Source organism: Cryptomeria japonica, chromosome 2 (genome assembly GCF_030272615.1).
Source record: "Cryptomeria japonica chromosome 2, Sugi_1.0, whole genome shotgun sequence".
NCBI lineage: Eukaryota > Viridiplantae > Streptophyta > Pinopsida > Cupressales > Cupressaceae > Cryptomeria > Cryptomeria japonica.
Window position 1 is genome coordinate 426,656,187 of NC_081406.1, and position 144,179 is coordinate 426,800,365.

Genomic DNA, 144,179 nt, shown 5'->3' on the forward strand with positions numbered 1-144,179 from the left:
TAATTCTTTCAAGTACTTGGATTGACTCAAAAATATACCTTTATCAGTCTGTGAAATCTGCAATCCTAAAAAGAATTTTATTTCTCCAATCATAGACATTTCAAATTCTTGCTGCATTTTAATAGAAAATTCCTTACATAATCCATCTTCTCCTCCAAAGATTATATCATCAACAAATACTTCTATAATCAAGATGTTATCATTAGTTATTTTATAATATAAATTGTTGTCTGCATTTGCTTTAGTAAAACCAATCTTTAAAAGATACTTATCCAACCTTGCATACCAAGCTCTTGGGGCTTGTTTCAATCCATATAGAGCTTTTCTTAACCTGCAAACCATATCATTGTCATCTGTCAAAGAAAATCCATCAGGTTGTTCAATATGTACTTTCTCTTCAAGATCTCCATTAAAAAATGCACATTTAATATCCATTTGATAAACTTTGTAGTTCTTATGAGCTACAAAAGCCAAGAATAATCTGACTACCTCAATTCTAGCTACCGGTGCAAAGGTTTCATTGTAATCAACTCCTTCTTTCTGAGAATATCCCTTACACACTAGTCTTGCTTTATTTCTGACAACCTTACCATCTTCATTAAGTTTGTTTCTAAATACCTATTTGGTTCCAATTACATTTTTATCTTTAGGCCGGGGAATTAATGTCCAAGTATTATTTTTCTCAATTTGTCCTAATTCTTCTTCCATAGCTTTAATCCAAAATTTATCTTCACATGCCTCATTGATAGATGATGGTTCAATTTGAGAAATAAGACATACCTCTTCATTTGCCAATCTTCCTCTTGTCATAACTCCTTTAAATTTGTTTCCAATTATCTGATCCTCATAATGATTCAATCTTACATACCGGGGTGTCTTAGTTTGCTGTTGTTCTTCAATTACTGTGGAATCCTTTGATGGTACCGGGGTAACTGGATCTTCATTCTGTACTGGTGGATTTAGTGTAGGTTCATTTGTCACAATTTCTGTTGCCGGTTTAGAGTCTATATACCTTGAAGTTCCTCTAAATTGTTCATCAATCTTTACATTTGTACTCTCAACAATTTTCTGCAATCTCTTATTAAAACATCTATATGCCTTGCTCTTAGATGAATAACCAATAAATATTCCTTCATCACTTCTAGGATCAAATTTGCCAATATACTCATCTCTTCTAATATAACATTTACTTCCAAAAATTATGAAATACTTAAGAGTAGGAGTATTACCAAACCATAGTTCATGAGGGGTCTTACCGGTTTCACCTTTGATATGAACTTTGTTGAATGTATAGACAACAGTGCTAACTGCTTCTCTCCAATATACATGTGGTAAATTTTCTTCAGATAACATACTTCTTGCTGCATCCAAGATAGTTCTATTTTTCCTTTCAACAACTCCATTCTGCTGTGGTGTCTGAGGTGCTGATAACTGTCTTTTGATTCCATTCACTTCACAGAATGTATTAAAGTCCTTAGATGTGAATTATCCTCCTTGATCCGATCTTAATCATTTGATTTTCTTACCAGTTTCATTTTCAACCATTGCTTTGAATAGTTTGAACTTTCCAAGTGCTTCTGATTTTTCTTTGAGAAAAGTAACCCAACACATTCTAGAATAATCATCAATAATTAGCATGAAATATCTATCAGCTTGTAAGCTTTTAGTTCTAGCTAGACCACATAAATCAGTGTGAATCAAATCAAGAGCATTATTGGATTTTTCTGGAATACTTTTGAAACTAGCTCTAACTTGTTTTCCAAATTGACATTCCTTACAAATTGTATTATGAGGTTTCACAATTTTAGGTAGATCTCTAACTGCCTTAGAAGTACTGATTTTTACCATGCAATCAAAGTTTACATGACATAGTCTCTTATGCCATAACCAACTTTCATCTATATGTGCAATCAAGCATGCCTTTTCACTATTATTCAAATGAAAGGTATTACCTCTAGTCTGATTACCGATTGCAATTTCCAAACCAGTTCTATTCATGATTTTGCATTTTCCATTTTTAAATTGTAACTGAAATCCCTTCTCAACTAATTGACCAACACTTACAAGATTATGCTTTAATCATTCAACATAGTAGACATTGTCAGTTTTATGCTTACTATCAAGAGATATTGAACCCTTACCTTTGATTGAACAGGCTTTTTCATCTCCAAATCTTACTAAACCTCCATTGTATTCTTGAAAGTTTAAGAATTTACCTTTGTCTCCTGTCATATGATGTGAGCATCCTGAGTCAATGATCCATTCATCCTTTACTTCAACTTTAGCTGCTAGGGCTTGTTCTACCGGTTGAGCAGTAGGTGCTAGTTGATCTTCTGTTATAGCAACAAAAACCCACCCATTGTCTGATGGATCCTCATCAGAATCATCAGTCACACCTTCATCAACAGTGAAACAAGATTTGTCTTTGTTCTTCTTAAATCTGTATCTCTGATATTTAGGATTAGGCTTGTATGTTCTTCTCGCTTCTTCTCTTAGTCTAGCATGTCTATTAGGGCATCTTGAAGCCATATAACCAATCTTATTGTAGTTGAAACATTTAAAGGGTGCTTTACCTTCATACTTACTTCCAACTGGACCTTTTGGCATTTTCCTTGCAAATAGTGCTTCAAGTTCTTCAAGCTCTTCATTCTCCTTCCTAGTTTCTTCAAGTTCTCTTGCATAAAAGGCTTTCTAGTCTGATTTGTCAGATGATGGAGTAGATGATGTTGATGCTTTAAAGGCCAAATCTGTCTTTATAGTAGCAACAGGATCAAATTCCTCAATTTCAAAAGCTGAAAGTTTTCCAATCAATGTATCCCTAGTTACTGATGTATTAGGCATTGTTCTCAACTCATTTATATTAGTAACCTTCATTTTATATGCTGATGGAAATCCTCTTAAGATTTTTGAAACAATTTCATCCTCACTCAAGGTTCCTGCACAACATTTAATACCCAGAAAAATTTCATTTACTCTTTCCATAAAAGGAGAAATCCTTTCATCTTCTTCCATTTTTAGATGATCATACTTGACTCGGAAGCTTTCAAGTTTTGAAATCTTGACTGTGGAATCTCCTTCATTCAGTGTTTCCAAATGATCCCAAATAACTTTACCAGTAGACCTATTTGATAATCCCATGATTTGTTGATATGATAATGCACTCAAAAGTGCTTCTCTTGCTTTGCAATCATTCTCTTCATCTTTAGCTAAGGTAGTTGGAGCAGTTTGACCAGCTACAACAATAGTATAACCATTCTTTGTAACTTCCCAGATATCTTTACCAATGTAATTCAGATGTGTCTCCATCCCGATCTTCCATATCCCATAGTTGATTCCATCAAGTTTAGGACTGTCCATCCTGAAATAATTAGTAGACATTGGATCTCCTCAAGTTGTTAATCTTCTGCAAAAGAGGACTTGGCTTTGATACCAATTGTTAGGTCCCGGAGACAACTGAGAGGGGAGGGGGGTGAATCAGTTGTCTAATAAATTCAAACCAAAAACCACTTAACCAACTTAATGCTTAATACCGGTAAACCAATTAAGTATGCCGATAGACAGTGTTAACAGTAAATTGCTATACCGGTATGAAACATAAACATAAAGTCATCCACAACATATAACACCAATATTTGTACGTGGAAACCCTGTAAGGGGAAAAACCATGGTGGGAAACCTTACCCACAATCAGATAATACTACTGCAGATAGTAAGTGTACATAAATGGGGTCTGCACATGCAGAAAGGCCAATAACCTAGAGCTCACTGCTCAATCACAAAATGGGAGTCACACTAACTACAGTTGGATGGTTAAATCCAATAAGAATGTACTGCACAAAATAGCATCTTCATATGCTAGATTCAGTACCGGTGTAATGCTGATATGCTTCTACAAAAACCTAGCTTCACCTTCAAATGATGTATTCTTGTATACCTCTGCTTAATCTCGCATATACCTTCTCACAATTCTTCTTCACATTCCACATTCGATCTTACAAATAAGATCATACATTTATATCATAACCTAAGACCAATTTTAGTAGGTCGGCTCTACAAGATATTACAATAAAAAATATTTTACAAACAATATAATATCCGATGCAATAACCGATTGAACATGTCAGCTTAATGCATTTACAACAATAATAAATCATCTCCATAGCGTGCCATGCTGATCTGGAAAAGATAAACCTGCCGGTGTAACCCTAGGTAACCCTGGACCTATTTGCCGGTAAAAGAAAATATGCAAATATGAATATACCAATGATTAATTCTTCAAAACAAAGTGTTCACACGATGTTTTCGACATTAATAAGTGTTTTCCATATCATTCCAAGTGTCGGTGATCATTATATCCTACCGGTGAACCATATACTAGTAACTGTGCAATAGTTACTTGCTTGCTGGTGAATGCTGTTGGATCTCCAAAGTGCTATTGTTTTAGTAGGTGTTGACATCAATGACAAAACCATACCAAAATACCAACAAAACCAACAATCACTCGAAGAGATTAATTACATAATATCTCTCCCTAGGATAATGATTCCTAAATACAAAGTTTTTCCATAGATATCTCTCCCCCTTTGACATCAAATGCCAAAGAAATAAAAATACCAGATACAACCAGTTCATAGAACCAATTAAAAATACCAACTTATCTAACTACTCCCCCTGAGAAGTAACTCTCCTTCATCAAAGATGGAAAAAAGTTTCTCTGTTAATTTCTGCCGGTCTGATACCAATCTCCAATTGTCTAAGTCTCTACCGGTGAGGGTATTACCCCAAGCTGCACTCTGAGATTTTCAAAGGCTTCTTTAGGTAAAGGCTTTGTAAGGATATTTGCAATCTGCTCTTTAGTATTCACATAAACCAATTTCACTTCCTTTGCTTCAACATTCTCTTTCAGAAAATTGTATTTGATAGAAACATGTTTACTTTTAGAGTGAAATACCTGATTCTTTGATATATCAATTGCTGCTAAATTATCACAATAGATGATTATAGGTTTGTTTGCATTTAACCTTTATGTCATTCAATATTTGTTTGATCCATAATACTTGAGTACAATTGGTTGCTGCTGCAACATATTCTGATTCTGCTATTGATAATGATGTACAACTCTATTTCTTGCTCAACCATGAAATCAATCTGCTACCAAGAAAGAATGCCCTGCCGGTGGTGCTCTTTCTATCATCTACATCTCATGCCCAATTTGCATCGGTGTATGCACATAAATCAAAATTTTCATCTTTAGGATACCATAAACCAAGATTTGTTGTGCCTTGTAGATACCAGAAAATCCTTTTTACTGTTGATTCATGTTTTTCCTTAGGATTACTCTAAAATATTGAAACAATACATATTGTATTCATAATATCAGGTCTTGTTTGTGTCAAATACAATAAGCCTCCAATTATAGATTTATATCTTGTCAGATTAATAGGGGCTGAATCATCCTTCAGTGATAGTTTATCAAATGTAGCCATAGGAGTACCTACTGGTTTAGAGTTTTCCATACCAAATTTCTTTAGTAATTCCTTCAAGTACTTTGATTGACATATGAATATACCTTTATCAGTCTGTGAAATCTGCAATCCTTAAAAGAATTTTATCTCCCCAATCATAGACATTTCAAATTCTTCTTGCATCTTATTAGAAAAGTCTTTACACAATCCATCTTCTCCTCCAAATATGATATCATCAACAAAAACTTCAATAACCAAGATGTCATCATTAGTCACTTTAAAATATAAGTTGATGTCAGCATTACCTTTAGTGTAACCAAGCTTCAAAAGATATTTGTTCAATCTAGCATACGAAGCTCTAGGAGCTTGCTTCAATCCATATAAAGATTTCCTTAACCTGCAAACCATATCTTTGTCATTTGTCGAAGAAAATCCACCAAGTTGTTCAATGCAAACTTCCTCTTCAAGATCACCATTCAGAAATGCACATTTAACATCCATTTGATATACTTTATAGTTCTTGTGTGCTGCAAATGCAAGAAATAGTCCGACTGCCTCAATTCTAGCTACCGGTGCAAAGGTTTCATTGTAATCAATTCTCTCTTTCTGTGAATATCCCTTACACACTAACCTTGCTTTGTTTATGATTACCTTACCATCTTCATTAAGTTTGTTTCTAAATACCCATTTAGTTCCAAATACATTTTTATTTTTAGGCTGAGGAACCAATGTCCATGTATTATTCTTTTCAATTTGTTCCAATTCATCTTCCATAGCCTTAATCCAGTGTTTATCTTCACATGCCTCAATGACAGATGCTGGTTCAATTTGAGAAATTAAACATACCTCTTCATTTTCTAGTCTTCCTCTTGTCATAACTCCTTGACACTTATTCCCAATTATCTGACTTTCAGAGTGATTCAATCTATACCTGGGTGTGTTCACTTGCTGTTGTTCTTCAGTCACTGTGGAATACTTTGATGATGCCGGTGTGACTGGATCTACAATCTGTACTAGTGCACTCAGTGTAGGTTCATTTATGATCATCTCAATTGCCGGTTTAGATTCTACAGATCTTGAATTACCTCTGAACTGTTCATCTATCTTCACATTTGCACTCTCAATGATTTTCTGCAATCTTTTATTAAAACATATATATGCCTTTCTATTAGATGAATAAAAAAGAAATATTCCTTCATCACTTCTAGGATCAAATTTACCAACATACTCATCTCTCCTAATATAGCATTTGCTTCCAAATATTCTGAGATATTTAAGAGTAGGAGTATTACCAAACCATAGTTCATGAGGGGTCTTACCGGTTTCACCTTTGATTTGAACTTTGTTGAATGTGTAAACCGTTATATTCACTGCTTCTCTCCAATATACATGAGGTAGGTTTGCTTCTGATATCATGCTTCTAGCTGCATCCAGAATAGTTCTATTCTTCCTTTCCATAACTCCATTCTGTTGGGGTGTCCAAGGTGCTGATAGCTATCTTCTGATTCCATTCACTTCATAGAATATATCAAATTCCTTAGATGTGAATTCACCTCCTTGATCTGATCTTAAACATTTGATTTTCTTACTAGTTTCATTTTGTACCATTACCTTGAATAGTTTGAATTTCCTAAAAGCTTTTGACTTCTCCCTGAGAAAAGTAACCCAACACATTCCAAAATAATCATCAATGATTAGCATAAAATATCTATCTCCTTGTAGACTTATAGTTCTTGCCGAACCATATAAGTCAGTATGAATTAAGTCAAGAACATTATTGGATTTCTCTGGAATACTCTTAAAATTTGTTCTAACTTGCTTTCCAAATTGACATTCCTTACATACCGGATTGTGAGGTTTTACAATCTTAGGTAAATCCCTTACTACCTTAGTTGTACTGATCTTTACATTGCAATCAAAATTTACATGACAAAGTCTCTTATGCCATAACAAACTTTCATCAATGTGTGCATTCAAGCATGTCTTCTTGTTGCTATTCAAATGAAATATATTACCTCTAGTCTGATTACCAGTTGCAATTTCCAAACTAGTTCTATTCATAATTTTGCATTTACCATTCTTGAATTGTAACTAAAATCCCTTTTGAACTAATTGACCAACACTTAAAAGATTGTGCTTCAAACCTTCAACATAATAAACGTTGTCAATATTGTGCTTACCATCAAAAGATATAGTGCCTTTTCCTTTGATCAAACAAGCTTTATCATCCCCAAATCTTACTAGACCTCCATTGTAATCCCGAAAAGTTAAGAATTTACTTTTATCACTAGTCATATGATGTGAACATCCGGAATCTATAATCCATTCATCCTTTTCTTCAACTTTAGCTGCCAGGGCCTGCTCTACCAGTGGAACAGTAGGTGCCAGTTGATCTTCTATTATTGCAACAAAAGCCCATCCATTGTCTGCCAGTTCCTCATCAGAATCATCAGTAACTCCTTCGTCAACATAGTAACATGATTTGTCTCTATTCTTCTTAAATCTGTATCTCTAATATTCAGGGTTAGGCTTATATGTTCTTTTAGCTTTTTCTCTCAATCTTGCATGTCTATCAGGACACCTAGATGCCATATGACCAATTTTATTATAGTTAAAACATTTAAATGGTGCTTTACCTTCATACTTACTTCCAATAGGACCTTTATGCATTTTCCTTGCAAATAGTGCTTCAAGCTCTTCAAGTTCTTCATTTTCCTTTTTGATGTCTTCAAGTTCCTTTGCATAAAGTGCTTTCCAATCAGATCTCTCAAATGATAATGAAGATGCTGCAGATGATGATGATGCTTTGAAATCTAAATCTGTCTTAATTGTAGCAATAGGACCAAATTCCTCAAGCTCAAAAGCTGAAAGTTTTCCAACCAAAGTATCTCTAGATATTGATGTATTAGGCATTGTTCTCAATTCATTAATAGTAGTTACTTTCATTTTGTATGCTCATGGAAATGCTCTTAAAACTTTAGAAACAATCTCATCTTCACTTAAGGATCCTCCATAACATTGTATACCCAAAAAAATTTCATTAACTCTTTCCATAAAAGTAGAAATTCTTTCATCTTCTTCCATTTTCAGATGTTCATACTTGACTCGGAAGCATTCCAATTTTGCAATTTTGACAGTGGTATCTCCTTCATTCAATGTCTCCAATTTGTCCCAAATAGCTTTAGCAGTAGACTGGTTTGATAATCCCATGATTTGCTGATCTGATAAGGCACTCAAAAGTGCTTCTCTTGCTTTGCAATCATTCTCCTGATCTTTAGCCAAGTTTGGTGGATTAGGTTGACTCTGTGTAGGACCAACATATCCATTCTTTGTAACATCCCATATGTCTCTTCCAATGCAATTCATATGTGTCTCCATTCTGATCTTCCATATACCATAGTTAGTTCCATCAAGTTTTAGACTGTCCTTCCTGAAATTGTTAGTTGCCATAGAATCTCAAGTTGTTAAACTTCTACAAAAAGAGGAATTAGCTCTGATACCAATTGTTAGGACCCAGAGGCAACTGAGAGGGGGGGGGGTGAATCAGTTGTCTATTAATTTCAACCCAAATATAACTTAATCAAACTTGATGCATAATACTGGTTAACCAAACTTAATGCCAGTTGATAGTTTAACAGTTAATAATAGTACCAATGAAGCTTAATGCATGAAACAAGATGAGAAACAACATCCACAACACATAACATAGATATTTGTATGTGGAAAACTTATAAGGGGAAAAACCATAGTGGGAAACCTTACCCACAATCAGATGATACTACTGCAGATAGTATGTGTGTACAAATAGGGTCTACACATCCAGAAATGCCAACTGCCTAGAGCTCACTACTCAAATGGGAGTCACAATGAATACAGTAGGATAGTTAAATCCTAGATAATGTACTGCTCAAAATAGCATCTTTATATGCTTGATTTAGTACCGGTTAAGCTCTGATAATATCCTTTATACCTTCCTTGAATCTTCAAATGATGTTTGCATGAGTAGCTCTTCTTATATTCGCATATATCGAATATCACAACCTTACCATACCATATTACATTCCTTTCTTCACTATATCAATCTCACAGATGAGATCTTACATATATACCAAAACCTAAGACCAAATGTGTAGGTCGGCTCACTAAGAATATTACAATTGAATCAATTACAATTGAATCAATATGTGATGCATCATGTCAGCTAAATGCATTTACAATAATAACCAATCAATAAATCATCTCCATAACGTGCCGTGCTGATCTGGAATAGATAACGCTTGCCGGTCCATGACCTAGACCCATTTTTCAGTAACAACAAAAATGCCAACTCGATTAGACCAATAAGAAAATCACCAAAAAAAGTGTCCAAACCATGCCTTCAACATAACCAAGTAATCTTCAAATGATAATAGATCATCCTCAGTGCCGGTGAACAATATAACCTGTCGGTGAACCAGATACCGGTGACTATGCATAAGTCACTGAACATGCTGGTGAACATAATGTGTCAGTTCACCATAACCAAAGATCTCTAGAAAGATAAGTGTTGACATCAATGACAAAACCAATGCAACACATCCATAATACCAACACAAAAAAATAATCTTCATCAAAAAATAGAAGAGAAAACAACCAAGCCAAGAGAAGATCTTAAAAAAAAAAGTTTCTCTATGTAAACCGTAAGCTCTTCCTAAAACACTGTACTTTCTTACATCTCTTTCATAAATATCTACGCGGTAAAGGAATTGAGTTTGACGAGGAAACTTTACAAGCACGTGACTTTGAACAATAGTGAACATTTTCTCAACGCGTTATCAAATGAGGAAAGATTGAGATAGCTTATCTTTCTAAAGATCCAATCACATATTGAATTAACTTAAGTGATTCCTGTTTCTACATGATCCCTTAAAAATGTCAAGTGGGACAAAGAGCCAAAATCAAGCATAAGACACTGAGAAGTTAATACTTGGAAAATTATATAAATATGGAAGAAGAAGATATAACAGATGAAGTTATTGAGGAGGCACAACAAGACCCTGTCATACACAAACTTCTATAGAAACTCATCGAAACTAACAAACATAAATACTTCCTCTTGCTATCTAGAAAAGGTATCAAAATCCTTGAGAATTTTGACATGGATCAATCAAAATAAACTGAGAGCATCAAAAAGACAAAATCAAGAACACACATTTCTAACACTGATCATGACAATACACATGATCATGGCGATACCAATGACCAAGGTGACACTAATAATTGAGGTGAAACCAACCATCGGGATACTAATATTGGAAACAATCCCCTTACTACACTCACACAACATCTACAATTACTTCAACAACAAATGAAAGACACGCAACAAGGAACTACCATGTGATATTCCCTAGAGGATATTTGTCCTTATCCATTTGATCAAAGTCTGAACATGGCACCATTCCCACCTAACCCTGAAATACAAAGTATGACAAATACAATGGTAAAAGTGATCCCGCGATCACATAAGGGAATTTTGCATGATGAGCCTAGAGTTTGCCCACAATGACACTTACATGATGAGGTTATTTCCAAGAAGCCTAGGGGGACAAACAATTGAATGGCTTTCAAAAATCACACCTCCCATCAGATCATTTGAAGAATTGGTGAACAAGTTTGTTTCCCAATACTCTTATAACATTCAACACGAGGTTACGATGCTTGATCTTTGCAACACAAAATAAAAGAATAATGAATCATTCATGATGTTCTTGCAAAGATGGAGACGATTGATCTCTAGATATCCCCAAAGTGTACCTGAAAAAGGAGAAAATGGAAATCTTTATAGACAATCTTAATGATGAGATGAGCTATCAACTTAATCTACAATGTCTACCTAGTTTTAAGAAATTGATCAAAAATGGCATCCAGATAGAAGAAGCTTCAATCAAAAGGGGTACTTTGAAGTTCTCTAAAGAAGGTGCTAGTTCATCAAACAACAACTACAACTCAGATAAATCCAAATTTTGGACAAGGAATAATAATGTCGTCAATGATAGTGTAGTTGACAATGTTAAAATAAAATTGTTTCTATGCTTGAATGTCATGAATGTATTAAGCTAATTAGCAAGTAAGAATGAATCACCAATTCTCAACTAATTAACAAACAAACAAACATAATCAATGAAAATCAATACGAAATAAAGAATGAATTCAAATAAGAACTCCCTCATTTTTCATCTTTGCTTCCATTGTGCTTCTCCAATTTGAGTGGTTGGTGGCTCTTAGGTATTGCACTAATTTCCTGCATACAAATACTTTGAAGACTGTGATTCTGTGATTCTAGAAAAGCTAGCTTGAATTAATGAAAAGAGGTTGAATTTATAGATTTTTAACACAAAGGGGGTGAGAAATAGAACTCAAGTGTTGAGTGGGAGACAACTGAAATTGATTGATCAGTGAACTCAATTGATTGATTTGTTAACTCATTTGATTGATTAGTCAATTGGATTGATTGAAGAGTGAACTGAATACATTAATTAGTCAACTCAATTGATTGATTAGTGAGCTGAATAGATTGGGGAGATGACTAAATTGATTTTGAGTTAAAAAGGATGATTGATGAGTTAACTGATTTGATCAATCAATTCTGATTTTAGCATGTGTTGTAGGAATTTGAAATTGAATTTGATTTTCATTTTCAATTTGGATTTGAATTTGGTCATTCGAATGCTGAAATGCACATGAAATTAACTGAAATTCAGATTTGGGGAAAATGTGAATTTGGAAATATGAAATTAGATGAAATGAAGTGAAATTCAAATTTGGGGAAAATGAAATGAAATTGGATGGAATTAATTGAAATTATCATTTGGGGAATTGGAAGAATAATTTAATTAATTTAAATAATTTAAATGAAATTATTTAAACTTAGGAAATCAAATTAATTAAATAATAAAGATTATTTAACTAAGGAATTTGTCGTAATTAATTAAATAATTGATATTTAATTAATAATTGAGATAGGGTTAACTGATTAAAATGATTTGAGAATAGAAATAGAATAATTAGAAGTGTTGAAGGGCGATGATTAGAAGAAATAGTTAATTAAATCAAATAATTAAAGAATTACTTAATTAAATAGACAAATAATTAGTGTAGAATTAATGATACATTTTTAGGTGTCTACATCTGCCCCTCTTTGAGACAATGTCGAAACGACATTGTTTCAAAGAAAATGAAAAGAATAACTACCCCAGTATGCCCCGGTGATGCTAGGGTATAATGCCCCCTCACAAAAAGTGGTCGGAAAATTTTGGATCGAAGACCAGTTTTTCGGAAATATGCTAGATAGTGATAATATGGAGTTTGAAAGAGTTTCAATCTCATTTGCTATGTCTAAAACTGTGTTGAAGCAAAAGGGGTCCACAGGCGTTTATGTTAAGAAACCCTAATTTTTGAGCTTATATATTGAGGATTGGTATGGATTTGAGCTCATTTGCATGTTTTTGTTTTAAAAGGATTTCTTAGAGAGATTAAAGCTTTTGGCATCCTTGGAGCGAAATGGCAGGTCATAGAGCGAGGCTGCATTTATCCGAGCGAGTGCAATCTTATTAGAGACCTCTCAGCACTGGTGGCATGGTGAGTTCCCTGATTTTTTGCCAGTTTATGTCTATATTTTGTAAATTTTTTAATCGATTTTTGGGGTGTCATTTTTCATGTATGTCGTAATTGAGTATCGATATTGCCACAATTGACTTAATTATGTTGCAATTGAGTTTAACGCTTCACACTTGATGTTTTATGTTGCAACTATTAACTTTTTGTCGCATATGATAAAATTGAATCGCATTCAAAAGTTTGGAATCACATTTGTCATAAGTATGTCGCATTTGCTTATTTTGCTTTGCAATTGGTAATATTGAATCACAATTGATAATAAAGGCCTTTTTCCTTCATTTTATGCATCCTGATAGTTTTAATGACGTAGTTGACTCATTTTTATATTTTCCAAATGCATGCGCATTATCCAGTACTTCTTTCAGGCAGCCACGTCCAGATAGTCTTGATCGACGTCATGAGTTGGATGCAGAGGATACCACTTTGTTACGATAGGTTGGATTATATTATATAGTGCATTTGCCTAAGGTTATGACCAATAGGGCTATTATTACTAATATGGTTGAGTGGTGGCATTCAGAGACATGTTCTTTTCATGTACTGACTGGTGAGGCATCTATTACACTTGAGGATGTGTGGCATATTTTACACATTCCGATATTTGGTAGGTGAGTTAGTTTTGATCATGATGATGGTATTTCAGCTTTGTGTACAATGTTCGAGTGTGAGGAGAAGGATCTATATATCCGTGGTTGTTATGATATTCGTTGGTATGATTTTGATTATTATGATCTCACCGTTGTGCTTGCTTGTACTGTTGCTGGATTATTGATTCGTGATAGACGCCCATGGTTTTCCTGTTGGATGGGGACGTGTTATACATGATATGATTATTGACAGACGTGTGTTTTCTTGGGGTCCTTTTCTTCTTGCCACTTTGTATCATCAAATGCATGTGATTGTTTACTTGCACTAGAAATCAGTTGGATGTGGTATTACTTTGCTTCAGACATGGGCTTGGGAGCACATAGCTATCTTGTATCCTGTGTTACATATATATTTAGAGCTAGAGCAGCCATATGCTTATGGATATGTTGTTGGTGTGAGGCATAGGGCATCATGTAATATCTTGTATTGGCGTCATCAGATTGATATCTTACAGTAGTTCTCATGGAGACCTTATCTTACTTGTCTTGGGTGGACTGATGATTCTCAACATCTTCCTTTTTGTTGACAACAAAGATATCTTGTTGGTCGGGATGTGGGTAGTCACAAGGTTATTGATATGCATCTTCTTGGCCGTGTGCTCAGACAACTTATTTTGCTCGCACTACTTGAGAGGTTGGTGATTGGGGTGCTTGTGTATAGCCTCATGTTTCTATTGCTGAATTTGATGCTCTTGCTCCTATTTTGTGGGGATGGTGGCTTGGTGTATCTGATCCATGGTCCACAACACAATATAGTGTATGGTGGATACAATATAGGCCTATACCTTTGACAGATCAGACAACTCTAATTGGTGCTCAATAGATTAGGCATGGCAGGTGTCCTAGAGGGAGAGGTGGAGGAGATAGGGGTGGAGGAGCTAGAGATGGATGAGGTAGAGGTGGAGGAGGTGTTTAGAGGACTTGGTCGCTACTTTTTGGCAGTGATGGATGGAGGATAGGGATCAGTATCGGCATGTGATGGAGGATTTGGCTGTGGAGAGGGTTTAGATAGCTGTTGATAGAGATCGATTATAGAGGGTCAGAGGGAACCTAGTTTTAGTGTTTTTATGGGGAGAGGATTGAGTCGATCTACTTTTTGACAGACTAGCAGTGGGGGAGTGATGGGTCCACCTAGAGCACCATCGGGATAGGCTGGAGCTAGTCGAGATGCACCTACTGATAGAGGCAGTATAGGTTGAGAGATTAAATATTGATGTTGATGTTGTAGATACGATGTATTTTAACATATTTATGATATATATATAATATGTTTTCTTGATGTGCTTTTTGAAGGTGACCTTCATGGTCTAATGTTTCCTTATTGTGATGATGAATGCAATATGAATGTGATATCATGTAGTGATTTGATGTAGCTTTATGTTGTGATGCATAATGGTTGATGAAAACTTTATTATGATTATGAACATGTGATGTGATGATGTTTATTATTATTTGTGTCAAAATACATGTTGAGAATCTTAGAAGAATTGTTAGTTGTTAGACATAGAAAATAATCAATCAACTGAATCAATCTTTGTAAGCCAGATTTTGATGTGATAATGGATGATATGATAGAAATTTTGATGAGAAAGTCTTCATTGTTTTATTCATGGTGCAATACATTATCATCATTAAGGCTTATTATATAACAATGGAGCTTATTACACCAGGTATAAGGAACCAAGATGTATAGATATCTCATTGCAAAGAAACAAACACATAACAGACAAGGAATGAACCCTCCATTTTGGGAATTACACTAGGGGTCGAGGTATGTGTGGCATTCACAAGTTGAATGCTCCTATCATAGACACCCACTAGAGAAATTAGCCCAGAACTTCATCGGTTCAAACTACAAACAACAAACAAAGAAAATGATCATGCCCATAATGGCTCCTCTAGTCACTTTTTGGACATCCTTGAGTAGCTAAAAGCAATTATCTTCGCTAATTTGATAAAAAGAGAACCAAAATAGACAAAACTCAATAATTAGACTGGTTGTGCCTTTTCTTTGATATGTTTGGTGTGATTTTGATAATGTCTGGTTTCAGAAGTTTTGGACCCCATATAAGACCGATCTGTTTGGTTTCGAGTGTACCGATTCTGTTTAAGACAAGATATTGATCATGTTGATAATTTGATAAATTGATAGATTAGATAGTTGATCAGTTTGATTGTAGACATTTTGACAAGATAGTTATATCCTTTGTTTAACTTCGTGTGAAGTGTTTGCTGGACATCTGTTGAGGTGTTTGATTCTTGCGAGACAATTTATTGCAAGTTTTTAAATTGATATTTGAATGTTTTTGGATTTTGCGGATCGATATTGATTGTTTAGGATTTTTTCAGGATCATTTTGGATTTTTTTTAGGATTTTTTCAAAATCGTTTTTCGAATGTTTAGAATTTTTTCAGGATCATTTTTCGATTTTTTAGGATTTTTTTAGAATCATTTTTTGAATGTTTAGGATTTTTTAGGATCATTTTTTATTTTTTAGGATTTTTTCAGAATCATTTTTGATTTTTTCGGATTTTTTCAGGATCATTTTTTATTTTTTAAGGATTTTTTTAGGATCATTTTTGATTTTTTTAGGAATTTTTTCAGGATCATTTTTTATTTTTTAGGATTTTTTTAGAATCATTTTTTATTTTTTTAGGATTTTTTCAGGATCATTTTTTTATTTTTTAAGGATCATTTTTTATTTCTTAGGATTTTTTTAGTTATGCTGCCAAGTATGAAAACCTTATGATGATGCATAATGTGATGGAGACAATGAATTTTTGATATGAGTTATGCTAATGTAGGATGCATGACAAAAATGCAGTTCCTATTCGAACAAGGATGAGTGTGTGTGTCTTTCATTCTGAAATGCACTAATTGGATTAAAGGTGTCAAACATTTCAGAGATAGGAGTTGAATCCATTCTCAAAAGACTTAGACCATCCAACCTAACATACTATGTAACCAAGATTTATGAATGAAGGCATGAAAAAATTCTCCATCAATTCTTGAAACTTTGATCTTTTTTTGCCCATGTGTGTGCAATTGAGTTCATTCTGACCCTTATAACCATCAAAGACCCTTGGAATGCTATGCGGCTAGCTACATGAGTTCATCTGACTTCAAAAGCAACCTAGATAGAGCCTCACTGCAAGAAAGATTTTAGGGCTCCAACGAGGTTATGCACTATAATCTCTCAAACATTGCTCTATTGCTAGTAGGCATCCATAGCCCTGATGGAGTTACTTTCATGTTCCCATAGTCAAGCTTTCTCTTTTTTGTCGCACTTGTTTGCGTGATATTTCAGTAATATATCATTTGTTTTTGTTTTGCCTTGAGATTTACATAACACTTTTTTCTTTTATTTTCTTGCCTTGACTTGTAAGTAATGAAACCTACTTGGGTATGACAATTACATCAGCACTGAAGTAGAATATTGGATTTTTCACTAGCCACATGATCAACTAGGTATCTTGTAATGACTTAGAGTTTTGATTAGTGTTTGAGATATATCAATTGATAGATTTTGGTAACAAGACTTGATAAGGAAACCTCTATCCAACAGGGCATAAAGCTTAATCACAACGTGACATTGAAGATGAATGAATTAGAGACTTCTATAGATTTCATGTACAGGTATCTAGGAAATGAGACATCCTTCATTCCTTTCAATGCAGATAGGTGAATGACTCAGACAATCACCATGTTTTATTGATGCAACTATATGAGAATAGATAATGCAATGCGACAAAGAAATATGTAAATGCAGTACTGGAATTTGAAATGCCCACCCTTAGATGTAATATGTTTTTAGGTGCATAGTGTTGATAGGATCAGGGAGTGAATCTCCCTCCATTGTTTGCAAATGATAAGCGCCATTCCCAATTACTTTCATTATGACAAACAAACCCAATCAGTTAGGTTCAAACTTTCCTAGTTTTTCACATTCAACAAGGTTTCTTTGATTTTCTTTAAGAACGATATCTCCTATTTTGAAGCAACGTAGGTTGACTCATTTGTTGTAGCTTCTTCTCATTCTGTTTTGGTAGCCTTGTAAATGGTTTAGAGCGCTTTGTCATTTTTCATCTAGGAATTCTAATTTTTGTAAACGTGCTACTCTATAGTTTTCTTCTGAGATTATGTTTTTAGAGAGAGACTCTTAGGGATGGCAATTCTACTTCGATAGGTAAAATGGCTTCTGCACCATAAACTAGAGAAAATGGTGTTGTACTGGTTGTTGTATGTATACTAGTTTGATAAGCCCATAGAGATGGATTTAGTTGGAGATGCCAATCTCGTTCACTGTCATTGACAACTTTCTTTAAGATTTTCAAAATAGTTTTGTTTGTTGCTTCAACTTGACCATTTTTTGGGGGATAATAAGGTGTTGCAAAATGTTGCTATATTTTGAATTGTTCACAAAGATCTCTCACTTCTTGATTTTTAAAGGGTCATCCATTATCAGTCATGATACACATGGGCACCCCATACCTGCAAATGATATAATTCAGGATAAATTTTGCTATTTGTTTTCCTATTGTTAAAATCATTAGGATTGCTTTAACCCATTTTGTGAAATATTTTGTAGCGATGAGAATAAACTTATATCCATTGGAAGAGGTAGGATTTATTTTCCCTACAAGATCTAATCCCCATTATGAAAATGGCCATGGTGATGTTATTGGGTGATGATCTTGAGCTGGGGCATGAATGAGATTCCCATGTATTTAGCATTGCTTGCATCTTTGGACATACTTGTAAGCATTTTTTTTCCATTGTAGGCCAATAGTAACCTATTCGTAACAATGTATTTGCTAGAGCAGGTCCAGAAGAATGTGCTCCACATATTCTATCATGAACTTATTTTAAGGTGATTTGTGTCTCCTCCATATCAAAGCATCTGAGTAAGGTGCTGTCTATAATTTTCTTGTATAAAGTATCCACAATGATTGCATGTTTTGATGATTGTCATATGAGTGCCTTTCTTTGATTCTATGAATGATCGGGAGGTATATATTGATCATGCAAGTATGTGTATATATCTTTGTACCATGGAGATTCAGGTCCTACTATCATATAGACATATTCAGTGGATGGTATTGTACAAGCTGGGACAATGAGTTGTTCCACCTAAAATTCAAAGTGAGTTTCATCATTTGGCATATCCAAGAGAGATCCTACCATTTCCATTACATCTGCTGCCTTGTTTTGCACTCTCGAAATCAGTTCAAATGTGACCTTGGTGAAGTGTTTCTTGTATTCTTCTACCAATTGTTTGTATGGTTATAACTTATCATCTTTTGGATTGTAATCATCATTGACTTAGTTAATGATGAGTTGTGAGTCTCCAAAGACCTGTAGATATTTGATGTTCCATTGTAGTACAGTGTGTAGTCCTATTATCAGGGCTTCATATTTACCAATGTTATTGGTACAAGGAAAGCTAATCCTAAATGATTTGCGAATTGAATCTCCTTGAGGAGTTAAGGACAAAATTTCTACCCCTTCTCCATGATTTGTATGTGAACCATCAAAGAATAATTTCCATTGTTTCTATGTTGATAGTGTAAATAATGATTCATCTGGAAAATCTATCACCATTGGATGGTTGTCTTGTAAAGGTGCTTCTGCAAGTTGGTCTGTTATGATTTGTCCCTTTATAGCCTTTCTACTTATTGGTTCCCAAAATGGACGACGAGTTTACACTGCTACAAGGAAGAGACCAAGCTGATTTCCTCCAAATATCTATGGAGAGCCACCTCCAACTATCAATATTTGTCAAGCTTGGACCAACAATAACAAGGACAAAAAGTCCTTCTGCGCTTTAGGCTCTACAAAACCAGGGAGGGTGATCCCTTCAGTAAGATATCCTATTCTCTGCAACGATACTCAGGAACTTACTGAAACAAAGCAGATTATCTCATAATAAGACTCGACAGAAAGGGAGAATGCTTAAGGAAAGCAAATCCTTCAGTGATCCTCAACCTTAACATAAAGTATGAGAGAGGGTGAGACAACTTTCAGAAAATACATAAATCTTAGCAAATGATATTCTGATATTTATAAGATTCGTTCTGAGAAGTCATAAAGAAGATAAACCGGAAGTTGAAAACCTAGTGACATTTGCTAGTGAATACCAATGCCTTATTCATTTGGGTTACAAAGTTTATGAAAAATGTTACTAAAAATCTGATAAAATTTCATCTAATAGTTGGTCTAGCCGAAAAAAATACTGCCTTACAATATTGTTTTGCTTACAATCATTCACCTGAACCACTTATCAAATCCTATGGCGAGCCTTATTTTCTCTATAATCTCATTCAAGAATTTTAATTAACCCCTTGGACTAAAGCATTGAATGGAAGAATACATACATCATAACAATGCAACAAACAAATGAAACCCTTGATCCCATTTGCTAAAAAGTAGATAAAATCACACACAAGAGAGTAAAGATTAGGAAAATATATTTGCATTAATATCATAAGCAATATTTTATCAAATGATAACCAACAAATTCAAATATAGAATGACCCATTTGAAAAAGGGAACCTGCAACTGTTCTATTACTTTTTTGCTCTGCAAAGTAACATTATAGTCCCTGTTATTTCCTATGACCCTCTAGAACTACTTTGGACCTAACCCTATAGAAAAAATCTGTCTTACAGAGATCTTTCTTAGAAAATTTAGACCCTAACTAATGGACTTGAATTCCCTTTTATATAAAACAAGGGAGAAACAAGCTTCAGGCCATAAGACACTTTTCAACAAAACCGAGCCTTAGAAGTTGTACGCAATTCTTGTTACAAAACACTCCTTATCCATATGTTGGCACCCATGATGAGGTGGATCCAAAATTTCCAACTGATTTTTGGTAGAAACAAAAATACCTGAGCCGTGCCAATATCACCCAGATACTCCTGGATGGACCCTGAGATGCTTAGTCTGTTCCATAACATTTCTCTTACTAAAAAGGAAAACAAATCCCGACATGAAACAAGACTTTCCCCTCAAATTAAAGGAAAATCTCAAGCCTTTATGCCCCAGATCAGAGAAAATGAAAAGAGGAACTTGGGGGTAAATAGGATTTGTTGAGAAGGCATTGCAGCCTCCATGATACTATAGAGATGATTGGCTGCAAATATTCCCTCAAACAAATCCTTCTTTCAGTTACCCATGAGCTCCCTCTTGGAACACTCTGCCAACTAAAAGCAAAGTAAGAGCGAGAAATAGGCCTGGGGTGACTTTTCTTGAAAAGAAAAGTACTTCACACCCCCTCTAGCAATCCCCTGATCTTTCACATCCCCTCTGGAAATGAAAAATATCATACCAGAGAAAGATCATCCATTCAATGTCACAAAATATGGAACAAATCCATCCATAATTATGTTCGAGCAACATCCTCTTGTTGATGAAGAACTGCTCTCAGAAAATGAATACAATTGTATTTGTTTCTACCATTTTATCATTTGCCTAGTGAATTTATAATCAAAATTCCTCTCAATTTGGTGGTGCTAATCCATGTGAAGAATCATCATCCTGATATCTTCTAGTCACCTTGTTAGCTACAGATTTCAACAATCATGCCTATAACTCTAATCACTACCATTTCCTAGGCCATTATTCTATTGCCACTGGCATGCGTTCACCTTACGTGAATGATTTTATTCTGATCCTATTCCTTTTTCCAGTATACAATCTCCTGCTTTAGGATTTCTGTCAATAAGAAAATCTTTGAATTCATTAGAGAACTCCTTATCCATCACACTTGAACTGGAAGCTTATCCAAATCCTTTCACATCTCTGAGCTATCATCCTTTGACTCTCTAATCAATCCGAAATTGACAAGTCCGAATCCCATTCATTCTGCCTTTTCCCGCGCGCTACAATCGGTGCCTCCAAAATCCCTCCAAACTTCTCATTTGAAACTCAGCCACAGATCTCATCCAACTTGGCAAATCTAATGGTTATTTCTTCCTAACTTAGCACTTTGAGTTTCCATCTGTATCTGTGGACCCACAAAATCCTGACTGAACAGTGCCATATCATCCTTCGCCCAAGCTCCATCATCAACCTCTTTGTAGGTCTTCCTAATCAGCCTGGGACACGTGGCATCATCTCGTGATGTCGTGGTCCATAATCTCCTTATAACTTCCATCTTGGGAATACGAGGGCCATCTGATCCATTCAATCTTTACCACTTTGCATACTTCCCGTTGACTCCTCTTGAACTTAAAAATTGAGCACCTTTTACCTCAGGATAAAACATCTTCATTCATTCTAAGCATGTGCAAATTGATGAGATTGTTAGTAACTTGACCTTTACCGCCTACGAACCAGTAACACAATGCTTTCAACCATTTATGCTGCTAACCCTTCCGGTTTTCACCGATAACATGTGGCACAATCTCACTATGCCGCGGACATTAAAATCCTTGCATCTTTGATCGTGGGGAAGTGCTAGACATTGGATCTATCTTATCTTTAGCAAATGGTCAGAGTACTTAGGATCTTTTTGACTTAGGAAAATACAAGCGTGGGCATAAATATTTTAAAAGGGGACCGGTAATAAGAATGTTATGTGCTTGACTTAGGGAAATTATTATTTCACGAACTGGTTGATCAATATTTTTCTTAGGGAATAAGATGGCCCCACTTATGGAAAGGGTACCATCAGCTTTAAGTGGGAAAAATGTAACAACAAAATATATCATTTATAGGGTTTTCTTCACAAAATGCAAGAAGCTTTGATAAACCCTAAACCCTAGACCTTGGATTGTTCACAGAGGATACAAGTAAAACCTGAAAATCAATGTTTTGAGCTCAAAAATTTAAAATTTCATGCAATCAATTTTCATAGCTATCAGTGGCTCTAGTTGGGGACACTCATTTGACATGAATGAAGAGAGAGACCAAAATGTTTGAGTGAAGTGGACCAACTACAGGGCAGACCAAAAAGAAATTACCTGGACAAGGTAACTTCAACAAAAAGAAACTACACTACCAAAGAAAACCTAACTAATGCTCATGGATAACAACTGCTTTAAGAAAAGAAAAAACCTCAAAATTGTCCATGAATAGGTGATTGAGAGGGATTTATTCATAACTCCATTGGGCATAGAGTCAAAGAAAACCACTCTACCCCAAATCACTTGTGGCATGTAGGATTAGACCAAGTGTGATGGCCTAAAGCCATCTGCCAATGTCAACGAGTGCTTTCCTCTATCATAAACATGATTTTTTTTTTAAGCATCCAATATAATCTAATAACATAAGTGGAAAACAATTTTTCAAACTTGTTGGCTATTTTCATCTATCCATTATGGTTAATTTTATCACTACAATTACTACTAAAAATCTGAACCTTGTGCAATGATATAGAACATTTTCTATTTTTTGATATATATGTTGTATACTCAACATATAACACATCTTGATTGCAACTGATATCCTTTTCTGCAAAAACATCATCTTGTTGAAAAAGGAAAATCTCATATTCTGGCACATAATTGAAAAAAACATGCCTATTTTGCATTATCAACCTACCTACTGAAATAGGGACTCTCTGAAGAATCCTCCCTCTTACTGATCATATCAAGCAAAGTGTTATCAAGGGGAGGGAAAGGATCAAAGATGACCTCCTCATATATTTCATTTTCTTGTCTTGTATCCAATCTAATGTCAACAATATCAGCAACAGGGGAAGACTGCTCATTGTTACCTATCTTTAAATCAGATATTACACCTTTATCTTCACAATATTCCATTTCAAAATTTGATGCAATAATCTCCATATTCTCATTTTTTTCTTCATACAAAGGGTTAAGAACAATATGAAAAACCTTCTCAAAAACATTATAGCAGAGCACCAATTGATCTTCATCTGCATCTTCATCAAATAATGCATTGATATTTTCACTAAAGTTATTTCTTATCTCATCTTCAGGTTTATCAGGAATCCAGGAATCAAAATCTGAACTGGAACAACACCCAACAATACAATCCTCACGGATCTTATCATGAAAACCTGGTGCTATCTCATCATCTGAATTTTTTTTATCATAGTCCTCCAAACTTGCATCTATTTCAGACATAAAACTTTCCAATTCTTCATACTCACTATCATATCTATCTGAAACACAAGACTGTAAACCAGCTCCCTATGAGGTATTCTTCCTATAGAAATCACTATTGTTGTCCTTGAGTAATGTGATTGACACCATATCTATCTCTACATCTAATATGTCAGATACTTTCTCATTAGCCTCTTCTTCATCAATATGAGGGAACCATTGTCTGGGAAAAGTTCTCTTCACTCACTTTTTTGTTCAAATCATAATCAATAATAGGGCTAATGTAATAAGTATGGATATAAAGTCTTGACATGGTCCTTTAGTTTTAGATTCATGCTTTGCTTCAAACCCTAACATCTTAGGATAATATACCCTTGCAGATAGATAATGCCTAGGGATTCCATATTTCAAGTTGTTTTCAATATCCATTGCTATCCTATAAGCCTGATGTAAGGTTTTAGGTTCCTTATCTCTTAGCAAATAAATCTCTTCCTCTTCAAATGCAGCCTAATAAACAACTAGGCATACTACATCATTTGGTCTATAACTTCTAGGAATGTCATCCAATGCCCTAACAAACCTGAGATTAAAAGCATGTACTAACTCATCTTCTTCTTTCTGAATGTCCATGAATATCTTCATAGTTGAGCTTGGATTAATTCTTTCACCAAACTGTTCCATGAATGCCACCTTCAGCTCATCCCATAATGAGATAGAGCATACTGCATGTAGGAGAACCAGTCTCTAGCACTTTCCCTCAAAGATTGAACAAACAACTTCATGAAAACATCTTCTTGATTTATTTCAAAATATTCCATTAATTCAAAAAAATCCTGTAAATGTTGTCGTGCTGATTTTGACTTCTTCCCATTGAATCCTGGTAATTGTTCCCTAACCCCTACAGGAACAGGATTTGGGAAACCTTGGATACCATCAAAATTCAATGGTTTATATCTTTCCCTAAAGGAATCTCTATGATGACTTTGTATAGATTGCACATTTGTTTTTGACATTTCATAGGGAAACATAGGCATATGATACATATTTTCACTCATTCCCCTATTTCTTTCCCTTCTCTTGAACTATTACATTATAAGGCTCAAAACATACTACATCTAATCATATACAGAAAGTGAAAACTAAATCACAGGAGCATGCAAAATAATCAGTACCATTCCCTTCCTTAGTGCTTCTTTCACTCTTTAGGGAACATTTTATTTTTTACAATTTTCATGAAAATACACTCTTGACTCATGAAAATATAAATACCTAGAAATGTTTAAGCTGCTGCTGCCTTCTTTAACATCAAACTTATAAAATTACTTTAAATCCTTCAAATCTTTAACATTGATCTTTTGACAGAGTCGCCACCTCCTTGCAGAGGAAAACTACTTAAACAACTGGAAATTCTTCACAGGTCCGATTTGTTCCAACAGAACACTACAACACTTCCTTATCATCAAATGGCATTACTTATTCCATCCTCAACTTGCTAGGGTACTTTATCATAAGAGCTGAAATCTGCTTCATCGTTCTTGCAAATTTCTTGGTTCTTCTTCAAGCAGACACACACTAGTGGATGGATATCAGAATCTCAAAGTACCCCCTCACAAAATGTGAGGTATTACATATAATCTTGAAAAATAGACAGATCTAGACCAAACTCTTCATAGAACAAGAACTATAGCAGATTTCTCAGCGTCATTTATGAGAATTGACTCAAACCGACAAGGGATAGATTAAGAAGCTTCTTCACTCTATGAGAAAAATATCCACTATATATGAGCAAATTTTTCTAAGCAGAGATTATCAACAGTTCATTTCGTCCCCAGCAGAGTCACCAATTTTTATTGGTTCCCAAAATGGAGGATGGGTTTACACTGCTACAGGGCAGAGACCAAGCTAATCTCCTCCAAATATCTATGGAGAGCCACCTCCAACTATCAATATCTGTCAAGCTTGGACCAACAATAACAAGGAAAAAAAGTTCTTCTACGCTTTAGGCTCTGCAGAACCAGGGAGGGTGATCCCTTCAGTAAGATATCCTGCTCTCTGCAACAATACTCAGGAACTTACTAAAACAAAGAAAATTATCTCATAATGAAACTCGACAGAAAGGGAGAATTCTCGAGGATGGAAAATCCTTCAGTGATCCTCCACCTTAACTTGGAGTATGAGAGAGGGTGAGACAACTTTCAAAAAATACATAAATCTTAGCAAATGATATTCTGATATTTATAAGATTCATTCTGAGAAGTCATAAAGAAGATAAACCGGAAGCTGAAAACCTAATGACATTTTCTAGTGAATACCAGTTTCTTATTCATTTGGGTTACAGAGTCTATAAAAAATGTTACTGAAAATTTGATAAAATTTCATCTAATAGCTGGTCTAGCCTAAAACAATATTGCCTTACACTATTGTTCTGCTTACAATCCTTCACCTAAAATGTTTATCAAATCCTATGGCGAGCCTTATTTTCTCTGAAATTTCATTCAAGAATTTTAATTAACCCCTTGGACTAAAGAATTAAAGGGAAGAATACATACATCATAATAATACAACAAATAAATGAAACCCTTGATCCCATTTGCTTAAAAGGAGATAAAATTGCACACAAGAGAGTAAAGATTAGGAAAATATATTTGCATTAATATCATAAGCTATCTTTTATCAAATGATAACCAACAAATTCAAATACAGAATGACCCACTTGAAAAAGGGAACTTGCAACTGTTCTATTACTTTTTTTCTTTGCAAAGTAACATTATAGTCCCTGTTATTTCTTATGACCCTTTAGAACTACTTTGGACCTAACCCTATAGAAAAAGATCTATCTTACAGAGATCTTTCTTAGAAAATTTGGACCCTAACTAATGGCCTTGAATTCCCTTTTATAGAAAACAAGGGAGCAACAAGCTTCAGGCCATAAGACACTTGTCAACAAAACTGAGCCTTAGAAGCTATACACAATTCTTGCTATAAAACACTCCTTATTTGCATGCTGGTGCCTGTGATGAGGTGGAACCAAAATTTCCAACTGATTATTGGTAGAAACAAAAATACTTGAGTCGTGCCGATATCACCCAGACACTCCTAGATGGACCTTGAGATGCTTAGTTTGTTCCATAACATCTCTTCCTGAAAAGGAAAACAGATCCCTACATGAAACAAGACTTTTCCCCCAAATTAAAGGAAAATCTCCAACCTTTATGCCCCAGATCAGAGAAAATGGAAAGAGGAACTTGGGGGTAAATAAGATTTTTTGAGAAGGCATTGCAGCCTCCATGATGCTGCAGAGATGAGTAGCTGCAAATATTCCCTCAAACAAATCCTTCTTTTAGTTCCCCATGAGCTCCCTCTTGGAACACTCTACCAACAAAAAGCAGAGTAAGAGCGGGAAATAGGCCTGGGGTGACTTTTCTTGAAAAGAAAAGGTTTTCACACCCCCTCTGGAAATCCCTTGATCTTTCACATCCCCTCTAGAAATAAACAACATCATACCAAAGAAAGATCATCCATTCAATGTCACAAAATATGCAACGAATCCATCCATAATTTTGTTCGAGAAACATCCTCTCACTGATGAAGAATTGCTCTCAGAAAATTTATAAGCTTGTATTTGTTTCTACCCATTTTATCATTTGCCTAGTGAATTTGTAATCAAAATTCCTCACAATATGGTGGTGCTAATCCATGTGAAGAATCATCATCCTGATATCTTCTTCTCACCTTGTCAACTACTTATTTCAACAATCATGCCTATAACTCAAATCACCACCATTTCCTAGGCCATCACTCTATTGCCACTAGCATGCGTTCAACTTACGTGAATGATTTTATTCTAATCTTATTCTTTTTTTCAGTGTACAGTCTCCTGGTTTAGGATTTCTGTCAACAAGCAAATCTCTGAATTCATCAGAGAACTCGTGATCCATCACACTTGAACTGGAAGCTTATCCAAGTCCTTTCACATCTTTGAGCTATCATCCTTTGATTGTCTAATCAATCCTGAATTGACAAGTATGAATCCCATTCATTCTGCCATTCCCTGTGGGCTATGACCGGTGCCTCCAAAATCCCTCCAAACTTCTCATTTGAAACTCAGCCACAGATCTCATCTAACTTGGCAAATCTAATGGTCATTTCTTGTTGACTTAGCGCTTTGACTTTCCATCTGTATATGTGGACCCGCAAAATCCTGACTGAACAGTGACATATCATCCTTTGACCAAGCTTCATCAGCAACCTCTCCATAGGTCTTCCTGATCAGCCTAGGACACATGACATCGTCTCGTGATGCTGCGGTCCGTAATCTCCCTATAATTTCCATCGCGTGATTATGAGGGCCATCTGATCTGTTCAATCTTTACTGCTTTGCATACTGCCCATTGACTCCTCTTGAACTTAAAAATCGAGCACCTTTTACCTCAAGATAAAAAATTTCATTCATTGTAAGCATGTGCCAATTGATGAGATTTTTAGTAACTCAACCTTTACCGCCTATGAATTGGTAACATAATGCTTTTGATCGGTTATGCTGCTAACCCTGCCGGTTTCCGTTGATAACACATGACACAATCTCACCATGCCACGGTCATTAAAATCCTTGCATCTTTGATCATGGGGAAGCGCTAGCCATTAGATCTATCCTATCTTTAGCAAACAGTCAGAGTACTTAGTATCTTTTGGACTTAGGAAAATACAAGCACGGGCATAAATATTTTAAAAGGGGATCGATAATAGGAATGTTATGCGCTTGACTTAGGGAAATTTTTATTTCATGAACCGGTTGATCAATATTTTGCTTAGGGAATAAGATGACCCCACTCATGGAAAGGGTACCCTCGGAATTAAGTGGGAAAAAGGTAATAGAAAAATATATCCTTTCTAGAGTTTTCTTCACCAAATGCAAGAAGTTTTGAGAAACCCTAAACCCTAGACCTTGGATCGTTCAAAGAGGATACAAGTAAAACCTGCAAATTAATGTTTTGAGCTCAAAAATTTAAAATTTCATGCAATCAATTTTCAGAGATATCACTACTGATGTATTCAATGACAAATTCACTGAGTATCATGACCCATTTTGCAAGTCTTTCAGTTAGTGTTGTTGTATTCATCAGGTATTTGAGTGGATCAAATTGTGCAACCAGATGTATTTTATGACTCAAGATATAATGTCTCAGTTTTTGTGATACAAAGACTACTACAAGACATTCTCTTTTCTATCTCTGTGTAGTTGAGTTCATACCCAATGAGTGTTCTACTAATGTAGTAGACTACTCTCTCTTTTCCTTGTTCATCATGCTATGCTAGGAGAGCACGTAAGGAAGAATTTGTTGCAGCTATATATAGTAGTAATGGTTTACCATGTACTGGTGGAACCAATATTGGAGTGGATAATAGATATTCTTTTAGTTTTTTGAATGCCTCCTAGAATTGTTGTGTCCATTTAAATGTAACACTTTTCTTCAGAAGATGTTGAAACGGTTGGCACTTTTCTGCCAATTGGGCTATGAAGTGCCTTATGGATTGTAATCTTCTTTGTAAACTTTTGAGTTGTTTGAGTGTAGAAGGTGATGGCATGTCTAAAATAGTTTTCACTATCTCTGGATGTATCTCAATTCTGTGATTGGATACAATGAAGCCCAATAGTTTACTAGAGGTTACCCCAAAGCCACATTTTTTTGGATTTAGTCTTACATTTTATTGCTCAAGTCTATCAAAGATCTTAGCCAAGATGTTTAAGTGACCATCCCTTATTTTGGATTTTGCTAGCAAGTCATCTACATAATCTTCCATGATTGTGTGAATCATATCATGAAACAAGGTGGTCATTGCTCTTTGATAAGTGGCACCTGCATTCTTAAGGCCAAATGACATCACATTCCAGTAATAGGTTCCCCATGGACAAGTAAATTTTGTCTTCGGTTGATCTTCTGGTGCAATTTTGATTTGATTATAACCAGAAAAACCATCCATGAGTGATAGCTTTTCATTTCCAGCTGTTAAGTCCATTATGATGTCTATATTAGGGAGCGAGAAGTCATCTTTAGGACAAGCCTTGTTAAGATCTCTTAAGTCAGTGCAAATCCTGATACCTCCAGTATGCTTGGATACCAGGACTAGATTTGAAATCCATTCAGAATAGTCCATAGGTCTGATGAAATCCACATCTAAAAATTTTTGTAACTCACTTTTGACTAACAAGGCTATGTGAGGGTGCATTTTCTTGAGCTTTTGTTTGTATGGCTTTACCCCTCTAAGTAAAGGCAAGTGATGTAGGACTAATTTTGGGTCTAATCCAGGCATATCTACATAAGGCCATGCAAAATTTATGAGTCTTTGCTTAAAGAATTTGATAAATATCTCTTTTTCCACTGGGTCAAGGGATTTTTCTAGGTGAATGTTACGAACCTTCTCAGCATCGCCGATGTTGATTTCCTCAGTTTCTTCTACAAGTAATGTTGACCGTTCTTTACCAACAGGTAGGGTAGCTATTATGTGTTCACCTTTATCATCACCGTCGTGATTAAGAGAAGAGCTTGCTTCTCGAAAATATGCAGTTCTATCTAGATCTACTGCATAAGCATCTTTGTGATCATTATAAGGGAATCCATCCCTCACACCCAAGAATTCTGCTATAGCTTCATCATTTTGGAACCAATCTAATTGTGGCTCTTCTTCTTTCCCCCACTCAATCAGACATGGATGCATGAGGAGCAAGTCTTTGTCTCTTGTCATTTTAGAGGATCTAGATATCAAGCATACTTGATTATGATATGTTGTTTCTTCATCATATATTGGTGATGAGTTGTCTTCATTGTCAGGTGGAAATTCATAGTCATGAGAATCTGTGACACTTTTTATATATGTTTCACCTTCTGATTCTGTATCACTTATCTGCTCTTGTTCTGGTAACTGAATTTGAGTGGATCTCCTTTGTATTGTGGATACCCTTCTTAAGCTTGGTATTAGGCTTTGTAGTCTTGCTTCATCTGATTCAAATGGAGGTGCTGTAGCTATTTCTCTTGGCAAAAGTATTGATAATAACCAAGGATTTGGTTCATCTGCTGGTGCTAAGCCTGTATTTGTTGCTATGTTTGCTTGTGCAAATGGTTCAGGTACTGTACTGCTGGATGTCTATGTGGCAGGTTCTTGTAGGAGTTGTCTCATGTCTTCACTATCTGATTATGTGATAGGAGATATTGGTAGTCTCTTTCTATTTTGAGGTGGAAATAAATCCATCTTTGATGATGGCTGGTTTATAGGTATGAAATCTGAGGGTACGTTTGGCCTGTTCAATATATCTAATGTTCATTGTCTAGCTTCTGTTATTGGTGGCACATATTTACATCCCAAGCCTTGATTCTTTGGGTTTTCATGTGGTAAAACAAGTTCTAATATTCCTTGTTTTTGTAGTCCTAACCCTGTGGTGCCATCATATCCATATTTTTGTAACATCTTGAAGCCGTTTCCATATTGATGTCGAGGTATCCTGGGTACTACCATGTCATCCTCCTCTCTCTATATCCAATGATTAATATCTTCATTTATAGATTCTTCTTGTAGATCTCCCCATCTAATGAAGGAACAAGAATCTGAATATTTTACTATTTCTTTTCCTTTATATTGCTTCATTGTTGTCTTCTGAGGCTTCCCAAAGGACTTGGGAGAAAATGATGATTGTTTGCCATCTGATGTGCTCAAAATGAAATATTCTCCACAACCAACTTCTTTAATATGCAAAGAAGATGTAGTTGGTGTATTTTTCTTTGTTTCTTTAATTGATAATGATTCCATTTGTAGGTGAATAAGAGCTTCCTGATTGTTTGCTACTTGATTGTCTGAGCTTTCCCTTAAATGATTACAATGTTGGAAAGGGGTCGGGTCACCATGGACAGTGATCTCTATACCATTGTATGCGAACTTTACACATTGGCGAAAAGTTGATGGTACTGCTTGCATTGTATGTATCCATGGGTGACCTAACAACATAGTGTACCCCAATTCTCTGTCTAGTACTTGAAAAATGATATTTGTTGTAGCCGATCCCACTTGTACTGGTAAAGTCACCATACCTTTGGAAGGGCATTCCTCATCGTCATAGGATTTTATATTGATTCTTTTAGTAGAGTCAATATAATGTTCAGAACATCCCAGATCTTTGATCAAATGTAGAGTGCATATGTTGAGGCCCACACTACCATCTATTAGTACTCTTCAAATCTTTTTTCGGTCAATGAAAGCTTCTAAGTGCAATGGATCATTATGTATGAGTCGGTTTGTAGGAACATCTTGTTTAGTGAATGTGACCTTTAAAGCTGACAAGTTTCTCACCATTGATTGAAATGTGTTCTCATCAATGTCCCTAGCAACAAATGAATCTTTTAAGGCTTTATCCAGGATTGCGTCATGGGCTAGTGATATGCGCAACAACTTAAATAATAAAATTTGGGCAGGAGTTCTCTTCAATTGATCCACCATATTATAGTTGCTAGTTATTGAAGGCTAGTTTAGAGGTACTCCTTGTAATGTGACTTTCAATCTTCTTGTAATGATGGCATAATCTCTTCTTTTAGGATTCACTGTGATTGTAGCTACCATTTCATGTCCTTCACTTAGTGTGTTAATGGCATAGTCAAATGCTGCATTGGTATAATTGGCAGTATTGTCTTGTGCATTAGAACTGGAAGCCTTTCCTTTGTCATGTTTGACAAAAGGATCTTTGAAAATAGAATGATTTATATTTGGTGCTTTATTATCCACTGTAATGTCACCTTGATCTATGAGATCTTGGATGACGTTTTTCAATTTGTAGTAGGTTGTTGTCTTGTGACCCTTATTACAATGATATTTGTAGAGGTCATTATCATTCTACCAAGAAGGCTTAAATGGACCTGCTTCATATGGCCTAACTTCCAGTAAAGTTATAACATTTCTCTGTATCAATTTCTTCAGTGCTGATTCAATAGGTTCTCCAAGGGGTGTGAAGTTTCTTTTAGGTGCGCCTATCCTTGGAGGCCTTGGATTATTTGACAATAGTACATTGGTGTCATTTGTTTGAGACTGGTTCTTATCAATTGGTCCTTGTAAAGATATTTTTGGTTGAGCTCTATTCACAATACGTGCATCAACAAATCCGTCATTTGTGACATTTTTGTTTCTAGACCAAAATTTTGATCTTTCATTGCTTGTGCTGGTGGTTGGTCCACTATCCTTTTGGTGTTTCAATATCCCTTGTTCTAATAGGTCTTTCTCACATTTGATGCCTTTTTTCTGTTATGTCTTTGAAATTATTCAGGCATTAAATTTGTAATGGATATTTAATCAGAGGCACAAGATTTTCATTAAAGATGTCTACTTGTTCTGCTTCAGTGATGTGACTAAGACATCTATGATATAGGCCTCTCCATCTTTGTAAGAATGTGGTGAAAGTCTCACCTTCTTTTTGTTTCGTTGCACATAAATCCATTAATGTGATTGGATTATCTATGTTGAAGGCAAAGTTGGATATAAATAACTCAGTTAATTCTCCCCATAAAGTAATTTTTGGCGGAAGGTGCGAAAACCATTCTAGTGCTGTCCCTCCCAGGCTTTTTGAAAATAATCTCATCAAGTATGTATCATTATGAGCTACTTCAATGCATGTCATGAATAATTCTCTTATATGATCTCAAGGATCTCCTTTCCCTCTATATTTGTCAAATTTTGGCGTTTCGAAATGTGGGGGAAAAAGTGGCATGTATAGTTTTCTGTCAAAAAGATAAGGACAAGATCTTCCATGGTATAGCTCTTTTTATCATTCCCTGCTTGTATACTAGCCATTTGCTTTTGTAGGTTCTCCATTTGTTGAGTCAGAAGTTCTGTTTGGGTTATTGGTGTGTTGACTTGATGAATGTTCCTTACAAAAGGAATAATATTTGAGTACCTTTGAGCTTGTTGAAATGTAGACAAACAAGGTAATTGTGTCCCATAAGTCCCAAGAGGCGGTGTGAAGTATGCAAATTGTGGAGTAGCATTTGGCTGAGCCAAGCTTGTTGTCCCCGGATTCATATTCTAACTATTGTAGGTGGAACCAGCTGAGACAGCTGGTTGAGTTATATTTGCCAAGGTAGTGGTGTGAGATATTGGAGCTTGTAGCATCATATTTGGCATTTCCCATGTTGTAAGATTGGCACTTGGTAGTGTCACTGTTGACTGTATTAAGGTTGTAGCAATATTTGCATTTTGATATATACCTTGTATTGTTGTAGCAATTGTTGTTTGTGTCTATATTGTAACAGGTATTTGAGGTATATTATGGTTTAATGTCATACCTTGTGACAATATTGTTGAAATATCTACCCTTGGTGGTAGTTGGCCCCATTTTATACTAAGAGAATGAGATATCTATCTATGTTACTATTAATGAGAGCATTGAGAATCACTAATGTTGCGGGATCTTGTTGGACTTCTTCGAGCTCTTCCTTTGTCAAATTATGTCGTATTTCATCAAGGGAAGGCATCTTGTTTAGGTTTGTTGACATTTTTGCAGGTGTGTAACCCCATGTTTGTTGTTGTGTGGATAGATCCATATTCCATGTAGGGTTGACCAAGGGGTCTATGTTAGGACCCATTTGATTTTTTTCCTTTTGAGCATGCGTTAATGGCATGAATATTTAACCCAACTAAATATGTGTATGCAAGATTTGGTTAAATGCAACTAAATATGTTTCTATGACACCCTACAATGCAAACAATGTGATCTATGATAATGACTTGCTATCTAGGATTTTGAAATTCGGATACGAGATTTTCAGCGTATTGCCAAAAAGCTTCAAATTCTACCTCTTCTTTAATTCGGTTTTCTAGGTCTATGTCTATCTATACTGACTTTCAAACTTCTTCATCTATAACATCCTGGACTATGTTGTATTGGTTTTGATCAATTATCAATTCTTCATCAAGGGTATTTAAACTGTCAATTATTTCTAATTGAATGTTGTTTGTCCCAAGATTTGGTTGTTCAAATGGCATGCATTGAAGATTACTATGCAAATAATGAAGAATCTAAGAATGAATGAATGATACCTAAAATGATGGACACTTTTTGTTTTTCTAACATGGTTTGAGGAATGTTCTGATTAATTAAGAAAAATAGGTTTTCAGGACCTAAAAACTTTTACATAGGAGATTAAGATAAGACAATAAAAAGTCCAGAGCTAATAAACCACTTACAAAATGACTGGAAAAAAAGCCAACAATCCAAAAGGACAGCTAAAGATAAAAACATCAAAGAAACTAGGAAAGCACTACACAACTATAGTCTTCAGAAGGTCCTCCGCCTTTTTCACCAACTGATCATAGGTGGCCCCAACATCTTTGAGATATTCCAGGTCCTTGTTAGATTTATTTTCTTTCTTTTTGCCTCTGGTTCTGGTTTTGGGTCCTTGAGCATCTCCTGTGCCTTCAGTGTCAAGGTCAATATCTAGGGTCTCCTTCTCCTCGTCCAATTTGCTGATGAGAGTATTAGTGTTGCTAGCAGAAATCTTTAGGATGCTTAAACTCTATTATGCAATACTCTTGAGGCAATCCTCAATTTTGTTGACTTTATTGGTAGTGCCCAAAATAGTTTGATCATTAGCATCAGCAAGATTTTTCCTTTCCAGTAGGTCTTTCTCTATTTTCTCAAATCTAGGGTTGAAGGAATCTCTTATGTTTTCAGATTTTGCAATGGTATTTTTTAGGTCCTCAATGTAATCAGCCATAGTCTTCCCTTCCCCAGAGTTGATGGTTTCTAGAATCTGAATTCTATGGCTAAGTTTTTTGTTGTCATCCAAAGCTTTCTTGTAACCACTTATTAGCCACTCCATAGTGTCCATGAAACCTTGCATACCCTCTGGAGGAGGGTTAGGGGGAGGATCAACCTTATCAGGGATATCCTGTTCCTTTTTTGGAGTGACTCGAATAGTAGCTGTATCTTCAACCCTAAGAGCCTTGCCAGTGGTCACCTGCTCTAGGTTCTGTTCAGCTTCCGAGGTCCTTTCCTACTTATAAACCTCCAACTCCTTCACATTCTCCTCCTTCCTCTTATGTTTGTTTCTAGACTGAGTGTGAACTTTAGTTTTCTTTTTCGGAGAACCCTGAGGTTTCTCCTTCTCTGAATCTTCAGAGACCTCCTCCTCTGAGGAAGAGCTAATCTGGAGGACTTTGCCTTTAGGTTTTTTTCCCTTAGAGGAAGAAGGTCTCGTTTTCATATATTTCCTCTTCTTACTAGTTTCAAAATCTGAAACATCCAAGCTCTCCTCAGAATCACTCGATGGGTCACTATCTGAATCCTTATCCACTGAAAAGATAGAGTCAAACCCATCCTCCTCAGACTCTATAGAGGGCTGCAGGCGGGCTATTTGATTGGCCTTGAGATGGTCATAAATGAGGACCATTAAGCCTTGATGCATGGCAGTGTCCCCCATAGGGTTATGTTTGTAGGCCTTAATAGTGGCATTCATTGAACATAATAGAAAATAAGGAAAATTAACCTTCTCATCATGCCTAAAATGATTCAGCAAGATGAAATGGTAGGTGTAAACTTTGGTAAACCTACCATCTAATGTAATGTAGCACATTAAAACAAAGAGGACCTCCTGCCAAGGTTTAACAAAAGCCCTAGGGGGATAGTAAGTTTTAATTAACTTCACCAGGCATTTTTTCTCCTTCTCAGTTTCCGGATATCTGTCAATGGCCTCCTTACTGAATTTTCTATCTTTATAGAAGTGGCATCCTTCCCTTCTTAGGCCCGTGGCTTGGGCAATAAGGTCTTCATCAATTTCAATAGTCTGGCCTCCCATTTTCAGCATACCCTTTCTCCAGTTTTTGCAGAAAAAACTGGTAATCGTGTCATCCCGTCCGTGGAGTCTCTCCATGAATTTTGAAAAACCACCCTTTTGCAGGATGCTCTAGACTGCCTCTTTCTGTTTCCATTCCTTGCAGCTGCTAGGTTCGTACCGCCATCTATTACCGCCCATATTTTCACTGTTCAGAGCCAAGTTTTGAAACTTGCAGAGAGTTTTAGCAAGAAAGGTTATTGAAACTATCAATTTAACCCAGAAAGTGTGGGAAGTGATGGAATAAGTATTATAATAAATGAGGTTGACATTATTATAAAGCTCAAAGTACTCCATTTAGTCCTTTTCATTATTATTATGTCCATCAAGAATCTTTGGAGTGCTTCTATATCAGTCCTTAAAAATAATTAGTCTAAAATTCTCAAGGAGTCATTGTTCTCTAGTCCATGTAATCATTTCATCTTTATTAACTGCCACGTTGGTAGCCCAGTCAACAGAGCCATTGGCCTCACGGTAGATATGGGATATGTAACTTTTTTCAAAAGTACTGATAAGATCTCTAGTAGCTTTAATGATATTGTTGATCGACCATGATGGCTTTGAGGTCCCCTTGAGACAATTTATGATGTTGTTTGAATTCCCTTCAATCCATATGTAGGGGCAATTCCATTTTTTAGCAAGGAGAATACATTAGAGAGCTGCCATTGCTTCTGCTTTATGGTTTGTTTGGCTCCCTTTTGGGATAACAACCATTTCCTTGCAAATACCTTTATCATCTCTAAGAATAACTCCACAACCCGTAGGGCCCGGGTTACCTTTTGCAGCACCATCAAAATTGACTTTGAACCAGTCATGAGGGGGGGTTTTCCACCTAGATTCAAGTCTTTTATTTTGATTAGGGTTAGACCTGCCAGCAATCTTAAAATTCCAGGAGCGTAAAATGGTGGATTCCAGTGGGTTGGTCGAGAAACAGGGACCCTCAATGATCCCAATATTCTCCACAATTGCCCATTGTTTTTTCTGGAACACAATATCCTGATTGAGGGATAAGTCCCTGAAGATACGATTATTTATTTCTTTCCATAATCCCCACAGGATGTGAGGAAGAGATAGCTGCCACAAAGATCTCAAAAAGGAGTTAGTCCAATGAAAATTCCAGGAGGAGAACAGTTAACTGATAGTGTTAGGAAACACCCAATCATTGCTAAAACTTTTAAGAAATCTTTCCCAGACTGAGGTAGAATAGGAACAGTGGATGGCCAGGTTGTCCACAGACTCTTCCTCCTAAAGACACAAAGTACACCTATTAGGGAAGGCAAAACCTCTACCCTTGAGGTTGTCTAGGGTCAAGATATTATTTTGAAGGATGGTCCAATAGAAAAAAATGATTTTGGGGGTCAGACCCTTAATCTAGGCTTTAGACTAGAAAGGATTAATAGGAGGGGTGGGGGAAAGGACACCATACATTGAGGAAATAGTTATAATTCCTTTGGGTTCATGTTTCCAAATAAGGGAATCTTCATCTTTATTCAACTAGACCAAAGACAGATTGATCTTAAGCTTAGTAAGGCTAGGGTGGATACTTTCAATGTTCTGCCCATTCATTGATTTCAGTCCAGGGTTTATCAAAAAGCCAAGGGTCCTCCTAGAATTTAACTTTCCTGCCAATTCCTACTTTCAAAATCACACCTTTAGCAATGCTTTCTTTGCACTTAGAGGCATGATTCCATATATGGAATCCATTAATATTGAATTTCGAATTGGTAAAAGAAGAAAAAGAGGAGGACATAAGAGAGTACTTACTTCGCCAGATTTTACACCATTCAGTGTTTGAATGGAACATTCTCCAGACTTGTTTGGACATGAGAGCTTCATTTAAGGTTCAGATTCTCCTCAGGCCCAAACCTCCTTTACTTTTCAGTCTACAAACCTAGTCCCAAGCTACCATAGACATTCTTTCTTGTCCTCAACCCCAGACCATAGGATTTTTCTTTGAATTTTCTCAATTGCGTCAGCATACTTAACTGGAATTCTGAAGACTTAGGGCATAAATCGGTATACTTTGAAGAGAAGATTTTAGTAGTTGGAGCTTTCCAGCCTAACTTAAAAGGGCTCCTTTCCAACTAGCTAGTTTTTTATGAAATTTATCCACTAGAGAGCTCCAAAAAGGATCAGGAGGTGCAATGCCCATGGGGAGACTAAGATAGGTCGCAGGAAGATCAACAATCCTACAATCTAGGATTCTACTGATTCTCTGTTGTCTTCTCTCAGGAGTATTGATGAAATAAACTTCACTTTTGACCCAATTAATAAGCTGACCCAAGTTGAGGCAAACTTACAAAGAGTACTCATCAGGATTTTAGCTTCAGAGATACTAGATTCCCCCATGATAATAGTATCATCGACAAACTATTGGTGGGAGAAAATGAGGTCAGCATAAGAAGGTTGGAGTCCCTTAAAGGAGCCTTGCATAACCATATTTTCCATTGACCTTCCAAAACATTCTGCCATAATGATGAAGAGGATGGGGGAAATGGGATCCCCTTGCCTTAGTCCTCTAGAAGCTTGGAAAAAGGGGGATGGGGAACCATTGAAAAGAACAAAAAAAGAGGTAGAGGTGATAAGCTAGCTGAAGAGGTCAATAACTCTAGTGGAGAAACCAAAAGCCATAAGAACCTTCACAAGAAAAGGCCAGTCAACCCTGTCATAGGCTTTGGAGAGATCAAGCTTGAGGATGAGACCCTACTTCTTATCTCTAACAAGAGAATGAATGTTCTCATGGACAATTATAATAGAGTCAAGAATTTTTCTTCTAGGGACAAAACCATTTTGCTGGTGATTAATCAAAGCAGAAAGGATAGGCAAAATTCTAGTAGTAAGAACCTTGGAGATATTCCTATAAAAAGAATTGCAAAGACTAATAGGTCTAAACTTGTCCATAGAGGTTGCACCTTGGGTTTTGGGGATGAGAGAAATGAAAGTACCATTGATTTCTTTCAAAAGTTTTCTAGCCCCAAAAAATTCCTTGATCCCATTGGAGACATCTTTCCTGACAATATCCCAAAAATCTTGGAAAAAGAACATGGGGAAACCATCTGGGCCAGACGCTTTGTTATCATCAAAAGAAAAAACAACATTTTTGATTTCCAAGATCGAAGGAATGGAAGAGAGGGAGACGTTCATTTGATCATCAATGAGATAGGGGATGTTATGAATGAAAGAAGTTTGAGCTTCAACATCCAATCTGTGATCCCTCTTGAGTAGTTCCAAGAAATACCTTTTAGCTTCATTCCTTATTTCTTCCTCCTTGACCAACTCCCCATTATCCACCATTAGTTTGGTTATCCTATTAGTTGCTTTATGCTTGATCATCGACATATGAAAGAATCTAGTATTCCTATCTCCTTCCTTAAGCCAGATGCATCTTGATCTCTGCTTTCAAAATGTTTCCTCTTTAGGAGTGATATCATGGTATTTTTTGAGAGTCTCATTTTCATCAGCAATGGACACAGTACTGAAACCATCCTTCTGAATTTGGGCCTGAATTTTTTTAACGTCTTCCTGGACTTTACCTTTAGCCTCAAAGATATTCCCAAAGCTGGATTTATTCCAGAGTCTTATGTTATCCTTTACACTTTTAATCTTCTTAACAACTCTATACATGGCAGTTCCCTCAACTTGGATACTCCACCATTTCTGAATATTACTTTTGATATTTGGGTGAAGGGTCTACATTTTTTCAAATCTGAAGGGGAAGTGTCTCCTTCTATTAATTGAGTCAGCAATGAAGGTGATAGGAAAGTGATCTGACCCAACCCAAATGTGGGCCGACAGAGAACATAAATAATGATTGTACCAGTCATCAGAGATGAGAGTCCTGTCAAGACGAACTTGGATAAGATCATTATCAATTCTCCTATTCATCCAAGTGTAATTGCATCCCTGTATTTTCGCATCATTGAGAGCCTGAGTATTAATGAAGTCCATAAGGCCAACCTAATTTCTAGCAGAGTGGGGCTTCCTCCAAATTTTTTCTTCTCTCTCAAAGGAGTATTGAAGTCTCCCATGACTAGCCAGCTAAGATTTCTGAAGCTGTCCTTAGCTTCTATAAGTTTTTTCCAGAAGGAATTTCTATCCTTAAAAGTATTGGGAGCATAAATGTTAGTGAGGACCCATGAAGTACCATCTTTTAAATGCTCAAATTTAATACAAGAGAAATTATTTTCCTAAATAAGAACATGGCCTTTGACAATATTAAGGTTCCAGATGGTAGCTATGCCTCCTGAAGCACCTTCCAAACTACCACCACTGACATTACCATTTTTGAAGAACTTCAAAGATTCAACTTTTTCTCTACTCATTTTGGTTTCTTGATTTAGAAAAACATTAGGTTTACTATCCCTTATCATATTCCTAATGATGTCATGTTTATGAGGATTATTGAGTCCCCTAACATTCCAAGAGATAATCTTCATAGTTACTTACCGATTCCTAACTCCTTAAGAGTCTTCTGGGTCCCATCTCCAATATTCTTACTGGCCTCCTTGTCTCTGACTTTATGGCTAAAGGGTCAACCTGGGGAAGAGGAGATATACCCAACATCAACTTGAGCTATTCTACTGGATTTCCTTAGATGAGAAGCTGAGGGAGTGGTTCCTTTCTTGTTCCTGTATTTTGGTATTTTCCACTCAACATCTATCTTAGGAGCCGCTTCTGGGTTACTGAGGATTTTGGAAATTTCTTCTTCATTACCCCAGTTAGGGATTCTGGAAGCATTTAAATCACTGTTTACTATTTTTGAGCTCTGGTCTGAGTCTGAAAGGTTCATACCCAGTATTGCACATTTTTGGGCTTCTTGTATTTCAGAACTTGTCATGAGTAGTGAAGAGTCAGTCTTTTCTTCTTGGGAGCCAGGGATCTCCCCTTCCTCAGGTTGGTGATCTTTCTCTTGCAGTTCCTTTCCCGCATAAGTGTTAGCTACCACTTCAGCTATGTCATTTGAAGATTCAGTCTGATCTTTCAGTTCCTCTGTTCGAGTTGTAACAGAGGTGTTGACTTTGGTTGACTCATTTCTCAATACTTCCTGGGTTGAAGGGCTAGAGACAGAAGTTGAGGACACTTCCTTATTCTCCCCCAATGGATCAAAGTGATTATAGTTTGCTTCCTTGTTCTTTGAGTTTTTAACTTTCCATACTATTTTTTCTGGAACCTTTTGATTTTCAATCTGGGGTTTAGACTGCTTGGATTCTACTTCCGGCTTGATTGGACAAGATTTTGCCTAGTGACCTACTTTTTTACAATGGAAGCAAGAAAAGAGGATAGATTCATATTCAATTTGTTGTTTCCATGTTCCCAACTTTGAAACTAGATTTATCTGTTCCGGCATATCTGCGTCATGGGCTATCCCTACACAAAATCTAGCATGAGTGAGTCTCCTTTTTGAAGCTGTGACTGGGTCTATAGAGAGGAGTTCACCAAAGGAGTTTGCAATTCCTGAGAAGATGCTTTCTACCCAATATTCAAGAGGCAAACCTGGTAGCTCTACCCATACTAGGACTTGTGCCGGAAGAGAGTCATTCATGTTCAAATTCGGATGCCATTTTTGAAGAACCAAAGCTGTCTTTCCTACCATCCAGGGACTCCCACATAGTATCCTTAATTTATCTTCTTCACATGAAAAAGTAAAAGACAGGAGGCCTTTAGGTAAAGCCAAGATTTCAACATTACCCTTCAGGGCCCATTTTCATTTGACATAAGCCCTAACAACTTTGATATTAGGACGTGAACCCATAAATTTGCGTACCAAGGAATTCGACATACTATTTATAGTATGATCTAGAACCAGATTTGGAATAGAGATAGTGAACTTTCGACCAGAAGGATCAAAAATATTCTTGACAGGAGGTAAAGAGGATTTATCAGATGGTTTAGTTCCAAAAAGGGAAGATCATTTTTTTGTTTCTTTTCCGCTCTCCAAGGACTTATCACCCCTCCCTCAAAAGGCCAGAGGAACCCTCTTTCTTCTCTGGCAGAGTACCACTAGTCTACGGGATGTCAAAAGCCTCTGGAATGTCCGGAGGCTTATCCTTCTCTCCTATGGGGCAAGCTACATTGTTCTGGCCGCTCCCACCATTGGAACTAGAGTTCCCACCTTGCAGAGAATTTGAATTCTCCCATTGCCACTTCCTACTCCTCCTAGCTCTCCCATTTCCATTGAGCAAACGTTTTTGTGATGTTGCAGAGATGGATGCTTGCCATTTACTCCTTGGGAGACCATAGAAATATGATGTAGACTCAAATAACATGGTTTGAGGAATGTTGCTATAGTCTTCTCTACCAATTGTCTAATGGATCTTTTTGAGCTGCTCTTTGTATCGTTTTCCTTAGTTTCTCATCAAGGCAACAGACTTTCAGATTTTATCATCTATGACGGCCTCAACTATATCATATTGGGCACGATTGACTCTTACTTCATGTTAACACATATTTTTACAAAATACTTTGTGCTATATATAGATGCCCTTTTTCTTATCATTCGAGCATTTACTGCAGGTGTTTTATATGCAGGAGCATACTAAAGAAAATGGAGTTGTCCAAAGAAAAACTGGCATCACCAAGACCCCCGAACCTATGCATATAGAATGGTGAAAAAGGCTTTGGAAACTTTCAAGTGTGCTGCGCTAGCAGAGGGAAAGATTTTATCCCATATTGTTTGTGGGATAATTTCATTTAATGTTTAAGTCCAAAACGGCCCATATGATAACTGTAGAAAGACAAAAGGCTTTTGGCATGAAGAAGGCTAAAGCTAGTAGACCCCACATGCATGCATATCCTAAGGAAACCAAAGTTTTACAATAGATTGGCGAGGATGGAGGTTAAAGATCGAGCAAGTTTGAATGATCAGACGGTGATCGTAGAGGATTTGATAGTCATCGCTATATCACAGGATAGAGATGCACGCTCGTTTAAACCCGTGACTTGGTGACTAAGCACGTGCAGAAAAGGGGAGGTTAACGAGCATACAAGTTTGAAGTGGATCAATGAATGCCACTATACTGCAAGATGACGTTGCATGACCTATATCCCCCATGATATATCGACTGCCAAGGTGGCAGATGAGGTGTCATCCAGGTAGATCTACAAGCGAGTCAAGATGTGCCACGTGGTGGAGCATAGAAGAAGAACCTAGGTCTAGTGGCAGATGAAATGGCAAGATAGATGGGGTCCAATGGCAGTCAAAGTGGATCCATAGGTGAACCAAAAAGTGACACACGACACAAACATACAAAGAAAAGAGAGAGCCGCTCAGGCAGGATTGAAGGCCAAGTAGATAAGGATGATCAGATGGTCAGATGAATCGATCCAATGGTGGTCACTATACTGTGATCGGAAGGTGCTTGATGTGTATTCATCACGACTTGGTGACTAACCGCTAGCGGCAGGAAGTAGACTGAGGCAGTTAAGGCAAATGGTTGAAGTGAAAGAGTCTGGTGGAACAAAGCTTATCAAACAAACTTATGCTACGATGGATTACAAAACAGACTCCCCAAAAGCAACAGTTTCATCGACATGAGGTTCATCAAAGAAATCAGATGTAGTCCCATAAAAAACAAAAGGTATCAATGAAACTGAAGAATCGATAAGACCTGTGAATAGCTCACCGATGAGGAAGTTTGGCTGAAAAGATAAAGGGTGATCCTCGAACGAACTAGAAGAAGATATGTGACACGAATGGATGCGCAGCAAAGGAGAAAATTCCTGAAAATAATAAAAGGGAAGTATATTCTCTGCTTTACATTATTTAAAAGTGCATTAAAGATAAAATTTATTTATATTTGAATGAATGCCTTGAATATACATCTTAGGGTAAAGTATTATTTTCTATATAAATGGATGTTATATTCATAGAATTATTTTCTTAAAATATAAATACTTTGGTTTTACTGGACTATTTTAAACCATTATTTATACAAAGATAATTGACTTTTCAAACTCTAAGGTGGAGTATACCTAATTTTCAAAATTAAGGAATTTGATTGGGTTATCTTGTGTGCAGGAAATAATGAGAGGATGATGAATATTTGCCGAAGATTTTTATCGAGACATAGAATAGAAGACACATTATTAAAGCATCATTTAGTATCTTTAAAGGTTCTCATTTGTAATTTTTTATTGTCCTTTGGAGGGAAATTGTCTATGTATGAAAGGGTGTTTCCTTTCATATATGTCTTTTGATTCAGATACTTATAGGGAGCCATTTTTTATGTAAAGGGGGGGGGGGGGGGGGGGGGAAGTCACAAGAATGACATAATATTGTAGGGATTGAATATCATTCTGTATCAGAGAAGTCTATAGGAAGAAAAAGTATCATTTTGTGTAAGCAATCTGTAATGAAGTATTTACAAGTGTAGCTTATGTATGCAATTATTTCCTGAAGATTAATATACGAGGTTCATTGTCTCTTTTTCCAAATATTATGTACACTTTTGTGTTGATGAGTTATCTTTGTCCTCTTGATAAATCTATTTATAGATTTTCTATGATGTGAATCACATGCCGTTGCATTAAGTGAAAGATTGAGTTTTTATTATTTGTGTAATGCATACTGAACCTTCATAGTTGATGAGGAATTGTCTCTTGAGTTGATAAGATATTTTTTCCACAAAGTGTCATATATATCCCCGGATAGAGGCACTGGTCTGTTATTGATCTTTTAAAGTTTTGATCTGTATGCATTCAAGCTCCTTGATAAATAAACATTCTTTCCAAATCCTACATGAACTGATCTATGCAAATTTTATTTAAGTCCTGAAAGTAATTTTATTTTCAATATACATTCACAATCATTTCTTTTCAAAGCAGTCAGTTAAAGCACATAATAAAGCATAGTTGCAGAACAATAATTTGCCAGTTGTGTAAACTTTCTAGAAGGTTTAAATACACTATAAATAACCTCTTTTGTGCTTGAGAGGAAGAGGCACACCCACCTAGGTTCAATGGAGCATAAAGTGCAGAGGGATTTGGTCTTTGACCATCCCTATTCGTTGGCCAAGGCCAATTGGACTACTAAAGGATTTGGCAAGTCTTTTGGTTTTCCAATCTATGGTTTTGGGCACCAATAGATTGGCGATTCTGCTGGGGAGTTGTCACACAAAGTTTTTAGAATCTTTGGTAGTTTGTTTAAGATTCTACTGGAGGAGAGATCCCAGAAGATCAATTAAGTTGGTAATATCTCCTCTTAGGAGGTGGCGACTCTACATTTTAATACATGAATAATAATTGGCATGTTGAGAAAATAAGAGAAACCCCTAGGAATTTTTCCATAAGATTTATGCAAGGGAGGAGGTCTCTGCATAAGGGACAAGAAGATTTTGTTCAATTGAGTCCCAAGAAAAGGAACAAAGAGAAGAAATCAAACATGGCGTTTGAAGGATATAAGAGATTTCCTAGTAGGGAGGACAATTCTTCATCTACTGGCAAATATGAAAATAGGGAGGAAAATCCTTTCTATAAAATAAGTACAAAAGATAATAGACATAGTCATGATGAGATCTTGACTGAGGAGGACAAGCAACTGGATGAAATTATACTTAAAATGGCCGATTTAAATGGAGATGAATCCAAGATGGAAAAAGCTCTTAAGAGACAACCGGAGTGGGTGTTGCAAAAATTAGGAATGAACAGAGATACAATTCAAAGCCCTAGGCCAAAAGAAATTGAAGACAAAATTAAAGGTGAGGGAAATAGGCCAACAATTCCTAAATATAGTCCTCCTCATATGAGAAGAATAGAACAACCTTTTGTAACTTATGATAACCTGTTATTAAATGGAACTAGAAGATGGAGGGATGTACATAAGGATCGAAGTGAAGAAAGGCATGAGGATGGAAGAAGGAATGAAAATGGGGGAAAAGATGGGAACTGGAATAACACAAATAGGGGTAACCATATAGGAGGTAATGGGTATGGCAACAGTCAAAATAATGGACATAATAGAGGTAACAATGGAAACTATAGAAATGGAAATGGTGGAGATAGGATCAACAATAATGGCAATGGAGGTAATAATGGAAACATGGCAATAATAATGGTGGTGGAAATAGTGGGGACAATGGTAATTATGGCAACAATGGTGGATTCAATAGAGGAAGTATGAACAATCAAGGTAGCCATCATGTCGGTAGAAGGCCTATGATCATTGAAAGATACAGACAGTTGGATTTCACAAGCATTGTTGGTTATCCAAATCAGATCACTAGCGATTTAAGATCAACAATCCCCAAATTCTCAGGGAATGGAATTGATTCAGCAGAACAACATGTAGTTAATGTAAAAAATATCATTGAAGAATTTGAGTTTCCTCATGATGATATATTCATGAAGTTGTTTGTTCAATCTTTGACAGAAGATGCAGGGGAATGGTATAGGAATCTTCTTGATGGATGTATCGACAGTTGGGATGAGTTTGTAACATTGTTCTTGGAAGAATTTGGAGATCACAATGATCCTTCATTTGCATCCCATGAATTAACAAGTATAAAGAAAAATCAGAATGAATCAGTTTCTAAGTTTAATCAAAGATTTAATAATGTATTAAATAGAATACCCAGAGATGTCAAACCTGTTGATTCTTTTCTGATTAACTTTTATTTGAGTGCTTTTGAAAGAAAAATCCATTATGAGATTTTGTCTCATAGACCTGATACTCTACAACAAGCATTCAAGATTGCTGCTACTATTGAGAATAATAGGAAGGTTGTTGGGAAAATTACTAAAAGAGATGATCCAAAGTTATACAATATTAGGATTCCCAAGAAAGATGACCTTACTCAGATCATGGACATGCTTAAGGACATAAAAGGTAAACAAAATCTTAATGAAAAGCCACCATACATAAATAATAAGCAAATGAATTTCAATAGGCTGAGACTCCATGATATGCCTTATAACACCAACTGGAAAGATGGGAAGCCAATAAAACCAAATCCGATTAAAGAAACTCCAGATCCACTGAAGAGAGCAAATAACTTTGTGGGAGATCTTCCATGGTGTGAGGTCTGCAATCTTCCCCATGATGAAAATCAATGCATGATTGCACAGGGTCTGATAGAGGATTGGTATCAAGAAGAGGAATGTGAGCCTACAATTCATATTCTGTCATCAGATCCTATGTGGGGTAGAGATGAGGATTCATCTAAGGAAGAGAAACATTCAGATATGCAAAGAATGAGAAACCATCAGCAGTATAGCATACAACACATTTTTTTTGATGATGATGAAGATACCCCCGCCTTGAGAAAATTGTTTCAAGAGGAAGCAGTGCCTTCTTTGAGAAACTTGACTGAGGAGGAGAAGAGAGCATTCATAGTGGCTACTATTGCCTAGACCAAGAGTAATTAACAAATGATAAACAAAATAGTGAATCCTGAACAGGGGAGGCCTGCAGGAATATTCACAAAAGTCTCAAAACAAAGTGTGAACAAGGAGGCAAATGACAAGAAAGGAAAAGAGGATCCAAATGAACCAATAAATTAGATTGATGCTCCGAAGTTGGTCAAGCCTATGGAAAAAAAACAAATCAGTGAGCCTCTTTCAAACTGTGGAACTTTTATGTCTTAAGAGTTGTCTTAGGTAAAAATTTCTATGCCTTTGCTTGAAGTGATGAAATTTCTAGATTACAAGAATGAGACTTTGAAAATCATATCAAATGTGGGTGATGCCAATAAAGAAAATCCAAAATCAAGAGAAGATCTTCCTGTGGTATATTTAGGCACGTCCATTACTAAAAACTTCGCACAAGTGGATCCTTTTTATTTAACACTTCTTATAAACAATAAGATGGTAAAAAACTGCATGATAGACTCAGGAGCAACAGTGAATATTATGCTAGAGGATGTCATGAAAGAGATAGGAATGAAGGTAGATACCCCTTATGGAAAATATTATGCAATGGATAATAGGTCAGTCCTAGTGGTTGGGATCATGAAGGATATTAAGTTCAGATTTCCAGCTTGTCCAAATAGTACTTATAAAATGGATGTAATAGTTGTACAAGTTCCTGCAAACTATGGAATACTTCTATCCAGATAGTGGTCGAACTTGGTAGGTGGATATGTGCAATTAGATCTATCATATGCTACTATCCCGATCGAAGGAGCAGAGGTAAGAATCAACATAGAACTAAGATCTCCCTACCTCATAGAAGAAGTTGATCCAGATCAAGTAAGCTTTTGCCATTCCGACATGGAAAACTTTCAAGTAAGTATTTATAAACCTTTAGAAGTTGAAAAAAATTGTAGAGGTTGTTAAACACAATGAAAGTTTAATTTGGAAATAGTATTTTGATGGTGCCTGCAATAAGGATGGAAATGGAGCAGGAGTTGTGTTTATTTCACCTAATGGAAAATCTTCTAAATACTCTTTCTCGTTGTCTTTTGAATGTACTAATAATATTGCCGAATATGAAGCTCTCTTATTAGGACTTAAATTAGAAAAACAAGCATGGCATTAAGTTAATAATAGTTTATGGTGATTCAGAATTAGTTGTTTTGCAAGTTAGAGGCAAATTTGCTGCAAAAAATACAAAATTAAAAAGTTATAGGAATGAGGTTTGGGATTATATTGAACTTTTTGATGCTTTTTCCATTAATTAGACTGAAAGGTCCAATAATATTTTGGCAGACTTTATGGCTAACCTGATAGTTAAACATAATGATATCCCTCTTGATGATATTACACAAGTTGAAATTAAAACAAGACCATCTGTTCCTGATAATGTTAAGAATTGGCAAGTGTTTGATGATGACAGGGATCTGCTAAGATTTCTCTTTTTTGAAGATCAATATGCAGACCAACAGATTGATTGGAATGGACTTGTAGAAGATAAGGATGGCACAAAAATAGTACTTGGGCAGAAGGTATTGCAACTGAAGACAAATAAAATCTCGAAGGGATTGGTAGAGCTAGAAAGAATGTTTGATGATAAAGACATGACCATTTTTAGACCTGTGTGTAAAAAAGTGAAAAGAAGGTCTGGTAGCTGCAGGCACAACACTTTAATTAAGTCATTACATGTATGGTTAGTAAATCAATAATCAATAAATAATAAACCATAACAAAGTGACTAATTACCTTCTAAAAGATGCGAGTATAAGATTTCTCTCAGATTTTATAAGCAATGCCAGTGACTAGATTACACCAAGACAAAGGATTTAATCTATATGATATTAAACTATATGGATGCAAGATGGATGAATAATTCAAGCAATAACGAATTCAAGCAATATAGATTCAAGCAATATGAATAAAAACTAAATATGGATGCAAATAATCTAAAAAAGCAAGCACAATGTATTCAATGACTCCAGAGCAAAATCAGCATAATAATAATCTCCAAGCGTGTTCTCAAAAATATTTGGGGTGTTTTGAATGAGAGCTAAAGGCTGAATTTATAGAGAATTACAAAAAATCTCAATTTAGGATTGATTGAAAATAATTGAGAAATCAGGTTCAGTTAACCTTGAGATAGATTCCAATTATAGTTTAATTGAAATGCATCTAAATTAGAAGTTCAAGTTGCATTGGAAAAAAGATTTAATTAATTCCATACACTTGTGATAAAAATAGATAAATCTTTGATTTATTCAAGAAAAGAGTCTTTTCAATGCAACTGAACTTCTTTTTCTCAAAAGCTGTGAGTTCCAATTTTAGAGAATGATCAATAATTCAATTAATTGCTTTTCCAATTTCAAGTTCTAAATTTATAAGAAGAAATTATATCTCAAGTTTGATTTCTCTCTCAATTCAATTCTTTTATTTTATTTTCAATTCAACTCTTGCTTTGTAATTAATTCCTCTTTTGTAATAAATAAATTCTTTTTTTGCATGATTAAATGGCAAATTTATTAATTAATTAAATATGCTAGGATATTTAATAAATTAAACAGGATAATTGATAAAAAATGATTTTCTTGGAATAATTCAATTAATTAAATAAATATTTAATTAATATTGAGTAATTGACTTGCCATGTGACATTTGATGATTAAAGAATTAATTAATGTGCTCAAGATTGATTTAATTGCCTTTGGTTAGGACCTTGGTGATGTTGTCGAGATTAGGGGCCCATGGTTTAGATGACCATTTTTAGGGTATGACATTTGCCCCTCTTTGAATTAATGTGCGAGCAGCTTGTTGGTTCAAAGAATAGTTGATGTCTAGGAGATGCCAGTTGTGAACTTGATTGATCACAAACCAGATGAAGAGCAGGGTGTTTAGCTTGATTTGAAACGATGAAGCTGAACATAGTCTGATTAAAGCGATACCGATCCCGAACTTGATTGAACTAGGAACGATAGAGGGCAAAGATACTGAACTTGAACTTTATTGATCAAGAAGTGGATCTTACTGATCTATAACTTGATTGAACTAGACATAGTGAGCGAAGATAAAATTGATCTTGAACTTGATGGATCAAGATACGATGAGAAAAGATAAACTGTCTAGCTTGATTTGATGTGATGAAACTGAACACCTACTTAGATTGAGCATGTGATTGAAGATACTCTTTAGACCCTTGATTGAGTTTAAATGAATAATCAACTTGATTTAAAGCAATGAAACTGATTAACGTTAAGAGATTGATTCAGACGAAGAGAAATATCAGCTTGATTTGAAGCGATGAAACTGATATGCCCCTAGCGATTGATTCGATTTAGATGATCGAGAGATCTCAACTTGATATGAAGCGATGAAGCTAAGATGCCCCTTAGCAATAAGAATTTGATTTGATTTTCTTTAGTTGAAAATATTTTTGCTCGACTTTTGATGAAGATTTGAAAATTTTCTCGACTTTGAAGATGTGAGGTCATAAGGTCACGAGTATGCCCCCTCGGGAGAGAAATCAAAAGATAGCGAGGGTACATGATTATAGGCAATTTTTGGCGATGATAATTATTTGAGCACAAATGATTTAGAGGAATTTTTGAAAATTTGGCGTTGATTGATGTTGAAGTTGAGTGCAAAGTTGTGTAGAATAAAATTGAGATTCAACATTGATTCATGAGAAATTGAGCACAATTTGAAGAAAGAATGAGCATTTGATGAAAAAGCACTAAGTGGTCCAAATTTTGTGAAATTGACTAGCAAAATCATCTCTAATTTCAATTTCAATCCCGAAAATGGGATCAGAACGGGTGGATTAGCTAAGGGTACAATTTTCATGTCCATCGGAGCAAGTTGAAAAATTAGGGTTTTGGCTATATATGGGGTAAAAGTGTCATTTTCAATTCATTTTAACTCTCCAAGTTTGGAAATTCAAAAATCCTCCCATGAAGAAAAATGGTGGTCCCCACTCATGAGCATCAATTCGAGCGACAAAGATGACATAATCAACCTTGAGACTATGAGCCAACGGTAAGTGATTGATCTTAAGCCTGTTATTCATTTTAATTTAAATTTTTTTTTATTGATTTTTCAAGTTTTTGGCATGTTGAAGTCAAGCTTTCACATTTTTTCATGCGAGACAGGATCATGTCTCGTACAACAAACTGTTACAGTTTGTTTTATCGTTTAAACCTATAAGTTTTGTCATTCTAAGCTCACCCTTGTATCATATGACAACATTCAAAAGAGACCATTTTATCATCCTAGGTCTAGTCGTGTATCATATGGGAGTCTTTTGTCGTATGGGCCCTAATCCTGACTCATACGAGTTTCTGCCCTTCTATGTTTTATCATTTGGAAAATAGTGAGCATTTTTTGAAGGTTCAAACTTGAAATTTTGACTTGGCAATTGACGTAGTTGAATTTGCATGATTTTTTACTTCTCTTGTAAGCTTATTTGGAATGTTTTCTGATACTCCGTTGTTTGATTTTTTTGCAGGTTCATTTGCCTCATGTTCTTTTCACATGCATATATCCACCTACTATGACTTTAGTTTGGCAGTTGTCAGATGTTGAGCAGGCACATATTGATTTGTGCGGTTTCACCCACCTTCTTAGGTTACCCGATATCCATGTGAATCACGGGATTTCACCCACCTTCTTAGGTTACCCGATATCTGTGTGAATCACGGGATGCTCACAGCGTTAGTAGAGATATTTCATTCTGAGAATAACACCTTCCATTTTCTAGTTGGGGAGATGAACATTACTCCTGAGGACATTTACAGGATTCTTCGTATCCCTTTTGCTGGGGGTAAGGTAGATTATGATGCAGCACAACTTCCTGGATTACAGGCTGTTAGACATGTTTTCAGGGATCCAGATATTTTGACATGTTCTATTAGTTGGGACGCGATGATGAGCAGGTACAGTGAGGATTTTCCACTTGCTTGCATCTTGGCAGGGTTTATCGACTGTTTTCTTATGCTGGATAGGGGACAGGAGGGATTTTTGTGTGGATGGGGCAGGATGCTAGAGAGGCTTGTTGAGACCCCTCAGAGACTACATTGGGGTTCTTTATATTGGCCCACATGTATCACGAGATGGATGAGATTGTTTATCAGGAGGGGAAGAGCATGGTTGTAGGAGTCTTGATCTTACAGGTATGGGCTTGGGAGTACCTCACAATTTGTAGGCCGATTGTAGATGATGACAAAGAGCCTGGTCAACCTATTGTGTATAGATATTCAGGATATGTTACGCAGCCCCATCTGGGCAAGACTAATTTCTGGCGATGATAGTTAGATGACTTGATAGCTATGGTATGGAGACCTTATAACGATTTAGAGCCATGGGATGACTGGAGGGTCGTACACAGAGATCTATTGTTACGCGCCCACTCATTGGCAGATCATAGATTGTGGTGGACCGATTCATGGTATCTCGAGTGATGAGGCAGTATGGTAGGCCTCAGGGGATCTCATAGGAGTTCACATCATATGTGAGATATGCTGACGAGGAGAGGAGGGGATGGGCACCAAGGTTATCTTATGCCTTAGGTGTGTAGGAGGTGAGTGGATTGTAGCGACTTCGATGGGATTACATGGATGACATTGTAGATACGGGGTATTGCCCCAGTACAGGGATTGGTTCCAGCAGCATCCATTCCCTAGATTTACAGATCCGGTAGAGGAGGCACCTTGTATTGAGGATGATTCCCCCGCATAGGGATAGGGATAGAGATAGGGACTGGACAAAGAGCCAAGGCTTCGAGGTGGACAGGTGGCGAGTAGTAGTAGGGTTCCAGCTGGAGTTAGCCAATAGAGGGGTGAGGGTGGATCCCTAGGTAGTGTTGGTGTTAGGTTGGGTGGAGGTGAGGAGGAGCGAGTAGCTCCTAGACAGGTTCGATAGAGACAGGAGGAGTAGGGTGGAGCTAGAGGTGGAGATGGGGGCAAAAATCCTGTGAGAGAGTAGGGGGCCGATGCAACACGGTCGATGAGAGCACATTTAGCGGATCTGCAGTCACAGTTGATAGTGGCACAGACTTAGCTAGAAGAGCAAGATCAACAACTAGCAGAGATTAGAGTAGAGAGAGATCATTAGGTCTCAGAGATGAGAGTAGAGAGGAGGTCAGAGATAGATTCTTTGTGGCAGGAGGTTTTGCACCAGACCAGTTGGGCAGCTTACAACATAGCTGTTCTTGTAGCGCAGCAGGTCGTACCATACTCGCAGTACATGGCATGGTTAGAGGGAGCTCGGGTACCTTGTTAGGATCCTGATCAGCAGGCTCCACCTCCTCCACCAGGTGATGAGGGAGAGGCCGAGAGCTAGATATTCTTTTTGTAGCTTTGGGATTTTTTGTAGACACACCCATTTTTTGTAGCCTATATGATTCTTGCTCCGATGGGAGTTTGTATATGTCAGTTGACATCATTTTGTACTTTGAGACTTGATGATTATATATATATGAGATCTGATTGGACTTCATAGTACTTGTGTTGATTCAATTATGAGATGCTTTCTATATGCTTTATTCTATATGTATACATATTTTTTATTTAGCATGGATGTATGTAATGCAGATCAATATGAATGTTTGTTTTTGTTTCTTTTTATATGCAAATAAATGATGAAAATGAGTAATGAGCAATGCAAATTTTCTTTTTCTCTATGCAATAAGGTGAATGCAAATGAGTAATAATGAAATGTATGAATCTATATAAGATGCTTATTTATGCAGTTAACATCTGAAAAACATAAGTACTCGATCGGAGAAATGATGAAAAAGAGACCACTTAGCTAAGAAATGATGATGCATCCAACTCTCATTCAGATTATAAAGAGATTATTACCATACCGAAATCACTCTAAATTTACAAAATATAGAATGAAATGCAAAATGAGATGCAACCTAAACCTAGTCACTGGATTTAAAATGCTTAAGTTTCATCACTGAGCATAACAAACATAACAGGCGGATTAGAGTTCCTTTCTTTTCATGTGCAATATTAGTTATCTTGTCCACAATGACCCTTATTTCATTCATATCCTTGGACAGATTTTGTAGGGACCCGGATTGCATGATAAAGAAATTCACTCAAAACAGACAAAGAAATGATGGGAACCTTCCTGTAGAATTCAAGTAAGCGGAGTCGAGGTATGTGTGGCCACCTTGTTGTGAAGGCTCTTATCATAGACACCTAGCTTATTAGATGTTTCCAAATCATCGGAATCATTCCTACAAGAAGAAAACAAAGAAAATATTATGCCCCCAATCCTTGCTCCTCTTAGTCAAGATAGACTTCCTTGAGTTACTCAGAGGGATAATAATCAAAAATCAATATAAAAGACATCATACAAAGTAAATTTTCATTCATAGCTCAAACTGTTTAGTGATTGTTTTCAATTTTGTTGGTTGCTTGTGTAATCAGTGATAAAACTCTTTGATAGTTAGGAGACAAGTGATTGACTCAGAGTGGATGACCAGGTTTTACTAACGGAAAGGTGACTTGGTTGATATTTCTTAGGACACGTAAATTTCTCAGTTGATTACCCTAAGACTAGGACATTAATCAGTTTCAAGCCATGGGGGTTCTAACAAACTGGGATGTCACAAAAGTGACTGAAATATATGTACAAGCGATAATAAAGATACATGAAAGCAGGAAATGCCAACGTTGCATTGATAGATGGAGCGTTGAGTACAAGAGGCGCCTGTTTGCTAGGTTTTCACCTACTTGGCATAGATTCATCATTTTTTTTTTACCAAGGTGCCTGTTTACCAGGTTTTCACTAGGGCATTTTCTCTCTTTTTTTCTTTTTTTTTTCAAGACTTTTTATGATTTTTTTGAGTTTTTTTTCAGGACATTTTTTAGTTGTACAGATTGCTGGAGTAGAGAATGCTAAGTGAAGAATTTCTTCAAATGGATGGTGTTAATCAGTTCATGGAGTTGTTCTCCTTCCGATGTTGAGAATTGATAGGCACCAGAGCCAAAGACTGCAGTAACGATGTAGGGACCCAACCAGTTGGGTTCAAACTTCCCTTTGTTGTCTCGAAACTGCTAATTTTTAGGATTTTCTCTCAGAACTAGGTCACCAACCTGAAATTCTCTTTGTCGAACCTTCTTGTTATATCCTCTGGACATTCTCTTTTGATATACTCTGAGATGATCAAACACCACTTGTCGGCGTTCATCCAACAATTTGAGTTCTTGCAATATAGATATCCTATAGTCTTCATTAGTAACAAGACCTTGCAAAGAAACTCTTAGAGATGGTATTTCTACTTCAATAGGTAATACTGCTTCAGACCCATACACCAAAGAAAAAGGTGTAGCCCCAGTAGGTGTTCTAATACTTGTTCTATAAGCCCATAATGCAGGATTGAGATATAGATGCCAATCCTTCCCAGATTTGTTTATTGTTCTGTGCAAGATAGTCAGTAGGTTTTTGTTGGATGCCTCAGCTTGTCCATTACCTTGGGGGTAATATACAGGTGACCAGTGTTGTCTAATTTTGAATTTCTCACAAAGCTATATCGGGATGAGTCATGTCCAATAATAGAAAAGACTATTTGGGTCTCAAGAGAATCATAGGTAGGGTAATGTAACTCTTCCACCAGGAATTCAAAGCGAAAATTGGATTCTTGTAACTTAGGTAGAGATGCCAAGGTGGCCATAGCATCTGTTGCTCTGTTTGCTGATCTTGGAATCTACTGGAATGATACAAAAGTAAAATATTTCTTGAGATCATCCACCATTCTCTTATAAGGAATCAGTTTCTCATCTCGAGTCTAATATGCATCATTGATTTGATTGATGATCAGCTGAGAATTTCCATAGATGTGTAATTCTGCAACCTTCCATTCTATAGCTAGCTTTATCCCATTTACCAAAGATTCATATTCTGCAATGTTGTTTGTGCAAGGGAATATAATCTTATAAGACTTTGGGATTGAATACTTCTGAGGAGTAATAAATAGTATTCCACCATCGAAACCATTTTGAGTGAAAGACCCATCAAAGAACATCTTCCAGGGTTGTTGTGTAAGGTGCATTATTCATTCATCTGGAAACTCTATATGTAGCGGTTGAGTATCTTCAAGCGAAGATTCAACAAGTTGATCAGAAATTACCTATCCTTTTATGGCTTTGCATTCCACATACTCAATATCAAACTCTGTAAGGATCATGACCCATTTTGCCAATCTTCTTGTAAGTGCTGCTTTGTTGAGAAGATATTTGAGCGGATCAATTTTAGCCACCAGCTTGACTAAATGTGCTAACATGTAGTGTCTCAATTTTTGTGATGCAAAGACTTGCCAAGCATGCTTTTTCTATTATAGTGTAGTTCATTTCATAAGACACCAATGTTTTGTTGATGTAATAGATAGCTCATTCCTTTTTATTGTCATCCTATTGTGCCAGAAGTGCCCCCAATGATGAATCAGTTGCTGATATGTATAAGATCAATGGTTTACCTTGAATTGGTGGCATCAATATTGGTGGATTGGATAGGTACTCTTTTATTTTCTGAAGGTGTTGTTCACATTCCTGATCTCAGTTGTATATTACTCCTTTCCTCAATACTTTTCTGAAAGGTTGAGCTTTGTCTGCTAGCTGGGAAATGAAGCGTCTGATTGATTGGAGACATCCTTGTAAACTTCTCATTTGATTGACGTTCTTCGGAGGTGGCATTTTCATTATAGCTTGGACCTTCTCAGGATCAACCTTGATTCCCTTCTTTGAAATGATGTAGCCAAGTAGTTTACCAGATGTCACTCTGAATGCACACTTTTTTAGATTTAGCCGGAGTTTGAATTTTTCCATTCTATCTAGTATAGGGCCTAGCTCTTGAATATGTGTGGATCTCTTCATAGTCTTTACTAAAGTGTTATCAACATAATCTTCCATATTCTTATGCATCATGTAGTGAAAGATAATAGTTACTAATCTTTGGTATGTTGCTCCTGCATTCTTTAGCCCAAATGGCATGACATTCTAGCAAAAGGTTCCCCATGCAGAGGTGAAGGCTATCTTTTCTTGATCTCCAGGAGCTATTTTGATCTGATTATATCTGGAGAATCCATCCATTAGTGAGTACATCTCATACCCAACAGTCATGTTGACTATCATATCAATGTTTGGTAATGGAAATTCATCCTTCGGACAAGATTTGTTGAGATCTCTGAAGTTTGTGCAAAACCTAATAGATTTGTCTGCCTTTAACACATGTACTATGTTTGAAATCCATTCGGCATAGTCTATAGCTCTGATGAATCCAACATTTAGCAATTTTTCTAGCTTAGCTTTGACTAGTAGTGCCACGTGAGGGTGCATTTTAAGGAGTTTTTGCTTGACTGGTTTAACTCCTTGTGTGATAGAAAGATGGTGCATGATAAGATCAGAATCCAGGCCTGGCATATCAGAGTATTTCCATGCAAAATTGATCTTCTTTTCTAAAAAGAGATTAGTGAAATCTTTAAATTCCTCTACTGATAATGATTGAGCTACATGAATGATGTGTGGTGTCTCTTGACTCCCAATGTTCACTGGCTAAGCTGGTTCAATCAATATAGAAGATCTCTCCTGCAAGTGACTTGGGAGTATATCAAATATATCACCTTCAGACACCTCAGAGAGGTTTTCACCCTTAGGTACATCTTTTATTTTCTCTTTTTTTGATTTTGATACCGCCACAATGTGGTTTAAGCCATTAGATCTTTTATTTATTTTTTCTGATTTTTGCGACTAAGATACTTGATATCTATTTAAGTCATGTTTTCACTCTGTTCACTGGTGGAAGAGTCCATAGGTTCAATTGGATTAAGATAATAGGCTAGCGTATAGTCATTGGAAAAAGTAGGTATATTCAAGGGTTGGTTTTGTAAAGTATAGTCAATTAGTTTTGGATGTAGTAAGGATAAATGTTGGACAGGTTTGAGGGAGTTCACGGTATTGTCATCACAACCACTAAATAAAAAGTCGAGTTCCAGAAGGATACCTTACGTAAATGTCTCGAGACCAGGAAAAATCAAAACATGATTATTAAAGTGCACGTTAATATTTAGTTGACCTAATCCAATAGACATACTTGTAGCATCATTCTCTACGCTAGACTGGACTTCATATCGTGGTTCAACAACAATAAGATCAGTAGATTGATTTTCATTATTTACATCAGATGATTCAGAGTTGGATGTTGAGTAGATATTATCAAGAATAGGATTATTGTCAAATTCAATAGAGTCATTGAATGAAGTTTCTAAGTCTTCTTTAAGTGATTTAGTGAGTATATGGATGGGATCAACACCAACATCTTTAATGCTGAAAGTTCCTACAAGATTTGTCTCATTTATCATTTGTATCTGACACACCTATTGACATGATCTTGATGTTTCTGTGATTCCCTGTCGTCTACTCCATTCAGCTTCCTCTGGACTGATGATTGGCTCTACTTTCATTGCTTCCAATTCTTCTTGTGTAGTGCTATACCTAATTTGTTCTATCTTAGTATAGGGGTACATAGATGAAAAGCTTTCTAGTATTCTTCCTTCCTTTAGTCCTTGTTTATAGTTTGCTTGTCTCTTTCATCTAATTTCCTGTATTTCTTTTTCTAGTTTTATGCGCATCAACTCTTGAGTATCATCTGTGGTACTAGTAGACTCTTCTGGAGTTTCTATAGTGGATGTATCTGAGAGGTGATCTGGACCCCATTCATACTCATTGGAGTCAATCTCTGAATCTTCTACTTATTGCCTACCAGTGTATGTCACTAAAACCTTCAGTGGTACAAACAATTCTTTGATTCTTTCTACTTCATCTCTTATATCCTGTGGGATTTCAACTTCTTGTATTGTTGTAGCTGACACCATCAAAGCTTGAGTGCTGATTGTTTCTTCTTTCTTGACTGTTGATTCCTCTTTCTCTTTTACACACTTTTCTTGAGTTTTGTTGAGTGTTTGTTTCCTGTAATGTTGAAGCGATATCCTTTTCTGCCACTTAGACTTAGAATCATGTTTTTGGTCTAATGTCTTTTTTAGATTGTACCCCATTCCAACCTTATCATTTGTTGATTTTGTTTGTAGCTGAACCGGTTCAATAATACCCTCTTGATGTTTTCCCAGGGGACCAGTACTGGAATATCCCATGCATTGAATCATCTTGTAGCTAGGACCATATTGGGTTGAGGAAATCTCACAATGTCATACTTCCTCGTTCTGACTATCTTCCTTGAAAATCCATTTAAGAACTGCATCCTCTTCAATTTCATTTGCCAGGGAAGTATAAGACTATGTAAAAAGACCACCATATATGATATTTGGAGTTGAAGTTTGTGTTCTCATGGCCTCTGATTGTTTGCCCAACTGTTTTGGTGATGGAGGGAGAGAGACTAATGAAAGTACCGATTCTATCTTGTAGGCATCCATGCCAGTATTTGTAATCTTCAATTTCTTTTCTAAGTCTTTCATCAGAGCTTCCAAATTTTCATTTGTAGAAGCTGCCCTATTATGAGGTACAAAAGTATCAACAACTTTTGTCAATGCATTACAAGGGACATTTGTATCAACAGGAATACTGACTTCAACTCCATTGTAGGGAAATTTTAAACATTGATGGTATGTAGATGGAACTGCCTTCATTTCATGAATCCACGACTTGCCCAGTAAGATATTGTATGACAGAGGAAGATCAAGTACTTGGAAAAGGACATCTCTTTCTACAGGTCTGACCCTGATTGGTAATGATACCAGACCTTTAGAGGTCCTTTCCTCTTCATCATAGGCTTTAATCATTATTTTCTTGCCCGGATCAATGACATTTTCAGAAAATCATAGTTGTGTAAGCATACTGTAAGTACAGATATTCAACCCCGTGCCTCCATCTATCAAAAATTGTTTGACTCTATGTTTATGGATCATGGCTTCAATATGAAATGGCTGGTTATGTGGATGATTTAGCGAGTTGTCATCTTCTTCAGAGAAGGTTAGATAGTGAGGTGAAGTTAGATGACCCACCATAGACTGAAACTAATCAATATCTAAATCTTTTGGAACATTAGTGGTGAGCAATGCTTTGTCCAGGATCTCTTTGTGAGAAGAAGAGATTTTTAGCAATTCAAAGTTGAGATTTTTAGCAATTCAATAAGATCAGTAGACTGATTTTCATTATTTACATCAGATGATTCAGAGTTGGATGTTGAGTAGATATTGTCAAGAATAGGATTGTTATCAGAATCATCAGAGTCATTGGATAAAGTTTCCAAGTCTTCTTTAAGTGATATAGTGAGTATATGGATGGGATCAACACCAACATCTTTAATGTTGCAAGTTCCTCTAAGATTTGTCTCATTTATCATTTGTATCTGACATACCTGTTGACATGAGCTTGATGTTTCTGTGATTCCTTGTCGTCTACTCCATTTAGATTCCTTTGGACTGATGACTGATTCTTCTTCTGTTGCTTCCAATTCTTCTTGTGTAGTGCTATACCTAATTTGTTATGTCTTAGTATAGGGGTACATAGATGAAAAGCTTTCTGGTATTCTTCCTTCCTTTAGTCCTTTTTCATAGTTTGCTTGTCTCTTTCATCTAATTTCTTGTATTTCTTTTTCTAGTTTTATGTGCATCAGCTCTTTAGTATCATCTGTGGTACTAGTAGACTCTTCTAGAGTTTCTATAGTGGATGTATCTGAGAGGTGATCTGGACCCCATTCATACTAATTTGAGTCAGTCTTTGAATCTTCTACTTGTTGCCTACTAGTGTATGTGACTGGAACCTTTAGTGGTGCAAACAATTCTCTGATTCTTTCTACTTCATCTCTTATATCCTCTAGGACTTCAACTCCTTGTATTGTGTTAGCTGACACCATCGGAGCTTGAGTGCTGAATTTTTCTTCTTTCTTGTCTGTTGATTCCTCTTTCTCTTTTACACACTCTGCTTGAGTTTGTTGAGTGTTTGTTTCTTGTAATGTTGAAGGAAATATCCTTTTCTGCCACTTAGACTTAGAAGCATGTTTTTGGTATAATGTCTTTTTTGGATTGTACTTGAGTCCAGCCTTATCATTTGTTGATTTCATTTGCAGCTGAATCGATTCAATAATACCCTCTTGATGTTTTCCCAGGGGAATAGTACTTGAATATCCCATGCGTTGAATCATCTTGTAGCCAGGACCATACTGGGTTGAGAAAATCTCAGAATGTCTTACTTCCTCATTTTGACTATCTTCCTTGAAAAACCATTTAAGAACTGCATCCTCTTCTATTTCATCTACTAGGGAAGTAGAAGACTTTACAAAAATACCATCATATATGATATTCAGAGCTAAAGTTTGTGTTCTCATGGCCTCTGATGATTTTCCCACTGTTTTTGCTAATGGAGGGAGAGAGACTAATGAAATTACCGGTTCTATCTTGTAGCCATCCATGCTAGTATTTGTAATCTTCAATTTCTTTTCTAAGTCTTTCATCAGAGCTTCCAAATTTTCATTTGTAGAAGTTTCCCTATTATGAGATACAAAAGTATCAACAACTTTTTTCAATGCATTACAGGGGACATTTGTATCAGCAGGAATACTGACTTCAACTCCATTGTAGGGAAATTTTAAGCATTGATGGTATGTAGATGGAACTGCTCTTCATTTCATGAATCCACGGCTTGCCCAGTAAGATATTGTATGACAAAGGAAGATCAAGTACTTGGAAAAGGACATCTTTTTCTATAGGTCCGACCTTGATTGGTAATGATACCAGACCTTTAGAGGTCCTTTCCTCTTCATCATAGGCTTTAATCATTATTTTCTCTCCTGGATCAATGACATTTTTAGAAAATCCTAGTTGTGTAAGAAGACTGTAAGTACAGATATTCAACCCCATGCCTCCATCTATCAAAACATGTTTGACTCTTTGTTTATGGATCATGGCCTCAATATGCAATGGCTAGTTATGTGGATGATTTAGCGAGTCGTATCTTCTTTAGAGAAGGTCAGATAGTGAGGTGAAGTTAGATGACCCACCATAGACTGAAACCGATCAATATCTAAATCTTTTGGAACATTAGTGGTGAGAAACACTTTGTCCAGGATCTCTTTGTTAGCTGAAGAGATTTTTAGCAATTCAAAGATTGAGATTTGAGCATTTGTCCTTTTCAATTATTCAACAACGCTATATCGGGAGGATGATGTTAAAGTTAGCCTATTAAATTTATCCAAGGTTGATTGTTTTTGTTTGTTTGATAGGGCTGATAGGTTTGATGTTGCTTGAGCCACGTTGGAAGAACTAGCTCCTTGGAGAGTGACATTCTTTTGAGAATGGGTCAGAGCTCTTGCATATCATGATTCATTTGGTTTATCTTGTACTATAATCACATTGCAATATTCAGATTGGGAAGGCTCAATCATGTTAATGATGTTTTGATTGTTGGTATAAGTATAATTTACTGTGGCACCTCCTTTGGTCTTTGAGGAATCACCTTGTTCATAAACAAGTAAAGGGTCCTTAAATTCTTTGTGATCAACATTTGTCGGGTGATTCCCGACAACAATTTTACCAGCGTCTATGAGATCTTGAATCTCATGCTTGAGCTTCATGCAGTTGTTTGTGTTATGAACTTTATTTTGATGGTAGTCGTAGTATTCATTTTCTCTCGACCATTTTGGTTTGACTTCTAGATCATATGGTCTGGAATTATCTAGTAACATTATCAGATTGTTTGCCAACAGAGTTTTGAAAGCAGATTTGTATGATTCTTCGAGAGGAGAAAAATCACGTTTAGGTTTGGAAAGCCAAGGTTTCTCTTTGAACTATTCTGCTGTTTTCTTTGGAGGATTTTCCGCTATAGCTTTAGCAGCTTTGAGCGCTTGTGTGCCACTAGCCAAGTTGAATATCGTGGGCTTTGAGTTAGTTTTAACAGTGTCTGCTACTCCATCATTAACAATGTTCTTATTGTTGTCTTTGCCATACTTCCAATACTTGTTTTTCTCTTTAGAGCTAGATCCTAGTTGTGTTTCTTTCCAAGGTGAGATATCCCCCTTCTTTATGAGCACATCTTCCATTCCAATAGAATTATCTACCATTTGTTAAATGATGGGTGTACTTGCATTTGGATACTATATTTCAATTCAAGGTCCAGATTATTGACAAATATTATCATTGCCAAAAGTAGGTATATTCATGGGCTAGTTTTGTAAAGTACAGTCAATTACTTCTAGATAAAATAAGGATAAATGTTGGATAGGTTTGAGGGAGTTCACGGTATTGTCATCACAACTGCTGATCGAAAAGTCAAGTTCCAAAAGGATTCCTTGCGTAAATGTCTCGAGACTAGGAAAAGTCAGAACATGATTATTAAAGTGCACGTTAATATTTAGTTGACCTAATCCAATAGATATACTTGTAGCGTCATTCTATACGCCAAACTGGACTTCATATCATGGTTCGACAATAATAAGATTAGTAGATTGATTTTAGTTATTTACATCAGATGATTCAGAGTTGGATGTTGAGTAGATATTGTCAAGAATAGGATTGTTGTCAGAGTCATCAGAGTCATTGAATGAAGTTTCCAAGTCTTCTTTAAGTGATTTAGTGAGTATATGGATGGGATCAACACCAACATCTTTAATGTTGCAAGTTCCTCCAAGATCTGTCTCATTTATCATTTGTATCTGACATGCCTATTGACATGATCTTGATGTTTCTTTGATTCACTGTCGTCTACTCCATTTAGCTTCCTTTGGACTGATGATTGGTTATGCTTCCATTGCTTCCAATTCTTCTTGTGTAGTGCTATACTTGATTTGTTATGTCTTAGTATAGGAGTACATAGATGAAAATCTTTCTGGTATTCTTCCTTCCTTTAGTCCTTTTTCATAGTTTGCTTCTCTCTTTCGTCTAATTTCTTGTATTTCTTTTTCTAGTTTTATGTGCATCAGCTCTTGAGTATCATCTGTGGTACTAGTAGACTCTTCTAGAGTTTTTGTAGTGGATGTATCTAAGAGGTGATCTGGACCCCATTCATACTCATTTGAGTTAGTGTCTGAATCTTCTACTTGTTGCCTACCAGTGTATGTGACTGGAACCTTCAGTGGTGCAAACAATTCTCTGATTCTTTCTACTTCGTCTCTTATATCCTCTGGGACTTCAACTCCTTGTATTGTTGTAGCTGACACCATCAGAGCTTGAGTGCTAATTGTTTCTTCTTTCTTGATTGTTGATTCTTCTTTCTCTTTTACACACTCTGCTTAATTTTTTTGAGTTATTGTTTCATGTAATGTTGAAGGCGATATCCTTTCTGCCACTTAGACTTAAAAGCATGTTTTTGGTCTAATGTCTTTTTCGGATTGTACCCCAGTCCAGCCTTATGATTTGTTGATTTTGTTTGTAGCTGAATTGGTTCAATAATACCCTCTTGATGTTTGCCTAGGGGACCAATACCTGAATATCCCATGTGTTGAATCATCTTGTAGCTAGGACCATATTGGGTTGAGGAAATCTCACAATGTCGTACTTCCTCATTTTGACTATCCTCCTTGAAAAGCTATTTAAGAACTGCATCCTCTTCTATTTCATCTACCAGGGATGTAGAAGACTATACAAAAAGACCATCATATTTGATATTCAGAGCTGACGTTTGGGTTCTCATGGCCTCTGATGGTTTGCCCAACTATTTTGGTGATGGAGGGAGAGAGACTAATGAAAGTACCAGTTCAATCTTGTAGCCATCCATGCTGGTATTTGTAATCTTCAATTTCTTTTCTAAGTCTTTCATCAGAGCTTCCAGATTTTCATTTTTAGAAGCTACCCTATTATGAGGTACAAAATTATCAACACCTTTTGTCAATGCATTACAGGGGACATTTGTATCAGCAGGAATACCGACTTCAACTCCATTGTAGGGAAATTTTAAGCATTGATGTTATGTAGATGGAACTGCCTTCATTTCATGAATCCATGACCTGCCCAGTAAGATATTGTATGACAAAGGAAGATCAAGTACCTGGAAAAGGACATCTCTTTCTATAGGTGTGACCCTGATTGGTAATGATACCAAACCTTTAGAGGTCCTTTCCTCTTCATCATAGGCTTTAATCATTATTTTCTTGCCTGGATCAATGACATTTTCAGAAAATCCTAGTTGTGTAAGCAGACTGTAAGTACAAATATTCAATCCCGTGCCTCCATCTATCAAAACATGTTTGACTCTGTGTTTATCGATCATGGCTTCAATATGCAATGGCTGGTTATATGGATGATTTAGCGAGTTGTCATCTTCTTCAAAGAAGGTCAGATAGTGAGGTGAAGTTAGATGACCCACCATAGACTGAAACCGATCAATATCTAAATCTTTTGGAACATTAGTGGTGAGAAATGCTTTGTCCAGGATGTATTTGTGAGCAGAAGAGTTTTTTAGCAACTCAAAGATTGAGATTTGAGCATTTGTCCTTTTCAATTATTCAACAGCGCTATATCCAGAGGATGATGTTGAAGTTATCCTTTTAAATTTATCCAAGGTTGATTCTTTTTGTTTGTTTGACAGGGCTGGTAGGTTTGATGTTGCTTGAGCCGGGTTGGAAGAACTAGCTCCTTGGAGAGTGACTTTCTTTTGAGAATGGGTCAGAGCTCTTGCATATCGTGTTTCATTTGGTTTATCTTGTACTATAATCACATTGCAATATTCAGATTGGGAAGGCTCAATCATGTTAATGAAGTTTTCATTGCTAGTATAAGTATAATTTACTTTGGCACCTCCTTTGGTCTTTGAGGAATCACCTTGTTCATAAATAGGTAAAGGGTCCTTAAATACTTTGTGATCAGCATTGGTCGGGTGATTCCCGACAACAATTTTACCAATGTCTATGAGATCTTGATTCTCATGCTTGAGCTTCATGTAGTTGTTTGTGTTATGACCTTTATTCCATTTTCTCTCCACCATTTTGGTTTAACTTCTGGATCATATGGCCTTGAATTATCTGGTAACGTTATCAGATTGTTTGCCAACAAAGTTTTGAAAGCAGATTCGTATTGTTCTTCGAGAGGAGAAAAACCATGTTTAGTTTTGGAAAGTGAAGGTTTCTCTTTGAACCATTCTTTTTTTTTCTTTGGAGAATTTTCCATTGTAGCTTCAGCAGGTTTGAGCACTTGTGTGCCACTAGCCAAGTTGAATATCATGGGCTTTGAGTTGGTTTTAACAATGTCTACTACTTCATCATTAACAACGTTCTTATTGTTGTCTTTTCCATACTTCCAATACTTGTTTTTCTCTTTAGAGCTAGATCCTGGTTGTGTTTCTTTCCAAGGTGAGATATCACCCTTCTTTATGAGCACATCTTCCATTCAAATAGCATTATCTACCATTTTGTTAAATGATGGGTGTGCTTGCATTTGGATACTATATTTCAATTCAGGGACTAGATTATTGACGAATATATCCATTGGCAAAAGTAGGTATATTCATGGGCTGGTTTTGTAAAGTATAGTCAATTAGTTCTAGATGTAGTAAGGATAAATGTTGGACAGGTTTGAGGGAGTTCACGGTATTGTCATCACAGCTGCTGATCGAAAAGTCAAGTTCCAGAAGGATACCTTGCGTAAATGTCTTGAGACTAGGAAAAGTCAGAACATGATTATTAAAGTGTATGTTAATATTTAGTTGACCTAATCCAATAGACATACGTGTAGCATCATTCTCTATGCCAGACTGGACTTCATATCGTGGTTCGACAATAATAAGATCAGTAGACTGATTTTCATTATTTACATCAAATGAATCAGAGTTGGATGTTGAGTAGATATTGTCAAGAATAGGATTGTTGTCAAAGTCATCAAAGTCATTGGATGAAGTTTCCAAGTCTTCTTTAAGTGATTTAGTGAGTATATGGATGGGATTAACACCAACATCTTTAATGATGCAAGTTCCTCCAAGATTTGTCTCATTTATCATTTGTATCTGACACACCTGTTGACATGATCTTGATGTTTCTGTGATTCCCTGTCGTCTACTCCATTCAGTTTCCTCTGGACTAATGACTGGTTCTGCTTTTGTTGCTTCCAATTCTTCTTGTGTAGTGCTATACTTGATTTGTTCTATCTTAGTATAGGGGTACATAGATGAAAAGATTTCTGGTATTCTTCCTTCCTTTAGTCCTTGTTCATAGTTTGCTTGTCTCTTTCGTCTAATTTCCTGTATTTCTTTTTCTAGATTTTTGTGCATCAGCTCTTGAGTATCATCTGTGGTACTAGTAGACTCTTCTGGAGTTTCCATAGTGGATGTATCTAAGAGGTGATCTGGACCCCATTCATACCCATTTGAGTCAGTTTCTGAATCTTCTACTTGTTGCCTACCAGCATATGTGACTGGAACCTTCAGTGGTGCAAACAATTCTCTGATTCTTTCTAGTTCGTCTCTTATATCCTCTAGGACTTCAACTCCTTGTATTGTTGTAGCTGACACCATTGGAGCTTGAGTGCTAACTATTTCTTCTTTCATGACTATTGATTCCTCTTTCTCTTTTACACACTCTGCTTGAGTTTGTTGAGTGTTTGTTTCCTGTAATGTTGAAGGCGATATCCTTTTCTGCCACTTAGACTTAGAAGCATGTTTTTGGTCTAATGTCTTTTTCGGATTGTACCCCAGTCCTGCCTTATCATTTGTTGATTTCATTTGCAGCTGAATCAGTTCAATAATACCCTCTTGATGTTTTCCCAGGAGACCAGTACCTAAATATCCTATCCTTTGAATCATCTTGTAGCCAGGACCATATTTTGTTGAGGAAATCTCACAATGTCTTACTTCGTCGTTTTGACTATCTTCCTTGAAAATCCATTTTAGAACTGTATCCTCTTCTATTTCATTTGCCAGGGTTGTAGAATACTGTACAAAAGACCAAAATATATGATATTCAGAGCTAAAGTTTGTGTTCTCATGGCGTCTAATGATTTGCCCAACTGTTTTTGTGATGGAGGGAGAGAGACTAATGAAAGTACCAGTTCTGTCTTATAGCCATCCATGTCGGTATTTGTAATCTTTAATTTCATTTCTAAGTCTTTCATGAAAGCTTCTACATTTTCATTTGTAGAAGTTGCCCTATTATGAGGTACAAAAGTATCAACACCTTTTGTCAATGCATTACAGGGGACATTTGTATCAGCAGGAATACTGACTTCAACTCCATTGTAGGGAAATTTTAAACATTGATGGTATGTAGATGGAACTGTTGTCATTTCATGAATGTATGGCCTGCCCAGTAAGATATTGTATGACAGAGGAAGATCAAGTACCTGGAAAAGGACATCTCTTTCTACAGGTCCGACCCTGATTGGTAATGATACCAAACCTTTAGAGGTCCTTTCCTCTTCATCATAGGCTTTAATCATTATTTTCTTCCCTGGATTAATGACATTTTCAGAAAATCCTAGTTGTGTAAGCAAACTGTAAGTATAGATATTCAACCCCATGCCTCCATCTATCAAAACATGTTTGACTCTGTGTTTATGGATCATGGCTTCAATATGCAATGGATAGTTATGTGGATTATTTAGCGAGTTGTCATCTTCTTTAGAGAAGGTCAGATAGTGAGGTGAAGTTAGATGACCCACCATAGACTAAAACTGATCAATATCTAAATCTTTTGGAACATTGGTGGTGAGCAACGCTTTGTCCAGGATCTCTAGATTTTTAGCAATTCAAAGGTTGAGATTTGAGCATTTTTCCTTTTCAATTATTCAACAATGCTATATCCAGTTAGCCTTTTAAATTTATCCAAGGTTGATTCTTTTTGTTTGTTTGATGGGGCTGGTAGGTTTGATGTTGCTTGAGCTGGGTTGGAAGAACAAGCTCCTTGGAGAGTGACTTTCTTTTGAGAATGGGTCAGAGCTCTTGCATATCGTGATTCATTTGGTTTATCTTGTACTATAATCACATTGCAATATTCAGATTGGGAAGGCTCAATCATGTGAATGCCATTTTCATTGCTGGTATAAGTATAATTTACTTTTGCACCTCCTTTGATCTTTGAGGAATCACCTTGTTCGTAAATAGGTAAATGGTCCTTAAATGCTTTGTGATGAGCATTGGTTGGGTGATTCCTGACAACAATTTTACCAGCATCTATGAGATCTTGAATCTCATGCTTGAGCTTCATGCAATTGTTTGTTTTATGACCTTTATTCTGATGGTAGTTGTAGTATTCATTTTCTCTCCACCATTTTGGCTTGACTTGTGGATCATATGGCCTGGAATTATCTGGTAATGTTATCATTTTGTTTGCCAACAGAGTTTTGAAAGCAGATTCTTATGATTCTTCGAGAGGAGAAAAATCACTTTTAGGTTTGGAAAGCCAAGGTTTCTCTTTGAACCAATCTTTTGTTTTCTTTGGAGGATTTTCTATTGTAGCTTCAGCAGCTTTGAGCACTTGTGTGCCACTAGACAAGTTGAATGTAGTGGGCTTTGAGTTGGTTTTAACAGTGTCTACTACTCCGTCATTAACAACGTTCTTATTGTTGTCTTTGCGATACTTCCAATACTTGTTTTTCTCTTTAGAGATAGATCCTGGTTGTGTTTCTTTCCAAGGTGAGATATCCCCCTTATTTATGAGCACATCTTCCATTCAAATAGCATTATCTACCATTTTGTTAAATAATGGGTGTACTTTCATTTGGATACTATATTTAAATTCGGGGACCAGATTATTGACGAATATATCCATTTTCTCAGCATCTGGGATAGGCCGCGAATACCTGGAGAAAATATTTCTCCAACATTGGAGGAAAGTGAGAAAAGGCTCCCCTATTTTCTATTTAGTACTACAAAGCTTGATCATAGTCATGAGATGTCAAATATTGTATGACTATTGTTGTACAAATAGTTGCATTAGTTCTTCAAATGCTTTTATTCCTTTGGGTAGACTTGAGAACCATTCCATAGCTTGTCCTTCGAAACTCCTTGGAAAAAGGTGCATGAGATACGTTTGATCATGCATGAACTCCATACATGCAGCACAAAATTCCCTGACATGATCTTGAGGATCTGAGGTACCATCATATTTGTCAAATTTTGGGATCTCAACTCATGAAGGAAATGGAGGCATTTATAGATTCTTGTCAAATGGAAAGGGGCATATTGTCTCCCGAGAATATTGTTTTGGGGACTTATCCTTATTCTTCAATTCTATGATCTCAATCCATAGGGCTTGTAATTGTTTGTGTACCATGAGTATAGGTGATTCTTCCTTTTTAGTAATGAGTGTCTGAACATCATATCCAGTAGGAAGTTTGGCACCTTGTTTTTCTATTTCTAAGAAATAGTCTTCCTTTTCTTGAGCTAGGATAACTTTCATCATTTTTTGTAAGTCTTTATCCTTTTGATAGTCATGGATATATTTTTCTAGAGGTTCAGTATCTTCTTCAGCTTCACTTGATGAGGAATCATTATTGGTTTTATGAATACTAAGGTTGTCTTTGTCATTGTATTCTGTCTCATGTATAGTGGGAATTCAGGTTCATAAAAAATTTGTACCCCTGATGATGAAGGTTTATCAATGAGTGGGTCCTTCATGTAATATGGGTTATCTTGATATGTGAAGGTTTGTCCTTTGCGTTTGGCCTCTTTCTTATGAGAACTCCTGGTTTGAGTAGGCATTTTTATGGATTAGTGTGACCTAAAGTTGTTTGTGATGCAGAGGTCAAGATCAAATTCAGAGCTAGTTGTTCGGTTAACGTATTTGTTTGAGAGAAACAACTAAGATTTAGACTGGTTTTAGGAAAGATCTATCTTGTATAAGATGTTCATCTAAGTTGATTTGAGAGTAGTGACTAAGATTCAGTCTGGTTTCAGGAATGATCTATCCTGTATAAGACGTTATCTAAGTGACTGAGGTTTGATAAGTAGTTGATTGAACTAGCTAAAAGATGATCGACAAAATCATGCAATACAAATGGTAGAGGCACATTGTCTTGATCTATTTATGCTTAAGATGATGATAACCAGTATTATGTTCATTGTAAATTGTTTTAGGCAAGTCTGACTACTCTGTACTAATAAAATTAGAGATTCGTATGATAGGTTTTACTGAGTCGGATGACAATTTAATAGCTTCAGGATGACAATAGTTTTGTTTCATATGAGTTGCTACCTAGTACTGTATGATAGATGGGTATGTCTAGGATGACAAAAGATTAAGTGCAAAATTATATCGTATGACACAGGATTCAGATTTATACGATAGAGTATTAGGATTTGTATGACAGAGGATTGAGCTCAGACGACAAATAATCAGACTCGTATGACACAGGATATGAAGCAAGATGATAAATTATCAGATTCATACTACTGTTCTTAGGACAACGATAAAAATTCTGAGTTTTTCAATAGCTGAGTATGACAACTAAGTATGACCAATTTTGAGATGGACTGAGTTTTGACTAGGATAGACTAGTTTTGGATAGAATTTTGACTTAGGATTGACTAGTTCTGACACGGACAGAGTTTTTGATCACTGAGTTGTTTCTTGTTTTCTCCAATTTTGGTATTCTAGTTTTAGTTTGAGGGATGAAAACACAAAAAACATGTAGTATGAATAGTAACTCAAATCATAGCATGCAAGCCTGATGGGATGGGGTTTGGGATAGACTAGCCTAGTCTATACTCTAGGATCCTGTCCTTGGATCACCAGGTGTTCTAACCACACCCTAGGGTCTCTAGGACTTCCCTTGCTTGTGGAGTCCCCTGACCTTGCCCAATCCACCCACCAACAAGTTGAAAAACTACTCCCAAGGTCTCACCTATTCATGAGATTCAAGAACCCTTACTTAGGCTAATAAGGGTTTGGCTTACTCCACACCTTCCTAGGTCTTAGAAAGGATAGGTAAGGTCTAATACATGGTTTTTCCACCCATTCATGTGCCCCCAAGAGGTTTCAAGCTTTCAACCCCTTACCGATTTCACTATTTTGTGTTTTGCCTACAAAATAGGGCTACAAGGATTGTGACCAATCAGGCCTTCTACTCGGTCCTTTAGGGCTCCCTCTTACAAATGATGCACTTGCTTGTGAAACCTCCTAATTTCCTAAAATACTCAAGACCTACTATTCATTTGGCAAGGACTCAAGGATTTTCCAGGTTTTAGGCCTCCAATTGTCCGTACACTGCCCTAAGTGGATTTTAAGGTTTTTAAGGGTTTTTAAGGGTTTTTTAAGAGGGTTTTTTAGGCCTACTAGGGTCACAGTGTAGGTTTGGTGCTCTTTCCACCTTGTTTGGTTTGGTGGAAGCTCCTCCCTCACACCAATGGTTCTTCACTCACCCCTCTACAATTCCTCCAAAGGGGTCCTCCTCCTCTGACCTTCCTTGCTCTCCAAGACCTCTACAACTTAACCCTTCCTAGCTAGGCACTATCCAGTCTCGCCTAGGAGTGGGTCTTAAAATGGCCTCCTTGCATTTTCAAGGGCCCTTCTTGAATTGAACTATAGTACAGGGTTTGTACTCTCATTCCCCATGGTTTCATGGTGATTCCACAATGGGGAATGGAGTTATGAGCCCATTGACACAAACCAGTCCAAAATTGGACAGAGAGAATGCAATTTACAAAATATTTACAAAAACACCTCACTTACAAATAAAAAACTAATCTAATTGCTCAAAATGAAAGTGAATACACCATACAAGACAGTCCACATAGTTTTGAATGAAAATCAATCCATTAACAATCTTCCTTTACTCCATTTGTGCCGACTGGCAACAAAATTGCAGTCATAGTCAAGTCACTTTGCTTCTGCTGTATAATAACTGACATCAAACCCCTTAACTTAGGGTTTTCAATGAATTATAGTACCTTTTCCTCAGTCTATGTGCCCATATTAGGGTTGTCCATGCTACATTAAAGATTTTGACCTCATGGTGGAAAAGTTGCTTGACAACTTTTAAAAGTTGTCATGCAACTTTTGCAACTTTTGAGCAACTTTCTCAATGTTGCTTTTCTTGACTCTTAGACCCATATTGGGATAACCTATGGACACCACCATGCTAAGAAGGACCCCTAAGCACCTCAAAGGCACACATACCCTCTATTTCCAAACAAAAAACTCAACTTTGACTCATGACCCTAGGACCTCAACTAGGACCCTAACTAGGACCAATGAGCACATGGCTTTTTATTTTATATACAATGGCTTCATAAAGAAGTAAGAACACAATCAAAATAAAATGGTGGGAGCCCTTTGAAGGGTTCTCCGGCACCATTCACCCCCTCTGCAACAAGTTAATGAGTTAGGGGAAAGAGAAGAGTTGGATCAATGCCAAGCTTCTTGAACTTGCTCTCCTCCACCCAAGTAGCTTCAGACACAGGTTGACTTACCGATTTCACCAAGTGCTCCATGTAGACCTGGTGTGTAGTAGACTTCTTCACCCTTGACTCCAAAATCTCCTTTGCTATAGGCTGCTTCACTTGAGGTAAGGCATTCACATCTAAGTCTTGTAGCACCTTGGCTTGGTTCTCAGTCTGCCCTTCTATCTCACCCTTGTACATGATCAGATCAGCAACATTGAAGACTGGTGAAATCGCTAAGTTTGAAGGAAGTTCAACCTTATAAGCGTTCTCACCATATTTTTCCAGAATTCTACAAGGTCCTACCCTCTTCATTTGCAGTTTAGTAGGCTTGCCACTTTGCATTCTAGCTTTGCTCAAATGGACCATCACAAAGTCACCCACCTTAAACTGAACCTCTCTCCTTTTCTCATCCATTTTGGCCTTCAGTTTTTGAGTGGATTCAAGGATGGCTTTCTTGACTTGCTCTTGGACTTCCTTGATGGTTTGAGTGAAGTCCTCTACTTGCCCACTCTTCATCTCCATGGAACCAAGTTCCCTGAGTTCACATACTCCTCTTGGATGTCTACCATAGACAACCTCAAAAGGACTTCTACTAGTGGTCCTATTTACACTATCATTATATGCATACTCTGCTTGAGGAATGATTAGGTCCCATGTCTGTCCATATTCCTTAGTTAGAAACCTCAACATGTTGCCTAACACTCTATTGATGACTTCAGTTTGACCATCAGTTTGTGGATGGTAAGCTGAGCTAAATGAGAGATTAGTTCCAAGTCTCCTCCATAAAGTTTGCCAAAAATGGCCCATCAACTTGTTGTCCCTATCTAAAACAATGCTTAAAGGGAGTCCATGAATCCTAACAATCTCCTTAAAGAAGAGATGTGCAACATAGCTAGCATCATGTGTAGTTTTACATGGAATGAAATGGCTCATCTTGGAAAATCTATCTACTACCACATAGATGATGTCCATACTTGTCTTTTTCTTGGGAAGTCCTACTACAAAGTTCATGCTTACACATTCCCAAGGCCTATTTGGGACTGACAATGGTTGATAGAGACTAGCATTGCTTGATCCTCCTTTTGCTCTTTGGCATACACCACATTGCTCCACATACCTCTTCACATCTCTTGGCAACTTTGGCCAATAGTAGTACCTCTGTACTAGATCTAAGGTTTTGTTGATCCCAAAGTGTCCACTTAAACTACCATTGTGTTTCTCTTGGATGAGGTTTTCCCTCATGGATCCTCTAGGCACACACAACTGATTACCTTTGAACAAGAGACCATTTTGGAGAGTGTAATCTACATACTCACCATGGAAATGGTTCTCAAACTCCTTGCAAACATTGTAAGCTGATGAGAAGTTTTCATCTCCTTCATAGAGGTCCTTGAAACCTTCTATTCCTATGCTCTGCAACTGTAGTTCTTAAACTATCAACAAATTCCTGCTTAAAGCATCTGCCACCTTGTTGAGTTACCCCTTCTTATGCTTGATGGTGAAGGTGAAGGATTGGAAGTATTCCATCCATTTCAAATGTCTATTACTAAGCTTCTCTTGTGTGTTAATGTAACTCAAAGCTTGGTTGTCTGTGAACACCACAAATTCCTTTGGGAGTAGATAATGTCTCCATTTTTTTAGAGACTGCACTAATGCATACAACTCTAGGTCATAAACTGAGTACTTCTTCTTTGCTTCATTAAGCTTCTCATTGAAAAATGCCACAAGTCTTCCCTCTTGACTCAATACACCCCCTACTGCAATTCCACTTGCATCACACTCCAATGTGAATAGCTTATCAAAAGTAGGTAGGAGAAGGATAGGTTTTGTGGCTACTTCTTGCTTCAATAATTGAAATGCTTTGTCAGCCTACTCAGTCCATTGAAACTTAGTTTTAAGGCCTCCTTTTATGGTGTCAAGGACTGGTGCACATATGCCACTGAAGTTCCTCACAAACTTCCTATAGAATTGGGCTAAACCATGGAAACTCCTAACTTCAGTCCCTGTTCTAGGTGCAGGCCAATTCAAGATTGCCTCCACTTTGCTTGGATCCATCTTCAAGGTTCCCTTAGACACCACAAATCCTAAGTAGACCAGCTCTTGCTTCAAGAAGTCACACTTCTCTAGGTTGATGGATAACTTCTCCTCATGCAACCTCTCTAAGACTAATCTCAAATGCTCAAGGTGCTCCTCTTTGGTTCTGCTATAGATGAGAATGTCATCTAGGTACACCACCACAAACCTACCTATGAAGTCTTTTAACACCTCATTCATCAACCTCATGAAGGTGCTTGGGGCATTGGTGAGTCCAAATGGCATCACAAGCCATTCATACAATCCTTTTGTGGTCTTGAAAGCAGTCTTCCACTCATCTCCCTCCTTAATTCTAATCTAGTGATAACCACTTTTAAGGTCCAATTTAGTGAAATACATAGCACCTCCTAAACAATCCATCAAATCCTCTATTATAGGAATAGGAAACCTATACCTTATGGTGATCCTATTGATTGCCCTTGAATCAGTGCAAAGTCTCCACTTGCCTCCCTTCTTTGATGCTAGCACTACCGGGACTACACATGGGTTGATGCTCTTCTTGATCAGTCCTTGTTCTAATAACTCCTGCACTTGCCTTGCCACCTCCTTGTTTTGATCAGGTGTGAGCTTATATGCAGCTTTGTTAGGTAGGGATGCTCTGGTAACAAAGTCTATTTGATGGCTTATAGACCTTCTTGGTGGGAGTGTTGCAGGTGCTCCATCACTCACTATGTGCTTATACTCTTGCAACATTTGCTTCACCTCCTTGAGTACTTCTGCCTGCAACTTGTCTTCTTCCTCCTTTGGCTTCACAAAGATGGCACACTTCACTATCTCCTCCTCATGTAGCAAGTGTAGGAATGCTTTACCAGTAGCCAATAAGACACTAGGTGTTCTTGAAGTTCCCTCTTCATTCTCTGTCAAAGACTGAATCTTAAAGGTCTTGCTATCCTTCTTGAATGAAATGGAGTTCTCCTCTCCATCGTAGATCACATTCCTATCAAATTGCCAGGGTCTACCCAGCAATAGGTGACAGGCATCCATGGGTAACACATCACAAAGGATCTATCCTTGTATCCTCCAATAGAAAACTCTACCCTAGTCTATTCATTGACCAGCACACTCTGCTCATGATTTGACCATGTCACCTTGTAAGGGTTAGTGTGGGGTATCCTTGTGATTTTCAAATTCTTGGTTGTCTCCTCTGATATTATGTTATCAGTTGACCCTGAATCAACTATCACCTTGCAAACTTTACCAAGAATCTTGCATCTCACCCTAAACAATGCTCTCCTATGCTTAGGTTCATTCTTAACTGGCTGTCTTATCAAGACCCTATTGAACATTAGATTTTCTCCAATCTCTAATTCAATATGGTCCACCTCAGGTATCTTGCTACTTGTAGAGTCTTCATATGCATAAGAAATCCTGTTTCCAATGTTTGATGAGGTAGGCTTGTTAGGGCATCTATAGGCCGGGTGTCCCAATTGACCACAATTGTAACATTTCATAGTTGCAAAGTAGGAGTTACCCCTGCCATTACCTCTACCCCTACTTGGACCACCTTGTACACCTCTTCCTCTAGAATGGTCCCCTCTGAGATTGGCTTCACTACTATGCTCAGTCAACTTGGCTTCTCCTTGGTTCCTTTTCTCATTTTCCTTGCTTTGGTAACCACCTCGATGATTCATTTGTTCTCTACCTCTGCCTCTACCCCTGTTATTGGAGTCTTCTTTCCTTTTATTCCTCTCTTCTACCTTGGTAGCAAGCTGATGACATTTTTGAACAGTAGTAGGAGTCCATAGGCTTATCTCCTCTTGAATGTTCCACTTTAGGCTGCTTAGATACCTAGCCACCTTAATAGATTCATCTTATTGGACTTTGGATCTAAGACAAAGCTTTTGAAATTCTTTGGTGTAGGAGGCCACATCAAGGTCTTTTTGCTTCAATCCCTATCTCTTCTTATGAAGTTGGACTTCATAATCCTCTGGTAAGTAGTTCTCTTTGATCTTACTCACCATGGCCTTCCAATTGGCAATAGGTAGCTTTCCCATGCTAACTCTCTCTTCTTGTAGGTACTTCCACCATGTCAAAGCTGCTCCCTTTAATCTTGATTTGGAAACCTTAACCTTTTGAGCCTCTGTCACTCCCTCACACTCAAAGTGGTTTTCCATGCCCTCAATCCATTCCATGACAGTGTCAATGTCCATCCTTCCACTGAAATGTGGCAATCCTTCAAAAGCTTTGGTGTTCAAAGCCTTAATAGCCTTTACAAAAGGTTCTTCATTGAACAAGGGATCTGGTTCAGGTATAATAACATCTATGTCCATAGTTTTCTTGCCTTTATCCTTGGTGTCTTCACCCCAAGGTCCTTGTGTCCTCTGATCCACCACTTCCTGCAGCTTATCCCTTATCTCACTCATAGCTTCTTCAAGGAGTCTATTCTTCTCCTTCTACTCTTCTACCTCCCTAGCTAGCTCTGCATTAGTGACCATTGTGCTTTCCCCTATTGATTCACCAGAGTACATAGACATACACGGTCCACCAAATCTTTAACTGGCTCTGATACCAATCTAATGGGATGGGGTTTGGGATAGACTAGCCTAGTCTATGCTCTAGGATCCTTTCCTTGGATCACCAGGTGTTCTAACCAGACCCTAGGGTCTCTAGGACTTCCCTTTCTTGTGGATTCCCCTGACCTTTCCCAATCCACCCACCAACAAGTTGAAAAACTACTCCCAAGGTCTCACCTATTCATGAGATTCAAGAACCCTTACTTAGGCTAATAAGGGTTTGGCTTGCTCCACACCTTCCTAGGTCTTAGCAAGGATAGGTCAGGTCTAATACATGGTTTTTCCACCCATTCATGTGCCCCCAAGAGGTTTCAAGCTTTCAACCCCTTACCGATTTCACTATTTTGTGTTTTGCCTACAAAATAGGGCTACAAGGATTGTGACCAATTAGGCCTCCTACCCAATCCTTTAGGGCTCCCTCTTACAAATGATGCACTTGCTTGTGAAACTTCCTAAAATGCCTATTATTCATTTGGCAAGGAATCAAGGATTTTCTAGGTTTTAGGCCTCCAATTGTCCGTACACCGCCCTAAGTGGATTTTAAGGTTTTTAAGGGTTTTTAAAGAGGGTTTTTTAAGAGGGTTTTTTAGGCCTACCAAGGTCACAGTGTAGGTTTGGTGCTCTTGCCACCTTGTCTGGATTGGTGGAAGCTCCTCCCTCACACCAATGGTGCTTCACTCACCCCTCTACAACTCCTCCAAAGGGTTCGTCCTCCTCTAACCTTCCTTTCTCTCCAAGACCTCTGCAACTTAACCCTTCCTAGCCGGGCACTATCCAATCTCACCTAGGAGTGGGTCTTCAAATGGCCTCCTTGCATTTTCAAGGGCCCTGCTTGCATTGAACTATAGTATAGGGTCTGTACTCTCATTCCCCATGGGTTCATGGTGATTCCACAATGGGGAATGGAGTTATGAGCCCATTGACACAAACCAGTCCAAAACTGGACAGAGAGAATACAATTTACAAAATATTTACAAACACCTCACTTACAAATAAAAACCTAATATAATTGCTCAAAATGAAAGTGAATACACCATACAAGACAGTCCACATATTTTTGCGTGAAAATCAATCCATTAACAATCTTCCTTTACTCCATTTGTGCCGACTGGCAACAAAATTGCAGTCACAGTCAAGTCACTTTGCTTTTGCCATACAATAACTGACATCCAACCCCTTAACTTAGGGTTTGCAATGAATTATAGTACCTTTTCCTTTTTTTGTGTGCCCATATTAGGGTTGTCCATGCTACATTAAATATTTTGACCTCATGGTGGAAAAGTTGCTTGACAAATTTTAAAAGTTGTCATGCAACTTTTGCAACTTTTGAGCAACTTTCTCAATGTTGCTTTTCTTGACTCCTAGACCCATATTGGGCTAACCTAAGGACACCACCATGCTAAGAAGGACCCCTAAGCACCTTAAAGGCACACATACCCTCTATTTCCAAACAAAAAACTCAACTTTGACTCATGACCCTAGGACCTCAACTAGGACCCTAACTAGGACCAATGAGCACATGGCTCTTTATTTTATATACAATGGCTTCATAAAGAAGCAAGAACACAATAAAAAGAAAATGGTGGGGATACCTTTGAAGGGTCCTCCTGCACCAAATCCCTATAGAAATTTGGTGAGAGAAGAACACCTTTGATTATAGACTTGAGTACACACCCAATAGCTAATCAGAATACGACCATTGAGTCTCACGCAATGGATTCTCAACATCGTATTATCTGACTCCAAACACTAATGGGGGCACAAAATGACAAGTATCTTGGGAGAGTTACTATCTCTCTTGTACAAAGATTATCCCCCCTTTCGGAGGTGAATCGGGTAGCTTCTAATTTTAATTGGATCTAGTAAGGGGTCCGTTCGGCGCGTTAAGGTGTAAACTCAATTAAGAGGTCTCCCAGCCTTGAAAACCAAGGTTCAATATACCCGAAGGTACTGAGAAGAGCTATTCCTGAGCATTGACGTTGACTTAATTTTCATCAAATCACGTTTATTTTATAATGGGTTGGAGTACTTGGTGTTTAGTCGTTCCCACTTAGGTCGTTCCCCTCACACCGACTATAACGACTTTAAGAGTTTTTAAGCTCCTCAAGAGGGCAGGCCTACTAAAGATGTACAAATCTCAAACAAAAAAAATGCCTCAAGGGTCTGGATTTCTGATTGTCTAGAAAAAGACAAGAGCATACTCTCCTACCTCTTAGAATTTACTTAAAACATGAAATACAGATTTATTCTTTAACCAGATGGACACTTAGGTTCCTAAAAATGAATTTAAAGAATACATGATGTTTGGTCGATTCTCTTTAGGCAACCTACAAAGACAATGAATCAGTAGTCATATTGTCTTTGTATGACAAGCATATTCTTCGACAAGCGTTTTGCAAAAACTAATTAGGCTGTGAAGAAAAATAAATAAAAAAATAAAAAAATTCTAAGATAGACAGATAAACAACCAAGGTCAGTCGTCAGTATAACCAATCTGAACAGAAAACCAGAATCATAAAATTTTCTATTTTTCCTCTTAACCAAAAAATATAGAATTGTACGATAGAGTTTACCAGATCGTACGATATATGATTTCAGTTCGTACGACACCTGCAGTTTGTCATTTTGGCCTGTGAGAAATATTATACGATATGACGTAGAAGCTGTACGGCCAAAAATCCGAAAGGTCTAAAATCTGAAAAATAACAAAAATAAAAATGTTAGTCTTGGAGGCCGAAAAATGTAGTCTTCTGCCCCATGGTGGGTGCCAGAAATGTGTGTGTGAAAAAGTGAAAAGAAGGTCTAATAGCTACAAGCACAACACTTCAATTAAGTCATTACATGTATGGTTAGTAAATCAATAATCAATAAATAATAAACCATAACAAAGCGACTAATTGCCTTCTAGAAGATGCGAGTATAAGATTGCTCTTAGATTTTTATAAGCAATACCAGTGACTAGACTACACCAAGATGAAGGATTTAATCTATATGATATTAAACTATATGGATGCAAGATGGATGAATAATTCAAGCAATAACGAATTCAAGCAATACGGATTCAAGCAATATGAATAAAAACTAAATATGGATGCAAATAATCTAAAAAAGCAAGCACAATGTATTTAATGACTCCAGAGCAATATCAACATAATAATAATCTCCAAGCGTGTTCTCAAAAATCTCTGGGGTGTTTTGAATGAGAGCTAAAGGCTGAATTTATAGAGAATTACAAAAAAGCTCAATTTAGGATTAATTGAAAATAATTGAGAAATTAGGTTCAGTTAACCTTGAGATAGATTCCAATTATAGTTTAATTGAAATGCATCTAAATTAGAAGTTCAAGTTGCATTGGAAATAAGATTTAATTAATTCTATGCACTTGTGATAAAAATAGATAAATCTTTGATTTATTCAAGAAAAGAGTCTTTTCAATGTAACTGAACTTCTTTTTCTCAAAAGCTGTGAGTTCCAATTTTAGAGAATGATCCATAATTCAATTAATTGTTTTTCCAATTTCAAGTTCTAAATTTAGAAGAAGAAATAATATCTCAAGTTTGATTTCTCTCTCAATTCAATTATTTTATTTTATTTTCAATTCAACTCTTGCTTTGTAATTAATTCCTCTTTTGTAATAAATTAATTCTTTTTTGCATGATTAAATGGCAAATTTATTAATTAATTAAATATGCTAGGATATTTAATAAATTAAACATGATAATTGATCAAAAATGATTTTCTTGGAATAATTCAATTAATTAAATAAATATTTAATTAATATTGAGTAATTGACTTGCCATGTGACATTTGATGATTAAAGAATTAATTAATGTGCTCAAGATTGATTTAATTGCCTTTGGTTAGGACCTTGGTGATGTTGTCGAGATTAGGGCCCCATGCTTTAGATGACCATTTTTAGGGTATTACAAGACCTAGTTCAGGAGGGTGTGAAGGTGTTGAAAAATTAAACTTGGGAAGTGAGAGCAATCCAAGAGAAGTGTATATTGGAAAAAGGCTCACACCAAAGATTAGAACATCATTGATAAATTTATTGAGGAAGTATAGGCATGTCTTTGCCTAGTCATATGATGACCTTAAAGCATACAGAGAAGACCTTTTTCAGCATGAGGTACCATTAAAACAGGATGCTAAACCTTTCAGGCAAAAGAAAAGGCCTATAAACCCGACCTTGGCTCCTAAGATGAAGGAGGAGTTAATGAAAATGAGAAATCCAGGGATTATTGAGCCTATAAGACACTCAACATGGGTGTCAAACTTAGTACCAGTACAAATGAAAAATGGTGATATTAGGTTATATGTAGATTTCAGAAATTTAAATGTTTCATCTTTGAAGGATAACTATGCTTTGCCTAACATGGAAGGTCTGTTGCAGAAGGTTACATGAAATGAATTTCTTTCTACGATGGATGGGTTTTCAGGCTATAACCAAGTTAAGGTCAAGGAGTCAGAGAAATACAAGACAACCTTTACTAAACCATGGGGGACTTATGTATATGCAAGGATGCATTTCGGGTTAAGAAATGCAGGAGCTACATTCCAGAGGGCTATGGATGTAGCCTTTGAAGGGTTAATTGATCATATTTTAGTAGTGTACTAAGATGACATGAGTGCTTACTCTAAAAATGCAGAAAACCATTGTAACAACTTAGAATTTTTTTTTATTAGAGCATTAGAATATGGCATATCTTTGAATCCTAAAAAATGTCAATTTGGGGTTACTGAAGGAAAGTTGTTAGGCCATATTTTTTCAAAAGATGGTGTAAGAATTGATCTAGACAGGATTGCTTCTATTGATAAAATTCAAATCCCAAAAACAATTAAAGCAATTCAATCTTTTTTTGGTCAGATTAACTTTGTAAGAAGATTTGTTTCAAACTTCTCTGAAATCGTAAAGCCTATTGCTAAAATGTTGAAAAAGGGTGCTGAAATAAAATGGACTAATGAGGCTCTTGAAGCTTTTGTAAATATCAAAAGAGCCATCAAAGAAGCCCCCATATTAAAATCACCTGATTTCTCTAAACCCTTCCAAGTGTTTTCATTTGCTTCATTCCATACTATTGTAGTTGTCATGTTACAAAAGAATGATGAAGGTCATGAACAACACGTGGTGTTTTTTAGCAAAACATTGCAAGCATCCGAGTTGAATTATGATTTAAATGAAAAACAAGCTTATGCTCTTGTGAAAGCTGTGAAATCTTTTAGACCCTATCTAGTTGGTGCCACTGTCATTGCCTATGTACCAAATGTTGTTGTTAAAGACATCTTCAGACAATTAGAAACTACTGGGAGGAGATGCAAATGGATGAATCGGATCCAAGAATTCAATATTGATCTACAAATCACAAAGTTGGTAAGGGGTCATGGTTTGGCAAAGTTAATGATAAAATCCAATTTTGAAGCAGCACAGGTAAATTAGGTAGAGTTGGAAAATGTACAAATTAGCATTGAGAGATGTCCTTGGTATACAAATATTGTATATTAAAGATACATGAAATGTACGGATAGTTTAAATGATAGTCAGAAGAGAACTTTAAACTTCAAACGTCCAAGTGTGTGTTACTTAATGGAGATCTATATTGGAAAAATAGAGATGGTATTATTTTATTGTGTCTAGATGAGTTTCAAGCATCTAGTGTTTTGAGAGACTTACATGAAGTCATATGTGGAGGCCATTTCTCAGCTAAAACCACTGCTCATAAAATTCTAAATGCTGGTTATTATTGGCCCCAAATTTTCAGAGATAGTCATGCTTATATCAGAAAATGTGAAGCATGTCAAAAGTTTTTAGGAAAACTTAAGTATAATGGAGCCATTCCTCTCAGACCCATGCATATAGAGGAAACATTCTAGATGTGGGGTATTGACTTCATAGGGGAAATAGCAAACAAATCTAGTGGTGGGCATAAATGAATTTTGGTAACTACTGACTATTTTACTAAGTGGGTTGAAGCCATTCCTACAAGACAAGCTACTAGCAAAGTTGTGATAAAGTTTCTTTTGGAAAACATTCTTACTAGATTTGGGGTACCTCAGAAAATTGTGGTAGATAATGGGATGTGTTTTAGATCCAATGAGTTCTCTAATTTCTATGAAAACTATGACATCACTTTGTCCTATTCATCACCTTACCATCCCCAAGGAAATGGGCAAGTAGAATCCAGCAATTAAAACTTGTTGAAGATTATCAAAAGGATATTGGGTGATAATAAAAGAGATTGGGATTCGAAATTGATATCAACAGTATGGGCTGATAGAGTGATAGTCAAGAAGTCCAGAGGATTTTCTCCCTATGAGCTTGTGTATGGAAAAGAAGCAAGATTACCTTTGAGTAAGTTGCTCCCAGTTTATAAATTTGTTATAGAGGCATTTTTAGAAGAAGTAAACTTTATGGGGGACACATTGATGGCTTTGGCTGAGTTGGATGAATGTAGAAAAGAGGCTCATGAAAGAAATATTAAGAAGCAATAGATGGTTAAGGCTTTACATGATAAAAGGGCTTGTGATAGAAGTTTTGAGGAGGGAGAATGGGTACTAAAATGAAATGCCAAAGACCAAGACAAAGGAAAACATGGAAAATTTGATGCACTCTGGCTAGGACCTTATATCGTCTGTGCAAAAGGTGGAGAAAGATCATATTACTTGCAGGATACTGATGGAGAAGTGCTGGAAGTTCCAGTTCATGCTCAATATCTCAAACATTTCTTCTCTTGATGATCATAGAGTATTTCTTGTATTATAGTAATATAGTTTTTTCTCTTGTTTTCTTTTATATGTTTTCAATTTTCATTTTGGTCTGCTTTCTAGAGATAACTAGGATCTTGCTATATCCTTAAAGAGAACATACATCCCCAGAAAGAGCCATTGTTAGCACATATTTTTACAAAATACTTTGTGCTATATATAGATGTCCTTTTTCTTATCATTCAAGCATTTACTATGGGTGTTTTATATGCAGGAGCATACTGAATAAAATGGAGTTGTCCAAAGATTAACTGGCATCGCCAAGACCCCCGAACATGTGCATATAGAATGGTGAAAAAGGCTTTGGAAACTTTCAAGTGTGCTGCACTAGCAGAGGGAAAGAATTTATCCCACATTGTTTGTGGGATAAGCTCGTTTAATGTTTAAGTCCAAAATGACCCACATGATAACTGTCGAAAGACAAAATGCTTTTGGTGTGAAAAAGGCTGAAGCTGGTGGACTCCACGTGTGCACATATCTCGAGGAAACCAAAGTTTTACAATAGACTGGTAAGGATGGAGGTTAAAGATTGAGCAAGTTTGACTGATTGAATGGTAATCACGGAGGATCTGAAGTTCGTCGCTATGTCACAAGATAGAGATGTACGTTGGTTTAAACTCGCGACTTGGTGACTAAGCACGTGTAGAAAAGGCGAGGTTAACGAGCATGCAAGTTTGAAGTGGATGAACGAGCATCACTATACCATAGGATGAAGTTGCATGACCTCTATCCCCCATGACATAGCAACTACCAAGGTGGTAGATGAGTGTCGTCCAGGTAGATCTGCAAGCGAGTCAAGATGTGCCTTGTGGTGGAGCGCAGAAGAAGAACCCAGGTCCAATGGTAGATGAAATGACAAGATAGATCGGGTCCAGTGGTAGTCAAGGTGGATCCACAGGTGAACCAAAAAGTGACATGCGACACAGACAGACAAAGAAAAGAGAGAGCTACTCAGGCAGGGTTAAAGGCTGAGCAGATAAGGACTATCAAATGGTCAGATGAATTGATCCAATGGTGGTTGCTATACCGCGATCGGAAGGTGCTCGATGTGTATTCATCGTGACTTGGCGACTAACTGCTAGTGGCAGGCACTAGACTGAGGCAGTTAAGGCAAATGGTTGAAGTGAAATAGTCTGATGATGCAAAGCTTATCGAACAAACTTAGGCTGTGATGGATCTCAAAACAGACTCACCGAAAGAAACAGTTTCATCGACATGAGGTTCATCAAAGAAATCAAACGCGGTCCCATTGAAAACAAAAGGTATCGATGAAACAGAAGAATCGATAGGACCTGTGAATAGCTCACCGATGAGGAAGTTTGGCCGAAAAGATAAAGGGTGGTCCTCGAACGAACTAGAAGAAGATACGTGGCACGAATGGATGCGCAGCAAAGGAGAAAATTCTTGAAAATAATAAAAGGGAAGTATATTCTCTGCTTTACGTTATTTAAAAGTGCATTAAAGAAAAAATTTATTTATATTTGAATGAATGCCTTGAATATACATCTTAGGGTAAAGTATTATTTTTTATATAAATGGATGTTATATTCGTAGAATTATTTTCTTAAAATATAAATACTTTGGTTTTACTGGACTATTTTAAACCAGTATTTATATAAAGATAATTGACTTTTCAAAATCTAAGGTGGAGTATACCTAATTTTCAAAATTAAGGAATTTGATTGGTTTATCTTGTGTGCAAGAAATAATGAGAGGATGATGAATATTTGCCAAAGATTTTTATCGAGACGAAGAATATAAGACACATTATTAAAGCATCATTTAGTATCTTTAAAGGTTCTCATTTGTAATTTTTTATTAAACCAAAGGGTGTGTCCTTTGGAGGGAAACTGTCTGTGTATGAAAGGGTGTGTCCTTTCATATATACCTTTTGATTTAGATACTTATAAGGAGTCATTTTTTATGTAAAAGGGGTGGGGGAGTCACAAGAATGACATAATCTTGTAGGGATTGAATATCATTCTGTATCAGAGAAGTCTATAGGAAGAAGAAGTATCATTTTGTGAAAGTAATCTATAATGAAGTATTTACAAGTGCAACTTATGTATGCAATTATTTCCTGAAGATTAATATACAAGGTTCATTGTCTCTTTTTCCAAATATCATGTACACTTTTGTGTTGATGAGTTATCTTTGTTCGCTTGATAAATCTGTTTATAGATTTTCTATTATGTGAATCACATGCCATTGCATTAAGTGAAAGATTGAGTTCTTATTGTTTGTGTAATGTACTAAACCTTCATAGTTGATGAGGAATTGTCTCTTGAGTTGATAAGATATTTTGTCCACAAAGTGTCATATATATCCCTGGATAGAGGCACTGGTCTGTTATTGATCTTTTAAAGTCTTGATCTGTATGCATTCAAGGTCATTGATAGAGAAACATTCTTCCCAAATCCTACATGAACTGATTTATGCAGATTTTATTTAAGTCCTGAAAGAAATTTTATTTTCAATATACATTCACAATCATTTCTTTTCAAAGCAGTCAGTTAAAGCACATAATAAAGCATAGTTGCAGAACAATAATTTGCCAGTTGAGTAAACTTGCTAGAAGGTTTAAATCCACTATAAATAACCTCTTTTTTGCTTGAGAGGAAGAGGCACACCCACCTAGGTTCAGTGGAGCCTAAAGTGCAGAGGGATTTGGTCTTTGACCATCCCCATTCGTTGGCCAAGGCTGATTGGACTACTTAAGGATTTGGCAAGTCTTTTGGCTTTCCAATCTTTGGTTTTGGGCACCAACACTTCCTAGGCGAGGTTATCTAAACCATCAATTATTTTTAATTGGTCAGTGTTTGGTCCAAGATTTGGTTGTTCAAATGGGAATTCTTCATCTCCTCTAATACGCATGAGCTTAGGTATGATTCCTATAATCTGACGTGACACTAATCTTAAGGTACTTTAGTGAAATGACTTGTGTGAGGACTTTTTATGATGATTCTAAAGAAACTTCTACATGAATTTAATACCTAGGACCTATGATCACTTGAAAGTAATATTTTCATCAATTTTGAATTTGTCCAAAAGGTTTGGTTTTGACGTTGGTTTTGTTGTTGGCACTTGTTTTTCTTGTTGAAGTTTTGATCTTGTTGAACACTGGAACTTTTGACTTCGTTTTGATTTGTATCTTGCAATGTTTTGAATTTTTTGAAGTATAGAAAAGGGCACAACAATCACATCAAAAAGAATAAAACCATGAATATAGAAATTGTTTAGGAAAGTTTTTCAGACTTCCATGAATGTTGGAATCTTTTTCAAGTCCCCATTTTGTTTTCATTGTATTTGGACAATTCGATATCAGAAACTCTCCTAATGTCAAAAGGTCATAAGTATTATCACAACCCATATCTTGATACTCCGTCAGATCAAACAACCATGTCACACCCTAGGATACACTCATTTTTTTCCTTTTTCCAGAAATTAGATCAAAGAAGATTGCTCCTCAATTGGTCTATTATCCTGGGAGATTTACGGTGAGTGTCTTGGGGGTAGATTCTTCCCCACCCTTGCATTGTGATAAAACAAGTGTCTGGTTAGTGACTTGACTTGGCTTATAATTTCTCTGGTGTTTAGATAGGGTTCTATTCGAGTGGTCACAATCAACAACATTTTACACTCCGTTGAGGGAGGTCTCCTAGTCTATAGAGGTTACACTCTATAAATTTTAATGCACCGTATCAGCACTGAGGGAGGCATAACACCGTTGTGACAACATGTAACACTCGTTGCACATGATTTTTATCACATACGCATTTGATTATAGTGGCTTGGATTACTTGGCTTTAGCCATTGGCCACTTAGGTCATTCCCCTCTCACCAGCCTTAATGGCGCCCTAAGGGAAACTCGGGAGGGCAGGCCTTCTAAAGGATTTAATTGCAAAAAATAAAGCAAAGCATGAAGGAAGAGAGTCTGGTTTTCTGATCACCCATTGAAGGGGAGAGAATAATACCTATTTCCTCGAAGACACAAAAAGAAAAGTTCTTTTTTAACCTTCCATTGCAATGATTTTCTATTCTAAGTGGAGATGTTGCTCCACACAGACATGATGTTCATTTTAACCAGCATAAAAATGATGAAATTTGTTTTGTTCTTTTATTAAAGCACCAAAAGAAGTGTTTCTAGGCTAACCTTGCAGAAAAATAATAATGTTAGTCAACACACGGTGGGCTATCTGGCCTAATTTTCAGGTTACAGAGTTCTGTCTTTCCACAGACAAAAAGATATCCTAGTAAAAACCAGAACTGCAACATAACAGAAAATAAAAACTTGAATCTATCAAATGCGACTAAACTACTAATTAAATGCGAATTGACATCATATCAAATGCGACATGATAAACCATCAATTGTGAATTACTGTGTAAGAATTGCGACATGATGACTGATCAATTACGATATAATGTGATAGCAATTGCAACTTCTTCTTTTTTATTGTTTTTTTTTTTAATTTTTGAACTTTTAATAGAAAAGTAGAAGAAAAATATAGAATATAGAAGAGTTATTATGAAATGATATTGTTCCACACTATGTGAGCCAACACATCGATTTCATCAAAGAATTTTTATTTGGTTAAAAAGTGATGGATGGTTCTGTGGTACTGAGCGATCTCCTCTTTTTCTTCGATCTCACAAAGCTCCCTTTCAACCTTTAGAAGTCTTTGATAAGCCTTTTGTTGTCTCCTATTCTACTTTGCCTTTCTTGCACTTGAAATTTGAAATATCACCTTTCCTAGCATTGGCTTAGATACATTTTATATGCAGAAATCAACTTTTCCAGAATTTGACAAAATTTCAGGGTTAGATGCGCAAGACAAAATCATTCAAAAATGACACATTATTTTTTGAATTCGCAATCCTTTAGAGAAATTGCAATCTATTTAAGAAATTGTGATATGATGTCTAATCAATTATGATATGATGTCATAGCAATTGTGATACGTTATTGGCAATTGCAAATATTTGCGTATGCAGTTGCGATATCCAGTTTCCTGTGCACATACGGATCTGCAAATTTTGTCAAAATAGAAAAATGAAGGTTAGAGTAGATTCACGTTGGGTTCAAAATTTATTTCTATGCCTGAATGTCATGAATGTATTAATCTAATTAGAAAGTAGGAATGAATCACCAATTCACAATTAATTAACAAACAAACAAACATAATCAATGAAAATCAATACGAAATAAAGAATGAATTCAAATAAGAACTCCCTCATTTTGCATCTTTGCTTCCATTGTGCTTCTCCAAATTGAGTGGTTGGTGGCTCTTAGGTATTGCACCAATTTCCTGCATACAAATACTTTGAAGACTTTGATTATGTGATTCTAGAAAAGCTAGCTTGAATTGATGAAAAGAGGATGAGTTTATAGATTTTCAACACAAAGGGGGTGAGAAATAGAACTCAAGTGTTGATTGGGAGACAACTCAAATTGATTGATCAGTGAACTCAATTGATTTATTTGTTAACTCATTTGATTGATTAGTCAACTGGATTGATTGAAGAGTGAACTGAATATATGGATTAGTCAACTCACTTGATTGATTAGTAAACTGAATAAATTGGGGAGATGACTGAATTGATTGATTAGAAGATTGAATTGATTTTGAGTTAAAAATGATGATTGATGAGTTAACTGAGTTAACTGATTTGATCAATCAATTCTGATTTTAGCATGTGTTTTAGGAATTTAAAATTGAATTTGATTTTCCTTTTCAATTTGGATTTGAATTTGGTCATTCGAATGCTGAAATGCACATGAAATCAACTGAAATTCAGATTTGGAGAAAATGTGAATTTGGAAATATGAAATTAGATGAAATGAAGTGAAATTTGAATTTGGGGAAAATGAAATGAAATTGGATGAAATTAATTGAAATTATCATCTGGGATATTGGAGGAATAAGTTAATTAATTTAAATAAAATTATTTAAACTTAGGAAATAGAATTAATTAAATAATAAAGATTATTTAACTGAGGAAAATGTCATAATTAATTAAATAATTATTATTTAATTAATAATTGAGATAGGGTTAACTGATTAAAATGATTTGAGAATAGAAATAGAATAATTAGAAGTGTTGAAGGGTGATGATTAGAAGAAACAGTTAATTTAATCAAATAATTAAAGAATTAATTAATTAAATAGATGAATAATTAGCGTAGAATTAATGAGACATTTTTTAGGTGTCTACAAAAACAACCTGTGTTAAACTTATTCGGTATTACTCCATCAACCAAAACTCAGGGAAATACCAATAAAAGAACCAATAATCAAGGAACCAACAATAAATGGCCCAACATTCAAGGAAACAACAATCAAGGAAACAACACTAACATGAAACTGACACCATATCGATGAAAGTTCACACCTTTAGGACAAACCCTTGAATCAACATTTCGAGAACTATTGGCAAATAAGCTCATTACATTGCCAATCATAAGGGATTTTGAACCTCAAGTCAAACCATTATGGTGGAATGATGCGCACTACTGCGAATATCATAGAAACAAAGGGCATCACACAAATGATTGCCTAAGGTTGAAAATTTTGGTTCAAGATTTACGAGATAACAGAGACATAACGATTGATGGTCATAAAACCAATGATGATCATGAGGCCTTCAATAATCCACTTCCAAATTATGAGAAAGGCGCATCATCATCCTCAAATAACAAAGGGGCCCACATAAACCATCTGTATAACAATACTATCAGTCACATATCAGTATGTGATAATCAAGTGAATGTCATCAAAATCAAAGACAAACACAAACATGTCCATGTAAATGTGGCTACAAGAGCCCAATCCAAATATGTATTGAAAGGGGGCACCTCTAAAACAGTAACACCTCCTAGAAATCAATATAGTTTGATAGATGAATTTTAGAAAACACCAGCCCAAATATCAACACTAGAGTTGCTCAAAATTTTACCAGTACACAAGGATATCTTAGAAAGAGCTCTTGTTGACACTACTATTCGAAATGAATTGGACATTAATAGATTCCAAGCCATGGTGGGACATTTGACTACACCTCATAACCTATCATTTTCAGAGCATGACAAAGTCTCTTTGCATCATCCACACAATACTCCGCTCCATATCAAAATTTTGGTTCATAAACATCAGTTAAAACATGTGCTAATAGATGGAGGAGCCGGTCTAAATATATGTACTCTAAAACTTATCCATGCATTGGGCTTCTCAGAAAAAGCTAGTGAATATATGTACTCTAAAACTTATCCATGCATTGGGCTTCTCAGAAAAAGCTAGTGATCCTATAAATAAGATAACTATAAAAGCCTATGATGATGAAGAAAGAGAAACAAAAGGATTGGTGGTGTTGCCCATTCAAGTGGGACCAATTCAGAAGGAAACCATTTGTCAAGTCTTGGATATAGACTTGTCTTATAACATACTCTTGGGTCATCCTTGGATCCATGAGATGAAAGTAATACCATCAACATATCACCAATGTCTCAAGTTTCCCTACAATGGGCAAGAAATATCAGTATCTGCAAACATAAATCCCTTTCAGTATTGCAACAATCTAAAAGCAGCTCAAAATATTTTCATACCACATAACAGAGAAGCCCTTGCTTCCATGTCATTAAGCAATTTGGATCAAATCAAGTCTTTATCCATAGATGTTGGAAAGAAAATACAACTAAAATACAAAGGCATGGGGGAATACTCTTTTAAATCCCTCTATCTACCACAATTACCCATATCACCAAGATCTCATGGACAACCATCAAAATCAAAATAAAAATCTTCACAACCCATCAAAATATTTGATGGTGCGTTCATCCAAGCCGACACCCTAGTAGATGAAATAGAGGACAAGGATGCCCTAAATTGGTTATACAAAGATGATGAAGACACACAATCAGTAGTTGTTGATATCACAATCCTAGCAAAATAATATGACAATGGATTCAAAATCATGCAACAGATGGGATACAAAGGAAAGGGTCCCATTGGTAAGTGCCAAGAAGGTATCACATAACCAATTCAACCTCAATCACAACAAGCCAAGGATAAATCTAGATGAGGGTATGGACTACACAATCAACCACAAGATCAACAAAAACATCAACCAAACAAAAAATCAACACGTTAACAACAATCATCATTGGAATTAATACAAAAACAAGTAGAAGAAGAAGTAATCCGAAAACAAAAGGAAGAAAAAGATGAATGCAAACAAGAAAATCTTTCTATCAAAAGAGAGGAGGCTACCTAGTATTTATATGACCAGATCCACAAGCTACAGGCTAGTTCTAAGACTGACTCACATGAGTGGGAATGGGATTCCTTTGATGAAATATCTTATGATGAAAAAGAGATCCTTATCATCCAAAGTTACATTCCAATACCCTATGATGGAGAAGGTTTAGGAGCTAGACCATTTGAAGTTGGATCACAACATATCAATGACTCTAGTGAGGATGATCAGGTTCCAAGCAAAATAGATTCTAAAGAGGGTACCATCATAGACTTTGGCCTCACTAATGCCAATCTTGACAACATATCCATCATGACCCTCACTACTATAGACCTTAACCCGCCAGATGATTCCTTACCCCTCATACATCTTGAACTCATAGATTTGAAACAAACCGAGCCACTCAATATCCCCATTTTTCAAGATGATGATGTCATTGTCCAACACCTTTGTTTTGTAAATCCAGAATCATGTTCCACCAGTGAATCTCATAACAAATTTCTAAATCAGGAGAGTGCCAAGTCTCTTAGTCACAAAACTAATAAAATAAAAAATCTATCTAATGGTGAAAACCATTTAATGGCAGTATTAGATCATAAAAAGGCAAAAATAAAGGATGAATCTGATGGTGAAAACCTCTTTGAGGTGCCAAAAGATGAGAGACTTGACACTCTTCTTGAACATTGTTAGGATAAATCAATAATTTTGATTGAACCAACTCAATCGATCAACATGGACACTGAACCAGTAGCAAGGACCATACACCTGGCAGAGTCATTAATAGAACAAGAAAGACCCGATTTCACTAATTTTTTCAAAGAAAAGAAAATCAATTTTGCTTGGTCTAATGTAGATATGCCATGGGTAGATCCAAATTTGATCATGCACCACTTATCTATAGCTCCAAGAGTTAAGATATTCAAACAGAAACTAAGAAAAATGAACCCACATGTTGCCATATTGGTTAAAGAAGAACTGAAGAAGTTGCTTGATGTAGGATTCATCTGATCTATAGATTATGCATAATGGATCTCTAACATTGTACCTATATCCAAACCAGATAAAATCATAATTTGTATAGATTTCAGGGACCTCAACAAGGCTTGTCCAAAGGATGACTTTTCTTTACCCAACATTGACACAATTGTAGATGTAACAACATGACATGCTATGTTATCACTTATGGATGGTTTCTCAAGCTATAATCAAATCAAAATAGCACCTGAGCACCAAGATAAAACATCATTTACATGTCCATGGGGTACTTACTGCTAGAATGTAATGCCTTTCAGCTTGGAAAATGTAGGAGTGACCTATCAACAAGCAATGACCACAATCTTTCATGACATGATGCACACATTCATGGAGGATTATGTAGATGACCTAGTGGCCAGATCATTCACAAAAGAAGGATATCTAGAGATTTAAAAAAAAATCTTTTAGAGGCTAGAACAATTCAATGTATGACTAAATCCTAAAAAGTGTGTTTTTGGTGTAACATTCGACAAAATCTTGGGATACATAGTCTCAGAAAAAGGAATTGAGGTGGACCTCGCAAAGTTACACACAATCATGGAGATGACACCTCCTAGAAATATCTGTCAATTATGATCTCTACAAGGACGACTACAATCCATAAGAAGATTCATTTCTCAACTAGCTGACAAGTGCCTTCCGTTCACTCATCTACTCCACAAGAATGTACCTTTTAGATGGGAAGATCGATGTGCATAATTATTCCACCAACTCAAACAATATCTGGTGAATCCACCTATCTTGGTACCACCAATAGCAGGCAAACCTCTCATTCTTTACATATCAGCTATAGAACTATCACTAGGAGCATTGTTAGCACAAGAGGATTCAACAGGCAAGGAAAGGGAAATATACTACATCAACATGACATTGAATGGATACGAGCTCAACTACACATTCATTGAAAAAACTTTTTTAGCTATGGTGTTTGCTTCTCTAAAGTTTTGACACTATATGTTATCTCATACAATCAAGTTGGTATCCAAGATTGACCCATTAAAATATCTACTCATTAAAGCCGCTCTCATAGGGAGGTTAGCTAAATGGGTGATGATTCTAAGTGAGTTTCACATCCAGTACATAGATAGAAATGCTACCAAAGGTCAAGCTATCACAGATCAGCTAGCAGAAGCACCATTACAAGATAGTCATCCAATCCAAGTTAAATTTCCACAGATGAATATTCTCACAGTATCAACAAAACCATGGGTCTTGTACTTTGACAGATCATACACACAACATGGATCAGGTGTCGATGTCTTATTTGTCACTCCAGAAGGACACACTATTCCTAAATCTTATAGATTGATGTTTCCTTGCACAAATAACATTGCTGAGTATGAAAGTCTGGTAATAGGCATCAAGATTGCCATAGAGTGGAAGATCACAAAGTTTAAAGTCTTTGGAGACTCACAATTGGTCATTAATCAAGTTAATGATGATTATCAGATAAAGGACAATGAGCTGATGCCTTACAATCACATGGTGGATGATTTCAAGAAATACTTTGTGGACATCAAATTTGAGCAAATTCCAAGATTGGACAACAAAGATGTGGACACCATGACAAACATTGCCTCACTCCTGCAAATACTAGACAAACATAATCATTATGCATTCCTGGTGGAACAATTGTTTTCCCCCGCCTATGACAATTCTGAATCCCAAGATATATGCCTCATAGTCAATTTTGACTCACCCCTCTATGGTAAGATCTACGCATACCTAAAAGACAATATCCTTCCACTAGATCTATCCTGAAACCAAAAACACATCTTTATTCATCAAGCAACCCATTATACCCTAGCCGCTGACACACTTTGTTGCCAAGGTCTTGATGGTACTCTTCTTTGGTGTCTTGATCGTAAGGAATCTGAAACAACCTTGTATGAACTTCACAAAGGTATTTGTGGCACACATTGAAGTGGTCCTACTCTTTCCAAGAAACTTCTAAGGAGGGCTATTATTGGCCAACCATAGAAAATGAATCATCTCAGTTTGCCAAAAAATGTCAAAAATGCCAAATTCATGGTAATTTTATACATGCACCAGCACAGGAACTGCAACCTTTCACAACGTCACGACCATTCTGTCAATGGGAACTCAACCTAGTAGGTAAGATTGATCCTTCCTCATCGAAAGGACATAAGTTTATCATCACAACAACTAGGTATTTTACAAAATAGATAGAGGCCATCCCATTAACTATTGTTATCAGCAAGCAAATTGTTGGAAACCAATAACACTGAGAGGGGGGTGAATCTGTGTTATATAGGAGTAGTAAATTTTAGCCTTAATAAAACATGTATACACCAACTAGTATACCAGTATAAAAAGAATAAAGAAGTAAAGCAACCAATAAGCCAAACACATAAATGAGAATCATAGCACACAAATTTATATGTGGAAAACCTCAAAGAGGAAAAACCACGATGGGATTTGTGACCCACAATATCAATCCATTGGCCATATGAAGAGATATTACAAAATATGAGGGGCATGCACTTGCAGGAAGGCTTACAACTTAGAGCACACTTCTCAATCACAATAGGAGCCTCATTGACTACATAAAATTCCAGACAACAATCCGGAGAAGTGTGAACTGCTAAGATAACATCTTCTATGCCAAAATACAATTCCGGTTTAAGCTCTGTCTGTTCCAGTTAAAAAACATAAACCCCTTTATCGAAATAACCATTACAATAAATTCCTCACATATATAATCTCTCTGATATATTTCACATCATATTACATTTACATCATATCCATTCCATTACATACATAATGATTTAATCAAACTGACCTATATACCCTATACAAATTTTATGCCTTATGTCGGCTTACAAAGATATATTCAATATCAGATTACATGCTGACCATATAATATAAATGTATAAACATTAAAACAAATTTCGGATGCCAGATCTAAGATAAGTTAGCCTCCAATACCGAAAACCTTTTCTATACCATGTCGTCCTGCATTGCCGGTGACCACAGAAATCCTTCTGACATGTGGGTGCGGGTGCAGGTGCGGGTGTCGGTGCCGGTGCTAGTGTAGAATCTGTGAAGTGCCTACTGATACACCATATGAAGCCAGAATACAAAATCATATTGCCATCAATGACAACATAGTAAAACCAACCAATAGAGTGTCAATTGCCAACAATCTCCCCCTTTGGTATTCATGGCAACACTCATATGAAAAATGGTCAAGGTTTCATATGTCGGTTTCATCCTTCCCTGCTCCCCCTGAGCCGAATATGCAAAATGCTCCATATCTCCAAAAAATCCGAAATCTAACTCCCCCTAATGTATGCAACTCTTTTATTATTTTTTACATCTATACTACTCCCCCTTTGACATCAATTCCCAAAAAGAATTGTAAAAAGAATGTCAAAGAACTGTACAATGAATACCTCCAAAAACATCTTATCGAAGCTTGACCAATTTCAATATTTCCAGATAAGCTTTCTCTAGTAACTCCACATAAGTATCCTAGCTGGTTTTGAATGTGCTGAAAATAGATAGAAGTCCACTCAATACATGTGCAAAAGACTTTCTCATTTACCTCTTCCGGTGTGGGATTTCCTACCATATCCATGCATTCTTTCTTATGTACACAGAGTGAATCCAATCTTGGACTCACCAAACCTCTCACACTTCTGGCTCTATGAATTATTTTGTCTCTTTCTTTCTCAAGAGCAGAAATTTGGTTCTCCAAAATCAAAATTTGACCTTCAATTGATGATGTCAATAAAATTAATCCATCAAAAGAGTTAGCAATATTAGCAATTTTCTCCCGAATCTCCTTTATCTTTTTATCGATATTTGTTATAAGCATTTCAGTGTTGCAACATACCTTATATATATTTGTACATTGTTTCAAAAAAATTTCTATTAGAATTAGCTTCTCCTGAATCTTTTTCTTCTCTATCTTAATTACTTGATCAAAAGCAGCTCTCTTAGCCTGAGTAAATCTTTCTAATGCATGTCGGTTAGAGATTTGTTGTAAGGATTGAGTCTTTTGATATGTGCTCAGTGATTACCTTAAGATTGCTAGAAGGGCTCGATTCATTTTCAATCTTACACTCCAGGACTAATCTATGTAGAATAGTGATTGATTGATCTATAATCCCCTTGTCTGTGATTCCCTCCTTCATTATTTTTTGAGCAGCCATCATCATCAATTCAGTGGGACTCATCTCTATGATGGTTTTATTTTCTACTTGAGAAGTGTCAATTGACAATAATGATGGGCCAACAACTGGTTCCCTGCTAGATTTCCCTGTTTTGTCCTCTAATGATTTATCCTTTATTACCTCCTCACTTGCACTGGTGGCTTTGCCACTTGGTGCAGTCTATGTAACTGTCGGTTCCTCTATAGGAATAGTATCCTCAACCTTTACATTTGTATCTGGAGGATAGTTTTCCTCAATATTAGTATCTTGTACAATGTTAGCTTCTTCATTCTCTGTATTAACTAGTATCTTAGTATTTGTCTATACATCTATATTTACCGGTGGCTCAATTTCCACTATCTTAATGTTTTCAAAATTGATGGTGAAGTTCCCATAATCCCTTTTCCTTTTCCTTCAATCGAGGCATTTACAGTGTCTGTCTTGGTCTCCGGTGAAGTAAAGAATCCTCTGTGTTCTCCCAAAAATTTAACCCATACTTTCTGAGTTTCCTTTATTACTTCATTCACTCTCCCTAGCATCAGGCTAGCTATCCTATGTTTTCTATTAAAAAAAATTATGTCTGTCACCTCAATTGTCTTTTTCATTTCATTTGGAGCTATAGTAACATAAATAGCTAATAGTTCTTGCATTTTAATGTGTTTATCTTCTTGTATAGTTGATAATCTTCTAGCATCCAACATTTTATATAACTCAACCGATATTTGATTTTCTATCTCTATTAAGGATTTCTTATAGATATCCAAATATAATAGAATATCTTCTTCTACCTCTCTCTGCTCATCATCCTCTAAGTTTTCATTATTAAATTTAACATTCTTCAACATGCCATCTTTATTAATTTCATCTACAATTTCTGCACAAATTTTAGGTGGTATGATAGTTACATTACCAATTTCAAGTGCTAAGTCAATGTCACTCTTCTTCTTCCTCTTGGCAGTACCAGATGCAGTTGTAGGTGTAGCTTTAGGTGCTTTCTTTTGTACCGATAGATTGATTGTGACCTTCCTAACTGGTTGCTTCTTTGCTTCCACCTTTTTTTCCTCTGGTTTCTTCCTAACAACCCTCTTAAATGCTAACAATGTGTCATCCTCTGTTCAAATTATGTAGTAGCAAGTTCAATATGAACTTCCAGATCCTTCCTCTTTCTACCTTTCTCTGGGACAACATCAATTAGTTCCTTGATGTCCTTTGAGACCTTCTGTACAAATTTGCTTTCTTTTCCTTCCCGCTTCTCCCTTTTCTTCTGGTTGAACTCTGTTTCAACCTCTTGAGTCTTCTATTGTGTAGTTCTATAGGGCTTCTCTGCCTCATCTATTGGTGCATCAATCAACATTTTTGCATAGGCATCAAGAATCTGTGCATCCACCTCATAGACCATTTCTTCAATCCAATCTTCTGGGGCTTAACTACTTCCATGAGAGTCTCATCCTTCTTTACCATGAAGCAAATGTCGGTAGAGTATTTTTCTACTATATGCTCAGATACCCTTACCCTAGACCTCATAGATTTTTAAAATGCCTTAAAATAACCCCATACCTTATCATCTCTTTGCCTTTATAATTCAACAATTGATTGCTTTAATTGTCTTCCTATCAGAATGCCAAAATCCCATTGCCTCTTGCCAGAACTGGGTGACATTCAGAAAATATAGCATCAAGAAGACTAACAAATTCCCATACTGGAAAGTTGTCTTCTTCTGACCCTTAATCTTTCCTAAGTTGATTAACAATTCATCAAGCATCCAACCACAAAGATCTAACTTTACATTATCTCTCATCATTTTGTATGTAGCCAAAATACATGAACTGGAAACATAATTTAGTTGGTTTGACTGAGTTAGCTTATATCCGATAATCATGCTACCAAATTTGATGTCCATGTTGGTGATAGTGCTCACTTTCATGGATCTCTTGTCAGATGTAGCACCGATGATTTTCCTCATGAAGTTATTTGAAAATTTCTTATCTACATGTTGTCCTACAGATGGTAAACTAGTAATTGCCTGGATGTCTTCCTTAGTGATTTTGTAAGGTCTGTCTAGCCATATGAATTCCCCATGTACTCTTCTTAGTACATATCTGATTATCTCATCCTTGAACTCTCGAATATACAAAATGTCTGTAAACCCTAGATCTTCAATATGTTGATATGCTAGTTTGATCTTTCTAGATTCTCCCATTAGTTCACTCATATACATTCCCTTGATTTATGAAGTTCCTAAGTCCTCTATATGATAGTGAATGTATGCCTTGACATCCTCTACATACACAAATCCCTCCAGAACCCAAGAAAACGCTCCAACTGAATCTTCCTAGGTAGCCACATGTGGATACTGCTTGCAAATTGGCCTAGAGTGGTCCTTGACCTCCACTACAGTTGGGTTTGCAACAAAAATAGGAATAGAAGATGATCCCACTTCCATGTTTAAAGAAAAATACCTTTTGATTTCTCTTGGTGAAAACCTTCAACAATTCCTTCTAGACATCGGTAAAATCGCTCAAGAATAAATTTGATTTCCTCTTAATAGCCTTTGATCGCACTTAGTCACTCTGAATCTCTTTGAAGTCACTCTGAATGCAGGGTGATTAACAATGAAGTGCATTCGACCTTTTAACCTTTGAGAAAAAACCTAATCTTCTATAGACATAAATGACTACCAGTGGAAGATACCGGATCTTTCTCAGAACATATCCATGTCGGATAATCCTGTCCAATATTTGGAACATCTTCCAGAACCTCTTCCTGGGGCATATTCAACATCTTCATGAATTTTTCCTACCCCTAAGGCATCTGCATTAGTTACTGGATGAGCTCACTACTAGTGTAGGAGCAACCTCTTTTGCCGGATAAATAATCGGGACATTCCCATCTAATGATTGTTCTTCAGTCTTCCTAACCCATCTCTAAGTATTATCTTGCCAAATTTCACTAACCTTCTCTTTCCTTTCTCATTCGATCCTCCATTACTAACCGATGGATTTCTGCTTCTACAAAACTTAGCAATATGTCCAACTTCATTACATGCATAACATGTAACATTATTATTTTGAATTGCTTTGCTAAAACCAATGAAATTGCTTGACCTGCACTGATTATCCATATGTCCAAATTTCCCACAAGCATAGAATTTAACATTCATTCTGCAATCTTCTGTCCTATGACCAATTTTATTGCATTTAAAACATTTACCGAGAGCAGAATCAGGGTGTTGATTTGCTCTGTTTCTACATTTCCTAGCCATGTGAGAAAATATATTGCAAACAAAACATCTACCATTGAATTGTCTTACCAGTGACTTATGGTTTTGATCTTCATTAGCAGTACTAGAACTCTGTCCTTGTTCAAATCCAAGTCCACTGGAATCTCCAATCTGCCTCTGTCTCTTTAATAACTCATCAAGCTATGCTGAGCTGATCTTGAATTTTTCTTTGTACTCACCTACAGTAGTCAAATATTCTCTTAGTATTATCATTTGTCTCTCAAGCTTCTGCTCATTACTCTAGGATTGTACCAAATCAGTTTTCAACATATCATTTTCATGAACCAACCTACCACATTCTTCAAATTTGTTCTTCAGGGATACAACAAGATTTTCTTCCTTTTTCTTTTTGTCCTCAATCTCCTTAGACATCCTCATAGTTATAACTTGCATTTCATTCTTCATAACCATGTTTTCCTAACTCAATTCTTTACATTGTTCCTCAAGTGCATTTTTTTCTTCATCATCCTAATTTTGCAAAAGTTCCTTCCTTCTAGCTTGAATAGATGATAGCCTCTCTTGTAGGACAAGAATGAATTCCTTAGCAGAATTCAATTCATCTTGTAGCTTTATGTTCTTCAACCTTTCAGCATCATAATCTTCAAGTGCCATCTCAAGTTGTTTCTCCAAAGCCATATTCAATGATTTCAGTTTCAGGATCTTCCTCAAGCTGTTAAACTTTCTCTGAGGCACAAGGCTTTGATGCCAATTGTTGGAAACCAATAACACTGAGAGGGGGGGTGAATCAGTGTTATACTAGAATAGTAAATTTTAGCCTTAACAAAACATGTATACACCAACCGGTATACCAGTATAAACAGAATTGAAAGAAGTAAAGCAACCAATAAGCCAAACACATAAATGAGAATCATAACACACAAATTTATATGTGGAAAGCCTCAAAGAGGAAAAACCACGGTGGGATTTGTGACCCACAATATCAATTCACTGGCCATATGAATAGATATTACAATATATGAGGGGCCTGCACTTGAAGGAAGGCTTACAGCCTAGAGCACACTGCTCAATCACAATAGGAGCCTCACTGACTACATAAAATTCTAGACAACAATTCGGAGAAGTGTGAACTGCTAAGATAACATCTTCTATGCTAGAATACAGTTCTAGTTCAAGCTCTGTCTGTTTCGGTTAAAAACCCTAAACCCCTTTACCAGAATAACCCTTACAATAAATTCCTCACATACATAATCTCTCTGATATATTTCACATCACATTACATTCGCATCATATCCATTCCATTACATACATAATGATCTAATCAAACTGACCTATATACCCTATACAAATTTTATGCCTTATGTTGGCTTACAAAGATATATTCAATATCTGATTACATGTCGGCTAGATAACATAAATGTATAAACATTAAAATAAATTGCCGATGTCAGATCTAAGATAAGTTGACCTCCAATACCGATAACCTTTTCTATACCATGTCGGCCTGCATTGTCGGTGACCAAAGAAATCCTTTTGACTTGTCGGTGTTGATGCCGGTGTAGAATTTGTGAAGTGCCTACCGGTACACCATATGAAGCCGGAACACAAAATTATGTTTCCATCAATTAAAACATAGTGAAACCAACCAATAAAGTGTCAATTACCAACACAAACATCCTCTTTTATCCTGAATTATCTCATTTGTCGGTATGCCATTCCTAGTTCAATTATCATGGATAATGGAAGACCTTTCAATAATCAAGATGTGAAAGAACTATGTGAACGATTCCATATCCAACATCATTTCTCCACACCATACTATCCACAAGCGAATGGCCAAGTAGAGGCCCAAACAAAACTATCTTGAAAATCCTCAATAAGACAATGAACGGGGCTGGTTGTGATTGTCATGTTCAACTCAACCCAACATTGTGGGCCTACAAAACTAGCATCCACACACCTAAAGGAGCTACACCATACTCACTTGTGAATGGATAAGAATCTATTCTACCAATTGAAGTTGAGATTCCATCACTCAAAGTATCACTGAAGGGACTCATTCTAGATGAGGAATATTGGGTAAACAAGCTGCAAGAGTTAGAGCTGTTGGATGAGCGTCAACAACATTCTTTTGATCACCCCAAAGCATATCAGTAATGCATGTTGCCCGAGCTACAATTACAAGGTAAAACCAAGAGCATTTCAAATCGGTGATTTGGTACTAAAGGAAAATCCTTCCAATCAACAACATCGGGAAAAGAAGGGCAAGTTTGAACCAAATTGGCTTAGGTCCTTTTGTCATCATATCCACTTATGGATTGTGGCATACTATTTATCTACATCAGAAGGGGGCCTATTTGAAAAACCTATCAACAACGTACATCTCAAAAATTTCTATACCTAAGTTATACAATGCATAGATAGAAGAAAAAATAAAATAAATATAAATACAAAAATACAAAAAAATTATAAAAGTAAAAAAGTGTAATAAATAGTGAGTAGGGAAAACCTGGCAACATGCTCTATTTGTAATAGATCGACTCTTCCATCTACTAGGACATATATCTTTTGCATCCATTTGGTCTAAAGCCATTGACACATTGTGCACAATTTGCGCACGACCCCCTTCATACATACAAGATTCGACACACTTAGCATAGTCACTGTCTTTCTTTGTTTGCAGAAGCCTATCCACATAAATCTCACCATGTCTTGGTGATGAATGTATATATCTACATTGAAAGAAGTGTCCATAGCTAGGGGCAAAATCCTGATCTTAGTGGAGGCATTCCGCTTTAGTTTTTATCAAACAGACAAATTAAACAATAGAGAAAAAGCACATCACAAACAAGGATCAAAGCATACAACAATGACAAATGTCAAGAACCTAACCGTCAGACTTTAAATCAAAATCACTATCAGAATCAACACAAAAAATTGAACATGATGGATGATCTATTCTAAATCATGATTTGTTTAGTCTTAGTATGAAGTTTGGTTGTTTGTATCTCAATTTTTGAATTATTAGATCTCCTGAGCAACTCAAGGATGCATTGAGATAGAGAAGCAAAGGAGTCTGATATTTTGTTTTGTTTACTATCTGGGTGACAATCATTCATATGATGCAAATTTGTCTTGAGACATGATTGGAAATATCATTGAAGACATTTCACATTTTACACACAAAAATGGTTAACTCTTGTTTGTTTTATGCAAACAACACTCAGGTTGTCTTGGTTCAATTATACCTTGATGCTTGTGGCATTTTATAATATCAAAATCCATGTAAGTTGTACTCAGGTCATCATGGTTCAGTTATATCATTTATGTTTGTATTAACTTCCAATATTTCAAAAGCTCAATGATGACAAAAAGGGCGCAAACAATTGACTAAAGGAATAACGACAAGACACAATTAGACTTGTATAGATCATTATCATTAGTGCATTTAGTTGCATGCATCAACATTATCAACATCATTATCATCATTATTATCATCACATCCTATGTATATCTTGTACCGAACACATAAATGCATTTACCATAGTCATCATCATATCAACATTTTTTTAATCAAGTAAGCATATACCACCTTCAAAACATATAGATAACGATCATCATATAAATAACATCCATTGCATCCATACATCATCACATCATAAAAACATGCATATAAAAATGGCATCAAGAAAAACATTTGCATTATTCCATCCATACATCATCATATGCTCAATACATCTACAATCATCATCATAAAATCATCATCATGAAATCATCATAAAAACATCGTAAACCATCATAAGAGAGAACTCATCACATCCATATATAAACATCAACCATCATCATAGAACATCACATGTGGACGAAGGGAAAATCGCTGTCATATCTCATATAATCTTGAAGAAAGGTCAAAATATACAAATGAATATCATGTTTGTATATAAATACATCAAAGGTGATCTATATCATAAAATAAGACAATCAAGTATGATTATCTCCAGAGGTAGAGGGTCTCCCAGTAGATGTCCCCGCTCCTAGGTCCCCACCAGGTGGATCTTGTTGTACTGATCTGGTCACACCTCTTCTCTCTATCTTGGAATGACTATGTCCAGATCGGGTGGAAGCTACTGTGACATAACTAGTTTCTCTCCGCTCTCAAGGGACCAAATCCTTGTATAAGCGTCAGGTAATACTCAACCTCCTTGACCGTGTACTATATCTCCCCGAGCATATCTCAGAGTGGGGTGCCTATTGCTGCTCTATCCAATCTGTTAGCAAGGGCCTCCGCTCATCCCTTTTCACTCTATAGCAGTATCTCTCTCTATCTACAACTGAGTAATTTGTCATTGTTGTGCCAAAACCTATGCTTGTAACTGTTGCACAGATATCTGCAAATCCCTAATATGTGCATCTTGCTGATGCAAGGGAACTCTAATATGAATAGGCATCTGAGAGGAAGTCCCTACTACACCTGTACTATTTGATTGTTGGCATTGACAAAACCGGTCAATCTAGAGAACTCGTATATGTGCTAAGATTTGTCATTGATGTCCAACACTTACCAGTGAAGACACTAACCAGTGAAGTGGTATAGGTAGAGTGGTGTTATTTTTTAGTAAGAAAACATGATGACTTACAATACATGGAAACAACTTTGGTATTAAATGATCAAAGGTTCAATCAGCTAAAGGAAAGATAGATTAAGCCAACTGGTCTATCATTCAGGAAGATCGATCACTTTGATGATGATGATCGGTCACTTTGATGATGGTGAAGTCATAAAAGGTGACTCTAGCAAGAAAACCTATTTGTTTAAACAAATCGATAACTCATTGGTAAATAGGGGAAGAGACTTTGTGCTATCACAACAAACTGGCAATCAAAGGATGAACCGGTAATATAGAAGTGTAGTGGCATATCGGTACACTAGTATGAAAGAAGGAAGACAAGTGATCACCATAAATATCAGAGCGGTGATCAGTTATTCATTTGCAATGGCAAAGGATGAGTTGGTGAGCTTGTGTCTACGCCAAATCATATGTTGGTAAGGTCAACTTTTAGTTATCATGTAGTCAAGCATGATTACATGTAAATTTTCTGGTTCGCACTTATTTGGCTGATCACGACTCATAAGTTTCTATCTTTGGGAGATGCAGTGGCAGAATTGGTTGAACACTTGGTGAAATTGTTGTAAGGCATGCAGAGAAAGAGTGGGAGATTTTTAATTTGAAATCTTCTGAAATCCATGATCAGTTTGATTGAGGGAATGCCTGAAGGTGTCGACAAAAAATATATAAAGTGTTCTTGAAGTTCATTCAGAAAGTTTTGATCGTGAAATTTTGGTGCAGGTGCACCTAGGACTTAGGCTCATAGTCCTTCTACAATTTTGGCTTGTACTTACCCTAGCCTAGTCAGGTTTCTAATAAGGACTCTAGGAGGGTCCAAGGTGTGTGTGTAATGTTCAATTTGAGTCAAGTGTAGGCCTAGTTTGTTGGCATATGTGCAGAGTATGTTGACATGATGATATTGTGTTGTCATTGATGTCAATATGCTGAAGAGTGAACCGGTAATATGTTGAAGAGTGAACCAGTAATATGTTGAGGAGTGAACCAGTTTATTGAAGTTAAGCAGCTAGCAAAGTGAACCAGTACAATGTTGTGAACCGGTATATGTGCAAAAGGTGAAGTGGTACATTTGTCCAAGTGAACTGATATATGGAATGTTTTCTATCAAGGTGTAATATGGTATGACTACCAGTTGGTAGTCCCAGCCTCAAGGTTTCCGGTTGAAGTGTTTCAAGCCTGTGTGATTCAACTGATGGCATTGTGTGATGAGTTAGAATTGTAATGGAGATCAGATCATGTTGCCACATCAACTTCATGCACATGAAGGATCTTGCATGAAGGGGATTGATCGTATCTACCTCGGGAATGTGCGAAGTCCTTGCAAATAGTAAAGAATGTGTGATGGGTTATTGCCTCCAAGAAGCGGTGAAGAACGAACGATGGAGAATGTCTTGAGATCTATTTAAGACCATTGTTTTCAAATGCAAAGTGGTCAATGGTCAGGATTGAACTGACTGAATTGCTCAACCTAAATGTTTAGGGTTTAGGGTTTATGCTACTGACCTATCTATTTCCTATAAGGTTGATGTTATGTTTCATGTTGAAGTTGTTGGCAAATGTTGTGTGTGTATCTAAGTGCAGAGATACGTGATTCTTGCTAGACCAAATAAGAGAATTGATACCTGCAAAGTATGTGTGCAGAAGGAAGGAACTAAAATGGATCTGCATTGGCATTGAGTGCTATTACTAGATCATTGTAATACTTGTTGATCTCTAATCACTTCAACAATTGGAAAATCCCTTAACAGGGTAGCTTTAACCAACTTGCTGTAAATCCTTTAACAGGGTGACTCAAAGCCATTGAGTTCATAAAATCCTCTAACAAGGTAACCTTTAACAGGGTTTAACCCTTAACTGGGTATTCTAGCCATTCCTTAACTAGGTGATCCCTAACAGGATCGGTTCCTAACAGAACCTGTCATAACAGTATTTAACCGGACTAGGCTCCTAATAGAGTAGACTTCTAAAGAGTTCAAAAATAGCTTGTGGGTATTCATCCCCACCGTGGATTTTCCTAGTTGGGTTTCCACGTGAAAAATATGTGTGTCATGTGTGATGCCTCTTTCATGTGATGTTTTGTTATTTCCAGTTTAGTATTGAATCATGTTGATATAGTGAATTATTGTATCTCTAATGATAGAATATATGTTTATGCATAAGGATGAAGTGGAAATGAGGGAGTAGATTGTATGGAAAGCTAAGTGTTGTCAGTTTATATCTTTCACAGTCTCATTATGTTTAACCGGTAGTAATCTGGTTTAGATTGGAATTAGTGTTTGTCTGTCAATTGCACTGTTTGCAGTCAAACCGGTTCAGGAAAAGAGTTTGTTCCTGTACTGATTCACCCCCCCTCTTAGTACCAGTTTGGTACTCACTGTTCATTATTGAGTTATCATAGTTGAGTTATTTTCTTTCTAGGTTTGCATTTTTATGAGTAGGTGGTAGTTTGAGTAGTTAAATGGCCTTTTTGATGGTCAAAGGAGGCATAACTTGGTAAGAGAATTAGACAGGTTTATAATACTCATAGGAATGTTTAAAAAGACATGAACAATGACTTGTAATAGGTTGCCTAAGTTGAAAAGACAAAAAGTTGAAAGTTGTAAAAGTTGTCATGACAATTTTGGTCCTAAAAGAGCTTAGCGGTGGAGTTAGGGTTAGCACATTGACCTAGGTGCTGGCATTATATCAGACAAGAAGAAGGTTGGCATTCCAATTACAATGAGAGATTGTTGGCATTTCAATAAGGATATTGAGAAGGTTGTTGATGACTATGGATATAACTGATTAAGGAAGATTACTGTCTTAATATTATTATTTTGTCATTGATGTCAAGAAATTGATTTTCTAATTCAGTATGATGTTGCCATATCTTAAGAAGTATGATTTGATGAGTATAAAGATATCAGTAAAAGACACAGAAAGAATATGATGAATAAGGGGATAAGTTATTCAATGGGCAACTATTATCGAGTTAGACAATGATGAGATCATGATGTTTAGATTGTTTTGATATCCTACATATGCTATTGTCTGAAAGGTTAATACTATACTATGTTACCGAGAAAAGAACCTAGCCGGTAAACCCTAAGGAACCTAGTCGGTAAACCCTAAGGTTATCGCTATCAGTTAATGAAGGCAGAATGTCTACCAAGTGAAGTTTAGTATTTACCGAGTTGTAACCGAGCTATAATAGAATGCATTAAATGATTGCATGCAGTATTTAATGAAGGAAGCTGATGAGCTGGAGTGAATTAAATGATTGGTAAGTCGTGTATGAAGATTGTTAAAGAATCTATGGTAAAGAAAGATCGGCAGGAAGATCTACAGCTCAGATTGAACCGCAATACCTTAACACAAGTTCCAAGGTGGGGTAAAACATTTTTAGATCGAAGGATACATTGAACCTGGACAAGATTGAAGATCTGATGGCTATGATTAATAATGGGAAATGTGATCAAGGAGATTAAGTGGTTAGAAGATTGTTTATAAATAGGAAACTATTGATAAACAATGTATGTGGGCAAGTGTATGCACAGGGATGCTACATAGTGATTACCAAGCATAGAAGCTTGAAGACCTATTTTGATAAACAGAGTATAGAGCCTAGCAGAGGGACAAGATAAGTCCTATGAATTGATTGTATTGAGAAAATGAGAATCTTCTTCAACATTTTTAGATGTGAAGTTGCAAACATATTTTTATTACTGTTATTTTGAGAAGTAGCAAAAAATCTCTTAACCGAGTGGACTTAACAGTCTTATTTGTAAAATCCTCTAGCAAGGTGACATTCTTATTGAGTGTTTGAAATCCTTTGACAAGGTCACTTCTAACAAAGTGAAGATCCTAACAGATTTGAGGGAAATCCCTTAACCGAGTCACATCTAGCAATGTGTTTGTAATCTTTAACAGGATTTGCCTTTAACCGAGCATACTCTAGAAGAGTATATTTCTTAGTGGGTCTGAAATCCCACAGTGGTTTTTCCCTATTTGGGTTTCCACATTAAATCTGGTGTTATATGTTTGTGATCTTATCTATTTATGGGTCTGCATGCATTACTGTTTTTCTAATAAGGTTACTGAGGTTGAATCTATTGTTTTTATTGAAGATTAAGTTTGAATGATTCACCCCCCCTCTCATATTGTTAGCTTGACATCTGTACTATTTATATTTAGTATCAGAACTATCAATTGGTATCAGAGCTCTGGACTCCGGAAGAAAAGTTTAAAGGCACTTGAGTTAAAGATCCAAAGATGTATAAGAGGTATGCACCAAAGCTGAATGAGTCAAGTTTCTCTACATGGCAGAAAAGGATGAAGCTGCATCTATCAGGAATTGGAGAATATGTTGTCTATTATCTGGAGAATGATTTCATCACACCAAGCACCTATCCATTGACAATGGAAGAGATAAAGGCAAAGCAAGAACATATTCAAGCAATGATTGAAATAACATCTGCATTGACCGACTCAAAGTTTAATGATCTAGAAGGATGTACTGATGCAAAGGCAATGAGGACTAAGCTCATATTTGTGTATGGAGGAGATGAACATGTTCAAAGAGCAAAAGTGGATAGTTTAAGAGGACAACTTGAATCTATGAGGATGAATGAAGGTGAAAACATAACCCAGTATAGTACAAGACTAAAGGAGATTGTAAATCAAATCAAAGGAGCAGGAGGAACTATTGAAGAAAAGGATGTAATAAGTAAGTTGTTAAGAACCCTTCTACCTACTTATGCAATCCGAGTCTCTGCAATCAATGAATTGAGGTCTGTACCCAATATGCCAGTTTCTTTAGATGCTACTATTGGTAAGCTACATGCATTTGAGTTAAGTAACTTTGATAACAGTGGGTCATCGGTAAATAAAGTTGAATCTACATTCAGTTCTTTTCATATTGATGAAACTAATGATTACAATGATAGAAAGTATAAGTACTCTGAAGGGAATCATAGTAGAGCAAGTGAAAGATTTTGCAAAAACATGGAGGAGGTACACAAACTGTATGAGGAAATCAGAAAGCAAGAAGAGTTTGAAGCACTATTAGCTACAAGGCTACTGAGAGGAAAAGGCAAGTATAAAGGAAAGCTACCTTTAATATGTTTCAATTGTGATAAGATAGGACATATGGCTTCTAACTGTCCTAACAAAGAATCTAGTGAAAAGAGAGATTACTGAGATGATAGATAGAAAGATAATCATTACAGAGGACACTGAGACTTCAAGAGAAGAGATAAAAAGACATGCCTAATAGCTGATGAGGAATCTAATGATGATAAATTAGATGAAACTGATACAGAGGAAGTTGTTTATGTGGCTATTAAAGATGGATCAGATGAAGAAAGGTATGAAGAAAAAGCTTTAATATCTCATATAAATACTAATGATTCTTGGATCATAGATAGTGGTTGCTCACATCACATGACAGGTGATAAACACAAGTTTATTAAATTAGATAATTATGATGGAGGCTATGTAAGATTTGGTAATGATGCACCATGTTCAGTAAGAGGTAAAGGATCCATAACACTTCTTGAAAATGCTAAATGTAATGATGTTTATTGGGTTGAAGGTTTGAAATACAATTTGTTGAGTGTAGCACAACTAAACAACACAGGTTACCGAATAGAGTTTGAAAAAGGAATTGTCAAAGTTCATGACAAGCATGGAAAGTTAGCTGCTACCAGGACACAAACAAGAGGTAATACATTTCATCTTGACTCAACTCGGAATAAATGTCTATATGCAAAGATAGATGATACTTAGTTATGGCATAAAAGGTTTTGTCATGTTAATTTTGATAATTTGATCAAAATAAGTAAGAAGCACCAAGTAAGAGGTCTACCGAGTCTTAAAAAACCTAAGAATGCTATGTGCCAAGGATGCCAGATGGGTAAGATGACAAGATCAAGCTTTACAAGTAAGTCCTACACTTCTAAGGGAATTTTAGATCTTGTGCATACTGATCTTTGTGGTCCTATGAAAGTTCAGAGTTATTATGGTGATAAATATTTCATATTATTTGTGGATGATTACTCAAGGATGATGTCAGTAATGTTTTTAAAAGAAAAATCAGAAGCTTTTCAAATGTTTAAATGGTACAAGGCTAGAGTTGAAAATGAAACAAGAAGACAACTAAAATGTCCCAGATCAGATAGAGGAGGAGAGTTTACTTCTAATGAGTTCAACTTATTTTGCAATGATCATGGTATAAAAAGACAAGTCTCTGCACTAAGAACTCCACAGCAGAATGGGATAGCTGAGAGAAGGAACAGATCTATTGTGGATTGTGCCAGAACCTTGATGATTGAAAAGAAAGTTCCACAAACATTTTGGAGAGAAGCAATAAGCACAACAGTTTACACCTTGAACCAAGTACAACTGAAGAAAGGAACTTTGAAGACACCTTATGAAATCTGGTATGACAAGAAACCTAATGTAAGTTATTTTAAAATCTTTGGGAGTAGATGCTATGTTCACAAAGATGATAGAAATGGTAAGTTTGATTAGAAAAGTGAAGAAGGAACATTTCTAGGTTATTCTTCTAGAAGCAAAGCATTTAAATATCTGATCAAATCATCTAACAAAATAGTAGAAAGTGCAAATGTGAAAATTGATGAATTTGCAGAAAGAAATGATGAAGGAAACTCCAAAGAACCAGAGGATTATGAAGGATTTGTCTATGTGCAACCAAGAAGTCCTATCGAGATAACTGTTGAAGAAAATGAAGAAAATATCCAGTTACTGAGTGATGAAGAAGATCATACAGAGCCTATCGAGCCTATATTAGCCAAGTATGTCAGAAGACATCATGCACCAAGTCAGATTATAGGAGATACGGATGATCCAGTCATGACAAGGAACAAACTAAGACAAAACACATGTTTGATATCTGAATTTGAACTGAGAATAGTGAAAGAGGCATTTAATAGTAAAGATTGGATAAATGCTATGACAGAAGAGATTGATCAAATCAAGAAGAATGACACATGGACACTGGTCCCAAGACCAAAGGACAAAAATGTAATCGGTACAAAGTGGATCTTTAGAAACAAGCTAAATGAAAAAGGTGAGGTCATTTGAAACAAAGCAAGACTAGTTTGCAAAGGTTATGTCCAAGAAGAAGGAATTGATTATGGTGATACTTTTGCACCTGTGGCAAGACTTGAAGGAGTAAGAACATTGTTGGCATATGCTGCTTACAAGAATTTCAAGGTATATCAAATGGATGTCAAATCTGCATTTCTAAATGGTATATTAGAAGAAGAAGTTTTCATTGAACAACCTAAAGGATTTGTTGAAGGAGAAAATAAAGATCAAGTATGTAAATTGAACAAAGCTTTATATGGTCTGAAACAAGAACCTAGAGCATGGTATGAGAGATTGCACTCATATTTGATCAAAATTGGTTTTATAAGAACAAGTGAAAACAACAATATGTACATGAAGAATGATGAAAATGGAATACTGATCTCAGCCATATTTGTTGATGATATTATATTTAGTGGAAATGACTCTCTATGCAAGAACTTTGGAAATGAAATGAGTAAAGAATTTGAGATGTCATTAATTGGTGAAATAAAATATTTTATAGGTTTGCAGATACTGCAAATGAAAGATGAGATTTTCATTAACCAATCCAAGTACATAAAGGAAATCTTGAAGAAATTTGGAATGGAGGATTCAAAACCAGTAAGTACTCCTATGACTACCAAATGTAAACTATTGAAGAATGATGAATCTGCATCTGTTGATGAGACACTTTACAGATCTATGATTGGAAAGTTGCAATATCTTGTTCACGGCAGGTCAGATATAGTACATGCAGTAGGTATTGTTGCAAGATTTTCTGCAGATCCTAAGGAAACACACATGACGACAATCAAAAGAATTTTTGGATACTTAAAAGGCACTAAAGATTATGGTTTAGTATATCAGAAAGGAAATGAGTTTGATTTAAAAGTTTATACTGATGCTGATTGGGCAGGCAACATTGATGACAGGAAAAGCACAAGTGGAGGAGCTTTCTTTTTAGGAGAAAGACAAGTGAGTTGGCTTAGCAAGAAACAAGGATGTGTTTCTTAGTCAACAACAGAAGCTAAATATGTTGCTCCAGCATTGAATTGCACCAATATAGCATGGATGAAACAACCGTTGGAAGGTATAAATGAGCAAGTTACCGAGCCAGTAACTATATTCTGTGATAACACTAGTGCCATTAACATTTCAAAGAATCCTGTTATGCACTCTAAGACAAAGCACATCTCTATCAAATATCATTATCTTAGAGAAGAAGTTCAAGAGAAGAAAGTGGTTTTGGAGTATGTTAGCACAAAGGAACAAATTGTAGACATCTTCACCAAGCCACTACCAAAGGACACTTTTGAGTATCTCAGAAGTCAGTAAGGGGTCCTACCCCTATCTTCCATTCACTGACTGAGTTCGGTGAAAGCATCAATTCGATGACTCTACAAAATATCTTTTAGGAGTTGATGCTGATTTACACACTTTAGGAGGTTTTCTAAAGGTGTGTAGGAAACAATAAATAGGGAATAGGAATTGAAGACAAATGCTCTAACCAAGACTTAGTTGATACACAACAGGAGGAAATAACTTCTTACAGAAAGCAACTATGTTTTAGTTCTTTACTTTTTGGCATTGTTGTCAAAGGGGGAGAAGACCAATATAAGGGAGAAGACCTATCAGACCAATATAGGGGAGAAGACCTATCAGGGGAGAAGACTACAGATTGGGAAGAAGACTGACTGAGGAGAAGTCTAATGTATGGGGGAGAGCATTTCAGCATTTCTTAATCTCAACAATCCGAATCTTTTAAGGTCAAATCAATTGGTTTTTCCATCAATGACAAAGGGGGAGATTGTTGGCACTATATCAGACAAGAAGAAGGTTGGCATTCCAATTACAATGAGAGATTGTTGGCATTTCAATAAGGATATTGAGAAGGTTGTTGATGACTATTGATATAACTGATTACGGAAGATTACTATCTTAATATTATTATTTTGTCATTGATGTCAAGAAATTGATTTTCTAATTCAGTATGATGTTGCCATATCTTAAGAAGTATGATTTGATGAGTATAAAGATGTTGGTAAAAGACACAGAAAGAATATGATGAATAAGGGGATAAGTTATTCAATGGGCAACTATTACTAAGTTAGACAATGATGAGATCATGATGTTTAGATTGTTTTGATATCCTACATATGCTATTGTTTGAAAGGTTAATACTATACTATGTTATCGAGCAAAGAACCTAGTCGGTAAACCCTAAGGTTATCACTATCAGTTAATGAAGGCAGAATGTCTATCGAGTGAAGTTTAGTATTTACCGAGTTGTAAGTGAGCTATAAAAGAATGCATTAAATGATTGCATGCGGTATTTAATGAAGGAAGTTGATGAGCTGGAGCAAATTAAATGATTGGTAAGTCGTGTATGAAGATTGTTAAAGAATCTATGGTAAAGAAAGATTGGCAAGAAGATCTATAGCTCAGATTGAACCACAATACCCTAACACAAGTTCCAAGGTGAAAATGCAAGTTCCAAGGTGGGGTAAAACATTTTCAGATCGAAGGATACATTGAACCTGGACAAGATTGAAGATCTGATGGCTATGATTGATCATGGGAAATGTGATCAAGGAGATTAAGTGGTTAGAAGATTGTTTATAAATAGGAAACTGTTGATAAACAATGTATGCGGGCAAGTGTATGCATAGGGATGCTACATAGTGATTATCGAGCATAGAAGCTTGAAGACCTGTTTTGATAAAAAGAGTATAGAGCCCAGCAGAGGGACAAGATAAGTCCTATGAATTTATTGTATTGAGCAAATGAGAATCTGCTTCAACATTTTTAGATGTGAAGTTGCAGACATATTTTTATTACTATTATTTTGAGAAGTAGCAGAAAATCTCTTAACCAAGTGGACTTAACAGTCTTATTTGTAAAATCCTCTAGCAAGGTGACATTCTTATTGAGTGTTTGAAATCCTTTGACAAGGTCACTTCTAAAAAAGTGAAGATCCTAATAGATCTGAGGGAAATCCCTTAACTGAGTCACATCTAGCAATGTGTTTGTAATCTTTAACAGGATTTTCTTTTAACCGAGCATACTCTAGAAGAGTATATTTCTTAGTGGGTCCTGTTGTCTTCAAAATCTGATTCCCTTTAACATCCTTAAAATAATATGATTCAATCTTGGTGCAGAAGAGACATCAAAGATAAGAAAATTCTCAAGACAACATATGACAAGGTTTGGTTAGACCTTCTACACTTTGGACTTACTCAGAGCCCAGGTGGGTATACCTTTGTGAATTAAATTCATGCTTTCAAACATAAACCCACAGCAAACCAGTCCAGAAAACCAGTGGATCTATTCACCTTGAAATCAACAGAAAACAAAGAATGGAAATTGTACTTAAGTTCAGCATTTCGATCAACAAAGCATGCAATAAACAACTTCAATTAATACCAGTGCCTTATCCAAGGTCATAGAGTCATCTAAACTCAAATAAGACTCCTCAAACAAAACATATTTATGCTTCCTGTCGGCTTAGTTTCTATCAATCCTTGTTAATGCCTGACACCTACAAGAACTCAAGCATTATAAACCAAGCTATGGTCATCAAAATTCAAAGTTCCTTCCAGAGAGTTTACTGGTATGAGTGATCCCTGCCTCTTTAATTTCCCTCCTAAAGAGAAAAGCTAACGAACACTTATACTAAAATTGCTTTGCAATTCCATTCAAATAGAACAACCCTGGATTATTCAAAATGAAAACAGTAAACAAATTTGTGAACAAACTTGAAGACAACATAGAGCTTTACTCAAAACCGATGGTCTGTATATTGATATTTAGTTCAAAAAGTATTACAAGAAATTTTGATTCTCCATTAGACTTAGAAAAGCTCAGATAAATTTCTGAAGCGTTTTCTTACAATTTTTTGCGATCCCTCATCCTCTAGTCCTGGTATCCATTTATAACAATATGGATGCTCAAAGCTTCGGACTTCTCGAGGAGAGTTTGTTACAATCATTTCTTTCAGAGTAAAGAGGTTACAAACTTTTCGCAAAAATAGTTACAAACTCTTTTCAGCCTCTGCAGTTTCTTCAACAGTTTGTTCGGTTGCAACCTCTTCTATCTTTTCAGGGGCGCTCTCTAACTATTTCAGATCATGGGTGGCATATTTAATTGTCCACTCATTATACACTTCTTCTATCGGCCATGAGAAATTAATCACTTTATCTTTAGTCTTATTCAACCTTTTCCAAGAATTTCTCATTTTGTTGACTTCTGAATTGAGAAAAGCATAATGCGACTTAATTTTCTCTATCTCTTGTATTGTCACAACAAAGAAAGAAGCATCATCAAGATCAATAATTCCTTTAATTCTCGCTGACAATTTAGCTTCTATCTCCTTGAGCCACATTTGTTTGTCTTTTAACTGATCCGGGCTAGCAAAAACTCCTGGGAGCAACTCAAAACTTGGTCAGTGTATTCCTTCTTGCACAGATTAACCTTTCTATCCACATTATCCACCTCTGCTGCTAATTGTATTAAAATTTTAGAAACATCAGAAGTGGATTTAATGATGGGATTGGCCCTTGCCTCATCACAGGATACACACATAAACTCTAAATCTTGCTCCCTAGGCCTCCATTTGTCAAAAATAGGCGTCAAAATAGCCTTGTCTCTCTTGAACTCATTCCATATTTCCATAATTTTACCTACATTGTTGTAGAGCAATGAGGCATTTATTGTATTTGCAAAACTGGAAATTTTCGCCCTTACTCTCTCCTCATACTTCTTTGCATACAAGGCCTGAGCCTGTTTCAAATTTTCTAATTCTTGGGGAGTGATTTCAATCATTTGAGAGTTGGAGGGTGCTGGAGATGGTGGAAACTCAATGATAGGGCTAGTAGGTGGAGGTCTTGCAGGAGAAGAGGAGATCATCAGTATTGAAGACTCACCTTGATGGTATTGTCCAGTCAACTGGCTCTGTAGCTTGGCAATGATGCTATCCTTACCTCTTACCTCCTCTTTGGCACTGTTATAGGCCTTTAAAACTGTTTCCAGCTTATTTGGAGGGCCTCTTTCTCTTTGGCTTCCTTCTCTGCTACTGCAACACTGAATTTTGTAGTTTCTAACACAATGCTAGTAGCCTCCACTACTCCTGTACTCTGCACTCTCTTCACCATCATTCCACCAAGGTAGCTTGACCCTAGGGTGTCTTTGCTTTTCTTACTCTCATTTCTCTTGAGAGACCACATGACAAGTGCAGCATTGTCCTTATTGAAAGTAACCCCCTCCATAGGTTTAGTCTCTTTTCTTACTGCATCTAATACCAGGGCATCTGCAATATCCCATTCGGGTAATATAAGCACTCCAGCTTGTGCTACCATATCACTTCCCTGCTCAGGGGTGATGGTTTTGAATTCTTCCATCATCTCTTGCTTTATTTCTTCTTCCACCAGGGCTGGATCTTTATTGGGCTGCTCAACCTTTCTTGTTTCACATCTAGCATTATATCTATCTATGTGTTGTTTCCATATGAACTTCATAAATGCTTCTGATGTGACAAAATTGTTATCAGCTAGAAAGGCATTACTTGCCTTCTTTATCTCAGGATCCCACTCTTGGCCTTTAAGTTCAGTTGAGGTGATATCCATTTCAGCAGCAATGGGTTCTTCCGGCATCCCTTCCTCCACTTCATCATAGGTGTATGCAATTTCCCGTAGACTACCCAATTGTAGGAGTTGCTCAGCTGCTGCTTGCTCATTTCCTATATGGATAGGGGATTGGGATGGGGAATACAAAGGTGTATCTGATTGTATTTCTTTCCCCACCCTTTGCTTCTTTGGGCTCTCTTGGATGTCGATGACATCTTGTATCTTCCTCTTTCCTTTGGAGGTAGAGGGCTCCCCTGTTGTAGGCACTAGCACACTATAACCTGATTTCTTATGCAGTGTGTAATCACCAGGAGGGATTGGCTTGCTAGAAGCTGACCTACTAAGGATCATTCTGGCTTTCTCAGGGTTGCTCTTGATTACAGCTTCCCTCTTATCCTTCAATGTCTGCATCACATATTCAAAGCAAACAATCAAAAACATTATTTTCTCTTCTAGTGGAAAAAAAGCTAGACAATGGGTCATAGCTAGCATCAAACTGATGCACAAAATCGAGGGCTTTTTTATAAGCCACCCACTTTTCTTTCCTTAGCTCCTGCTCATCTAGATCAAATTCATTTCTGATGAGGTCTTCAGGAAACTGGAATTGATGAGGCCTACCTCTGCATGCTACCTTCTTCCTAAACATACCGTTGAAGAAGTCCTCTGGATCAGCACACCTGGACACTATAGTGGATAAATGATAAGGTTTGAGGAAATCCTCAAAGCAATTCCAGCCTCCCTTTGTTATTACAAATTGGTGGGCTATGGTAGCTGCAGGGAAAATAGTCCCTTTACCCCTGCCTGTCAACTCTGCCTCTTGCAAGCCACCAATTTGTCTGAGAATTTCTGCGATTCCTACTTTGAGAGGGACCTGGTAAGGTAACAAAAATGGGGTGCCCCTGAAACCAAAACTCTGAAAATTGTGGAGACTGGATATAAGTAAATGTCACCCCAGTTATGAACAATTTTTATGTTCTCTGCGAATTCTTTTGGTCTCATGAATTCTAGAAGAACTTTGGGGATTCTTGGATTTTCAGAGCAGAGGAGAGTCCTTATCTTTGATGCAAAGTATTTATCAAACTTTAGAAAACTGGCATCCTCTCTATCCCATGACAACACAGTACTCCATAACTGTACTGGCATTTTTTCTCCTTCCTTCTCCTTAACCAGGTCTAATCCACTGGCAAAATAATCACCACCTTTGAAGAGAAAAAGATGCATTACGAGTGAGTACCATCCGAAAGGCCTATCCACCTTTCCATTCTTAATTCCTATCAACCCTCCACGGATAGCATCAGCAATAAAGGAGGCATAATCAAATGTGATTGCAAGAGAAGGATTCAAAATCTGAGCAATCATTAGCAGGTAATGATTCGGCATATTTGCTTCAGCATCTTCTCCCAAAACTTGACAAAGTGCCCAATACATTCCTTTGGCCCTCAGAGCGAACATACTTAATGAGAAGGGCTCTTGTGTGTTGGGTCCTACAATTTTTAACCCTCCAATTTTCACAAAAAATTCCTTAAGAGGCCCATTCCTGAGATGACTCTTCTGTGCACCATAAATTTAAGCTAATGATGTGAAGTTTATAGGTTCTAGAAAGTTTGTAAACTCATTAAGCCCAAATGCTGTCCTAAACTTGTCAGCATTAATTTCAACAAGGGTTTTCCCATTTACATCCCAAATGCTTCTTGTAACTGGGTCATAGTTTAACGCCATTTGGGTCAGCAAATCTGTGTCCATGAATACCCCTGGGACTACTAATTTCCCAACATCTAGTTCCCAGATACTGTTTTGCGGGGCAGGAGAATTTCTCATTCCAAATCCAACTTTAAACAACCCCAACCCAGACAGTCCAACCTGTGGGTCTCTCAACCAATTGCCCTTATCATATAATCCTTCTCCTATCTTTAGACGTGGAGCCTTGGGTACTAATTCTTTTGCCTTTGAAGCCTGATTAGTTGGCAATGTCAACTGTTCTAAAAAATCATCACAGACACTGCTCTCTGAATAGTTAACCTTACCAGAAAATTCTCTTTTAGGAGCCATTTTGTCAATGCAAGAAATGAATGCCACTCTTAAACAATTCTACGACGAATCAACTATCTTATTTAGAATACTACACAAGAATTGCTACACAAAAATATGAGAGAACCTGTTCTTTGCTTGAAGGAATTTGCTCTGCAACTGAACTGATTTGCTCTGTATCTGAGGAAAATAGCTCTGCATCTGCTCTTCTGCAAAATCCTTTAAAAGATATCTTTACCCGGTTGTTAGGAAATCAAATATTTGTACTCAGGGCCTTAACTATAACATTGATTCCGCATGCTTCAATCGTCCCTTCAAAATTGAATTCATACAAGAATTCATATTTTTCGCTCCAACGGGTCACAACATTCCTGCAAGTGTTTCATTTTGCTCTTTCGCAACTTTGCAAAGCATAACCATCGGGCAGCTTGGTCCTGTGAAATAACGCCAACCGTTCAATCAAAAGAAACTTGATCGAGAGTTAGGTTAACTGACGGCTTTAGCTTTACTTTGGGTCTCGCTTTTCTATTGGCTATATGATACCACGTGGCGTCCAACCGTTTGCCTTGAAATTCCCTTCGCATTCCACTTGATACTGGCCACATGTCTTTCTTTTATACTGCCGGTTCCACCTTGACGGGCCCACACTTTCTTCTTAGACCATGTGTCATCGTGACACGTGGATGGCTCGCGTTCATTCTCACTATTTCATGGGGTATAAAGGATGAGCATCTTACCCTTGCAAAATAGCGCAGGCCGTCGGATCATCTCTTAAGCTGATCGGCTTTTAATCCTCTGAACAGGCTCTCAGGAGGGGTGGGCCCGCTAACTCATCGTGAACACCTGGCGCCCAGGCACTTTCGGAGCTAACTTGTCACCTTCTTATTTGCCAAAAGGAAACCACGGGGCCCCACCTTTTGCACACAACTATATCCTTCAGGTCATCATCGTGACACGTGGACGGCTCGCATTCAATCTCGCTATTTCACGGGGTATAAAGGACGAGCATCTTACCCTTGCGAAATAGCGCGGGCCGTCGGATCATCTCTTAAGCTGATCAACTTTTAATCCTCTGAACAAGCTCTCAGGAGGGGTGGGCCTGCTAACTCATCGTGAAGACCTAGTGCCCAGTCACTTTCGGAGCTGACTTGTCACTTTCTTATTTGCCAAAAGGAAACCACGAGGCCCCACCTTTTTCACAACAGCTATATCCTCTAGGTCATCATCGTGACACGTGGATGGCTCGCGTTCATTCTCGCTATTTCGCGGGGTATAAAGGATGAGCATCTTACCCTTGCAAAATAGCACGGGCCATCGGATCATCTCTTAAGCTGATCGGCTTTTAATCCTCTGAACAGGCTCTCAGGAGGGGTGGGCCCACTGACTCATCGTGAACACCTGGCGCCCAGTCACTTTCGGAGCTGACTTGTCACCTTCTTATTTGCCAAAAGGAAACCACGGGGCCCCACCTTTTTCACAATAGCCATACCCGCCAAGTCATCTCCACCCGCGACCTGACTCACCTCTGGGGCCCGCCTTTTAGACTTTTAATCTTGACCCGCTGACTGTTGTGACTTGTGCAACGTGCCGCCAACTTACTCGTTGTTAACCACCAACTGGACCGTCTATGTGGCATGCCATGTGTTTTTCGCAACTTCGCTGGTTTTAAACTATGCGCAACTTTGCCTAGCAAAATAACGCGAGCCGTGGATCCATCCGCGAGATGCGCACTAGTTACTGGGCCCGACAACTTTAGAAGAAGAACATATAAGGCACAAAATTTTTGATTAATTAACATAACCGCCTAGGCAAATAACAAGGGGGGACACTTCCTACGACCTCATGACCCATTACTTAAGTGAATAAAGTAACGAAATATTAGAAACCAAAGGTTTTAGAACGAAACACAAGAGGATTTAAAATCAAAAACCCTTAAACCCTTGAGGTCTAGAACAAAGCCGAAGTATTTGGAATTACACCCTATTCAAAATTCAACAAACCACAACCAATCATGGGAAAAGAAAAACCCAATTTAAATCAGTGATAACAGCGGCTCTGACTGGGGATGGTTGATCGCAAGGTCAACACAAGAAAAGTCAGAAAAATCTGGAGAAACAGACCAAAATAGAAAAGCAGGAAAGAAACAAAATATGTACAAACAAAGGACCAACCGTGCATGGACACTTAAGAGAAATAATGCTTCAGGAATTGTCCATGCACTAGAAATTCCTGCATTTCATCATCTATATTCTTCAAGAAATATGAATCCTTACCATTTAAATTACAAACCACAAAGGGGCCAATCCATAGTGATTCAAATTTTTTATGCTTTCCCTTATCCTGTCCTTTTGCATTCCACTGAAGAACCATGTCATCACTTTGAAACTTCCTTAGTGATGTCCTTTTATCAAAAAGATACTTTGACTGCAACTGGATCTTCTAATTTCTCTTATGGGCAGAAGCCCTAAGCTCCTTCATTTCTACAATTTGGATCATTCTGTTTTCCATTGGTTCAGATACCTCCATGTCCTCATTTTGCAAAAACTGATACACTGGAAGAAGGTTATTTACCGGCAATCTGGCTTGGGCACCATAAAATAATTCAAAAGGCGACATTCCAATTGATTTCTTAACTATTATTCTATCTGCCCACAGAGCTAACTTCAACTTTTGATCCCAAGATCTTTTATTCTCTTCTAGGATTTTCTTGATGATATTCAACAGGCTTTTATTGCTGGATTCTGCTTATCCATTCCCCTGAGGGTGATAGGGTGAAGAGTATGACATGAGTATACTGTGACTAGTAAAAAAGCCTACAAATTCTTCTGATCTGAAACACATGGCATTATCCATCACCAATTTTGCAGGTGTCCCAAATCTAGTTACAATATTATCCATTAGGAAATCAATGACAATTTTACTAGTAGCTCTTCTTGTAGGGATGGCTTCTATCCATTTGGTGAAATAATCAATGGCCACTATGATCCATCCATGACCTCTCCCTAACTTCTCAACAATTTCTCCAATAAAATCAATACCCCACTGAACAAAAGGAGCTTCTACGGAGACTGGATTTAGGGGTAAGGCTCCTTCATACTTGAGTTTGGATGAGAATCTTTGACATGGATCACATCTCCGAACATATGCATGGGTATCTTTAAATAAGGTAGGCCAATAATACCCAACCCGTATTATCTTACCAGCAGTAGTCTTAGCAGAATAGTGACCTCCACATACTCCATCATGCATTTCAGTCAACACCTGTTTAGCTTGAAACTCATCCAAACACATTAGTAACTCTCCATCTCTGTTTCTCCAGAAAAGATCACCCTAAATGAGCACATATCTTTGGGACTTGAGTTTCAAAGTTCTTTTCTGATTGCATGTCATTTCTTCTGGGAGTATATCACCTCTCAAAACTTGGATTATCCCTGTGTACCAGGGTTGCCTTTCAATACTAGTGACCAAAACATCTCTAACCTCAACATTTGTACTTCTACATTCATGAGATTTGACTCAGTCATGAGCTTAGCCAAACCCAAACCTCTCACCAATTTGGTGAATTTTATCTCCAAGTTGAACTCCTGAATTCTGTTAATCCATCTGCATCTTTTCCCAGTAACCTCAGACTGAGACAAAATATCTTTAACTGCAGCATGTGGGACATAGGCAATGATGTTTGCATTCACTAAATGTGGCCTAAAAGCCTTAACAGCTTTAACTAGGGCATAAGCTTGTTTTTCCATGGTTTCATATTTTAATTCTGCTGCTTGCAAAGATTTACTGTAGAAGGCTATGGGATGTTCATATCCTTCATTGTCCTTTTGTAGTAATACTGCAGCCACCGTATGAAATGAAGCAAAAGAAAACAGAGAAAAAGGCTTACTATAATCAAGGGATTTTAACACTGGTGCCTCCTGGATTGCCTTCTTAATCTCAGCAAAAGCTTTTGAAGCTTCTTGATCCCAATGAAACTTTGTGTCTTTCTTAAGCAATTTGACAATAGGCTTCACTATCTCTATGAAGTTTGCAATGAATCTCCTGACAAAATTTACTTTACCTAAAAAGGATTGGATACCTTTCACATTTTTAGGTTCAGACACCCTATTGATTGCTTCAATTCTCTCAGGGTCTATTCTTACCCCCTCCTTAGAAACTATGTGTCCCAATAACTTTCCTTCAGTGACCCCAAAATGACATTTCTTGGGATTCAGTGACACACCAAACTCCAAGGCTTTATTGAACACCTTCTCTAGATGCCCACAATGATCGTCAACTTTCTTAGAGAAACAAGTTAAATCATCTTGATAAACCACCATGATGATGTTTATTAATTCTTTGAAAACTACATCCATAGCTCTCTGAAGCATGGCTTCCATATTTGGGGATGAGTAGTTATCTTTCAAGGAAGCAACATTCAGATTCCTAAAATCTACACACAATCTGATGTCTCCATTCTTTTTTCTCACTAGGACCAAATTGGAGACCCATGAAGAATGCCTTATTGGTTTGATAATGCCCCCTTCTCTCAATTTAGTCAACTCTTGTTGCATTTTGGTTTCTAACAAAGGATTGATAGGCCTCTGTTTCTATCTAAAAGGCTTAGCATCTAGAAGTAAAGGAACTTCATGCTGAAAAAGATCTTGTCTATATGCCTTTAGGTCTTCATAAGACCAAGCAAAAACATGCTTATACCTTTTCAAAAGTTTAATAAGGTTAGTCCTGACATGAGGGGGTAATTTCTTTCCAATATATACCAACTTAGGGAATGATTCTATTCCCAAATCTACCTCCTCTAACTCTTCCAACTTGGTGGTAGACTGCTGATGTAAATGACTATCATTATAACTAAACATGCTCTCCAGCTCCACCAGCCCTTTAGGTATCTCATTGGTTTCCAACTGGACAACATCATTTCCAAACACTGTCTCTCTATTGTCTACCACTTCCACCAATGCATTACAATCAATCTTTTGTCCATCATAATCATCACCACATTGGATAAACCTAAGGATGTCTTCATCATCAGCAAAAACTTGCCAATTGTACACATTATCAGGAATAGCAGGCCTAGATTTTATTTCCACAGTGGAAATACCTGTTAGCGTTGCATCATCATTTTTCAAAGCAACATTAGCTAGGAAATCTGCCATAATATTTTTTGCTCGCTCTATCCAATTAATAGAAAATGCATCAAAATGCTCAATAACATCCCAAACAGCATGCTTATACTGCTTCAATCTATCATTTTTGGATGCATATTTAGATCTCACCTGAGAAACAACCAATTCTAAATCCCCCATTACTTTCAACAATTGGATTCCATGCCTTTTTGCAACCTCAAGTCCTAGTAACAGGGCTTCATACTCTACAGTATTATTTGTGCATTGGAATGCCAATAAGAATGAGTATTTAAAAGTTATACCTGACGGGGACACAAAAAGAACACCTGCTCTAGATCCTTCTTTCAAGCAAGCTCCATCAAAATACATCTGCCACAACCCATACTACTGTGCTTATAGCTCGACTACAATGGGGTCAGTATTCTTCAATTGAGGTGAAATTGGTTGAAGTCTAAAATTATCTAAATCTACATCAATCATACAATTAAGCATACTAGGGTCTACATTTTCAATTACCCTAGGAGCTCGTGGCTCTCTATACAATTCGACCTGATTACCACCAATAGGAATAGTGGCATAAGATAAATCTAGTTGGACATTTCCCCCTACTGCTGCTGCCCATTGTCTGGAAAGTAACATACCATAGTGGGGTTTAGTGTCAGTAACAATAACATCCATTTTGTAAGTAGCTTCAGGAAATGCTGCTATTTTTACTTCTACATCTTTCATTGTGCCTATCACAGGTACTTCCCTATTATCCATGGCATAGCACTTCCCATACACAGTGGTTACTGATAACCCTAATTCTTTCATAACACCATAGGGCATTACATTGGCAGCAGCCCCTGAATCTATCATGCAGTTTTTAATCAATCGGTTATTAACTAACAAAGTAACATAAAAGGGATCTACCTGAGAAGGCTCCTGAGTGATAGTGGTTCCAACATAAACCTCTGGGGTTTGAAACTCTTGATCCTTTCCAACTTTAGCCAAACCGGTGGGTAATACTGTGTCACTATCAGATATACTAGAGAATAAAGACAAAGTTGCATCCTTATGTTCTTTAATCTTTAGCAATTCTACTAATGGAACAGTGACTTTCATTTGAGTTAAAGCTTGGGCCATATCAAATGTAGAATTATTGCATTTTTCAGTATTAACCCTAACCTTTTCTGTTTTGAATTGACTAGCCTTTCTCACTGTCTCTGCTTCTTGCACATCACCGACATTTTTATCATCTTTGCCTTTATGTACGTCTTTAACTTGTTCTCCTTTTTCTTGACCGACCTTAGGAACAGTAGTAGCACTACTTGATGCCTCCCTTTTTGTAACTTCCTTTACAAACATAGAACCCGGCTCACCTTGATCAGTGTCTCTCTTAGTGCTTCTCAGATTATAGTTATGTTTTGCTTTGGTGATTGCAGCCTTAGTGAGATTTCTAACTTCTTCCTCACTGGGCCTTCTAAGATGAACCTCTTCATCTTCAATTGTTACCACATTCAATGTGGGATGCCAACCTAAGGCTAACTGTCCTTGCACTAACTTTTCATTATCCAGCACATCATTGTATTCACTTTGCACAGATTCCTCATCACTTTCTATGGTGGTTTCAAACATATTAATGTCAAGCTCTGCTTCTAGTCTCATAGATTCCTCTAGAGCTTGAGCCACTACACACTGATGAGGGGAATATGGTCCATCCCAAGCAATACACCAAGGAGTATTTTCTATATTGTGAACAGTTTTCCCTTTCAAGGGATCCGGTGTGTCTTGACTTTGGGTAATTTTGGGCTTCTCCATTTGAGGTTTACCATCCTTCCAATTTGTATTATAGGGCATATCATGTAATCTAGGGGGTCTATCTTGCCAGTTATAATGAGGTTTATCATTTTTGTTAACCTTGGCAGTCAAATCTTTCATGGCAGTAACCAATTTTTCTATCTTATCATCCTCTGTAACAACTTTGTTAGGTTGCTATTTAGTTTCTTGCCATAATCTACCATCTGTCCTTCTCCCTAATTTTCCAGATGCTTTTCTGTTACTTTCTACATTTATGGCAATTCTAAAAGCATCTCTCAAATTATGGGGATTCTTATCTCTTAAGATATAGGCCATCTTAGAATCAAATGCATTATAATATGTATTAAGACACATGTTATCATCTAGCCTCATCACCTGATACAATCTGTGCATAGCTTTCTGGAATCTGACATTGAAATCAGTGACCATTTCATTTTCAGATTTTCTAATATTATTGAACTCATTCAGCATGAAACTCACATTAGTCTTGTCACCATACTACTCTTGAAAGCAATTTTTAAAATCTTCCCATGAACCTATGCTATTTACTGGAAGACATCTATACCAATCTCTTGCATCATCAACCAGGGATTGAACAAACTGTTTCATAATAACATCTTCGTCTGCTATCTCATAATCATTTATTAAATCCCTGAAAGATTTCAGATGTTCCTCAGCACTAATTGCATTGTTCCCAGCAAATTTATGGAATCTGTCTCTTAGCTCAGTGGGAACATGATTTGGATATCCTAGGATCCCATCAAAAAACAATTGTCTATATTGTTCCAGATTGATGGGCCTTCTTTGAAAAGGGGTAATAGCACTATTATTTCCCATGGTCATTCTAGCTTTTTGGATTAGAGATTGAGGTGCCGGGGTGTACTGTTTATTCACAGGTAGTTGGCTTACTGAGGCAATATTGGCCTGTACTGCAGGTTGAGCATTAACCTGAGGAAATGAAATGTTTTGGGGATTAGGCTTGCTAAGATCTTCTGATGGGAATGTAATAGGGGGAGCCTTTAAGTAGTTAATCTTTCTTTTTACTTCTTGATTCGCTGCTTCTAACTCAACCTTTTCCAGTTCCATTTGGAGATTTTCCTTTTCCTTCCTCATCCTTTCCATCTCTCTCTCATATGCTAGAATCCTCTGAGAGATCTCTTCTGTAGTTTTAGACTCTATTCCGTCATCTACCCATTTCTGTTTTCCTTTATCTAAATTGGCTTTAGGAAGCTGAGAGTCATTTAATACTTCCCTAATTGGCTGGGCTACTAACTTACAAGCTTGTCTAGTTTTAGGGATTAGGATTTCCCTAATCACAGGGCCTTCCTTATCACTTTTTTCTTTTTCCTTAGCAAGCATTTCAAGATCATCTATTTGTCTAAGAAGCCTATCTCTTTCCATTAATTTGGCTTTAACTTCCTTCTCCTTATTTGCCTCCTTTTGGGCTCTTAAGGAGATTAAATGATGGATTCTTTTATTTAAATCTTCAATCTCTTGAGACACTTTATCCTCATTAGGGAAGTTTTCTTCAGAGTCTAATGCATTAACTTGATCTATGTCAATCAGACTAATGTTCCCATCAATTGTCCTAGGAACAGAGTGCCTAATTACATTAGAACTGGTTCTATCTTTTGTAGAAACACTAGCATGAGATAGATCTTGATTTAAAATAGGTGCATCATCAATATTTCCAAACAATCCCGAATGAAAACCTAAGATATCATGCTCTAAATCTCTGGAAGATGAATTAGACTTTGCATAAACAGGTCGATCAAGCATCTTACCAGTAGTATTGTTTTTTTGCACCCAAGTAGCATTTGATGGCTCATGCAACACAGATCTCTTTTGGCCTCTCCGTGACTGTTCTGGCAGACCTTCTTGCAAAGTTTCATGAGGATGTTTCTTCATGAATGATCTTGTGTTTTTTGCTCCTTGCATCTTGCTTGTCTTCCTTTCAGAAAGATTTGTATCTCACAAGGACTAGTTCAAAGTAACAGAGTCACCACCCAAAAAACTATGGGAAAAATGAAAACAAGCAATCTTATCCGCAAACACACAATAATTTTCTTTACAGGCCTCAACACAGATCTATGCTTATATCTATATTGTAACTCTCCCCAGCAGAGACACCACTTTTGTTGTCTTCAAAATCTGATTCCCTTTAACATCCTTAAAATAATATGATTCAAGCTTGGTGCAGAAGAGACATCAAAGATAAGGAAATTCTCAAGACAACATATGACAAGGTTTGATTAGACCTTCTACACTTCGGACATACTCAGAGCCCAAGTGGGTATACCTTTGTGAATTAAATTCATGCTTTCAAACATAAACCCACAGCAAACCAGTCCAGAAAACCAGTGGATCTATTCACCCTAAAATCAACTGAAAATAAAGAATGGAAATTGTACTTAAGTTCAGCATTTCGATCAACAAAGCATGCAATAAACAACTTCAATTAATACCAGTGCCTTATCCAAGGTCACAGAGTCATCTAAACTCAAATAAGACTCCTCAAACAAAACATCTTTATGCTTCCCGTCGGCTTAGTTTCTATCAATCCTTCTATATGCCTGACACCTACAAGAACTCAAGCATTATAAACCAAGCTATGGTCATCAAAATTCAAAGTTCCTTCCAGAGAGTTTACTGGTATGAGTGATCCCTGCCTCTTTAATTTCCCTCCTAAAGAGAAAAGCTAACGAACACTTATACTAAAATTGCTTTGCAATTCCATTCAAACAGAACAACCCTGGATTATTCAGAATGAAAATAGTAAAAAAATTTGTGAACAAACTTGAAGACAACACAGAGCTTTACTCAAAACTGATGGTCTGTATATTGATATTTAGTTCAAAAAGTATTACAAGAAATTTTGATTCTCCATTAGACTTAGAAAAGCTCAGATAAATTTCTGCAGCGTTTTCTTACAATTTTTTGCGATCCCTCATCCTCTAGTCCTGGTATCCATTTATAACAATATGGATGCACAAAGCTTTGGACTTCTCGAGGAGAGTTTGTTACAATCATTTCTTTCAGAGTAAAGAGGTTACAAACTTTTCGCAAAAGCAGTTACAAACTCTTTTCAGCCTCTGTAGTTTCTTCAACAGTTTGTTCAGTTGCAACCTCTTCTATCTTTTCAGGGGCGCTCTCTAACTGTTCCAGATCATGGGTGGCATATTTAATCATCCACTCATTATACACTTCTTCTGTCGGCAATGAGAAATTAATCATTTTATCTTTAGTCTTAGTCAACCTTTTCCAAGAATTTCTCATTTTGTTGACTTCTGAATTGAGAAAAGCATAATGCGACTTAATTTTCTCTATCTCTTGTATTGTCACAACAAAGAAAGAAGCATCATCAAGATCAATAATTCCTTTAATTCTTGCTGAGAATTTAGCTTCTATCTCCTTGAGCCACATTTGTTTGTCTTTTAACTGATCCGGGCTAGCAAAAACTCCTGGGAGCAACTCAAAAACTTGGTCAGTGTATTCCTTCTTGCACAGATTAACCTTTCTATCCACATTATCCACCTCTGCTGCTAATTGTATTAAAATTTTAGCAACATCAGAAGTGGATTTAATGATGGGATTGGCCCTTGCCTCATCACAGGATACACACATAAACTCTAAATCTTGCTCCCTAGGCCTCCATTTGCAAAACTGGAAATTGTAGCCCTTACTCTCTCCTCATACTTCTTTGCATACAAGACCTGAGCCTGTTTCAAATTTTCTAATTCTTGGGGAGTGATTTCAATCATTTGAGAGCTGGAGGGTGTTGGAGATGGTGGAAACTCAATGATAGGGCTAGTAGGTGGAGGTCTTGCAAGAGAAGAGGCGATCATCAGTGTTGAAGACTCACCTTGATGGTATTGTCCAGTCAGTTGGCTCTGCAGAGTGGCAATGATCCTATCCTTACCTCTTACCTCCTCTTTGGCACTGTTATAGGCCTTTAAAACTGTTTCCAGCTTGATTTGGAGGGCCTCTTTCTCTTTAACTTCCTTCTCTACTACTGCAACACTGAATTTTGCAGTTTCTAACACAGTGCTAGCAGCCTCCACTACCCTTGTACTTTGCACTCTCTTCACCATCATTCCACCAAGGTAGCTTGACCCTAGGGTGTCTTTGCTTTTCTTACTCTCATTTCTCTTGAGAGACCACATGACAAGTGCAGCATTGTTCTTATTGAAAGTAACCCCCTCCATAGGTTTAGTCTCTTTTCTTACTGCATCTAATACTAGGGCATCTACAACATCCCATTCGGGTAATATAAGCACTCCAGCCTATGCTACCATATCTCTTCCCTACTCAGGGGTGATGGTTTTGAATTCTTCCATCATCTCTTTCTTTATTTCTTCTTCCACCAAGCCTGGATCTTTATTGGGTTGTTCAGCCTTTCTTGTTTCACATTTAGCATTATATCTATCTATGTGCTGTTTCCACATGAACTGCATAAATGCTTCTGATGTGACAAAATTGTTATCAGCTAGAAAGGCATTACTTGCCTTCTTTATCTCAGGATCCCACTCCTGTTTTTAAGTTCAGTGGAGGTGATATCCATTTCAGCAGCAATGGGTTCTTCCGGAATCCCTTCCTCCACTTCATCATAGGTGTATGCAATTTCCCGTAGACTACCCAATTGTAGGATTTGCTCAGTTGCTGCTTGCTCATTTCCTATATGGATAGGGGATTGGGATGTTGAATACAAAGGTGTATCTGATTGTATTTCTTTCCCCACCCTTTGCTTCTTTGGGCTCTCTTGGATGTCGATGACATCTTGTATCTTCCTCTTTCCTTTGGAGGTAGAGGGCTCCCCTGTTGTAGGCACTAGCACACTATAACCTGATTTCTTATGCAGTGTGTAATCACCAGGAGGGATTGGGTTTCTAGAAGCTGACCTACTAAGGATCATTCTGGCTTTCTCAGGGTTGCTCTTGATTATAGCTTCCCTCTTTTCCTTCAATGTCTGCATCACATCTTCAAAGAAAACAATCAAAAACTTTATTTTCTCTTCTAGTGGAAAAAAAGCTAGACAATGGGTCATAGCTAGCATCAAACTGATGCACAAAATCCAGGGCATTTTTATAAGCCACCCACTTTTCTTTCCTTAGCTCCTACTCATCTAGATCAAATTCATTTCTGATGAGGTCTTCAGGAAACTGGAATTGATGAGGCCTACCTCTGCATGCTACCTTCTTCCTAAACATACCGTTGAAGAAGTCCTCTGGATCGGCACATCTGGACACTGCAGTGGATAAATGATAAGGTTTGAGGAAATCCTCAAAGCAATTCCAGCCTCCCTTTGTTATTACAAATTGGTGGGCTATGGTAGCTGCTATGAAAATAGTCCCTTTACCCCTGCCTGTCAACTCTGCCTCTTGCAAGCCACCAATTTGTCTGAGAATTTCTGCGATTCCTACATTGAGAGGGACCTAGTAAGGTAACAAAAATGGGGTGCCCTTGAAACCAAAAACTCTGAAAACTGTGGAGACTAGATATAAGTATATGTCACCCCAGTTATGAACAATTTTTATGTTCTCTGCGAATTCTTTTGGTCTCATGAATTCCAGAAGAACTTTGGGGATTCTTGGGTTTTCAAAGCAAAGGAGAGTCCTTATCTTTGATGCAAAGTATTTATCAAACTTCAAAAAACTGGCATCCTCTCTATCCCATGACAACATAGTACTCCATAACTGTACTGGCATTTTTTCTCCTTCCTTCTCCTTAACCAGGTCTAATCCACTGGCAAAATAATCACCACCTTTGAAGAGAAAAAGATGCATTAGGAGTGAGCACCATCCGAAAGGCCTATCCACCTTTCCATTCTTAATTCCTATCAACCCTCCATGGATAGCATCAGCAATAGAGGAGGCATAATCAAATGTGATTGCAAGAGAAGGATTCAAAATCTGAGCAATCATTAGTAGGTAATGATTTGGCATATTTGTTTCAGCATCTTCTCCCAAAACTTGACAAAGTGCCCAATACATTCATTTGGTTCTCAAAGCGAACATACTTAATTAGAAGGGCTCTTGTGTGTTGGGTCCTACAACTGTTAACCCTCCAATTTTCACAAAAAATTCCTTAAGAGGCCCATTCCTAAGATAACTCCTTTGTGCACCGTAAATTTGGGCTAATGATGTGAAGTTTATAGGTTGTAGAAAGTTTGTAAACTCATTAAGCCCAAATGCTGTCCTAAACTCATCAGCATTAATTTCAACAAGGGTTTTCCCATTTACATCCCGAATGCTGCTTGTAACTGGGTCATAGTTTAACGCCATTTGGGTCAGCAAATTTGTGTCCATGAATACCCCTGGGACTACTAATTTCCCAACATCTAGTTCCCAGATACTATTTTGCGGGGACAGGAGAATTTCTCATTCCGAATCCAACTTTAAACAACCCCAACCCAGACAGTCCAACCTGTGGGTCTCTCAACCAATTGCCCTTATCATATAATCCTTCTCCTATCTTTAGACGAGGAGCCTTGGGTACTAATTCTTTTGCCTTTGAAGCCTGATTAGTTGACAACATCAACTATTCTAAAAAATCATCATAGACACTCCTTTCTGAATAGTTAACCTTACCAGAAAATTCTCTTTTAGGAGCCATTTTGTCAATGCAAGAAATGAATGCCACTCTTAAACAATTCTGCGACGAATCAACTATCTTATTTAGAACACTACACAAGAATTGCTACACAAAAATATGAGAGAACCTGTTCTTTGCTTGAAGGAATTTGCTCTGCAACTGAACGGACTTACTCTGTATCTGAGGAAAATAGCTCTGTGTCTGCTCTTCTGCAAAATCCTTTAAAAGATATCTTTACCCAGTTGTTAGGAAATCAAATATTTGTACTCAGGGCCTTAACTATAACATTGATTCTGCATGCTTCGGTTGTCCCTTCAAAATTGAATTCATACAAGAATTTGTATTTTTCGCTCCAACGGGTCACAACATTCCTGCAAGTGTTTCATTTTTCTCTTTCACAACTTCGCGAAGCATAACCATTGGGCAGCTTGGTCCTGTGAAATAACGCCACCCGTTCGATCAAAAGAAACTTGATCGAGAGTTAGGTTAACTGATGGCTCTAGCCTTACTCTGGGTCCCACTTTTATATTGGCTATATGATACCATGTGGCGTCCAACCATTTGCCTTGAAATTCCCTTCGCATTCCACTTGATACTGGCCACGTGTCTTTCTTTTATACCGCCGGTTCCACCTTGGCGGGCCGACACTTTCTTCTTAGACCATGTGTCATCGTGACACGTGGACGGCTCATGTTCATTCTCACTATTTCGTGGGGTATAAAGGATGAGCATCTTACCCTTGCAAAATAGCGCAGGCCATCGGATCATCTCTTAAGATGATCGGCTTTTAATCCTCTGAACAGGCTCTCAAGAGGGGTGGGCCTGCTAACTCATCGTGAACACCTGGCGCCCAGTCACTTTCAGAGCTGACTTGTCACCTTCTTATTTGCCAAAAGGAAACCACGGGGCCCCACCTTTTTCACACAGCTATATCCTCCAAGTCATCATCGTGACATGTGGATGACTCGCATTCATTCTCGCTATTTCATGAGGTATAAAGGACGAGCATCTTACCCTTGCAAAATAGCGTGGGTCGTCGGATCATCTCTTAAGCTGATCAGCTTTTAATCCTCTGAACAGGCTCTCAGGAGGGGTGGGCCCGCTGACTCATCATGAACACCTGGTGCCCAGTCACTTTCAGAGCTGACTTGTCATCTTCTTATTTGCCAAAAGGAAACCATGAGGCCCCACCTTTTTCACAATAGCTATATCCTCTAGGTCATCATCATGACATGTGGACGGCTCGCGTTCATTCTTGCTATTTCGCGGGGTATAAAGGACGAGCATCTTACCCTTGCAAAATAGCGCGGGCCGTTGGATCATCTCTTAAGCTGATCGGCTTTTAATCCTCTGAACAGGCTCTCAGGAGGGGTGGGCCCACTGACTCATCGTGAACACCTGGTGCCCAGTCACTTTCGAAGCTGACTTGTCACCTTCTTATTTGCCAAAAGGAAACCACGGGGCCCCTCCTTTTTCACAACAGCCATGCCCACCAAGTCATCTCCACCCGCGACCTGACTCACCTCTGGGGCCCACCTTTTAGCCTTTTAATCCTGACCCACTGACTGTTGTGACTTGTGCCACGTGCCACCAACTTACTCGCTGTTAACCACCAACTGGACCGTCTATGTGGCATGCCATGTGTTTTTCGCAACTTCACTGGTTTTAAACTACGCTCAACTTCCCCTAGCGAAATAACGTGAGCCGTGGATCCATCCGCGAGATGCGCACTAGTTACTGGGCCCGACAACTTTAGAAGAAGAACATATAAGGCATAAAATTTTTGATTAATCAACATAACCGCCTAGGCAAACAACAAGGGGGGACACTTCCTACGACCTCATGACCCATTACTTAAGTGAATAAAGTAACGAAAGATTAGAAACCAAAGGTTTTAGAATGAAACACAAGAGGATTTAAAATCAAAAACCCTTAAACCCTTGAGGTCTAGAACAAAGCCAAAGTATTTGGAACTGTTGTTCTCAAAATTTGATTCCCTTTAATGTCCTTAAGATAATATGGTCTAAACTGGGTGCAGAGAAAACATCAAAGATAAGGAAATTCCAGAGACAACACATGACAAGGTTTGATTTAAACCTTCTACACTTTGGGCTTCCTTAGAGCCCAGGTGGGTATACCTTTGTGAATTAACTTCACACTTTTAAACAATAAACCCACAGCAAACCAGTCCAGAAAACCAGTGGATTCATTCACCTTGAAATCAACTGAAAACAATGAATAGAAACTGTACTTAACTTCAGCATTTTTGATCAACAAAGTATGCAATAAACAACCTCGATTAACACCAGTGCCTTATCCAAGGTTACAGAGTCACTTAAATTCAAATAAAACTTCTGAAACAATATATCATTATGCTTCCCGTCGGCTTGGTTTCCACTAATCCTGATATATGCCTGGCACATACAGGAATTCAATCATTCTAGACTAAGCTATGGTCCTCAAAATTCAAAGTTCCCTTCAAAGAATTTACTGGTATGAGTGATCCCGCGTATTTAATTTCCCTTCTAAAGAGAAAAGCTAACAAACACTTATACTGAGATTGCTTTGCAATTCCATTCAAACTAAACAACCCTGGATTATTCAGAATAAAGACAGTAAATAAATTTGTGAACAAACGTGAAGACAACACATAACTTTTACTCAAAATCGATGGCCTGTATATTGATATTCATTTCAAAAAGTATTACAATAAATTATGATTCTCCATTAGACTTAGAAAAGCCCAGATAAATTTCTGCAGCGTTTTCTTACAAAATTTTGTGATCCCTTTCCCTCTAGTCCTGGTATCCATTTATAACAACATGGATGCACAAAGCTTCGGACTTCTCGAGGAGAGTTTGTTACAATTATTTCCAAAATTGATGAGGTTACAATTTTTACGTGAAACAGTTATGCGCTCTTTTTAGCCTCTGCAGTCTGTTCAACAGGTTGTTCAGTTGCAACCTCTTCTGGCTTTTCAGGGGCGCTCTCCAACTACTCCAGATCATGGGTGGAATATTTAACTTCCCACTCATTATATGTCTCTTCTGTCGGCCATGAAAAATTAATCACATCATCTTTACTTTTAGTCAACCTTTTCCAAGAATTTCTCAGTTTGTTGACTTTTGAATTAAGAAAACTATAGTGTGATTTAATTTTTTCTATTTCCTGTATTGTTATAACAAAGAAAGAGGTATCATCAAGATCAATGATTCCCTTTACCCTTGCTGACAATTTGACTTCTATCTCTTTAAGCCATATTTGCTTATCTTTCAACTGATCCGGATTGGCAAAAATTCCTGGGAGCAACTCACAAACTTGATCAGTGTATTCCTTCTTATGTAATTTAACCCTTCTTTCCACATTATCCACTTATGTTGCCAATTGCAATAAGATCTTAGCGATATCAAAAGTGGATTTGATAATGGGATTAGCTCTTGCTTCATCACAGGATACACACATGAACTCTAGATCTTGCTCCCTAGGCCTCCATCTGTCAAAAATGGGTGTCAAAATGGCCTTATCTCTCCTTAATTCATTCCATATCTCCATGACCCTTCCCACACTATTGTGAAGCAGTGAGGCATTTATAGTATCTGCAAAATTGGAGATTGTGGCTTTTATTTTCTCCTCATACTTCCCTGCATAAAAGGCCTGAGCTTGCTTTAGGTTCTCCAATTCTTGGGGAGTTATCTCAATCATTTGGGAGCTGGAAGGTGCAGGAGATGGTGGGAGCTCAATAATGGGGCTAGTAGGTGGAGGTCTTGCAGGAGAAGAGGCAATCATCAATGTTGAAGACTCACCTTGTTGGTGTTGTCCCATCAGCTGGCTCTGCAATTTGGCAATGATGCTATCCTTGCCTCTTACCTCCTCCTTGACACTGTCATAGGCCTTCAAAACTGTTTCCAATTTAATCTGGAGGGCCTCCTTTTCTTTAGCTTCCTTCTCAGCCACTGCAACACTAAATTTTCAGTTTCTAGCACAGTGCTAGCAGCCTCTACTACCCCTGTACTCTGTACTCTTTTGACCATCAATCCACCAAGGTGACTTGACCCTGAAGTGTCTTTACCTTTCTTGTCCTCATTTCTTTTGAGGGACCACATAACTAGTGCAGCATTGTCCTTACTGAATGTAACCCCTTCCATGGGTTTAGTCTCTTTTCTTACTGCATCTAGCACCAGAGCATCAGCAATATTCCATTCTGGTAAAATGAGCACTCCAGCTTGTGCTACTAGATCCCTTCCCTATTCAGGAGTGATGGTTTTGAATTCTTCCATCATCTCCTATTTTATTTCTTCTTCCACAGAGGCTGGATCTTTGTTAGGCTGCTCTGCCTTTCTTGTTTCACATCTAGCATTATATGTATCTATATGCTACTTCTAGACAAATTGCATGAATGCTTCAGATGTGACAAAGTTATCATCAGCTAAAAAGGCACTACTAGCCTTCTTTATCTCAGGATCCCACTCCTGGCCCTTAAGTTCAGTTGAGGTGATGTCCATTTGTGCTTCAGTGGGCTCTTCTGGCATCCCTTCTTCCACTTCATCATAAGTGTAGGCAATTTCCCCCAAGCTGCCCAACTGCGAGAGGTATTCAGTTGCTGCTTGTTCATCTCCTATATGGATAGGGGATTGGGATGGGGAATACAAGGGTGTATCTGACTGCACTTCCTTCCCCACCCTTTGCTTCTTTGGGCTATCCTGGATGTCAATGACATCTTGCACCTTCCTCTTTCCTTTGGATGAAGAGGGCTCCCCTGTTGTAGACACCAGCACACTGTAACCTGATTTCTTATGCAGGGTGTAGTCACCAGGAGGGATTGCTTTAGTGGAAGCTGACTTGCCCAAAATCATTCTAGCCTTTTTAGGGTTGCTCTTAATTACAGCTTCCCTCTTTTCCTTTAGTGTTTGCATCACATCTTCGAAGCAAACAATCAAAAAATTTATTTTTTCTTCCAATGGGAAGAAGCTAGACAATGGGTCATAGCTAGCATCAAATTGATGCACAAAATCCAAGGCTTTCTTGTAAGCCACCCATTTTTCTTTCCTCAACTCCTGTTCATCTAAATCAAATTCATTCCTGATGAGGTCTTCAGGAAAGTGGAATTGATGAGGCCTACCTCTGCATGCTACCTTCTTCCTGAACACACCATTGTAAAAGTCCTCTGGATCAGGACATCTGGACACTGCAGTGGATAAATGGTAGGGTTTGAGGAAATCCTCAAAACAATTCCAGCCTCCCTTTGTAATTACAAATTGATGGGCTATTGTAGCTGTAGGGAAAATAGTCCCTTTACCTCTGCCTGTTAGCTCTGCCTCTTGTAGGCCACCAATTTGTCTAAGGATCTCAGCTATTCCCACTTTGAGATGGACCTGGTATGGTAACAAAAATGGGGTGCCTCTAAAACCAAAAACTTTGAAAACTGTGGAGACTGGATATAAGTACATGTCACCCCAGTTATGAACAATTTTGATGTTCTCTGCGAATTCTTTTGGCCTTAGGAATTCCAGAAAAACCTTGGGGACTCTTGGGTTATCAGAGCAAAGGAGAGTCCTTATTTTGGATACAAAATATTTATCGAACTTTAGGAAACTAGCATCCTCTCTGTCCCATGACAACACAGTGCTCCATAATTGTACTGGCATCTTCTCTCCTTCTTTCTCTTTTACCAGGTCCATTCCACTGGCGAAATAATCACCACCTTTGAAGAGGAAAAGGTGCATCAAGAAAGAGTACCATCTGAATGGCCTATCCACCTTCCCATTTTTTATTCCTATCAACCCTCCATGGATAGCATCGGCAATATAAGAATCATAATCAAATGTAATAGCAAGAGAAGGATTCAAAATCTGAACAATCATTAACAAGTAATGATTTGGCATATTTGCTTCAGCATCCTCTCCTAGAACTTGGCAAAGTGCCCAATACATGCCTTTAGCCCTTAAGGTAAACATACTCAATGAAAAAGGCTCTTGTGTGTTGGGCCCTACAATTGCTAACCCTCCTATTTTTAGGAAAAGTTCTTTAAGAGGCCCATTCCTAAGATGACTCCTCTGTGCACTGTACACTTGGGCTAATTGTGTGAAATTTATGGGTTCCAGGAAGTTTGTGAACTCATTGAGCCCAAATGCTGTTCTCAATTCCTCTGCCTTGATTTCCACAAGGGTTTTTCCATTAACATCCCAGATGCATCTCATGACTGAATCATAGTTTAATGCCATTTGGGTTAACAAGTCTGTATCCATGAACACCCCTGGGACTACCAATTTCCCGACATCTAGTTCCCAAATGCTATTTTGAGGAGCAGGAGAATTCCTCATCCCAAATCCGATTCTGAACAGCCCCAACCCAGACAGTCCAACCTGTGGGTCTCTTAACCAATTACCTTTGTCATATAATCCTTCTCCTATCTTCAGACGGGGTGCCCTAGGCACTAACTCTTTGGCCTTTGATGCCTGGTTAGTTGACAATGTCAACTGTTCTAAAAAATCATCACATACACTTCGTTCTAAATAATTAACCTTGCCAGAAAATTCCCTTTTAGGAGCCATTGGAAAATACAAGAAAATGAATACACTCTTAAACAATCTTGAAATACGAGAATGATTTTATCTAAAAGCCACACAAGAATTGCTTCAAAACATGAGAGAACCTGATGCTTGCTTGAAGGAAATTGCTCTGCAACTGAACCGCTTTCTCTGTTTCAGAAAAGGATAACTCTACGTCTGCTCTTCTGCAAAATCTTTTAAAAGATATCCTTACTTGGTTGTTAGGAAATCAAATGCTTGTACTCTAGGCCTTAACTATGACATTGATTCCGCATGCTTCGGCCGTCCTTTTAAAATCGAATTCATACGAGAATTCATATTTTAGCTCCAACGAGTCGCAACCTTCCTGCAAGTGTCTCACTATTAATTTCATTTTGACGGCTTTGTCTTTAGTCTGGGTCCCATTATTCTATTGGCTACATAATACCACGCGGCATCCGACCATTGGCTTAGAAAATCCCTTCGCATTCCATTTTGATACTGGCTGAATGCCTCCCTTTATACTGTGACGGGCCCACATTTTCCCTTTTGGCCATGTCATCATCATGACACGTGGACGGCCCTCGTTAACTCTCGCTATTTCGCGGGCTTAAAGGGGAAGCATTTTACCCTTGCGAAATAGCGCTGGCCGTTGGATCATCCTTCAAGTTGATCACTACTTAATCCTTTGAAAAGGTTCTCAGGAATGGTGGGCCCGCTGAGTCGTCACTAACACCAGGCACCTAGTCACCTACTGCGCTGATTTGTCACTCTGTCACTTGCTGGAAGGAGCCACGGGGTCTCAATAAATTGTTAAGAGCTGTCCCTGCCAGGTCATCTCCACCTGCGACCTGACTCATCTTTGGGGCCCACTTTTGAACCTTTAATCCTGACCCGCTGACTGTGGTGACTTGTGCCACGTGTTACCTTTTAATACGCCAGAAGAAAAACCATGGGGGCCCCACTTTCATTTCAACAGGTCTATCTCCCATGTCATCATCAAGACACGTGGACGACTCACACTCATTCTCGCTATTTCGCGGCCTTAAGAAGTGATCACTTTACCCTTGCGAAATAGCGCCGACCGTCAGATCATCTCTGTAGTCGATCGGTATTTAACCCTTTGAAAAGGTTCTCAGAAATGGTGGGCCCACGGACACGTAATGGACACCTGGCACCTTGTCACTTTCGGATCTGACTTGTCATTCTGTCATTTGCTGGAAGGAGCCACAGGGTCTCAATAAATTGTTAAGAGCTGTCCCTGCCAGGTCATCTCCACCTGCAACCTAACTCATCTTTGGGGCCCACTTTTGAACCTTTAATCCTGACCCGCTGACTGTGGTGACTTGTGCCACGTGTTACCTTTTAATATGCCAGAAGAAAACCACGGGGGACCCACTTTCTTTGACAGCCACATCCTTTACTTCCTCCGTCATGACACATGGATGGCTGACATTCATTCTCGCTATTTCGCGGCCTTAAAGGGGAAGCATTTTACCCTTGCGAAATAGCGCCAACCATCGGATATTCTCTCAAATTGATCGACGTTTACTGGGCCCGACACTTTAGAATGAAATAATATAAGGCGAATTTTTTTTAAAATAATCAACATAACCACCTAGGTTAATAACAAGGGGGGACACTTCCCATGACCCCGCGACTCATACTTAAGTGAAATAAAGTAACGGCAAAATAGAAACCAGAGGGTTTAAAATAAAAAGATAAGGTCTGAAACTTAAAAAACCCTTAAACCCTCTAGGTTTAGAATAAAACTGAAGCACTTGGGACTACACCCTATTCGAAAATTTTCTAATGAAGCATAGCCAATTATGGGAAAAGAAGAACCCAATTTTAAAATAGTGATAACAGGAACTACACCCTATTCAAAATTCAACAAACTGCAACCAATCATGGGAAAAGAAAAACCCAATTTAAATCAGTGATAACAGGTCCAAAATCCCACAGTGGTTTTTCCCTATTTGGGTTTCCATGTTAAATCTGGTGTTATATGTTTGTGATCTTATCTATTTATGGGTCTGCATGCATTATTGTTTTTCTGATAAGGTTACTGAGGTTGAATCTGTTGTTTTTATTGAAGATTAAGTTTGAATGATTCACCCCCCCTCTCATATTGTTAGCTTGACATCTGTACTAATCATATTTAGTATCATAACTATCAATAGGATGCCTCCACACATGGGGAAGACTATTTAAACCTCCTCTTGCATGGTTACCAAGGTTGGAAGCATTAAATTTTGTCGATGACAATCTAAAACCTCTCATTTTTTGGACTGTTATCACTATTTTTGTCTTATTTTGCATAAATGTGAACACAAATGGATTGAATCCATTG